Below are 144,179 nucleotides of genomic sequence, written 5' to 3'. Positions count from 1 at the left end.
AAAAGGTGCAAATGCACACGGGGAAAAGGAAAACAGGACCAGCCACCCAATACTTAGCCAATCCCTCGTCTTCCTCCTCTGGATTGTTCTAGTTTATCTAGAATTCTAAATCATTGATGCTTCGTCAAGTTGTAACTGTAGCCGCGCTGCCACTATTCCGCTATATTGTTTGGCAGGGCACTGGAACGAACAAATAGGAAATAACAGAGGTATCAATTCCTAACTTTCACCCCAAACCTTCCAACTGAACCGCATGAATACCTTCCGTAATTATGCGACGACTAATAATCAAGAGCCTGTGCCACCGTGCGTGACACCCCTCCTGATTATAATTTTATAACGTTTCCTTTTCAGGGCTATGATCACTCTGTGGGGTCTCCGCCGACATTTTCTAGCTCCTTTAAAAAGGCCTCTTTCTCGTCCTGATTACGCAATGCATGCCTGACCGATGACGACGCCGCTGTATAAATACACTAAAAAATTTCGTGGCGCTGCCGAATCGTAGCGTTGATTTCATGAAAACCGGGCTTTGTAATCACAATTTCACAAAGTGATGGGGCGCCAATCTCCAGGGGATCAAGAGGAAGCACTGATTTTAGGTATTAGAAGAATGAGACCAGTTCTGACAACGCCTGATTAGATTAGAAAAAAAGTTATTAACAATACGGCTCCGGAAGACATCGTTAAGAAAACCTGCTTTTCACGCTAGCGAGAGACGGCGTCATTCCGCCGAAACTCTGATTGGATCAAGATGTTTCATCGCTGCAATTCAATTCTACGCCGGTGTCCTTTTTGGAAGCGCTTTTTCTACTCGTGATCGTGTTCAGCATTCTTCGGAAATTACTTATTAAGCTAGAAACAATGTCTGGTCTGGGGACTAGGACAGAAAAGACAAGTGAAAGTGCCCAAAGCAGCACGGGGCCAGTTCAGTTCACGAGAATGAGGTTAGGAGGAGAGGAAAGGCGTATTAGAGAAGAGAAAGAAGTGCGGGCGCTTAATGTGTGTATTTGTATCAACAATGTACCCTGGCCAATCTTCCACCATGGTTACGTGCCATTCAACCAGAGGCCATAATCATCATCATCAACACGCATAAGAGAGAGAGAGGTGGGGGTTATTGACGGGAAAGGCAGAGAGGGTGGACTGAAAAATAAATATCTGGTCTTCTACACTGCCCTGGGGAATGCGAAGAGGAGAAAAAAACAGGGTTACGATGGGGGATGATGATGATGGGAGGTGACAGATGAAAAAATACATAAAAAACAAGGCACACTTTCTTACATCGCGAACGCGAGGCAAGGTCCGCGTCGCTTAAAAAGCGTGAGAGCGCTCGCGTTACCTGTACAGTTTCCAAACTCTCTGGCCAAGCGCCGATGATAAGCAGGATAGGATAACTTTAGCCAGCTCTAGCACAAGTGCTTTTATGCGGTTCAGATGAGGGGCCTTGTTTCCATAGACTTCAAAGCAGATGCGAGCATAAGTCTTTCACGTGCATATGCTGGACACTCCTCTAAAACATATTCTATATTCCCTAGCACGCCGCATAATTTGCAGTCCGGGGAGTTCGCTTGCCCTATCAAGTGCAAATATTTGAGCATGAAGGCGACGTTTACACGTGTTTTATGGATTGTGCATGCAATAGGGCGTGATATTCAGCGAGGAACAGAAAAGGTCATCGCCTGATTTGGCGTTTAAGAAGGATGTGTCGAGTGTCTGGCAGGGCCCAGTATTTGGCCGTCGCACTCCTCATTGATGCCGAAAGGAGGCAAGTGGTGTCCGCTCGAGAGAACTGCACAGCTTTACGCTGGCCCCTGCTGAAGGGGCTCCTTGCTTCAGCGTCGGCGTTCTCATTTCCATCCTGTGCGCAGTGTCTAGCCATCCACTAGAACACTATACGGTGGCCTTTTTCCTGAGCAATTGACACGAGACTAATGATATCAAGAGCATGAGATTGCTGGCGGTGTGGCGCAGGAAGCATCCCAAAATTTGTAGCGCAGGTTTACAGTCAGTGAAAATGCACCACTCCTGAGGAGGTTCTCCGCAGATGTGGCGAACTGCTTCCCGAAGGCCCGTAAGCTCTGCAGCGGTTGAAGTAGACTTGTGTCCTAAAATGAATCTGCGTAACTTGTCGAAGCTTACTATATGAGGCTTATAGCGAGCGTTAGGCAACGATTTACAGGCGCGTGCGGTTGGATCGTGAGCGCGCCTACACTCGTGGAGGCCGGTGGTGGTGAAAAACATTTTATTATTATTTTGCAAGAGAGAGTGAGAACTGGCCTTAAGGGCCAGCCACTTACTAATAATAGGAGGGGTCCCTAGTCCGGGACCCTTGTGGCTTCCGCGGCATCTCGGGCCATAGCGACGAGGGCTATTTCGCTCTATAACGTACAGCAGCCGAACAGGACAGCCTGCCAGCTCTCTCCGGTAGGTAAGAAGAAAGGGGGGTAAGCAGGGTTAGAGGGCATGCCCACTCCGTGCGGTACACGTCCGAGAAGGCGCACCCACAATGAGGGCACTCCACGTCAAAAGCCGGATTAAAATATATACAACGCTGCCGGACACAGTACCGTGTTGGTATAAAAGCAAAGGACCCAAAGCTGCTCGCTTTCGGTTAGCCTTTTCTCAGGGGGATGAAAGCGGCTATGCTGTATTTGATATATTTGAATAATTTCTCTGTAATTGATAGCCGGATTAGGTTCCGTACACACCTCACTCGTGGGCTTCCGCAGCACGACAAAAAGTTAAGCGCCGGTGGTACGCTCCCGTTGTTCCCAGGGCCTAGGCGCCGCATCTACAGCCTCCACAGCGCAGATGGTCCTGTCGGTTAGGGACCTTTTTCAGCGATATTACGACACAATTTGTTTAACAATAAGGTGAAGGAGGCCTAATGCGCAGTTGCCAACTGCATGAAACAAATTTGAGCGTCAAGTCCGTTCCGGCTTCGCACCCCAAATGAACACTGGTGCGCATGTTAGTGGGCTCTTTAAAAGAGCATTGCAAATTATACTACGCTTTAGCCACTATAAACGCAATAAATACCGTTTCCCGGGCAAACATGGAGAGATTGGGACTGTACCAACCTTGTGTTTTCTCTATGACAGTGCCTTTTTGCGCGCTCCACTACTCTTCGCTAGTTTTGTAGAGATCGGGGTGTCCAGCAAAGTATGTCAAGGGCACGGCTGTTCATCGCATGTTCGCAAAAATTTGACGTGTTTTATTCTAGTTGCCATGACAAATTCTAACCGCCTTATCCCTGTACATTTGACAACGTTTTTGGCAACAAAGCTTTCCCACAAGTCGAACCAATTCTGTGTTGGCTGGGTTAAAAAAAATCTGCAGCATTTTTAGTTTCACTTCGAATACTCAAGCGTCAAGCCCCGGATTCTTTCGTTATCAATCGGTTTGAGTTCACAACGCGCTTACAGATTTTTAGGAATAATTAAAACGAAAAAAAAACATGTCCTAGACACAAGCAGTTCTTTTCCTTGTAAATTTCGACTTCTCTCAGCCTGAGGGCACTCAGCTATTGAGCCGGATTATTCGAATTCGTACCCGGTCGCAGTGGCCGTCTTTCGATCGAGGCAAAACACAAAAGGCGCCCGAGTGCTGTCGGATGTCTGTGGACGTTAATGATGCCTAAGTGGTCGCAATTCTTCCGCAGCATTACATTTTTCCAGCTCTTTCTCCCATTGTTCGCACTCTCCTTTATCCCTTCCCTTACGCCGCGGTTATGGTGTCTATTGCCATGCGATAGTGTTACTGCGCCACCTCCTTATCTCAAAAACTGCTGAATTTTTCTCAGCGTTTTTTTTTTACCCGCCGCGGTGGCTCAGTGGTTATAGGGCGCTCGGCTACTGATCCGGAGTTCCTGGGTTCGAACCCGACCGCGGCGGCTGCGTTTTTTTTTATGGAGGCAAAACGCTAAGGTGCGCGTGTGCTGTGCGCCCCGCCGCGGTGGCTCAGTGGTTAGGGCGCTCGACTACTGATCCGGAGTTCCCGGGTTCGAACCCGACCGCGGCGTCTGCGTTTTTATGGAGGAAAAACGCTAAGGCGCCTGTGCGCTGTGCGATGTCAGTGCACGTTAAAGATCCCCAGGTGGTCGAAATTATTTCGGAGCCCTCCACTACGGCACCTCTTCTTCCTTTCTTTCACTCCCTCCTTTATCCCTTCCCTTACGGCGCGGTTCAGGTGTCCAACGATATATGAGACAGATACTGCGCCATTTCCTTTCCCCCAAAACCAATTATTATTATTATTATGTGCTGTGCGATGCCAGTGCACGTTAAAGATCCCCAGGTGGTCTAAATTATACCGGAGCTCTACACCACGGCATCTTTTCCTTCCTTTCTTCTTTCACTCCCTCCTTTATATCCCTTCCCTTACTTCGCGGTTCAGGTGTCCAACTTTATATGAGACAGATACTGCGCCGTTTCCTTTCCCTCAAAACCAATTATTATTATTATTCTCAGCGTTTTACCAGTCGCTCATGTGCGGTGCGATGTCAGTGCACGTTTAAGATCCCTATATGATCGAAATTAATCCGCAGACCTCCACTACGGCACCTCTGTCTTCCTTTCTTTTTTCGCTCTCTCCTTTATTCCTTCCCATACGCCACGGCTCAGGTGTCCGCCGATATGTGAGACAGATACTGCGCCACCTCCTTTCCCCTAAAACAAATTTTAATTTTCTCATCGTTACCCCCGCTCTTCGCATTCCACCAGCTTTATGTTGATTAGCGTCTACTTTCGGGAAGGAAGCCTCTGATTGTTCATAAATATGAATAAACATTGATTTCTATGCACACTGTCGCAATGCATCTTAGTGTACCTTCAGGCACCGATAGTAGGCAAAATTTGTATTTATTAGTGGTTTACAAAACCGTGTATGTTTTTTTATTACGTGGTTCTACTTGAAGTCTCTGCAACATTTTTAACTCTTCAAAGTAATGGTCCTCGTATGCAGCATGTGAAGTTGTCTTTAGCTTGTTCCCCCATATCCTTTAACATCTTTTCTATTGCCGACTGCGAACACCCTTTGCACATGTTATTATCAGAGATTTTTCAGCAGTTTCATCGTAATAGCTCTTCCCACGTATCTATTTTTACAGAGGTTTTTTTGGTTTCCGAAAGATATATAAAATCCGCGTTTCAATTTAGTAATATTATTAATAATAATAATTGGTTTTTTGGGGGAAAGGAAATGGCTCAGTATATGTGTCATATATCGTTGGACACCTGAACCGCGCAGCAAGGGAAGGGATGAAGGAGGAAGTGAAGGAATAAAGGAAGAAATAGGTGCCGTAGTGGAGGGCTCCGGAATAATTTCGACCACCTGGGAATTTTTAACGCGCACTGACATCGCACAGCACACGGGCGTCTTAAAGATTTTCCGCCATTAAAACGCAGCCGTCGCGGTCGGGCTCGAGCCCGACCATTTCAGTTTGTCAAAACGATGAAAGTGTAATACAAGAATATTGCGAGACATAATTAATCTTTGCCTGGAACAAAAAGTTTTTTAAATCAACGGCGGTTCAGGTGTCCAACGATATATGAGACAGATACTGCGCCATTTCCTTTCCGCAAAAACCAATTAATATTATTTTAATCAAACGGGACTGCGTTCGCTGTCATATGTTAGTGGTCCGAATCAATGGACGCAAAAGCTGTTTCTGGGTGCAAACATATTTCTTCGTTCGGTTTCATAAGGCTGACGCTGGCATGAACGAAATAATTTTTTAAATTAAATGGCCGGTCCAGGATTTGGACCTGAGAGACATAATAATAATAATAATAATAATAATTGGTTTTTGGTGGAAAGGAAATGGCGCAGTATCTGTCTCATATATCGTTGGACACCTGAACCGCGCCTTAAGGGAAGGGATAAAGGAGGGAGTGAAAGAAGAGAGGAACAAATAGGTCCGTAGTGGAGGGCTCCGGAATAATTTCGACCACCTGGGGATCTTTAACGTGCACTGACATCGCACAGCACACGGGCGCCTTAGCGTTTTTCCTCCATAAAAACGCAGCCGCCGCGGTCGGGTTCGAACCCGGGAACTCCGGATCAGTAGTCGAGCGCCCTAACCACTGAGCCACCGCGGCGGGGCAACCTGAGAGACACCAAATGCGAAAATCATACCCCCAGACCAACTGGCCCCAAGGTTGGTAAATGCGTTGATCCTACATTTATATAAAGGCGCACTTGCGCAAGATAACTCGGAATCCGGTATTACGGCTTTTTTTCTTTTATTATCAAGCCGCAATTCATTTTCAACCACCGAAGTTCGGCGATGCCGTTTTTTATTATTCCAGAGACTGAGCTTCAGTTACAGCGCACAACACCGTAATCGCTTTATACCGGGCCTGTGAGCGAAAACTACCACTAACTTTTAAAAGTAGTCTTTTTGAGGCATAAAAACGGTGCTTGTGTGATAAGAAAAAAGTTAATCATGTTAATTAGTAAAGTGCTTAACTTAGTTCAAATAGTTAGTTGTTTAGCTGCTACAATCACGGGCATGGTTGGCAACATAGATTTGCTCCAGCACAGGCGGGATGGAGGACGTCACCCCGCACGTGCGCCACGGAGCGACGTGCACAAGTGATCTTTGCTGCGCGCTACACAGACGCGCGCTTTTCGAAAGGTGCAAGAGATGGTCTGGATTTGTTTGAGCCGGAGAACCTGAGGCAATCGAGTCTTCGAAACTATAAAAACTGATATAGGTCTGCCTAATTCCACGCACAAATCTCTAATGGCAGCTAGGCAGATAGCTCTAAGAGTTAAGGGTGCCTCGAGTTTAGTGCTTCGTTATTACAGGTAAGCAAGGTTTTCCGTATTCATAAAGATGAAAACTTAAACGGTTTGCTATGGTTTAGCTTTCGGCCGTCATGTGCTTCGGCTTCTATTAAGAGAACTGATGTACAGCAGCCTTTAAGTGAGGGCATCGCTTCAGTCGAGAAGCAACGTTCTTGTATGCAACATGTGTTCGTGAGAAGATTTTTTAAAGCGCTGAAGCAATGTGCTGCGAAAGATTTTGTAATTAAATCAGATCTGTGAATGTGTTTATTCTTCCTGTTTTTAAAAAAATAACTATTTTCAGTGTATCGCAAATAGTTGCCATATATCATAGGAAGATTTCTGAAGTCTAATTAGTTAAATTATTTAACGGGGTGATAAATCTTCCTTCGTTTGCACTGCAGAGGACCGCTCCAGCGCCCTGATGCAAAACCTGCTCACATCTGTACGTTGAGTCGTGGTCTCGATACCATCGGGTGGGAGCGCGCCCTTGGAGGCGCGACGGAGGAGGCCGTAGCACATGTTCCTGTCCTTATTTTCACATGCCGGTAATGCTATTCCTAGACGTGAATCAAATGAAGTGCAATTTACTGATTTGGCCTAAAGTGCAAAGCTACCCGTTGCCGGCCAGTTAACTTGTCCTGCCTCGCAGCTTTATTTTTGTCTTGCCCGCTGGCTCATGCCTTCTCAAATGCGCTCATCTCTCGCCACTCGGTCTGTTGGGTGTAAGGTTTTATTTCGCGGAATGTGAAACACGAGCGTTTAGAATGAACAGGCACAAATGCGAACATATACAACGCAGAGAAGAAAAAATATAATACCGGAGCATTAATTTAAGCTTGAGAGCTTGGGTAAGAGGTGCTATTTTTCGTGGGTTATGGTTGCGTCGCGGCAACATTTAGAAAGACCTGCCACGATTATCACCACAGTCGTTCAGTTAAACCAAAGAAAGCTATACTTGCACCGAGTCCTTACCTGTAAGAAGAAAGTCGTCTCACTGACAATGCCGCCAACCAACCACCGTCGACGCTGTTACTGGCTTACCAATCCGTAGTTTCTGCACCCAAAATTGCCTCCTTTTGGGGCGTCGAGCAGTGGTTAAGGAATAGAACGATAGCCCCTAGCTTTGCCATCTCGTTGACATACGAAAAGGCACGCAGCAGTGCGGCCGAGCTTTCTTTTTGCCACGACGCTCCGTGTACGACATCCGAAAGTGCCTACCAGCAGAAGACATCGTGCATCTGTAGGACGAGTTCTCCAAATACGGAATCGACGCGTAGCTGCTATGTCATGAAAATCGATAATTTTTATAGGAAACATGACAGCGAAAGCGCGGACGAACCGCTGCCAAAGGAGCAAACGTATGTCTCCACGTACTGCCGATCCCTCTATACACTATCGTTCGCGGCGCTGCCGAATCGTAGCGTTGACTTCATGAAAACCGCACCTTGTAGTCAGAATTTCAAAAAGTGATGGAGCGCAAATCTCCAGAGAAAAAAGTGGAAGCACTGATTTTTTTGGTATCAGAAGATTGAGACTACTTTTGGCAACGCCTGATTAGATTTGAAAACAAGTTACTGACATTACGGCTCCAGAAGAATTACCCTTAAGAAATCCCGCTTTTTCACACAAGCGGGAAACGGCGTTATTCCGCCGAAACTGATGCGTTGCAGGTGCGGGAGGAGCTGAGAGATAAGAAAACCTGCTATTCACGCTAGCGAGAGGCGGCGTCATTCATTCCGACACTCATGAGTGGATCAAGAGTCTTCACCGCTGCACTGGAAATCTACGTCGGTTTTCTTCTTCCGGGAAGCGCTTTTTCGGCTCGTGGTCGTCTTCAGCATTCTTCGGAAGTTACTTAGCTAGAAACAATGTCTGGTCTGGAGACTAGGATAGAAAGGACAAGAGAAAGCGCCGAAAGCAGCGCGGCGCCAGTTCAGTTAAAGAGAATGAGGTTAGGAGGAAAGTAAGTTGTATTAGAGGAGAGAAAGAAGTGCGGGTGCGTAACACGCGTAAGAGAGGGAGAGAGGGTTTATTCACGGGAAGGGCAGAGAGGTTGGCCTGAAAAATAAATATCTGACCTGGTACTCTGTACTGGGAATGGGAAGAGGAGATATATATAATTGGTTTTTTGGGGAAAGGAATTTGCGCAGTATCTGTCTCATATATCATTGGACACCTGAGCCGCGCCGAAAGGGAAGGGATAAAAGAGGGAGTGAAAGAAGGAAAGAAGAAATAGGTGCCGTAGTGGAGGGCTCCGGAATAATTTCGACCACCTGGGGATCTTTAACGAGATTCTTCGGCGGGCGCCCGAAGAGAACGGACGTGTTTTTTAGCTCTCTGCTCCTTCGGACGCTGGGCCTAAGGCTTCGCGGCGCTGCGGGGTCTCCCCATGGAGACCACAGACACCGTGAACGAGCGAAGGCCTGTGTTCGGCGGTGACAATGAGCAACGCAGGGCAGGCCGCTCACGCTCACGATCGCGGAGACGAACGCCAACCAGAGCAAGGTCGTTCAGCACCATTCGGCGAATGCAGGCCGAGGTCGCTGATCTGCGGGACACAGTGAGGTGCCTGACGGCGGCGCTCATCACCACCTCGGAGAACCTCGAGTCTGTCATCGGGATCTTGGACGTGTCGCCGGCGGACCCACGCGTTCTAGCCTTGAGGGACGCCATGGCGCTCGATCACCAGACGCAGAACTCCATGGCGGCTCCCTCCCCGCCTCTGGCCACCCCTGCGCTTCCTGCCGCCATTGCTACACGTGGGGAACCGGCTGTGATGCCCTCTTCCCCTGATGCTGCGGGCTCACCGCGGACATCTGCAGCCGAGGAGAGCATGTGCACACCAATGGACGAGTCTGCTCTCCGGAAACGGCGACGCTCAACGGGGTCCGAGGAGGAGAGGGACTCAGAAACCAAAAGGGACATCGCGGTGGTCAAGCGGGAAGCTCGAAGCCCTCCCCCCCTATCATCACTGTTCCCTCTCCTTCCACACTCGAAGAAGCAGGCCCTTCCCAGCACGAGCCCCTTGTAGAACACCTCCAGCCTGCTGCTGATGCTGCTGATGTTGCTGCTGGGGCGACGGCGTCCGGAAGAAAACCGGGTGCGGCCTCACCAAATCCCGCCGCACGAGACCAGGCTGCGGCTGGGGCTTCGTCTGCTGGCAGCGAGCGCGCCCAACTCCGCGGCGCGCCGCAGCAATGCGCCGCAGACAGCGGCGACGCTGATGCTGGGGCAGCCTGGTCCCGTGGCGCATTATCACTACCAAGGCGCAGCGGCGTCGGAGAGCTGCCCTGGAGCGAGCCGCGGCTGCCGTGGAGTTCCCGTCCAGCCTGGTGGGTACGGTGCTGTTTCGGCCGGCGAACCGGGGCACCGCCTTCACCAGGGAACAGGGCTGGGAGTTGGCCGAGGAGATCGGACCCCGCACGGGCGTCCTCGCCGTTCGGGTAAACATGCGGCGGAATGTGGTGGCAGTGGACGCGGGGAGCAGCGATGCTCTCCATGCCCTGCTAGCCACAGCCGTCATCCGCGGCCTGCCAGTCTTCGCCAAGGAGCTTCCTCTTTGGAATCAAAGCTCCGGCCTGGTCTTCGGTGTGGACGGGCGCAGGACGGCGGTAAAGCTGCTAGCGGCGGCGGAGTCTACAGTACCGATGGTGTCGGCGTCTCTGTCGGGCAGCACACTCGGTCCGTTTTGCGGTGCCGGCACCTTCGGCGTTCATCACCATATTCAAGCGCAGGCTCGCGGTCCGCCCCTGCCGTCCCCGGCCGCTACAGTGTGCCAAGTGCGCCAGCCCGGGCATGCCACTGAGGTGTGTCGTGCTCCTGCCCGATGCACGTCCTGCGGCGGGTCGCACGAGCCTGGTAGCTACGCGAGCAAGCCCCGCTGCATTAACTGCGGGGGGCGGCACGCAGCCATTGACCCAGCGTGCCCGCACTGGCAGCGAGAGCATCACATGGCCACTTTAATGACCACATCTATGGCACCGATGTCCAGGCGGGTTGTCCGAGCCGACGTCCAGGCTGAAACAGCGGCCCCAGCCCAGCAACATCAGCAGACGCCGCGCGCGCTTTCTTATGCGCAGGCCGTCAGGGGAACACCCCAGCAGCAGCAGCCACCAAAGCAACGGCAGCGCCGGCAGCGGCAGCGGCGATCCGGTTGCCCGGCGTCCCGTACAGCGCGGCCCGAGCCTGCGGCCGCTTCCCATGGCCAGCTTCCTGACGCACGGGACGCGGAGATCACGCGCCTAAAGCTGGCGTTGCGCGCCCTCAGCGCACTTTTCCCGGAGGGCACCGATAGACACCGGGCTTGCTTAGAAGCAGCGGGTGCTCCCGCACAGATAAGCCAGCATGATGGCTAGCCGCCGGACTCCCTCCCGCATACCATCCATCCTGCAGTGAAACGTGCGCTCACTTGCGGCGCGCGGTACGCCGAAATGCGAGTTCGCATCGCACAGCATTCGCCGGAAGTTATCGCGCTGCAGGAGACGTACGTACGTTCACATGACGGGGAGCCCCAGATGCGGCTACCTGGCTACATTAGCTACCACTCAGCCATCACGTGCGAGGAACCCACCTGTGCCGCAGTGCCCTGTTGTGACACATCTCATCGCCCCGGGAATTCAAGGTGCGCGATATACGTGCGGCAGGACGTCCAGCACACCCTGGTCGGCTCGGCGACGGCGACATCTGACGCCCAGGAGTGCGTGGTGGTGACAGTGCGCGTCGGTGGTGTTGACACGTCGGTGGCCAGTGTTTGTGTGCGTCCAGCTGTCGCCTGGAACGCGTTGTATTTTCGTGCTGTGTATTCGTGCTGTGCCCCACGCCAGATCATCTGCGGTGATTTTAATGCCCGCCATAGTGCGTGGGGCAGTCCGCGCCACTCCGCGCGTGGAGACGACCTGCACGACGCAGCAACGGAGCTGGGACTCACCCCCTTGAACACCGGCGAGCCCACCTTTCGACGACGCGGAACAACCGGCTCATGCATCGATGTTGCCTTCGCATCCAGAGGCTTCGAGGCGACATGGCGCCGATGACAATCTCTCTGGGGCTCGGATCATTACCCCATCCTAATCGAACCCACTGCGTTGGAGGCGCGCCCAAAACGTGCCTCCTCCATTACCAACTGGAGTGCGTTCAGGCGGGCGGTCGACGAGGCGGCGGCCACTGGCGCAGATTTCTTTTCAAGTCTAGTCCGAAGTGCTCTCGCAGCCACCCAACGAGCAGAGGTAATGGCAGGGCAGCCCGCACCTGATATGAAGCTGCTCAATCTGCGCAAGAAGAGAGATCACACAGAGCTACGGGCGCGACGGACTGACAGAACGGCTGACTGGACTGTCTACAACCGCTTGGATGCAGCAGCGCGCCGCCACGCCAACAAGCTATACTGCCGGCAGTGGGCTTCACTATGCCAAAGGATGGTGGATTCGGATACGCGAATCCTCCAACGCAGCGGATTCCCCATGTCTAACTCTTCTTCTTCACACCCTCAGTCGAAATCAAAGAAGCAACAGATTGGCTCTAAGCCAAAAGAAACTATTTTAGGGCAGGCAGTTGTTGCTACCCGGATTTCTCAACCGTAGGAGTGTTAAGTGTTCTCCAGTGGAACTCTCGGTCACTTCTTTCAGCTTCAACAGATTAGATGTACCTTATATCTCAACATAATCCAGACATAATTATTTTACAAGAAACTTGGCTCACATCTGAAAAACATTTCCATTTGCGAAATTATTCTTCATTTCGACAAGATCGTCAGTCAAGAGGAGGAGGCTTACTCATACTAGTTTCCTCTAAATTTTGTCACAGGGCTAAGGTTACTTTTCATTCCTCTACTATAGACTGTGAGTTATTGGCGTTAGACTGAAATTCCAGGGTGTTATTCGTTTTCTTTAGTAAATGCTTCTTTTCTTGCGGTGTGCAGGATACCAGGCTGATAGATCTCCTGCTCCTTAATTGTCAGAAGTCAATTCTCTTGGCCGGTGACTTTAAATCTCATCATGCGCCGTGGGGCTTCAGGACAGATTTCTGCGGTAAGCGCCTTTGGGATTGGGTTACTGATAACAACCGTTCCTGTATGAATTCAGGTTCGGCCACATTTCTCCGCGCAAAAATTCGATCTGTGCTGAGATTTCACTTTCACCAGCCCTAGCGTTCCTGTACTCAATTGGTCGACTGTGGATTGTGGAACATCTAGCGATCACATACCTATCGTTTATGATGTTAATTGCCGCGTCAACTCCGCCGTGCTCTCAGCTGAGCTCACATATAAACCGTGACCAATTTCAGTCACCTTTGCGCTCCACTCTTGCTTCAGCGGTTAATTCTGCTGAAGAACATACAGCAAAAGGCATATGCTTGGCCATTGAGGAATGCCGAGAGAAGTCCGTTTTTTTGGTATGTACATCAAGAGGGAACACTTCAGCTAGATGGTGGAATGCAGATTGCTCGCGGGATTTCAGATGCAGAAAGGCTGCATGGAAGAAGCTCCTAGACAATCAGTGCCCAAAAACTTTTCATGATTATAAGTTCATTGCGGCTAGTTTTAAACGCACAGTCTCACAAGGGAAAGAAAATTATGAACCCGAGCATTTTGATTTCCTATCAAAATCAGGAAATCGTTGCGCACTTTTCGGTTCCTTAAGATCACGGAAAAAGATTCCGGGTTCAGAAAATTCACCCTCATGTGTTTTGACCCCGCAAGAAGCAATAGAAACAATTGAGACAATTGCCAAATGATTAGAGCAGCGTTTCGCCTCTGTACTTCCTTTACGCTCCGCGTTTGTGGCGTCAGTGGACCAGTTTCAGCATTTCCCCCTATTGCCCTTCCCGAGCTTTCCCCGGTATTGTTGAGGTTATCAACTGCTGCTCCTGGCCCTGATAGGGTAACATCAAAAGTGTTAAGGATCCTCTTTGAAGAGTCCCCTGCATCCTTACTGCAGCTGGTTAATCTTTCAATTAAACATGCATGGATTCCTCCTGAGTGGAAAATCGCAAAAGTGATCCCTTTACCTAAAAACAATGGTGGTGACTATTCTCTGAATAATATTAGACCCATTTCATTGACATCAAACGTGGTTAAGTTAATTGAAAGGGTCATACTCCTACGTGTTCCGGAGTTTGTGAACCATAATAATATCCTTAGTCCCTGTCAAATTGGTTTCCGTCAAAAATGTTCCATATGGAATGCTCACACCGATCTTGAGAGTCGCATTCGTCTTGAGCGGCACCAAAAATGCACGCTGCGTTGGTGACATTAGATATATCCAAAGCTTATGACAGCGTAGAACACTACATATTATTGCAAAACTTATATACTCTGCATTTGCGAATCACTTGCGTGGATATCAGCGTTCCTTGAAAACAGTTTTTTTTGTATACTAAATGGTGTGAATTCTGGGAGTTATAAACAATCCAGAGGTGTTCCACAAGGGGCAGTCTTGTCGCCTGTGTTCTTTAATATTCTAATGATTTCCATTCCCAGCCACCAAAACATTTGCACGTTCGTCTATGCGGACGACATTGCATTTTTCGCTGCTGCAGCTGACATTAAATCTCTCTATGTGTACCTATAATCGTACCTGAATTTGCTTGAAAGTTGGTTGGGTGACTTAAGTCTCACCTTAAATGTAAGCAAGTGCGCTGTACTTGTTTTTCAAATGAAAGATCATGTTCATCTGGCTCTCAGTTACCAGCGACAAAACATTCCCCAAATTAAGTCATTAAAATATCTTGGCGTCATTTATGACGACAGCCTCACATGGCGCGCCCACATTGACCACGCCGCAGGGAAAGGGGCTCGTGCTCTGGGCATGTTGCGTAGATTAAGTAATCCCCGGTCTGGAATGTGGAGAGATGCACTTTTGCTGGTATATGTTTTGTATGTTCGACCAATTTTAGAATTTGGATCTGTGCTGTTATCTGGTACGGCTGCTTACAAAATTCGCCCGCTCGTTCCTTTGGAGCGGGAAGCGCTTCGGTTGTGCCTTGGCCTCCCCAACTGTGTGGCCAATAACGTGCTTTATCTTGAAGCCCGTATTCCTGCTTTATCATCTAGGTTTCAATTCATAACTGTTCAGACCTACTTAAGGATATATGAATGAGATTTACACCGCTCCGTGTCTGTTTTTTGTTGCCAACCGACTTCCTTTTATGGAGTCCACTGGCCTAGATTTCATACTCCGCAGGTAGTTATGGTACAAAATTTGCTTGAACCTTTAAATCTTCTTTTGTCTAACATCCTTCCGATAAAAAACAGTGGATACTGTGTAGAAATTGTCTGTGATGACATTTTCCCGAAAAACGCTTAACATTTACCACCTCGCATTTTAAATGGATTATTAGAAGACCATTTACAAAGCCCACCTGTTAGCTTAACGATAGCTACTGACGCCTCCCAATGTGATGAAAAGTCAGGGTCGGGAATATATTGCCCGCTTCTTGATTGCTCTTTTTCTGCGCGGCTTCCCGACTACACCTTAATTTTCCAAGCAGATGGCTACCCCCGTCAGATGCTAAACAATCAAGAACGCCGCTGTAAGGAACCTGCTCATCCCAAGTTTGCTGGGCAACAGAAACGCGCGACTGTCCCGTATTCCCGGGGTACAAGTGAGGCTCTGGCGCGAATATTTGCCAAATACGGCGTTCGAATTGCGCACGTACCGTCCAGCAAGCTGCAACAGCAGCTGTGTCACGTTAAGGACCGCCTAGAGCGCACATGTTACCCCGGCATTGTATACAAGATCCCCTGCAATGATTGCGATGCATCATACATTGGCGAGTCAGGTGATTTTAAAAGAAGAATAAATGAACACAAGAATGACAGCAAGAAAGGTCACACTTCCTCCAACGCACTTGCAGAGCATGCCCAAATGATGCAGCACTCTATTGACTGGGAGAACGTCACAATCTTGGACACGATGAAACATTTATCTTCACGATTACTTCTCGAATCATTTTACATACAGACGACTTAGAATGCTATCAAAAGGACGAGAGGGAATCTCCCAGTTATCTACGCCCACTCACTGTGCAGTCAAGTCCGCTTATAAGTAGCGGCCCATTCCGCCAATCCTAATTGTGAACAAGGGAGCCGTACGGGTCTCGAAACATCATGTGTTAAATATTTTTTCTTTGGCGAGTGTATGTTTCTTGTGCTTCCGATATGCTTCCTCCTGGCCAGACAGGATTCTGTCGAACCCTTGATTATAACTACCAGTAGGCAGGTTATCAAAGAATACCTTAACAATTCATAACAGCAGAAAAAAAAACAAGTAGAGCAGTGGTCATCCTTGCTAGTAAGCATGTTACAAAAAGAAGGTAACAGGTCACAATGGTCAACACAACCATCTGTAAAATTAACATATCAAGGAATGGCAACAAGTATTGGCGGCGCAGTCATCTGGTAGAATGTAGGACATGTCCACTTCACTCATTTTTGATGGATTCTAATTTTGAGGTGAAGGGAGATAGTGATAGTGAGCACACTAGTAATCCATGAATTGAGCTAATTCCTTTCGCTTATGGGTAAAGGAAAGAAGGAATGCTTGAGATTGTTGGTTTGACAAGATTATTCAGTCAGCGAATGCGTGCTCATGCTTGTGCCGGGATTGCAGTAATTATCACAAGGGTGCATATTTAGACACATTTACACTATAGCTGTTGTGTAATAATTTGGTATAAAAACTTCAGGCGAGATTGTTTTGCCTTAGGTGATAGTGATGGAAGGCCAAACGAAGCGGTATATAAGTAGGGGAGTCAGAGGGGTTGTATTTGTTATGAATGAGCCTTACAAATTTCGTTGCGCTCTCTTAGGCCGAGTGACGTCAGTGATTGATTTCGGGAACCAAAGAGTGCTTCCATATTGTAAAATCAGTCTTACAAGGGTAGTGTAAGCAAAACAGCTTGGTATTTTGAGGGGCTAAACGTAAGCATCTTCTAAGCAAGGACAGCTTTCGCAAGGCGGCGGAATATAAACATGACCCAAAATATAAATAATCCAAATATCAATAACACAAAAATAGCCAAACGTGATAAACTGCTCATCACGAAAGCCTAACTTGCATCCAGCGATTATGCAACAAGATAGAAAAACGAATTTAGGAGCACCTTTCGAGGTAAAAGTAGCCCAAGAACAACAACGTACAAATGAAATGAGACAGTAGTAGCACTGAGCTCCCACTTAAAGGCGTATGGCGAGAAAAAAATGAGCACTCAAAGCGAGACATGACGTGACCTCAAAACCAATTTACCAACAAAAAAACTCGCCGCGGTGACTCAATGGTTAAGATGCTCGTCTACTGACCCGCAGTACCCAGGTTCGAACCCGACCTTGGCGGCTGCGTTTCGATGGAGGCGAGATGCAAAGGCTGTGCGATGTGCTGTGTGCTGTGCGATGTCAGTGCATATTAAAGATCCCTATGTGGTGGAAATTATTTCCGAGCCCTCCACTACGGCACCTCTTTCTGCCTTTCTTCTTTCAGTCCCTCGTTTATCCCTTCCCTTACGGCGCAGTTCAATACACGGGGGAAGTAAATGAATGCAGTGGCCTTGAGAACAAAACATAATACTGCCAAGGAAGACTAGGCAGTAATGCGTGGCGCAAGTACCCCTGCGACCTGATGTTTCAAAAATGATATGCATTTTGTAAGCCAAGTTGAATGCTTTTTACTGCTACGCCGTTTTTCCTTACGCCCACTGCTGCTAGGAGCATGAAAAAAGGGGTAATGTTAGGTGTGTCTTTTTCCGGTTTGCTTTCCTTGTTTTGGTCTTTTCTATTTCTAAGTATGTGGAATATAAGCAATATATTTTGGCGAACTGATAATGTAAACAGCTGAGAGTGCAGCATGCGCCAATATCTTATATGTTTCTTTCAAGCTTTATTTAACTATGATATCAGGATGCCGAAAGGCTGAGTCAAACAAATCACTACAAGCTCCTAATTAACCATAAATGTATCTTAGCAAGTATATTCACTGAACTTCCACAGTGTCATCACGAAGCAAGTGAAATGGCTAAACAAACACCAAAACTCACCAAGAACGTTTTGTGGTGAACATTCACATTTTTTCATTTAGCACTTTTTGCTTTTATGTGCACAGGCTATAATTGCACTGATTCTGAAGTACTTTGCCGTAGACGGTGCTTATTTTGCACTGAGATTTTGAGGCAGTAAAAATATTGCAACTACAGTGAGAGGCTGCAGAAGAGAGGAGGGAGTACGAGGAAGAATAAAAGTTCAATTAATGTTTCATTTTTAAGGCGAGTTCATTGCTGCACTATATAACACCGTTCATATTTTTTGACCAAGTGACATAAGCCACCTTTGCTGGAGCAGTCTCTGAGGACTGACGTGTGAAACCGGCATTGCAGCAGAAGGATGACATGGATATCCTTCGGCTATAGTTGTCTGAGGAGCGCCATGTGAGATGGGTATTAAAGAAAAAAGGATAAAAGCATTCTCCTCATGCTGTAATATTACCTTTAAATGCTGCCCTGTAGCCCATTTCTTCATACTGCTATTTTTTAAAGCCTGGCTGCATTGAAGGGGGTCTCTAGGCACTCAAGAACAGCTGGCGAGAGAAATAGAAAGGAAGAGAGAAAGTGGCTGTGCTGAGGATATGCCGGTGTGCTCGTTGCTGCTGTGTAGCCTTGGAACTGAGCGACCAGCTCTGGATTCACTTGGGGTGTGAGGGCGCGGGTTTTCCTTTTCCTTCCTACCTTTGAGTTGTGTTGTCAACTTTGCATTTTTACTGCATCTTGAAATTAAGAAAACGTGTTAATGGTTCTTGCTGAAAATCATCGCGAAATTTTAGAAATGACTGTAGAAATGTTCTGACCACCGCTAACAAAAAAAATGGCTGTTTTTCTCGGTTTCATACACTCTCTAAACTCTAGTATGAGAACCCGCCGCGGTGGCTCAGTAGTTACGGCGCTCGGCTGCTAACCCTAAAGGCGCTGGTTCGATCCTGTCCGTGGCGGCGGAATTTCGATGAAGACGAAATTCTAAAGGCCCGTGTGCTGTGCCATTTCAGTGCATATTAAAGAACCCCAGGCTGTCGAAATTTCCGTAGCCCTTCACTACGGTGTCTCTCATAGCCTGAGTCGCTTTGGGGCGTTAAAACCTAATAAACCAAATCATTCTACGAGTACGAGGGGCTCAAATTCCTCGTTAGTATTAGTAGGGGCTCCGAGGCCAGCCGAGACCTCTTTGAATTAAGCACTGCTTCATAATGAACATGAAAGTGCCACTATCTGATAATGACCTATTGAGAAGAGATGCGCATGTTATTTTGAATACGGGAATGCCCATACATGCCGTCAGCATTCTGGTTCGAAGGATACATTGCAACACACTGATCTCAACACAGAGGTGAAAAGACAGATTTTAGAAAACTCAGTACATACTTGTGCTCTGCAATGTACGCTGATCGGGCACAGCCAGGAACAGCCCCAAATCTGGACAGTGAGACATCCTTTTCGACGAAGCTCTTTTAGGACCTCTTCATACTGAATAGCAGGCACTTCACTTGCATACCATCGTAATTTCCAGCTGTGTATTCTTTCATCTGCAACGCCTGGCACTTCTTGGTAATAATTTGTATTGCTTGCATTTCACACAACCACAAGAAAATGTTTAAAGAGCCAAACTTTAAATACATAACGGCACTTGCTCATACTAGTTACTATGATCAGCTCTGCACTCTTTAGGTTATTCATAACCACTTAATATGAAAGTGCTTTAAAGAACTGCTTTTCTAGGGCTGCTTCTTCGTCAACATTTAGCAGTGATTTTTATTCACGGCCGCCTGCAACTAAAAGAACTTTACAGGTGCAGACACCGTTACCAATATTAGACTGGTAATCGAGCAGCCAGCTTCCTTGTTGGGGTACCGCTACGACGCATCGCTGAATTCACTCGCTTGCATGCCTTGACGCGTCACCAACCTTGCACACTGAGCTTGACATCTGGTGTAATCGGCTCTTAGAGGTTTGTTATAACCTTAAGACGCCACATCAAATCACAATAAAGACGCACATACGCGTAGCGAATAACACAACGATAAACAGACCGAGCGGAAGTCCGCAACGGGCCGATAGTGGCGTCAAAAAACACGCGTGCAAGCAGCGCACAATTTCGTCGAATAATGAACAGCAAGTCGGGCAACCACCTTAATGAAAGCCAAAACATAGTCACACGGTTTGCTGGGCCAGCACCTTGCAGGGGGCGATATCCAGTTGCCACATTTAGATTAATTACGGACTTATACGCGTGCACCTGGCATTTAGCAAGCGCATCTATGCACACATCACGGCGTTCGCTTCACAAAGCATACACTGCCAACACTGACAGATCAGCATGTTGATGATTCGATGTGGAAGGCGCTTTGCTGTCGCGGAAACAACCAGGGAACGACGCGCAATGCCGAAGGGAAACGAACAGGACAGAGCGGTAGAGTACCCATCTCACAAAACCCTACCGGACTCGCCTTTGTGCTCGCTGGTTTATTTTTGCGGTCGCAAATTGCGCGTATTCCTGCGCTACACTATGGGTCTCATCTGGAAACGAAGACTCGACGGCTTGCAGTAACCGCTTTCTTCTCTTGCTTCGCGGCAAGAAAAAAGCTGCAGCGGCTTCCACGGTTCAAGTCGAACGTATTGTCAAAATGAAACAGCTCCATGCTTTTCGGCGTGGTCACTTTTTGACAAAGAACGCGAACGGCAGCGTGCATTGCTGACACGCGGCGCAAGCTACGATAAGCAGGAAGTCCAAACGCAAGTTTGAAGCAACAAGTTTGAAATCAAAAGCACAAACAACGTCCGCACAACAGCAGCACGGACCACGGCAAGGCGCGGCGTAATACCTAGCCCGATATCACGCCGGGATGGCCGGATGTCACGGAGGGAGTTTCTGCATCCTGCCACGTGACCTGGCAGACAGCGCGCTGGATTTGTACGGCGTTATGAAGCACGCTAGGCTTTGGCGCGTGGCTATTAGCGTCGCGCGTCTCACGACAAATAATTACTGCGAACTGTTTCAAAATTGCAGTTAGACTAAGGCGCTTCGCGCCACAGTGTCGTCTAATGACCATAATCAGACCCTCAAAGGCACTCGAGGTAGCATTAACGTGGCGTTTTCAATCGTAAGATTTCCTACAGAGACTGTGTAAACCGCCGTTGTATTAGACATAATTATTTTGATATAATGCAATTATTATTTTGTGGTGTGAAGTAATTGTTTACATATCTATTTTATAATTATGCTGAGCTGCTCATGATCCAAACAGAGCGAATAAATTTGCTTCTGTGGCCAGTGTTACATGCTCAAGAACAACCATCTCTCTGATGTACACATTACCACACACCAGCGCTCTGATGTGCACTTTAGTCTGGTGTGCACACTAGAACACACCAACCCACCCTGGCGTGCACATCACAGCACACTAACATACTAAGACGTGTACACCAGCACACACCAAACCAGTGTGGTATTTAATTTCTTTATTATACGTCTATTTGTTTCGCAATATAGGCATGTGTAATTAGTTGGGCAAGCAAATTTTCATGAATTGGGCACTTATTTTTTTCTGTCTATTTGTGCTATAGTATGGCTGTCCCTGTTACCTTTGCTATCTATATTCACCTCTAGCAGTGAACAATTATCTGTTAATTTTTAAATCTTTCTGCGCCATTTTGATCATGTGGCAGCAACACTTACTTGCTTCCATGTGATGCATAGATCTTTGTATTTGAACAGCACTGACCAGAGGCTAGAAGTGACTCATATCGTCATCTTCTGCCACAGAATCTTCTTCCAATTCTTATATTTCCAATATTTCAAATAAAGATTGTTGGTGGACTTCCCCAAAATTTCAATCTGTCATTATGTCTTACTTGGCTAGAAGACAGTTCTGCATAATGCAGCGAGTAAGACAAAGCTGCGGGCACAAAAGATATATAGCTTTTAAAGATATCGCCTGTAATTTACGTCTGGCATTTTTAAATGTGCAAGGATCTTCTTTTGGTTTTTGTGATATGACTGAATTTTTTTACTTTGCACCTATGAACAAAAGAACATTGAATTATGCTTTAAAGCTAACAGAATTGCATGATCAAGGACAGATTTTTGGAAATCGCCTAAATAAATGTAACACTTCCATGGGGCTCTTTTATACATGACGCATGATCACACCTCATCCTTTTCAAGAATCAGCAAAATACTGATAGTCTTTCCCAAGAGAAAAGAACAGGCCTGTTTCAGCCTACTTGAGTGCTAATAAAAGGTTTTTATATATTAAGGCATTGGTCCTTGAATACCTAATTTAAATATATATTCGGCTTAGTTTGCCCATAGTATGCTTATGTAATTCAACGCGTGTTTAAAAACACAGCATTTGACTAGGTGAATATAAATCATCTGGACACTCACCAATTTTTGTTAGCAGAATTGACAGTGTTGATAAAGCTGAGTACAAACTTTGTTGACAGCTGCCGAATGCAGTCAACAGCATCGATAGTGTTGACAAGGTTAAGCATAAATTTTGTTGAGGCCCGTTGAATGCAGTCAACTGCATCAACTTTGTTGACAAGGTATGTATAAAATTTATTGACAACCGTTGATTGCAGTCAATGGCACTGACAGTGTTGGCTAAGTTTAATATAAATTTCATTGCCTGCTGTTTACTGTAGTCAACAAGCATTCCGTTTTTGTTGACTAGTTGTTGATTCCATTAGATGTTAACAGTTGGCCAACGGAATGGCAATGCTGATTTTTGTAAGCGCCTTGCTGTTAGGGGGCCCCGTAAATGAGACTCTTTTTCTTCCTATTTTATTGTTTGTTGTTGCTTCCCTCAACAAGTTAACGGCGCGTGCTCACTGCGGGAGATTGACCAAGACACAGGCAGCTACTGAAAGATGCTCAAAAACGTTTTAAGGTTTAAAACTGCAGATTCAGTGTTTAAATTAACAAAAAATAGGAAACTGGCAGAGTGGAGACTAAAGATAGGAACTAGGTTATACGGGCACTGTTTGAGATGTTTTAATTACAGGTGGATTTTGAACATCAATAGCAAGAAGGTGGAATTTAGGAAGATTTCTGGATAGCAGCCGTTTCGTGCCTTAAAGGAAACTTTGAACGGCGAAGAGCACATTCCTGTTACTATGTCCTAGGGTAGAAGTACCAAGAGACAGAACAACCGTAGAAGACAAACTTACACTAGCTGACGTAACGGGTGTTCTCACTCCGTCTTGCCGACTTCACACCCATTCATTTGTTAGAATTTTCTTCAGCTGCCCTGGCTTAAATTTTCGCAGGTTAAAAAGCTCTTTTTCTTCTGCCGCAATTATGACGGATTCATTATCCCTCTGTTTCTAAAAGCGTGTACAGAGTAAAAGGCTTGCTGGTGGTGTTGGTCCGGTGATTTCCAGAAACTGGATGCACCGCTTGAAGGCTTCTCGATGATAGGACTTGCAGGCGAAGGGATTTAGTGAGAAACGAACTTTTATACAGGCTATTTACAGATGTGTACACACAAAAGTCAGTATACGGCCACAACTATCCGCGGCCGGCCTAGCCGACCGCCTGCACAGAGGCGAGGGACACCGCGTCCCAACAGTCAAACTGGCGCGCCTTGCACCAGCTCTCAACGGTCACTCCCTCCGCACTCGGCCAGACCGAGCGCCTGCCAGCTAGGAGTAGCTAGCGAAAAAAGCACACGGGCGCGGCTCCCTTCGCGGGTACACCGCGAAGACGCCCACGCCCCTTTCCACACGTAAAAATAAACTGCTAACTGTGGCTCATCAGTTTTGACGAATAGGAAAGCTCAGAACTGATGTCAGCGTTTTCCCGTAACCCCGAGTTCCTCCCTAGGTGGTCTCGCAATCCTTCGCAAAGGGGACAGGGGTCCAAGGTCGAGGCCGGCAGATAGCCCCGCCGTCCGGAGCGGCGAAGGAAACCGCAAGGACGAATGGGGAGACTAACCAAAAAGGCATGAGTCCCCTTCTAACGGCGTGCACCAAAACAAAACAAAAGAAAACAAAACCGGACGCGCAACCTAGGTCACTGCCCTCTCGCAGAATATTCGCAACACATGTAGAAAAAGATGCGACAGCGCGCCGAACCCTACATGCAGAGTCACAGGCACTTCGCTTACCCCGCATTTTCGGTACAACCTCATGCCTGCCCATTACGGTTGGTTTGGGTGCCTGGGCTCACTGCAATTCATTTAAATGAGGTGGCAGATACCCTGGCGAAGGTATCTCTTCAAGGCCCAGTCATGATCCTTCTTCCGCCCTGCGCATATATTACAGCGGCCAGGTTTTGCAGGTATCTGCTATTGAAAGAATTAGCAGCCTCAGCGCTACTTGCTCTCCGAACTAGCAGCATATTATCTTCCCGTGGCACAATAAAGTGTGGCGATAGCGCAAGCTTGAGGTTTCTTTCACGCGTATAAATTGTCGCTGACCTCATTTAAATTTCTACCAACATAGGTCTGGTTTGGCGGCCTCCCTATTGTTCCCGCTATGCGGGGAACACGGAACGATAAATTATTTCTTGTTTTGCTGATCTTGTTGTTGTTAGTCTTTCCAAGGACATCACATACCCACACTGGGGGATCGGCCAAGAACCGGGACGCAGAGGTTGCTATTCATCTGCACTCAGTAAATTAAGACACAAAGCGCGCGGCAAAACAACGCCGGTGGATTTTGCCTCAAGATGGGCATGTACAGAAAAAAGTAGCTGTTTTGATTAAAAAAGAAGAAAGAGATTTAAAAAAAATTGCCCTGTAAAAATGTAATAATTCGTAGATAAGAAAGTATTCTAACATTTAGCAACGCAGTCGATGAGATCCTAGCAAGAATTTTTGAACAAATGTTGTTCAAAAAACAAGTTTTCTTGTCCTGCCGCCACCTCTTCTCCTTCACCTCTGTAAACATGGCACATACACACTCGGGGGGTATGGCCAAGGTACGGTGGTGAATGCCAAGGAAGTATTTGCGCGGGTCAAAAAAGACGTGATGCGGCGAAGTAAAATAGTGGAATGACTGAAACAAGAAAAAAATAATATTTTATATGTTGAAGAATTCAACCAAGTTAAACAAAGTATGAGGAATATATTAAAACAGACGTTTTAGACATGCGACCGATTTTTATGTACAGTTAACAAGGTAACCTACAAGTTTCCATAATGTAATCATGAAGGTAGCCGCAAACCCTACTTAACCACAATCCCTTGGCGCTCGAACCGAACAAGGGAAGGGGAAGAAACACAGTGAATCCTTTATGTTATTCGCTACCGCATGGTTTGGCAACTAGTCTACTAGTAATTTCGACCTATAAATGTGATGTTGCACATACCTCCTCAGCGGGGTGGATGTGGAGTTTGTCGATAATAACGCGTCCCGCAAGGGTGCGCGACAAGCGAGTCGCTTGTGCCGTCTTATGGGCTTCAATTAGCTCAGCGAGCGTGTTAAAAATTCCCAGCGTCAGCAGTCGATCTGGGTTGGTGTATGCCGACAGGCCAAAGGCCGCCTTGTATGCTGTTCTAATGATGCTATTAAGTGTCTCTTCGTCACTGCGACGCAGATGATAGGACATATGCAGGATCGGTGCACACCCGAAGCCCGCCGTAAGGATAGGGATAAAGAAGGGAGTGAAAGAAGTAAGAGGTGCCGTAGTGGAGGGCTTAGGTGTGATCAGTGCGACGCCTGCCGTGGAGAACGGCAGATATGTGCGCTCCATCACCGCGTTGCGGAGAGGAGGAAAGGATGCAGCGCAGGTGTGCTGCCTGATGATGATGATAGCAACTTTATTTTGCCACCAGATAAGGAGGCCCCCAACTCCCCGTTCCCGGTACGCAGGCCTGGGTGACGGGGGCCGGGACCTCCGCGATTAGAAGCAGGCAAAGAACTCTCAACTTCTCGCGGCTTCTTCCGCCAGGCGGATGGCTTGTTGCTCTGGAGCAGAAACCTTGCTTCGCGGCAGGGCTTCCCAGGTTTCTGTACAATTTATATTTGCTTTAGCCCCTGGGGAGCTAGCGCAATCCCAGATTATGTGGTCGAGGGTCCCTCTCGCCCGACAGTACTTGCACTTATCGTTTTGTCACACATCTTCTGAACATGATATGCCCAGACCACGTTTACGAAGTTCTCAGCTTGGAGGCGCCGCCATGCAATTACCTTCCTGTTGTTTACACTTTTATACAGGTGGTGGCACCAGTCTTCGCTGTAACATATAATTTTCGACAAAAATCCGTATAATTTCGCAGACGCTCGTCAATGTTCAGGCAGTCGGGCGGCTCCACAGTTCCCCGGAAGTAGAAAGCCCGGGCTAACTCGTGCACCGCATCGTTGCCAGGAACGGACGCGTGCACAGGAGTTCAAATTAGGCTAGTTTTGTGTTTAGCCGTCTATTTGCCGGAATTCTTGCCGGTTCCGACGAGGTCGTACCCTTTCCATAATAATAGATGGCCGTTTTTCTGTCGCTAATTATATAATAGGCTTCCGTTTCAACGCAAGCAAGCGCTATCGCAACTTCTTCAGCTGATTCCGTGTTTCGGCGGCATGTCGGGTGCGGCGGTGTCCTCAGTGGTCGACGGCCGCGGTGCCGCATATCGGCAGCCACCATTAGGTGTGCTGCCTATTCCCTCCATGACGTCACTCATCTTGACCGAGCGGAGCGGGAAGGAAGGAAGGAAAACGTTTATTGAGTTCTAGAGAGTAGGTGAGCAATTTGGCGGAGTCAGATGTGTCGTCCGTCTTAGAAATGGTCGTCTGCCCCTAGTCCAGGGCTCCGCTGGATGCCGCTGCCAGCTGTGCTCGCCGGATCAGCCCAAGTTGGACGTCCTGACGGTCGCTGGAGAGCAGTCCTTTCCATTGCTCCGCACTCGGGTATGGTATTTTTGGTGCCACCTCTATTTTCTGGCAGGCCCACGTTATGTGATAGGGCGTGGGTGTTTCATGGCACCATGGGCATTTGTCTGTGTATTGTGTGGGTTGTATTTTGTTGAGTGTATTTAGATTAGGGTATGAGCCCGTCTGTAGCAGCCTCCAGGCGACGGCGTCTTCCCTGGAGAGAGATTTTTGTGGTGGGGGTTACCGTTTCCTGCAGCCCTTGTAGTGGTTTAAGATTGCCGAGTAATCTCTAGGGATAGGTTCGGCTTCCTCGAGGTCGCTTGTGTGGAGAGCTCGGTAAAAAGTGTACCCTCGAGCTGCCCTGTCGACCGCTTGGTTGCCTTCGACTCCCGCGTGTCCGGGCGTCCATACTATGGTATGTTTTATTGGTTCTTCTTCTTCTCTGCCTTGTTTGGGTCGGTCCCCAGAGCGGAGTATGCGGAGCGCTCTGTGGCCTATTCTGCCTAACATGAATTTTCGGCACGCCGTTTAAGAGTCGGTTAGTATTGTTAAGGATCGCTTAGTCCGGTAGCCCTCCGCTGCCGCTAGAGCGACGGCCACTTCTTCACCCTCGTCTACCGTGCAGTCCCTTTAGCGACGCGCTGATGATTTCCCGCATGTCCGAGTTTATCACTGCCGCTACCGCGTTGGGGTTGTTTTGTCCCGTCCTTATGGAGCATGTGGCTGCGTCCACATACATCGTTGTTGCCTGGGGGCTAGCGATTTTTGGGCGTACTCGGCTCTCGCCTTTCTACGTTCTTCGTGTAGGTTGGGGTCCATGTTCTTGGGGATGGGGTCACTCTAATTGTGCCCCTAATTCCGTCCGGGATAGTCGCGGTTCGCTGGATTTCTTGTATTCGTTCGTTGCATCCCAACTTCTGCAGAAGCTCCCTGCCAGACGAAGTCTGCTGTAGTCTCTGCAACTGGGCGACGCGTTGTGCCTCTCTCAGGTCTTCAAAGTTGTTATGAAGTCCTAGTGTTAAAGCTTCTCTGTGGATGTGCGTTGCGGTAGATGGAGTGCTGTTTGTATGCTTTGCGTATAATCGCATCAATCTGTTGGATTTCGCTTTTGATTGGGTTGTAGTATGGAAGACTGTAGGTGACTCGGCTGATCACCAAGCTCCTGACCAGCTTCAGCATGTCTTCTTCTCGCATGCCCGAGCGTTTTTGGAGACGCGCGTGATCATGCGGGCAACTTGTAGTGTGGAAGCTTTGAGTAGAGCAAGTGCATGTGTACACCGTTGGTTTGATTGTATCCACTTGCCCAAGATTATTATGAGTGTTTTCTCTGGTATGGGTTTTCCTTCCAGGTAGATGTTGAGCCTAAGCTAGTCGCTGTTCGGGACTGTGCGGTTTTGTTTCGCTCTTCAGACTCTGAGCAGTTCTAATTTTTCGGTGGAGCATGCTAGCCCTCTCGCTTTTACGTAGTTCTCTACGCAGGTCGCGGCCTCCTGTAGTCTTTCTTCCTTTTCTTTTAGTGAGCCTGTATTTGTCCAGATGGTGATGTCGTCGGCATACATGGCATGGTGTATTCCTTTGACTTCCTTAAGTTGTTATGCAAGGCTGATCATTTCAACGTTAAAAAGCGTAGGTGAGATGACCAAGCCTTGGGGAGTTCCCTTGTTAGGGGTGTGGAACTTCTCCGAACGGAGTTCTCCCAGCCCTATCGTCACTGTTCTGAGAGGAAAGCTTTGACGTAACCGAAGACCCTCCTGCCGCAGTTCAGGTCGTCAAGGCCTGTCAGGATGGCTCCGTGGCTTACGTTGTCAAAAGCTCCTTTGATATCCAGTGCCATTATTACGTTCTCTCCGTCCCTAGGGACGTTACTCAGAACTGCTTCTTTGATTTGTAGAAGTACGTCTTTGACTTGTAGAAGTTACGGAGCGAGAGAGCCTCTGCGGGAATCGCATGCGCAGTGCATCAAAATGGGTCCTGCATAAAACGCCGGTGCACTGTGATGCGTTCAGCGTAAGGATAGGTGGGTTCGATGCGGTGCCTGCCGTAAAGACCGCCAGTCGCTCGACCACGAACGGAGCCAGGGAGATGCAGCTTATCGCTTTCGAACAGTGTTAACCTGAGCTAGCCCACCAGCGCAGTAGCAAGCTGTCTCACATATCCCTGTTGACGCACGAACCGCGCCGTACGGGAAGGGATAAAAGAGGGAGTTAAAAAGAAAGGAAGACAAAAACTCCGTAGCAGAGGGCTTCAGAATAAAAATTGAAAATTACTTCCTGAGGAAAGGAAATGGAGCACTACCTGTCTCACCTATCTCAATGGACGCCTCAACTACGCCGTAAAGGAAGGGATAAGGGAGAGACTAGGAGAAGGAAGAAAGAGGTGCCGTAGTGGAGGGCTCCATGATAATTTCGGCCAGCTGCGGATCTTTAACGTGCACTCACATCGCGCAGCACACCGGCCCCCGGCGTTTCGCTTCCATCGAAACGCGGCCGCCGCGCTCTGGTTCAACCCCAGGTGCTCCGGATCAGTAGCCGAGCACCTAACCACTGAGCCACAGCGGCGGGTTTTCAACTGCGTGCTCGATATGGTCGCTATTGTGCAGGGCCCCGGCAGGGGCAAGCCAGTCTGGAACGTGCGCGATCTGCGCTGCCTCGTACTCAGAGGCGCTTATAAGTTGTGTCGAACAGTGTGTGCTTGAATGGCGACACGAGGGAAGAGATTTCGCAGGCCTAATTGCGAACTTCGGTGGTTGGTGCCGTGCCCTGTGACCAGTATCACACTCCTCTATCCGCACCTTCAATTGATTATCCATAACCATTCCTCTAACCTCTTTCCCGTACCTCTCTCTGTTCGTCCTGCATGGTCCCGCCCAGCATGGTCCCGACCACATACTGCTGAGCTGCTCATTACGACATGAGTCCGGCCGCCAGCAACACTTGGTGTCCCTTGGGCCCACCATCTAATGCTCCTTGTGGACTCTCGCTTAAGGAGTCAGCCACCCCCGGAAGACTCCGAACTTCAACTTGAAGACACCCGGGTCCCGTTGAATCGACCAATTTTTGGCGCCAATAAAGTTTTTCTCTCTCTTTCTTAATGAGTCAAACTATTTTAGGGCCGAGCCCGTAGTATCTTAATCTGACTTGCGGCGTAGATCTAACAATACCGTCAGCTTCGGATCGTGAGGGAGAGTGAAGTTTTATTTACTTCAAGGGATTTCACAATTTCAAAGTAAACAACATATTTTCTATGAGCTACATAAGATTTTAAAAGCATTTGAAATTTGAAAAGGAAAAAATAAAAATTGGCTTTGAGCAAAGGAAATGCCGCAGTAACTGTCTCACATATGTCGCCGGACACCCGAATCGCGCTTTAAGAAAAGGGATAAAGGAGCGAGTGAAAGAAGAAAAGAAGAGGTGCCCTTGTGGAGGGCTTCTGAATAAAAATTGAAAATTATATTTTTGAGGAAAGGAAATGACGCAGTAACTGTCTCACATAAATCCGTGGATACCCGATCCATGCCATCGTAATGGAGTTAGTGAAAGAAGAAAGGAAGGGAAAGTGCCGTAGTAGAGGGCTTCGGACTTAGTAGTGGTGGTTGTGGTTTATTAAAATATATATAAAATGGAAGGATAAGATTTTTGCTAGCCCCGGCATCTGCCATCGATACTAAAGCACCTGAGCTGGGGCAGCGGAAATAAAGGATAGCAGACAGAATAAGAAATGAAATGAATGTGGCGATGGGGGACAGGAAGAGAGGATATATGGTTAGAGGTAATATACACAATCTATTTACATAATAAGAAATGTGTGCAGGTTTCGATTAGTAATCGGAATAAAAATTCAAAAGTGGTTTTCGAGGAAAGTAAATGGCGCATTAACTCTCACATTTCGGTGGACGCCCCAACTGCGGCATGAGAGAAGGGATAAAGGAGGGACAAGAAAAGGAAGAAAGAGGTGCCGTAGTGGACGGCTCCGTAAAATGTCGACCACCTGGGGATCTTCAACGTGAACAGACTGCTGTCGCGGGAGCTTCGCTCGTTGCAGTTGCGACAGGCTAATCAGATTTCCAGGCTGGCTTTTGCGTGAAAGGTGCTCGTAGTGACTGTGAAAAACCTCCTTGTGGTGAAATCTGTGCACTTGGTGACTTCAAGTGAGTGTTACACGTGCCATCCTGCTTTGCGTCCGGCTCCACAAGTAGCAATAGAAAAGAGGCCGCTGATAACTTTTTCGCATGACCTCACGATGACAGCCACTTAATAAATGGGCGCAGATACTACGGTCAAATTCCGCGAGGGAGAAGGAAGAGAAAGGTCCAAGCACTGGAGGCAGAACTCCTCAGAAGTTGCAGCCAAGGAAATCAAAGAGCACTGGACGATCTCCTTCCTTTGCAGCGCCTGGGGTTCCTGTCATCAGCACACGGCATGACAGTGCACAGCTCGATGTTTGTACACTAAAACAGTGCTGTCGTTACATCTAATGGCGTAAAGTGCTATAACCGACGAAAAAAACATAGTGAGAAACTAAAGTGCTTGGATTGCATGAAACACACGAAACGTAACAGTAGAAGCGCTCCTCGTTTATTATCATGTTATTTTCAACCTTATCGTGTGTACCGTAGTGCCGTGCAGCTATGGGTGTGGCGCTGCCTGCCGTTACGGAGGTGTAGCATACGACGCGCGAAATGTGTAGAAAAGGACGACTGCAGCGCCGTTAGTTCCAGCGATGCCCACAATGGGCACGCAAACAAGCGTCAGGTGTCGGAAGCTGCGGAACTGAAATTGTGCGCATTGAATCTTGACCGCATTCTTCATCCTTGTCGAATACTCTTCGGCTTCTAAATCATTTTTCAGCCTCACTTGAAAACAAGAATTTTGTGCTAGCACAAAAAAACCACGGCGTACATCGCAATGGTAAACCAGGAACTGCAAGCATCCCTTCTTTCCTCTGTTTTCGCCTCTTACTTACTAGAACTCTCACAGAAATCTTTGTATACTTTCGATCTGCTTCTCTTGCTCTTTCTTCTCCATCTTCATGTTTAAAGCGAAAACTTTACTGGCCGCAGGTTGAGCAGTTTCGCGCGATTCCTAGAGAGCCGTGCTGCGCATGCGCGAGGAGCAGTGAGGACACATGGCGCATTTCTCTCCCTCGCTCCCTAGTCACAACTGCGCATGCGCCACTAGTAGCACCGAGCCACAGAACGCACCTTGTCTCAAAATGCAAATTTCGATTTATACTTTTCTCTATCTTCTTTCCCTCCCTCTTTTATTCCTTCCTTCACGACGTGGTTCGGGTGTCCATGGAGATATGGAAGACGGTTACTGCGCATTGCGCGCTCGCCGCGCCACATGGCATGACGTCACATCGCGCGGCTCGCCGCCGCCGCTGTTTGGTATGACGTCACACCACGTTCCTCATCGCTGCGCTCGCCTCCGCTCGCTTCGCCAGCTGCGTTGCATGCCTGATAACCTGTCGGAGTGAAAAGGAGAGCTCGTGTGCGCCCCAACCACAGTTGTGTCGCCTTTAATGCGACAACAACATAGCTAGACAATCAGACTAACCTGGACTTGCAATCAAGATTAACCAAGGTTAATCATGCTGTGCCTTAGCATTCGCTATGTATATCCTGGCATAGCCGAGCTAAGCCACTAAGCCGCAGCGTTCACTGGGTGACCAACCTCCCGCGATCAACCATTAATTTAATCGTCACCTGCAAGGGTAGGCGCGTTGCCTATCTAGTGTGCGGAGCGCACTCAAGGTTACAGGTCAAGCCGCGCCTACTTACCCGATACAGAGCAGCTTTCGCTCTCTAACTAGATTCAGCAGTAGTTGAACCGCAGCTCATTTTTTTGTTAACCTGGAATGAAGGACGTTCTCACATAAAAAAAAAACCTCCTATCGTGGCCAGGCAGAAGCCCGCAGACATCGCCGACACAAAGTTCCGCGAAGTAGACGTGAAATGAATGCCAGTACTGGATTTAATCGCGAGCTAGCACCCGAAATATGTTGGACATGTTCTCTTGCGCGCGCGCAAAACAAACCGGAAGTAGAAGAAAAAAATGTCTCGAGGTCTCCCTACTCCTCGAGTCAATCCCTCATCGTGCTTATGTCCATTAACCCCGATGATATCATCATCATCATCATCATCATCATCTCGAGTCGGCTGCTCGAGCTCTCTATGCTCGAGCGGCACGAGACATCGAACGCAGGCCATCTTTTCTTTACAGCCGTTCCTTCATGAGGCACCACCAAGCTAAGTGCGTGCACACTGTCCATCCCGACTAGTCCGCTGCTTAACTCCATCAGAGTGGTTCTGGACTCGAACTCGCGATGCAGGACGATCTTAGCCAAGGAACTGACCGCTGCTGTGAGAGCGAGAGCTACCGGTACATCGCAAAATGTGCCGCGCTTCCATCTGGGCAGCCATCGGACGCCGATCTCGCAAAGTGCTTTGTCGCCTCGGGGCCACGCAGGACCAGTACCATCGGAGCAACCTGTGCCGCGCGGCCATCTGGGCAGCCACCGGACGCCGAGCTCGAAAAGCGCTTCGTTGCCTCGGGTCCACACAGGACCAGTACCATCGGAGCAACCTGTGCCGCGCGGCCATCTGGGCAGCCACCGGACGCCCAGCTCGAAAAGCGCTTCGTTGCCTCGGGGCCACGGAGCACCACTACCATCGGAGAAACCTGTGCTGCGCTTCCTTCTGGGCAGCCACCGGACGCCGAGCTCGCAAAGCGCTTCGTCGCCTCGGGGCCACACAAGAGCAGTACCTACGGAGCAACCTGTGCCGCACTTCCATCTGGGCAGCCACCGGACGCCGAGCTCGCCAAGCGCTTCGTCGCCTCGTGGCCATGCAGCACCAATGGAAGACAAGACGCTGGTGACTACCACGACCACCTCCGTGGCAAAGGCGAAGAGATTTAAGCTCCGAGAAGCGCCTGCGCAGAAATGCACGCAGCCGGTCACAGCCGTCAGCCTTCCCCCACTACCTGCAGGGTGAGTTTTCTTCTAAGCTTTCTCTCTCCCGAGTGGCCTTGATGAACTTGCGGGATATTCCTCTGAGCTGCTTCTCCAAACCCTGTATTCATTGCCTACGGTCAGGGCGCGTGTTAAGCTTCAGGCGGGCGACATGAAAGTCCCACCAGGTCGTTCAGGCGGACGGCATGCAGGTCCCACCAGCTCTAGTTCAGAAGTATTCATTTGCCCAAATCTCGATATTCATATTCGCTTGTAGGCGTCATCTTGCCTCTCTGATTGGTTCTCAGGTGTGTGAATCAGTGCCATTGTTTGCGTCACTCGCTGTCATTTAAGACGCTCGTTTTGCGTCGGCGTGAAATTGATGTGGCGTCGAAAATAGATTTTTAGCAGCACTATTTTTGGTGCCCCGCTCGTAATTATTTATGATTGTGATGAGCAAAAGAAGCTACAGCCGTAGGATGAGAACAACTGAGCTCGACTTGCCAATTTGAGGAAAGCAGCTGCATACTGGAAATGGCCGCTTCCTGTAGTTTGAACGGCTGCCATAAACACGAGATACGCTCGTATTATGGAGTGATGTCAATCTGACCTTCCACCATGTATGCAATGTGTCGCCAATAACAATAATTGCTTTTGGGGAAAGGAAATGGCGCAGTATATGTCTCGTATATCGTTGGACACCTGAACCAAGGCGTAAGGGAAGGAGTAAAGGAGGGAGTGAGAGAAGAAAGGAAGAAAGAGGTGCCGTAGGGGAGGGCTCCGGAATAATTTCGACCACTTGCGGATCGTTAACGTGAAATGACATCGAACAGCAGACGGGCGCCTTAGCGTTTCGCCTCCATCGAAACTCAGCTGCCGCGACCGGGGTCGAACCCCGGAACTCCGGATCAGTAGCCGAGCGCCCTGACCACTGAGCCACCACGGCGGGTGGCGGGGTGTGTCCAAAATTGGTTTTGGGGGAAACGAAATTTTTACCCGCCGAGGTGGCTCAGTGGTTATGGCGCTCGACTACTGATCCGGAGTTCCCGGGTTCGAACCCGACCGCGGCAGTTGCGTTTTTATGGAGGAAAAATGCTAAGGCGCCCGTGTGCTCTGCGATGTCAGTGCACGTTAAAGAATCCCAGGTGGTCGAAATTATTCCGGAGCCCTCCACTACGGGACCTCTTTCTTCCTTTCTTCTTTCACTCCCTCCTTTATCCGTTCCCATACGGCGCGGTTCAGAGGTCGGTCGATATGCGAGACAGATACTGCGCCATTTCCTTTCCCGAAAAACCAAATATTATTATTATAATTATTATTATTATTATTATTGCACTAAATTGCGCAGTATCTGTCACTTATAGGGGGACATCTGAACCGCGCCGTAAGGAAAGGGATAAAGGAGTAAGTGAAAAAAGAAAGGAAGAAAGAGGTGCCATAATGGGGGCTCCAAAATAATTTCGTCCACCTGGGGATCTTTAATGTGCACTGACATCGCACAGCACACGGGCGCCTTAGCGCTTCGTCTCCATCCCAGCGCAGTCGCCGCAGTCGAGTTCGAAATCTAGAGCTGCGAATTCGCCGCCATAATTTCGCCCTGCCACAAAGTACTCAAATCATGCAAAGGAGTGAAAGAAACGCTGATTTACACGGCGTTAGGCCGCCGCAGTTTAACAGGTATTTATGTGATTTCAAAACTAAGCTTATAAAAGTCTTGTTTTCATTGCACAATGCAATACAACGGTGTCATAAGGGCTCATCTGAAATGTGCAGCGTTTAGAGCATTAATAGCGAGAGCTTAAATGTGCAGCCGCATAAGGGGGCTAGCTGCGCTCTCGTTGCAAACCCATCGCTCGCATCGGTCTTTGCGGTTAATCTAATGTGGCAATGGCGGCGCCGGCAGTGCGTGTTGCTGATTTTTGCTGCTTGTTGCATTTATTCGTCGTTTATTAAACCCTTATTATCCCTATGATCGTTTGTGATCCCGATATAAGACGGGCATTCAGCGCGTCAGATACAGTGAAAGAGAGGGAAGAAAGGGCTGCAAAGGGAGACGGAGACCGCAGCTGTCATCCGTTGTTTTCAGACCAATTAGTGATCAGTAATGTGGCCCATCAGCTCGGTGCCTTGCAATGGCGCATGCGTGACGTCAGCTCATTCTACTTTTCGACGAGGACAATGACGCTGCATGAACAGAACCATAGCCCTTAGAACTAACGCGGGAAAAAAATTATTCGTGACTGCTGAGTTTGAAACATCAACAATGGTGCCATGCGCTCACAGTTCCCAAATCCAGAATATTCCTGGCCAACTAGTGGCCTGTGCGAGAATACCAAGTCAGCCATGCTAACGCGCGCTACTTTATCGTTACTCGTACAGTTTGAAACGCTGTCTCAATTCTCTACTATTCTTGATACCTACAAGTGAAGGACAAAAAAAACAGAGAAAAGCGGTCGTCGAAGGGGTTTTGCGGTGCCCCATTTAGTGTGCCTTCTCGATGGAAAGTCCTCACAGTACTGTCTTGTTGCATCTCAGGAAGCAAGACGATGCCTCCCGGAGAGCACTAACAACTAAAAACTTGATCACAGGAAGAAAAAAACGTATGCCCCGCCGCGGTGGCTCAGTGGTTAGGGCGCTCGACTACTGATCCGGAGTTGCCGGGTTCGAGCCCGACCGCGGCGGCTGCGTTTTTATGGAGGAAAAACGCTAAGGCGCCCGTGTGCTGTGCGATGTCAGTGCAAGTTAAAGATCCCCAGGTGGTCGAAATTATTCCGGAGCCCTCCACTACGGCACCTCTCTCTTCCTTACTTCTTTCACTCCCTCCTTTACCCTTCCCTTACGGCGCGGTTCAGGTGTCCAACGATATATGAGACAGATACTGCGCCATTTCCTTTCCCCCAAAACCAATTATTATAAAAAAACGTCACTGTGGCCATGGTTGCTGATTCGAATCGGTTGTTTGGGGACGACTGCTATTTTCCTGGTTGTTATCAACTTACCTTCGGACCACTAGTTTAATGTCGCATAATTGTGGTGTTATCATCATTTCGTATTTTAGACGTGGCGTTACTGACAACTGAACTTGTCGTAGAGCATTATGCGCTTTATCTCCAGCTGTTTTTGTGGCAGTGTAATTGACGCTTGCCCTCGGTGGGTAAGCCATTAGGCTAAGGTTTAAGTGCGCTCGAGCTGCGAAAGTGCCAAGCTCAGCAAAGGCGAACGAGAAAGCGACGATGTAATTGAGGAGAACCAGATATTCATCTTGATTCCTCCACTTGATCCCATAGCAACGCTCGTCGCTGTGGTTACGAACACGCCGATAACGCAAGTGCCAGCTGCGTTCGTAAAGCACGGCGCCACGCTGCGCCAACCGCGTGGTGATTTTCGCCGCTCTGGTGGCGTCATTGCGCTGAACCTTTTCACTCGCTACCGAATGTCCATCTGTCGTGTATACGCCAAATTATTTATTCCTTACTTTTAGAGTTGCTGCTGATAGTGACAGCAGTTTTTATTTGCTTGATAATTTGCACTTCTAACAAAATCATTTTAGCAGTTAAGGCTCAGCTCGATCCTTTATTATAAATATGCAGTTGCAATTGTGAGAGCATATGTGATAACGCAGTAATGCCTGTTAGAGATGCACTAAACTCTATATACAAGTATCGACCAGCAGTTCCTTTTTTCCTTGTTTCTAAACATGAACCCATCGATCAGCAGTCTTTACAGATGCCAAATTCCATGTGCACGCCAGCTTTTATCTGTCTGTCTCCTTTCCCACTTTTAATGTATGCGTGTTTTTTTCTTGGCGTTTGCGAACCGTAATTCATTATGGCTTTCCGTTCACCTGAATTTTGTTCCACACGTGTTTTCGGGTGCAGCCAAAGACGCAACCCTCGCACCGCGTCTGCTGAGGAGCAAGACATTACCTTCCGCTTCACGCATCGTCACGTAAGCCAAGCTGCTGTCGCTAGGAGGGCGTCCGACCGAGGTATACAGTACTCCTTCCTCTGCCAGATGGTTGAGTAAGTAGTCTCAATAGCGCCTGGACACTGCTACAGATTGCGGTTGTCCGCAGCGTCACAGAGAAAGCACGCCACGAGGAATTCGCGTTAGCGTTGATGACACGCAGCTGCTCTGTCCGTGCATACACGCATCGTTGAACAATGACGCAGCAAAATGAATGCGTCTTACATGCAAGGCGTTCGGGACCCACTGGCAAATAATCCAACCGTATATCACTGTGGCAGCTGAAACAATGCGGATAATTTAGGCACAGGTATACGGGCGCTGTAACTGTGGACCAGACAGTGACTGCAGATCCGGACTATTAGATGCAACTTGGAGGGAAAGATTATTAGATCTAAGCTTACCGGCTCAACGCATTAATTAGTGAAAGCTGATTGGCACTGGCAGCCGAGCGGTCTGCAGTGGCAGGCCTCTTTTGACGTTTCACACGAGACAGCCCGTTTGGGCGCCTTTGTGGCTCGTGATGGCGCCTATACGCTCCGTGCATACTCGGATTTCTGCAGCAGCAGCCGGTAGTTATGAATCAAGCCTATCCCCGTTCACCAAACAACACAAGTGCACTGCACAGAAGCCAACTACACAAGAAACATATAGGTTGCGTGGCGAAGCTTTGACTGCAGGCGTGCAAAACTCAAAACGTTTTAAACGCGGCGGAGCCTCCTACCACGGTGTCAGTGGCTCTGTTGAAATCATGGAGAAGTCCGAATCGCTGCTCCCACACTTCTGAACAAATTTCATCTCCTTCGACTTCTTTTCGCCTTTTTTCCCCTATCACATATTTCCCAATGTGCAGAATAACTTGCGCAGTGTGCTTTCGAATCACGGGAACGGTTTTCTTGCAGAATGTTTACAAATCACGGAAATCACCACAGATTTTCGTGAAGTACTGCGCGCTTTGACTCCATGAGCCTGCGTTTTATGGGTGCATGCAAATGTGATACGGCTCTGTTCGCCTTCAAAAAGGCGGGTTTCTTGCGTCGTTTTGTGTGCCTCCTTTCTATTCTGTTGTAAATCTGGTGTACCAACTAGCCCATGCAAGATTTTTAATCGCCACAGAATTTGGCCATTTGAAAGCTGCTGAAAATCCGTGCTCATTCCCGTTTCTTACGTATGTAGCACACAGAGCAAACACCGTTGAAAACTTTCAGGGGCTTTATACGTTTCTCATTGCAAGGCTATTTTGCCGAGAGAAGTCTCAGGACTCTATCGAAGGGCCACTCAAGCGCGCGAACCTTTGAGCAGACCAGTGTAGATACCGTGGTTTGAGCGCGGCGCGACTTCTCTCTGCGGCGTATTTGACAGCGAAATAAGAAACTAACCAGCAATGATTCTTAAGGACTGGTCCCTCAATATCTTTCATTACTGGTCTTTCATACCTGACGTCAAGTAACACGCGCGCACAATACAAAGAATTAGCCAGCTATCCTCGCCCTGCGGCTGTAGTTGTGAACACGGGCCAGCCATTTCTAGATATTTCTTGTGGGTTCTTCTTTCGCTTAGGTATCGAAAGGGTTATGCGCGCAGTTTTCTGGGATGTGATCACGGCTGTCGTGCTGGAGTCGCAATTCCACACATTGGCGGAGCAGATTCCTGGAAGTCACGCCATAATAATGAAAGAAAACGACGGTCTAATTATATTTAAAGAAACGGAAAACAAGCACATTGGTCAACAGCTTACGTATCGCACTTATTCCTTTCGCTGCCACGGACACGCACACACATATTGAAGCTTGGACGGTCGTTCCCTTAGCAAGTGATGGGTGCGAAAGGCGTCGGTCTCCTTCCTCACTATACCCATCTTCCAGCGCTTGCCCTCTGAATTCCTCTGGGCATTCCATGGTGTTTCTAAAGGTAGGCTTAGCGCGGAACCGCGGGCATACAGTGAAAAAGACGACGATCGTTAAGGAGCGATCGGGAATATAGGCGGGTGGAAGGGAGAGTCCTCTGCACTGCGAGTGGAAATACGCATTCGAAGGGTAAGCACGTTTCTGAGAATACCTACTGTGACCAAGCGGACGCGCGTGGCCTGTGTTATTCGAAGCGCTCAAGGAACCAGGACGCATGCACCCTATGGGTTAGTGTACGTATACCGCTGTCCGTTGCACGTTTCTTTATGTCCGGTAAGGCGTAAGCGCACTTGCGCTCTTCACAGTATCTGCGCAGATGTCTTATACTCGCATACTATATAGCCGTGACTATCGTTTCGCGTGGCCACAAAGTGCTGCATCCGACACTGCGATAGGCGAATGCAGTTCTGTTGTCGCAGTGATGTTGTCGCCTTAGTTCTGTTGTCACTGAAGGAGCAGCCGTAATTTCTTAGGGTGCACGCCTTAATCTGACCGGAGCTATACCTAAGTGTCTTCCCTTTTGCATGACACCACGCAGGCATCACAGGTCACTAGCGGCCAATTTGCTGCTTTTAACGCGATTTCTAAGCGACTGCTGTCTTTGTCTCCCTGATTGATTCACCGCCCTCATTCTCTTTTTATCTCGACTACGCAGACGGCTGAACCTGAAAGTTTATGGGCGTACTGCGCGAGCTCGGCGTGTCCTGCTACGCCATGGAAAGGCGCGACGACAGTTTTGGTTTTGTTTTTCGATAGTTTTCGATATTTGTGAATTTGATGATGTAGTTGTAGATTGTGTTGCAAATTATTAAATCTAAAGAACGCATCAGTCGTTTCATCATTCCTTCAATAACATATAAGCACTCTTTGAGCTCTTATCTACGGGAGGAATGTTCACTCGTCAAAAGGGGTTCAAAGTGCAGATATAACTGAATTTTAATAAGAATTAGAGGAAAATGCATTGGGTTAATTCCCCACATATGCAGAAGGTCATTCTCTACATTCATAGATCCCTGGCAGTCCTCATGCCCCTCCTTGGACTGTGGTGCAGCGGTTGAGCGATGCGTCACTGCCCTGCGATGGCAGGTGTTCCAAGCGGCGGGCCTTGTGTGCGCCCCAGGTTGATCTTTCCGAACGACCAATCATCAATTTAACTGGCAGCTGCCACGATGGCCAGTTTTCTCACTATCCCGTGCCCAACTTGTGACGGCAGTGCAAGGTCACGTGAGCTAGCTGGCCTACCTGAATCCCGGGTCGCTCTCTGGGCACCACCTACCAGAGTCGTGCTCGTGATTTTCGCCCACAACGCCGACTACGACGCCGACAGCACAGACAACAGATTTTCTGAACAATGGGCCTTCAACGCTATCGCGTCATTACTTCGAGAGGCTACAAAAATGACTGAGTGCATCAATACATGGCTGTATCATCCGCAGGTCAGTAGAAAGAATGCATACGCTTTACGCCAAGAAATCGATGAATCCGTTTCTCTTGCTGCGCCTATGTCCATAAGTGTTAATCTTAACTTGCAGCGAATGCGTTGACGTGACACTTTCTCTGCTCTGGTAACATTGAAACAAACCTCGGCCCACCCAGGACTCGCCCTGACAGTTACAAGTCCGAAAGGACTATCCTGTAGGGACCAAAGCTAAATTGACAATGTTTACACGAATCAAAGACTAGACCTTGGCATTGCTAAAGGCCAGACCCGGTTCTGCGCATACGGTAAGGTCAAAGACAATCACTCGAAATTTTAGGTGTACTCAAGCGCTTCGAAGTTCTTGAATCGAATAAATGTTCCTAATCTCATTGAGCCTGGCTATCTTCGATTCAGGACGAAGCTAAATATTTGACAGTGGTCTAGACAGCACTCCAGTCTTGTTTAAATGATATGGAAAGCCAGTTAGCAGATAAGATTTCATTCTGCGTTGTATTCCTGATGCAGACGAAGCATGAAACTAGGAGAGAAAGCACTTGCTTCGTTTTCAAACGCACTCTGCAGCGAATCCATGCGAGTACCTAGGTATACAGTATGGTTTGGTTTGGTTTATGGAGGTTTAACGTACCAAAGCGACTCAGGCTATGAAAGACGCCGTAATGAAGGGCTGCGGGAATTTCGACCTCCTGGGGTTCTTTAACGTGCACTGACATCGCACAGTACATGGGCCTCTATGATTTCGCCTCCATCGAAATTCCACCACCGCGGCCGGGATCGAACCCGCGTCTTTCGGGCGGCAGCCGAGCGCCATAACCACTCAGCCACCGCGGCGGCTGGTATACAGGATGTTTTTTTTAATTTTAACAGATTTTTATTTAAAACCTGAATCATGCGCCGGTGCGCTCTCTTTAGGTGGATTGTACTGCAAGGCAGAAAATGTGCACATCATGTGAATCAGTAATTAGACGTTTAACTAACTTCAATTGGGTAATAAACTTTTTATTTTTATTTTAAGGGGAACGGTTGTATTGCGAAATTGATGGCCGTTAAAATCGAAGGTGACTTATTTTTAAATTTTGGCAATGTTTTTTGAAATATCGAACGCCAAAAATGCTAGCTTGAAAGCTTGTGGAGTTGGCTTTCCCGCGCTACCTAAATGTGAAATGGCGTCGCTGAGCGTCGTATCGCTGTCGAAACCAGGACAGCTACTCCTGCATCATCAAATACACAAAACAAGTCTGTATTTGATGAGCAAGAAGTGCGAGAGGCGCCATTTTTGTGATATGCAATACGGGAAAGCCAGCTCAACGACCTTTCAAAAGCATATTTATGAGATTAGATATCTAACACCATTTTTCCTATTAAGAAAATAAACGCAGATCACCTTCGGTGTTGACGGCCATCAGTTGCAGAAAATAATCGTGCCCCCTAATTTATAAAATAAAAAGGTTATTAGTAATTTCAGTTACTTCATCGTTTACTTATTAATTCATATCAGGTACACATTGTGCGCTTTGCTGCGCTGTGCTGCCCAGCTCAATATAAAACATCGACATATCTCTCGCAGTCGTTAAAATATAAATCTGTAAAGGTAAAAATCACCCCGTTGAACGAGCCAATCGACCTTGCACTTTTTCACCAACAAATTGTTGCCCTATTATCAAAATTTCCTCTTTCGAATACAAGGCGAACGTATTTGACCTCCGTGCTTAGCTAATAAGCGAGAAAATTTTCATGTCGGCGCACTTTTTCCCCAGTCACGCATCTGGCACGCAAGAAACATCGTTATTGGGGAAAACCGACCTTAGTAATCAAGGTCCCGCATTCTACATAGCATGCTGGTCGTTAATAGCACCTGCTACGTCTTCAATCCTGAAACTCATACCTTTAAGAAACTGCGAGACCAACCCTCTGCGAAAGTGCACAGAACATTCCCCTTCCCCTAGCCTCAACGGATATCTCAGTGAGCGAAGAAGCAGGAAACCTACAGCATGACACGTGGGCAAGTGCGCTGCCTTTACCGCAGTCGCGCAAAGCCATTCTGTTAGGTGGCGCAACCAGTGTGCGGCTGACATCACAGTAACAGAAACCAGAAATCTGGCTTCATTACAACCTGCCTAGATAACAGTAAGGTATTTGATCAATTGTCCCAGCTTGCAGTTGAGCAGTGCGATCACAACGTGCGATCAGTCATTGGTGTCGTGTCAGCTTTATCTAAAAACCAATCAGTCATGTCACATTAGACCTCAAGGTGACCTTAAAACCATTTTATGCTATCGACCTCCAGATTACTCTTTGAACTTCGCATCAGAGCTGCATAATGTGTTTAACTATGTTATCTGACTTCCAGCAGCGCCCATATCGTTTCAAGGCAATGTTAACTTTCCTGACCTCCCTTGGTCTTCAGATGTAACTGCTAAAACATTATCTTCGTTGCAGGACAGTATGTTCTTGAACCTCTGTTCGCTCTTTTTGCCATTTCTCAGTTGCCAACGCAAATTTAGTATTAACTTCCCATCCGGATCTGTTTTCAAACTTGACCTACTTGGCCGGCCTAAGGGACCGCTTGCTAATTTCGTTTAGCGTCGGCATTCAAACTAACGTAGCTGACAAAGATGTCAAGCAAATACGTGATTGCAACAGCGATGACTCGCAGGCCACCACAGAAGAACATTCTTCATTTCTCTCTGTATTTCCAAGAGATTTTGATATCGCAGCCACAGAAACTATCTTCAGCATTTTCATTGTAAAAGTTTACGATCGGAAAAATAGATTCCTTTACGCGCCATTACACCTTATATAAAAGAATTTTGGCACAACGCACGCATAAAAAGGCTTCCTAATATAGAAACACGTTTTTCCGAAGCTGTCTTCCTGCAGCATTCCTTTTAACACATGTTCGCAAAAAATCCCCGCAAATTTTGGCGAATCTTGAATCATTCAGTTCAACCGTCAGATAAAAACGGTATCTAACAGTAGTATCTTTCAGATAAAAACGGTATCTGAAAGTGGCATGCCCCAGTAATGAGTGGCATGCCAGAAAATCACATTAATGGCCGATATTCCCGCTACACTTATCTTGACCGTATTCGTTTTCTTTGCCTTTCTTACCCTTTCTGCAATGTTGCCTGGACAACTGGCAATTTGTTCTAGCGCTAACAATCACGGAACTCGACGTAAAGGTAAGCGAAGAAATGAAAGCACCCAGTATTTCCTCCACAATCTCCTTCTTCCCGGAGCTCCCGCTGAAACAAAAGAAGTGTTGTTGTTGTTGTTGTTGCTCTTGCTGAGCAGCAGCAGCAGCAGCAGCAGCAGCAGCAGCAGCAGCAGCAGCGGCAGCGGCAGCGGCAGCGGCAGCGGCGGCAGCGGCGGCGGCGGTGGTGGCGGCGGCGGCGGCGGCGGCAGCAGCGGCAGCAGCAGCGGCAGCAGCGGCGGCAGCAGTGGCAGCAGCGGCGGCAGCAGCGGCAGCGGCGGCGGCAGCGGCGGCAGCGGCGGCGGCGGCGGCGGCAGCAGCGGCGGCGGCGGCAGCGGCGGCGGCAGCAGCGGCAGCAGCGGCGGCAGCGGCGGCAGCAGCGGCAGCGGGAGCGGCGGCGGCGGCGGCGGCGGCAGCGGCAGCGGTGGCGGCGGCGGCGGCGGCAGCGGCAGCAGCAGCGGCAGCGGCGGCGGCGGCAGCGGCGGCAGCAGCGGCGGCGGCGGCGGCGGCAGCAACAGCGGCGGCGGCGGCGGCGGCAGCAGCGGCAGCAGCAGCGGCAGCAGCGGCAGCGGCAGCGGCAGCAGCGGCAGCGGCAGCAGCAGCGGCAGCAGCGGCAGCGGCAGCAGCAGTGGCGGCGGCGGCGGCGGCGGCGGCAGCGGCAGCAGCGGCAGCAGCAGCGGCAGCAGCAGCGGCGGCGGCGGCAGCAGCGGCGGCAGCAGCGGCGGCGGCGGCGGCGGCAGCAGCAGCGGCAGCAGCGGCAGCAGCAGCAGCAGCAGCAGCAGCAGCAGCAGCAGCAGCAGCAGCCCACCGGTGTCACCCTAAACCGTGCATCTGCCAAAGTATTTATTCATTACTATTGTACTTGGTGTGTGTGTGTGTGTGTGTGTGCGTGTGTGTGTGTGTGTGTTATGGGGTCACCCTAAACCGTGCATCTGCTAAATACTATTACTAATGTACTTGTTGCGGAGATCCTGATGCTAGGTGTGTGTGTGTGTGAGTGTGTGTGTGTGTGTGTGTGTGTTATGGGGTCACCCTAAACCGTGTATCTGCCAAAGTATTTATTCATTACTATTGTACTTGGCGCGGAGATACCTGATGCTAGGTGTGTGTGTGTGTGTGTGTGTGTTATGGGGTCACCCTAAACCGTGTATCTGCCAAAGTATTTATTCATTACTATTGTACTTGGCGCGGAGATACCTGATGCTAGGTGTGTGTGTGTGTGTGTGTGTTATGGGGGCACCCTAAACCGTGCATCTGCTAAATACTATTACTATTGTACTTTTTGCGGAGATACCTGATGCTAGGGGTGTGTGTGTGTGTGTGTGTGTGTGTATGTGTGTGCGTGTGTGTGTGTGTGTGTTATGGGGTCACCCTAAACCGTGCATCTGCCAAAGTATTTATTCATTACTATTGTTCTTGGCGCGGAGATACCTGATGCTAGGTGTGTGTGTGTGTGTGTGTGTGTGTGTGTGTGTGTGTGTGTGTGTGTGTGTGTGTGTGTGTGTGTGTGTGTGTGTGTGTGTGTGTGTGTGTGTGTGTGTGTGTGTGTGTGTGTGTGTGTGTGTGTGTGTGTGTGTGTGTGTGTGTGTGTGTGTGTGTGTGTGTGTGTGTGTGTGTGTGTGTGTGTGTGTGTGTGTGTGTGTGTTATGGGGTCACTGCGTCCACCCGGCGCAGGGTCGGATGAAATAGGCAACGGCAGGGCACGCTAGGAAATAGTTTATTATCCTAACGCGAGGTAAAGCGCACTGCGGTAGAATGTTCTATCCGTAAAATAGATGTTCAGCAGCTCACCAGGTCGCTGACGTCGTCTGGCGTTTGTGTTCGGGGGGCCGGCGGGCAGCGAAAGGGGTCCGTGGGGCACTTAGGTCAGGTCGGGCAGTGAGAGTCGCTTCACGCCGCGCGTTCCCCCTTTTATCCCCTCGGTCATTGCCTCCCTAGCAGCAAATCGTGGCCGTCAAGCTTAGGCATGCCGACCTTTCCGCAGAAGGCAGCGCGCTGCCGTGACGTCACGTCAGTGCTGTGGCGGAAATGAGCAGAGTCGCAGGGGTGCCTTCTCTCAACAACCCTGGTGGTCAGCGCGCCGGTGTAAGTCACTGTCGCCGCTGGCGCGGGGGACGATGAGGGGATACCAGTGTATCCCACATCCTCCCCTCCTTAAGAAGCCTCCCGTATACAGAAACAGGGCAACATTACTTAGTCTTCTCCGCCATCCAGGGATCGAGGTTCGATGTTCTTCGGCTTCCGCAGGTGCATCAGTTGACTGTCGTGCCACGTCCCTGCCGATCAGCTGCTTCGCCCCAAAGGCTTGGCCTCCCGCTCGATGGCGCTCGGCATCTTGGTCCCCGTCTCGGCCTTCCGAGTGCGCGCGGCTGCGCCGTTCCGCTTGATTTTGGACGACCGCCTGCTTAGGGCTGGCTGCGATGGTCCATGGCTGCGTCGCCCTACTGGGTCAGGGGGCTTCAGAGGCCAGGGCTGCGGCGCTTCTATGCATGGTTGAAGCCGCGGTCGGGCTGCCCTGGCATACCTGCTCAGCAGGGAATGGCCCAGGGTTGCGGTGGTAATGGGGCCCGCGGCAGGCGGTGGCGTGCAGTCGGCAGGTGGGCAGATGCGATCCGATGTGGCATGTAGCCGGGGTGGCCAGGGTGGCGACTGCTGGTCGCGGGCGGGGTGTAGCGTCGGGCCTTGGGCGCGGCGCGTTGCCGAAGCTGTATGGTGGCTGGTAGTTGGTAGTGGAACGGTGTCGTTCTGATGTGTCCTGCTTCTTTTCCATCTGCGCTTAAAAAGGTCAACACAGATGTAGCCAACTCCCGCAGCGCGTGCTACGTGGCTGTTCGACCCTCAAGAGAGTCATGAGGGTTAACGCAAGCCAGTCTTGCGTGACATTGATCGGCGTGAGCGGCCCGTACGTTCATGCATCTAACGAGACTGCCTGCCGGCTCGCGCCCTCGCTCTAGGCTGCGCAGGCAGATTCTGTTTCTGGCTAGGGCGCAAGTTATAGCGGGACGCGAGGTTCGCCGGCTGATAGCAGCGCTCGTTATCCGAGTGCGGCGCGGGTCGGGCTGTGTCCTCAACCCACTCATCTCGCTGCACGTAGCGTTTCAGGTCGCATACGTGCACCGGTCCGCCTGTCGGTTTCGACCGCAAGTCCTCGAGCCTGTAAACGAGCGAGGAAAGTTTCTCTCGCACGCGGAACGGCCCGATCCATTTCGGCGCCAACGATGCCGCAAACTGTTTGCTAGCGTCGCTGAGAACGTGCTGGCGTCGAAGCACCAGATCGCCCACTTCGTAGTGAACATCCCGGTGCGAGCGGTCGTACTGTGCTTTTTGCTGCGCCCTGGCAGTGCCCAAGTTGCGGCGAGCCTTGCGTAAGGCCTCCGTTATCTTAGCACGCAGCTGTGTCGCGTACTTAGCTCGTGCTGACGAAGCGACTGGCGTCTTCCTGCCGTCCGATAGAATCCGGTCCTTCGGATTTAGCAGCTCTCTACCCAGATTGAGAGAAGACGGTGCATACCCCGTCGAGCGGTTAACGGTCGAACGCAAAGCAAACGCGATCTCCGGCAGATAGGAGTCCCAATTTCTGTGCCTCTCAGAGTACGCGACAAGCAAGTGCTTAATGTTGGGACTAACTCGTTCCGTGGGGTTCGACTGAGCTTGATAGGTGGTCGTTTTATTGTGCTTATTTGCTGAGTTCAGCGCACGAATCAACGAACACCTTCGCAGTGAAGTAAGACGCGTTGTCCGTTATCAGCTGCTCTGGGAAACCGAACCTGGTGAATACGTCCATCAGCTTCTCCATGATCACTTGTGCCGTCAGCTATCAAAGGGGGAAAAGTTCAACCCACTTACTGAAGTGATCCGTGACCACCAGCAAGACCTTGTTCCTACTCGGTGTCATAGGATACGGTCCCATGATGTCGCACGCCGCGATTTGCCAGGGAGTCTGGCTGTTAATCGGGTGCATGAGGCCGGGTGGTCGTCCGCCTCGGGGCTTCACACTTTGGCACACATGGCACGAGCGGGCGTAGCGTATTATGTCCCTTTTCATGCAAAGCCAGGTAGCAAAGCGACACAACTTAGTGTAAGTCTTGGGGCCGCTTGCATGCCCAGCGATGCATGAGTCGTGAAAGTAGCGTAACAGTGCCGCTCTCAATACTCGCGGTATCACCACCTTGAACGCCTCGTTTGTGTCGTTATCGGAGGACATATACCTCAGCAGGACGCCGTCGGAATCCAGCAGATACGAATCCATCGCGCTCACAGCACTACCAGCTGTTTCCGAGCGCTCCGCACCGACAGCAAAACCAGCTGTCTCCGTGTGCGGGCCGGCCCTGCTGCACGGCTCCCGAAGCCCGTCGAACAACTTTCGACAAAACGGATCCTTCTGCTGAGCTTCGAGCAGCTCCTTTCTGCTGAACACGATCCCCACGGAACTCGCGTAGTCAACGTGGTTCACGCTCTCGCCCTGGATCAACGGTTGGTCCGCGTTCCTTACATGGGCTACGGCTCGGGTCTGTCCCTCACTCTCTCCGGCTGTCGGGCGGTCAGTCGCGTGACCTTTCTCGCACTGGAAAGGCGCTCGCGAGAGTGCGTCAGCCACAGCGTTGTTTTTCCCTTTGCGGTAGTGCACGGTGAAGTCGTAACGCTGCAGCAACAGAGACCAACGCGCTAGGCGGCCGCTCGGCTCGCTGAGTCGTCTCAGTCAGGTGAGCGCCATGTGATCCGTCTCGATCACAAATGCCACCCATCGACGTAGTAATCGAACTTACGCAGAGCAAAAACTATCGCGAGGCTTTCCTTCTCTGTCACCGAGTAGTTTCTCTCTGCCGGCGTCAACGAACGGCTCGCGAAAGCTACCGGACGGAGAACGCCTTCATACTCCTGAAGCAACACTGCTCCTAAGCCCAGGTCGCTTGCGTCGGTTTGAATCACAGACTCCCTGTTCAGGTCGGGTAGCTGCAACTCAGCCGTGTCAGCGAGCAATTTGGTGAGGTTGCGCAGTGCATCCTCTTACTCGTCACCCCAACTCCAGCGCTCGCCTTTCTTCAAAAGCTTTGTCAAAGGTGCCTGCAGCACTGCGCAATCTGGGATGAACTGGCGATAAAAGTTCCCCATTCCCAGGAAGCGCCTGGGACCGGTTATATCTATGGGCGACGGAAACATAAGCAAAGCCTCAAGCTTATCATAGCACGGCAGAATGCAGCCTCTGTCGATCGTGAACCCCAACAGTGTTATTCGGGTCGTGGCGATCTGTGCCTTCTTCGGGTTCAAAGTGATTCCCACGGATCAGCCTCTCAAGGACGTCCCTCAAGTGGCGCAGGTGTTCCTCGAACGTTTTCGAGTACACCACGATGTCGTCTACGTACGTGAGCGCATGTTGCCAATTCGCATCTCCCAGAACACGGTCCATTAGGCGCTGATAAGTAGCGGGTGCTCCTACCAAGCCAAAGGACATTCTCTTGAACTGAAAAAGGCCTCTGTGACAAGTGAAAGCAGTTTTCACCTTGTCCCGTGCATTCATTTCAACCTGAAAGTATCCGCGGCGAACATCGAGCGTTGTGAAGTACTTCGCCCCTCCGAAGTTGGACACTAGGGAAGAAATGGTTGGTAGAGGGTACGCGTCTTTCCTCGTAACCTCATTCAGTTTGCGGTAGCCCACGCAAAGTCGATATGTATCGTCTTTCTTTGGAGCCAAGACTACGGGGAAGCCCCAAGGGCTGTTAGTCCTCTCAACAACGCCAGTGTCGATAAGTTCGTCCAAAGCGCTGTCCAGTACTTTTCTCTTAGCCAAGATAATTGGTCTAGGATTGCGCCTCCAAGGCAGTGAGTGCGTCACCGTGTCCATTCGGTGCCTGACTAGGGTAGTGAGGCCCGGGCGGTCAGTGAATGTCGCGTTGTACTCGCAGAGGAGCGATGACAACAGTGCCTCCTCCCTCTCAGTCACGCTGTTCACTTCCGACAACAAGGGGTGCGCTGACCCTCCCTGCGCGGCAGAGCAGTATTCTACCGCGGCAACCTTCTCTCTGCCCTCTCCCTCAGCGGCGATGGTCCGCTCGCCTCCTTGATCTCGGGCTGGCGGGGTGGATTTATAACGGTCTCCCCCCGCTCGAGCCACGTTCGGAGTCTGAATGGTCTGCGACGCCGCTGGCGCTTTCGCGAAAGGCTTCAAGGCGCCTGAAGTGCGCTCCCTGTCACCTCCGCTGCTGATGTCTATCACAATACCTGTCTTGGCTAGGAAGTCTCGTCCAAGAATTACAGGAACGGATAAGCAGGGAAGCTGAACGAGGCGCTGTCGCCGCACGCGTCTTTCCCAGTGAACCACTATCCTAGCTGCACCGCTTTAATGCGCTCTGCCGCTCGCGAGGCGAAAAGTGGTATCGCACTCTCTCAGCCAGATTTTGTTCTGGCGGAGATGGTTTAACACCTCTTCACCGAACAAAGAAGCGCTTGCTCCTCTATCTAGTAACGCGGTGAATTTCATTCGAGCTATCGTTAGCTCAATGAACGGCGCTGACAGGTCAACAGAACTTCCTACGCGACATGCCAAATGCGCTAGCAAACCGGGGTTTCTGCGTACGCCGCGCGGGATCGAAGGTCGATCTCCGGAGGCTTTGGCCGTTTCCCGACCGTGTTTGGTCACGGGCGGGAGGGCGGCCACACTCGCGGGCGAAGTGCCCGGCTGGTCGCACCGGTAGCAACGGTTGCCCGGGCCCCGACGGGCTAGGCGCTGGTCGCCACGTTCCGGTCGGTCATCTCGAACTCGCGGCGTGGACGGTGGGGGGCCGTTCGTGCGGCCGCGTGTCGGCCTCGCGATCTCGCCTCGGTTCGTTCCGCTCTGCGGCAGCGTGTGCTGTTCGCAACGCGTAGCTGAATGGGTCCAAAGTGCGGTCGGACAACTCCCAACCCGTTGGAACACGCTCGTCCGCAAACCGTGCTGACGCTTCAGCTCTGGACGGACTGCGCGCTGAGCTACCATTCCACACGCAGCGCGGTTCAAGTGACAGCGTTGCGGGTGGGGGCGGCCGATACGCTCGCGCAGGGAGGATGTCTGCCTTGTAATGTCGCTGCTGCCTTGTAATGGTCTCTTGGGCCTCGTCAAGCTTTTGTGTAGCTTTTAGCCCAAGAGACCATCCAGTTGTCTTCTGGAAAATAAAGATGTAAAGATGTATGAATGCGCTTCGCCTCAGCAGCCAGCTCATCCAAATCTCTGAACCTGACTCCTCCCAGGTAGGCCGTGAAAGTCGGGTGCGCTTGTCTCGTGACACGCTTAACTTTCTCCGAGTTCATGGCGCGAGGGTCAGCGAGGCGATAAAGTTCGTCCATCGCTCGGACGTACTCTAACAGAGACTCGTCGGGGTGCTGGGTTCGGAGCACCAGCTCTCTCCTCAAACGCCACTAATAGTTTGCGGGAAGGAATTCGTCGCGGAAGCTTGCGCAAAACTCCTCCATTGTCCTCGCTCGGTTGCCGGCTAGTCGGTACCAGCGAGCCGCCTGCTCCGTCAAAGAAACAGGAACAACACGCGAGAGCATTTCGGCGTCTATCGCCGATCCTTGTCACTTGCTGATAATGCAGCAGACGGTCGAGGTACTCATTTGCTCCCGTAGTGTCGTGGTACCCCGTGTAGGTAGGCAAGTCTATCCTAACACGTGGTGACAGGCCCGGGTCTTGCAAATTGGTTTGCAAAATACCCGCTAGACTGCATAACCTGCATTGCGTTCTGCAAGAGCAACTCGTATGATTGCGGACTAACACCCCTGAGTTCGGCGCAGCCGCTGATGCCGTCGAATGATGAGGCCTAGCTGCCTCATTGTTCGCGCCGCGGAGCGGCGAGGTGGCCGATGTGGAGCCCTCCATGCCAGGCCTAAGTCCTACCAACGTGTCAGGGAATTTTCCTCGGCTATTCCGCGTGGAACGCCCAAGATTCACATATTCAATCCCTTCTAACGGCGCGTCAAGTAGGGAGCCCTGATTATGTGCCGCTGGCTCCGACAGCATTTGTTTATGCTGTCGGAGCCAGCAAGACACTCCTGCAAGACACTCCTGTCGGCTGTCATCCTTGGTTAGGGGGACGGTAGTCGTTCGCTCGAACAAAGGTCACTGCTCGATTGTATAGTTCGCCCCACGTTCGGGCGACAAGACATGGGGTCACTCTGCGTCCAGCCAGCGGGGAAGGCGAGCTTCTGTGCCAGCTACACGCAGGAGTTATTCAAGTACGCAACACGTTTCCTCAACCCGTGGCGCAGAGTCGCAGCCACGGCAGGTTCGGACGAAATAGGCAAAGGTAGGGCACGTTAGGAAATAGTTTATTATCCTAACGCGAGGTAAAGCGCACCGCGGAAGAATGTTCCATCCGTAAAATAGATCTTCAGCAGCTCACCAGGTCGTTGACGTCGTCTGGCGTTGGTGTTCGGGGGGCCGGCGGGCAGCGAAAGGGGTCCGTGGGGCACTTATGTAAGGTCCGGCAGCGAGAGTGTCGCTTCCCGCCGCGCGTTCCCCCTTTTATCCCCTCGGTCATTGCCTCCCTCGCAGCAAATCGTTGCCGTCAAGCTTAGGCATGCCACCCTCTCCTCAGAAGGCAGCGCGCTGCCGTGACGTCACGTCAGTGCTGGGGCGGAAATGAGCAGATCAGAGGGGTGCCTTCTCTCCACATTCCTGGTGGCCAGCGCACCCGTGTATCGCCGCTGGCGCGGGGGACGAGCAGGGGATACCAGTGTATGCCACATCGTGTGTGTGTGTGTGTGTGTGTGTGTGTGTGTGTGTGTGTGTGTGTGTGTGTGTGTGTGTGTGTGTGTGTGTGTGTGTGTGTGTGTGTGTGTGTGTGTGTGTGTGTGTGTGTGTGTGTGTGTGTGTGTGTTCGCTTGTGCACAACTTCTTGGGTGCAGACAACGGCGCAGACCTCGAACACCAATGGGGCAAAACATCGGCTTGTGCTAAACCTTTCTTTAGCACAAGCCGATGTTTTGCCCAATTGGTGGCGGCGACTCCTTGGGCGGAAACCAAGACTGCCATCGCTTTCGTCATGACGGCCGAGCCGCTGCCCTAGGATTACGTCCGGCCGAGTGGCTGCTGCTGCTGCTGCTGCCAGCCGCTTTCGTAAGTGGCGTCTCACAGACACGGGCACACTGCTCTCCTCGTTGCGGCGTTCCGCGCACAATCTTGCACGAAACTCGCGGTCAGGAGCAAATGATATCCGAAGTGCTATGCAGCTGCACTCTCTGTGTAGACGCGCCTGGCTTCGAGACAACACAATAAGGACAATTGGGGGAGAGCCTCATACTTAGACTTCTGTGGAGGGTGCTTGCGAGCAGCTGGGAAATAATCAAGCCGCATGTAACAGGAAGAATGCATACACTTATAGGCGTTGGTATACGTGTGGTGTACCAGATAACCAGGGAAGGTAAACATTAACTGAATATCCGAACCACTTATGCAGACAGTAGAATGAAAAAGCTATTGAGTGGGCATGAAAGGTACACACAGACCATGAACAGCAGCTTACCAGTACACTTCAAAAGCAGAGTTCAAGAGGAAAATTCAATGGCTGTATATCGACATTACACACCTATGGACAGAGACATGGAGGCTAGCGACTGGAGTGCAGCCGGCTATGGAAAGGGAAAAGAGTGGGGAATGTTAATTGACGGAGAGAAATAGAAGAGTGGGCAAGGGGAGAAACGCGTGTTAACGATATCCTATATGGCATCAGAGGAAGGGGCATGTGTAGGGTATGTAGTACGGAGTGCTAAAACCGGACGGTTCCTTAGTGTGATGGAGTGCATTCCAAGGGAAAACGAATGTTGCTGGATGCGGCACAGCCATGGCGGCAGATCGGATTAGGAAGTTTACGGGGTGCAGCAGGACGGGGTTAATTCTTGAATTAGAGAGGCGATTGTCTTGAAGTGCACGTTGCTGGGACGATGATAGCGATGGTGATGGTTGAATGGCTGCCACTGAAACATTGCGAGGCTTTCACTGATATATATTATCACGGAACCAAGGATCGAGACATCGTTCATTCACTGGCAGCTTTCCTAGAAAAAAAGCTCTCAGGGCGCGTGTGTCAAAATTAACCTCCTTGTCTTTCGTGCTACTTGAAGCCATATGGTGGCATTATTCCCCCTCCCCAAAAAAGAAACACTGAAAACCATTAGGGCGCTACGAGCAAACTGGAGGTGGTAAAGGAACAACAAACGAAGGGGCAAAATGGCAGCTGGCAAACGCGCTCCGTACGAGGAGAAGAAATGGGGAAGCGCTGTCAGGTAGTGTGTGAAATGGGGCTTCATACGGAGTACGTGCACTACTTCAGGCTGGGTTCGACGGCGCGCACTCTTCACAGAACCGCCGGGCAGAACATAAGTCGCATCCGTGATGCTATGCAATACTCTATAGGCTTAAGTAGCAGCATATGAGTTTCTCCGACAAGCGTGGGCTACTGACAGGGGTCCACACGCACACTTTGTCGTCGGTACCCGACATGTCGCGGTGTCATTGCTTGTAGCGGCGTGCACGTGTTCCTTGCCCCCTGATGAGCATGCGGGCCAGACAGCGGGCTTCCTCTGCGTGTGGGACAAATTCCCCGGCGTTTGGCGTGAGCGCCCAGTCACCGGTATTGCACAGAAACATGGCATCCAGCATTGTGTGCACAATGCGCCAATAAACGAGATGAAATGGCGTCAAGTGTGTTGTTCCTTGTACGCCCGTATTGTACGCGAAAGCCACGTATGGGAGGATCTCATTCCAAGTCTTGTGCTGGACGTCTACGTACTTTGAGAGCATATCAGCTACGGTTTTGTTCAGTCGCTCGGTGAGCCTATTTTTACCCCAAAGAGACTATTTTTCTAAATTTCTTACTCTTCCATGAACAAAAGGTTATTTTTGCTGACCGACCTGGCCTATTGCGTTCCTTATACTTGGCGCCCAGGCAAGGGCTTTAGAAAAGGTGACATATAGTTGAACCAAACATTAGATGCAATGTGTTTGCAAAAAATGCCATGCAAGGAAATAGGCTGTCATAATTAAGGCACACGGACTGCTGGCCGTCCTATAGGCGCGTCTTCAGTTCGGCACAGGGGCAGCGCATGCTCCAGTTCTTCACTGCATCATCCGACTTGACCTATTTAACTGGAAACCAGTAGGAGAACGAAGTCAAAGGTTATACAAAATGCAAACAATTTCGCCCAGCTCTTTATTCGGCTTCTGGAGCAGATGTTCTATCAGTGACTTTTTTATCTGACTTCAGCTAAAGGGCGCACTCCACAGAAGACCGGCAGTGGCCGCCAATAAGCTGTGACTTGCTAACACGGCCTACCATTTCAGCGCAGCTCGTCTCGGATTACCCTTCGTTCAGCGCTCCATAGAGTAATACGCACACTTTTGTGTGGGCATGATCACTGCTGTCATGCTGGATTCGCACTGCCGTGCATTGGATGGCTTATTTTGTTCAGAATTTCTTGTTGTATACTAAGCGGACAGAAATTTGGATGATTATAATAAAGCAAAACGACAAGTTAATGGACATAAAACGAAAGGAAACAAAGTTGAGCCGGGTTATAATTTAGACGAAGGGCTCCTGAAAGTTCTTCATTGTAGCCAAGAACGTAATCAGGAGCCGAATCCGCGAGATGGTTCGCTTTGGAACCGGTTCGGTTCCCCTCTAGCTGCCGCGCGCGATTGGTCGCCTGTCGTCACAGCCAGCGTGGCGACATCTCCCGGAGGCGGAATCGTGGTTTTTGTACACGTCACACGAGCTGTCAATCAAGTGAGAGCGAACCGGTGAGTCACCCGACCGTGGAACCGAGACGCTGGCGTTCGCTTCAGTGTAAATGTGGTTCCTCCGTCTGACTTCTTGATGTACGCGCTGTTAATGGCCGATTCAAACGACGGTTCGTTCACCCGCGGCCCGCGCATTACGTGTTCATGCACTACTAAAAACTGGCCTGCGATTCGATGACGTCAAGCGGACGCGATTGACCAAAACAGCAGTCGGCGCGCTGGGTGTACCACTGTTGCCATAATATTTTGAAACGTTTAGCAACGCTGGTCAAACTGGTTTTTCCTCCTGACCCATGACTACGATTGAATGGTGCAGGTGCGGCTCTTTGTCCACTTATTCAATGGCCTGGGCCGTCTTGCTAGCCGAGTCGATCACTTCGTCATGGTAGCGGACGCCGTGCAGCTTGTCAAAACAGCGCGCCAGCTCAACGCCACTCAGCGAAAGGCAGCCGAAATATTGGCAAGAGCGGTGGTTGCCAGAGTTGGCGGGCGCATCTTCACGGGCCGCCGCTGATTCTCGCGAGGGGAGAGGCTCTTGAACTTCCATGGTTGTCCAGTCCGCGGGACGACAGCACGCCTCTCGATTTGGTGACGCACGAACGCTTGATGCGCGGGCCGCGGGCGAACAGTCCGTCGTGTTAATCGGCCATAAGTGATCGTTATCAGCGGCCGAACGCATACGTGAGGATCCCTTAAACATGCCATGATGACCTTTTTACGCGGCATTTCATGCTTTCAAAGGAATTAGTATGCCGGCGGTCTGCCGAACTAGAGGGTTAACTCGGGCCGCGATGACGCGAGAGAAATACCTGCACGGTTCGGTTTTCTGTGACCCCTGTCTACCGAGTGGACGTTAGCAGCAGGACGTTGGACACAGCTCGGCGTGAGCGTGCTGACGGTGGGTTTATACTTGATTCGTACAGAAAAACATAGAGAAAGTGCTGTCGAGAATCTGCCTGTGCCTCTTCGAGTTTCACCACGCGTGCTTGCTGCGTGAAGAAGAAATAAGCGAGCGCTGTCATTGACCTCTGTATCATCACAAACGCTTCGTTGTGGCGCACGTTAAAGCTTTTCTTCGGGAACTTTCGCTGTTTCGCAGCGGTGATAGCAAGAGTCCACATCGTTCTACTTATCGGTGGTCTCTTGCCTGAGCCGCGACTTCTTGGTCAGTTGGTTGAGTCAAAATGGAGCCCTTACCCTATAACACTGCTGCTTTTTCCTGAGCCATACTCCCTTTCTTTGCCAAGTTAAACAGTAGACTTGTTCGGTAACCTGCGTTTTCGTGGTTGTAAACGAGCTAGCGTTTTCTTGCAGTATACATTACTTGGATCAGTTGTGTTAACATTGGTCTCAGGAGTGCGGAAAAAATGGACACCGCACGCTTGTAGGTAAAACTAGCATTTTCTGTTACCATGAGGATAAGTTCCACTCGCGAGCTGATAGCGGTATATATCACCTTTCAGTTTAACGTCCCAAAGCGACTGAGGCTATGATCAACATTTTAGTGGAGGACTTCGGATAATTTTGACCACCTAGGGATGTTTAACGTGCAGTGATTTTCAAAATATGCGCGTTTCCATCATTTCGCCTCCATCAAAGAGCGAACTCCGCGGCCGGGATCGATCTCGCGTATTTCGGGTCAGCAGCCGAGCATCATAACCACTGTGCCACCGCGGCGACAGAGTAGTGAAGGTGGCAGCTAGTCATCCGTAGTATGAGAGCGAGGTGCGATTCGTGGTGGCTGCGTTAACTGTAATGCCGCGTTAATTTTGGTGCTGCCTCCTGCTCCTCTGTTTTCTGTTTTCGTTAGGTGCAGTAGAAATGTTCTGTGATATTCCTACTAATATTTAGTCCACGCGTGTCTTCGTTCCGATTCTGTTAACGAGCACCGTTTCTTCTGCCTTCATGTTCACCTACAGAAGAACTTCAACTACATTGCTCCATGAGCTCAATTTGCAGCTACCGCTGGCGCATAGAGTTGTGCCGACCAAGACTGCAGCCTCTGCATGCCGGCAGTGTCACCGGACTACACGAAAACGACAGCAACAAAACTTCTGCAATACCACGAGCTTCCTGCGCAAGTTCAAAAATGAATGCCACCCTGTTGCGAACGGAAAAAGACCCCGCGTGATCGCCGATTGGCTGCGGTTTCCCCCTGGTCCTCCAATAAGGTTCACCCCAACTCATGTCTACGTCAAAATGACGTAGCGGCAAAGCGAACTGGTTCCAAAGCGAATTGTTTCGTGGATTCGTCCCCAGGAGTTTTGTTCGGGAGGGTCCCCAGGTATTTTTTTTTTTGGGGGGGGGGGTTGAAATTCATTTCGGGAGGGGTGCGGACCCCCTCGCCCCCCCCCCCCCTTCTTGGATGAGTCCCTGGGTGTAGGCGTTGTTTCCTTATAGCCGTAGGGGGCCTTGGCCACAAGTGTCGCTTGCCAACGAGCTTACTTTTCATTTTTAAGAGCAAGGACAATATACAAGGGGTATATGCCATCGATGTGAGCTGACATGTGCCTTGCGCACTCGTCTGTTCCATCCAAAACGGGTACTGGCAATGGAGTGGCCGCTGCTCGCCCGCTATCATCGCTGCCCGTGTCAGCTTCAGCACCTGATCATACTGATAACGCTGATCAAAACAGCACCACTGCACTGGTTCAGCCCATGACAGAACTGTCTCGTTCTATTGAATTAGTACGCCTCACTGAATGCTACTCTTCACCACATAGGGAAACGAACTAGACTGCAGATGGCCCCTGACAATGCACGGTGTGCTGCAAGATGCCCGAGTGCAACGGGGTTGTCGAACGGCATAAATCCAGGGAGTTTAGAAGAGCTTTTGGCTCGGCGAGTTGGTGCATGCCTATTGTAAGGAAAGCACACATAAAAGAACTCAGGAAAGACGATGAAGATGGAGAGAGCGCAGACTATCGGCGCTCTTTCCGCCTTCATCGTATTTCCTGTGTTCGCCTTTTATGTGTGCACAACTCTCTCTTAACAATAGGCATAAATGCAATGACCTTCGTAAATGATTAGAGCGCAGCTCGCCGCGTGCGGCACTCGCCGTCCCTTCGTTCAGCTGGCCGCGTACCTGAATTCCCAGATGTTCGGTGAAGATAGACGTGCTTTCGCCAAACTGGGGTTTGCTTGAAGGCTCGTCATATTCCTTTGAGGTAAATATTACTCCGTAAAAACGATATTTCATTGCATGGGCTTCTATAGCTTCCATCCATTGTTTCGTTACAGCGTGGTTTGCAAAGACCGTATGGATCGCACTTTTCTACTCGCGCCGCAACTTTATTCCTTATTCAATAATTACCCCGCATTGCACGAAGGCTTCACAGCAGGGGGGTTACAATTTTGCAAAAAAGGCATCTTCATAAAGGCATACACTGAATTTTGGACGCTCGTTCCCTCTTGTACTAAGTGCCGGGCGCTCAAGATGCCTCTCTCCAGACCCCCACTTTCTCCTCCCGCAAGAACTTGGACCACGCTTAAGCTTCGCCTTTAAGAGTAGAACCCGGTAGCCTTGTAGGACCGCCGCGCTAATCAGCAGCCGCTATCTTCAGCCGCACGGAGGGGGTGGGGGGGTGCCTCAGCTTCACAACGGACGAACGGGATCGCAGCGCCCCTCGGATGACGGCCTCCGCGACGGATGGAAATTTTCCGCCGGAAAGCCGAGACCTAATGTCAAAAGTAGTATCGCTTCACCACGTGGCGGCATACTCGGCGGCAACGCGGTGATTTTGCACCTCATTCTCTTCCCCCGATTAGTGATGCCCGAATCACACCTTATTCAGAATACCTCACACTTACACACGCACCAAACTGTTTAAGTATGTTAACCATCTCAGAAACTGAATTAATCTGATTAAATCACCTTATAACAATTCTGAATACTCATAATTAACAATGCACGCATCAGTACATGCCCTTAAGACACCATAGCAAGTCAGAGACCACAACGCATTCAACAGATCCACCTCTATCCGAATCAAAGCGACGAGCGTTTGTGGCCAATGGGTAGCGTGCCGTCTCGCAATATAATGGTCGTGGGCTCGAATACCACCTAGTTTACCACAATTTACTTTCACCGCAACTACTTCAGATATATACACATCCTTAAGAGTTTGTGACCAGTTCGAGCACGCTAGCTCCAATCTGTCTTTCGCAATGCCGGTTCCGCGCGTTAACAGAGCAGCATGTACGGGACGCACGAGTGACCGCAGGAGTTTGTTTGAATTACCCACGCGAGGTTATGGGGTCATTGAAAGGAGGTTTTATTCACTAAAAACGGAGTTCTTCTTAGCTAGGGAAGTTATAGAAATGAAACGCAGGCGTCGCCATGCCAGGCCATTTTCGAAAACAATGTTCGATACCTGAGGGCACTCATTTTAAGGCAGATCCTTGAGGCTACCCAACACTTCTATTCGCTCCCTAATGGGGATCACGGAGTCTTTTTTATTTCTTTCTTTCCGGCAGCGGGAAAATGTTTAGATTCAATTTTCTCGTCAATGAACGTGTCTTGCAGCAGCACAAAGATAAATGTATCCATAAAGAGCCGCAAGATCGGTGTTCATTTGGAACAAAAGGTGGATGTAGTTGTTTTCAGTGCATGTTTAAATTGCCAAAACCATACGCAAGCACCTTTAAATACGCGTATTATCCACGTCGGCAGGGCCACTGAAAATATAAACTTGCTTCAGGTGCGAAACATTTATCTGCGTCACCTGCACTTTATTGTGTTCACTCGCTTTTATAAACATACGCCACGGCTGCAAGCATCGCCTGCTTCTCACAACCGTTACATAACCGGACGTCTAAAGTACCGGCGAAAATAAGGCCAACATACAAAGGAGCGAACGGGCTCGTATACCAGCGAATACATTCTTTCCTTGTGGGCACAGAGTACAATATTCAAGACTGTGACTGGCGAAAACTCTTTCTTTGTCGCACTACGTAGGAGTGTCACTGCAGGAGCAGGCGGCATTTCTAAGGGTGCCTCACTGTGACCACAACTGTACCTCGCTGTCTCGCTTTGTATGACGCCGCATGGGCCTCAGCGGTCACTGTAAAACAATTTTCTGCGTTGAACGCGATTTCTTAATGATCTCTGTCTGTCGCTCCCTGGCTGATCCACCAGCCTCAATCACTCTTCTCTCGACTACGCAGGTTGCTGAAGCTCATCTTTTTGGCCATGCTGAGCGGGTTGCGACGGTCCTGAGAGCCATGGAAAACGCGGCGGAAGTTTCGATTTTATTTTTGAAGTATTTTTTCGTCACTAATGAATTGGACACAAGGATCAATAGCGTCATAAATTATTAAATCAAAAGAATGTAATAGCTGTCTTCTCATTTCTTTAGCAGTCTAGAAGCGCTCTGCGAACGTTTCATGCCCAGTATTCTTGGAAAAAAACTTTGATTATTGCAAACCTGTAAGGTACTCGTATGGAATACTGCAGGGAATGTTTTATTCGGCCGATATGCAGCAAAACCTTTGTTATAGCGTTTGCATGGTTCGCATCTAGCAGTTAAGACTGCCATAGGAAACCAATAGCGAACGCTTTTGACGACAGCAAAAACATTAGTAGCAAAAAAATGGAAACCCGCCGAAAGGAGGTCTGCGGATATTCATTGCTAGAGTAAAATCTTATATTAGAAAAATAATTCATAAACTCTCGCCCATTGAAATATGCTTTTGTCCAGAATTGTTGGGTGTGATCCATCGCTGTTCACTGCGATGCTGAGTGCGTGCAACACATGCTGGATAAAGCATTCGGTCGAATGAGTTCATCATTACTGACAGATTACGCTCTCGGCACCACCTACTTGATAATAAAACGCCCCTCAAGGGGTGGTCCACCATGATAACACGCTATCACTCAGCAAGGGAGGGCGGCAGTTTTCGCTTAAGACGCGGTACACTTACGGGCATAAATAGTCCTCGTTTGCAGTCAGCTCTTTTTTAGCAGGAAAAAGAAACTTCATGTGCTAAGATAAATGGATGCGTGTGTTGACTCGACTATGCTGGTATACCGCACCGCAATGCATCACGAGTCCGAATACGGTTGCCTAAGGCCAGCTGCCGAAATTGCACGGCATTGCTGAGACACTCGTTTGCAAAGCTCTCGAATTTATGGGAGAAGTAATAGCTGTGGTTGATGAAAAGAAATGATCACCATTACATTTAGAACCTTTTTTTCAGTACTGCCATCCGGGGGGTAAGAAGTAGTCATGCTGAACCAAGTATTGCGTACGCGCTGCAGAGTTCTGCCGAGCCATTCCAGTTCCACTTGAAATCCTAAATCCACATTTAAAGGCAGTATGCAGTCTGCAATGTGAGGGAAGTTGTTGCCAGTGAAGCATGCGAATGCAATAAATACAAGAACGCTCAAAAAAAATCTACGACTTGTCATTAGGTGGTATGCGTGGGAAACTGCGGGAAAAACACAGCAGCACTACTCATGGCAAAGAGACAGCGCTGCTCTGTGTGTACAATTCTGGCTGGTTTCTTCCCACAACGGGTTTCTTCCCATTGCACTTTAACCGGACAAAAATGTGAACGCTTGTTAAACTGCTGACGCCGAATATATTCAGGGTAGTCTATAAACCTTGTAGTTAAAGAGCTGGAAGAGCTTAATTAGATCCATCTGTAAGGCAATCGAAGCACTGTGACTCCTACTCGTAGGATCCCGAAAAGCTCAATCACAAAGGCAGTTTCTGACGCGCATTTCTCAATAAGCTCCCTAATGCCCTTTCAGCAAAAAATTTGAAGTTGCAAGTCTAAGCTTGCTGTAGAAGAGTTGCTAGGTGGGAGAGTGCGCGATGAGAGTGCGCGATGAGAGTGCGCCCTTATTCTTACTTCACGATCTGCATGGTCCAATAAAGTTTATTGTTTCTCTGCGCTTTTGTGTTGTTTCTTCTTTGTTGTCCAGCCGCGTTGCACGCTGTTTTTTCATATGGATTAAATAAAATTGGGAATTCCTAATCTCAAAACTTGCGAACTAAAAATTCGGGCATTCTGTTTTATACAGAATTCGCGACTAAGTCCGATGACCTGATGCCAGTCATAGTTTAAAAAGAAAACAAGCGCAGATTGAAGAATGCCGCTAAGCAGCGCAGCTTCAAGACTTTCTGCTTGAGCGCGTTGAAAGCGCCGCAGAAAATTCCGTCCTCCAGGCTTTAATTTTCCAATCAGTGCATCCGCTTTAGTTGGAAAAGCTTGGATGCCACGCTGCGATGAGCGTCGAAAATTGCCTCCTCCTGGAAAGCTCCCTGCATAGTTCGAGTTAACTGCACTAACATTCTAATGTCCACGCCTCCGCCGAGCAAAATACTGCCATTATGAAAGACGAAGATAGACGGGGACCCCGAAGCGGTACGGTATGAACAAAAGTTATTTCAGAAAACAGCACTCTGTTAAAGTTTAAAAGGACAATGACAGGAGAAGAAAACCAAATAAAACTAACGAAGAAACAAGCGTTCGTAAAGGCATATTCCATTTAGATAAGTAATTTTATTTTGAAGAAAAGGACACAGAGGGCTGACTCGGCTGACATTCTTATTCTTTGAAATATGAAACTCACTAGAGAGCTAATGAAAGCGTTTCATATTAAAAGCAATTATATTATCTGCCCAATTCATCCCTCTGGGGCCTTTTGTTTAAAAAAAAAAAGTGACTGTGCGCACGTTTTATTTTCTCTTGTTTTTTTCTGTTATCATTTATCCTTTAAAAGTGTGTGGTTTTCTGAAATAAGCGAGCTGCGCGGAACACTTCTGTGCCATCATTTATCACCGTCTGTGTCTGTATTGCGCTTCTAGAATCTGAAAACAAACCCATATCAAGTTGCCCAGTTATTGCTACTTCTGACCTTTTCCAAGAAAACTACGCCAAGAACCGTTGGCTTTTTGAATTTAGGCAGAGTTCCTAAGTATAGGGCTCTTTTGTCGAACCAAGCGTAAGTTTAGCGCGACGCATTTTCTCTTGCGCTCGAGCTGAAGGCAATCTATGGGCATGCCGCTGTTGCGAAGTTGCTGCAGCAAGCTGATTACTGCGCGGCGTCAAATCGCTGCATGACGGAGTGGTAAAGCCCTGTTAGGTTTTAACCACACCACGAAGGTCTATTTCCTTCGCATTAGAACAGACACGCCATTTATTTGTACCTCGACTCTTGAGATGCGAGCTCTTCTTCATGGTGCTCTCACCCTCAAATTTCGTCGGAGCAACACAATAGTGGCGCTCTTTTCAGTAGCTGTGCACTTCATGCAGCTCAAACGGTTTGGTGCTATGCGCGGATGCAACGAGGGATGTCCTGCTGCAGGTGAGCGCCACGGTTCGTACACAGTTTGGCGCTCTGCTAGGACATTCTGATGCTTCAGCTTCCTTTGCAGTTTTTCTGCGGTGTAATCACCTGAACTAAGCTTCATTAATGAACAATGTATAAGTCAGGCGAACATCGTTTTCCGGAAAAGTTTTTCTTGTGTTACAGAGTTAAGCGAATTCACACACGAATTAGGTGAAGCTCGAGATCACCGACTCTCTGTAGACTGTTTTCTTTTGTTTCCAGAAGGCATTTGACACCGTTCCGCGTGTTATAACAATTGAAATTCTTGCAGCTTATAACATTAACCCGCAGGTTATTTTTATATAAGATCGTATCTCACGTTGCGAGAGCAGTTTGTGATTGTTTACAGGGCTCGATCTCGGATTACAAGTGGCATGTCCGCTGTACCTCAAGGATCTATTGTGTTCACTCTTGATGTCGAACACTCTTGAACAAAAATTTTGAAAACTAGAAAATTCTAACACTCTCATGAAAATACTGGACGTAATGGTCCATTCTTCTTATATGAAACAAAATCCTTCTTTTAAAGTGTAAAGCGTATAAAAAAGCTGTTAAGACTGCCATATAAAGCAATGTGGAACGCTTTTGGCGATAGTAAAAACGTTGAGAGAAAAAAACTATAACACTGACGTAAGGTCATCTGCGAATATATTGAATTTTGTATCGAAATCGTACATTATATGAAAAAAATGCGTTTATAAACGTTTTCCTGCCCAAAAATGCTTTTTTCCGGAATTGTTGGGTACGCACCCTCACGCACATCCCGAAGAAAGTGTTGTTTTTTTTATACCACGGGGACATCATCTCAGTTTTTGTGACCACTGTTGCTCATCAATGGCGACAACACCGGGTTTCATTCTGAAGAGACGTATAATGCTCTAGTATTAAAAAGCACGTGGGTATCACTGCCTGCTATGAATCCGTATTTGAGAATGCTTGAGCCAGCTGTGCCTTCCTATGAAACTGTACATAAGATCTAAAAAACTTTTTTAGGATTTGAGCTACTATGAACAGTACAAATATCGGTAAATAGTCTTCGGGCTTTCAAGTTTCACCGCTCTTTTGTAATTTGGTGACGCATGCTTGCTTCAGTTCTTCAGGTATCTGCCTATAATAGAAAATATTGTTGCAAACTAAAAAGAACAGTATCCATCCATAGTTGCAATAACAATTGTAATAACACAAATATTTTATATCCAAATAATTAAAAAAAGTTTTATGCCACATGCACAAGCACTTTAATGTTCTTTTGTTTGCCTGGAGAAGGTGTTCATTCCGGTCATCGAATTTCTAAATCATACCCAATCAGACGACACCTACAAGTGCGCTCACTTGACATAATATTAGCTCAAAGGTGTCTCAGAATGAAACCTTAAAGGTAGCACATACCGACTGTAGTTGTTAAATGATTTTCTTGTCGGTAATTGTTGGCTAAAATAAAAAAAGAGGAATAGTTGATTTCGAGCCAAATGTTTAAACAGTGAGTTTGTCCAAGGCTATCTCAGAGCGCAAGCTAAAATGTAACACAAACCCCGGGGCGATTGATAAATGGCTTGTTTGCAGTCAATTCTCGGGTGTTAAAACTTAGACGAGAAAACGTTCGCTTCTTGGTACTGGATTTGAACTGGTGTCCGATGGGTCAGAAAATGCAGCGCCAGTCCACTGAACCATGGAATCATAGGAAACAAGCACTTTTTATGCGCTGTTACCAGTTCTCGCAACAAGTATCCTATTTATCTTTAGGTGGCGCTGCAGGCATTATGTGCTCGGGGTATGGTTTGGGATGTCGCCACCGGGCACTGTCGCGTTACTCCTGCTCGAACTCTTGTTGGCTGATAATCTCGTTGCATGGGCTAACTTTCTCGCTCTCATATTTTCACGCCACGATGGGATGCGTAGGGAAGCAGAGGGAGCCAAAGTGAGCTATAGCGCTAGACGCCGTTCGATCGGAAGGGTGTATACACTGGCGAGAATACAGTCTAGGACGGCCAGTTCGATTATACGGCGGAGAGGCGTCAGTGGCCGCTCGCACCAGCACGAAGCAGCAACATGGTTGGGTCAAAGGAGTGGAGGAAAAAATCGACCTCTTAAAACGCTCAATACTTTGGTCGAAAACAACCACCGGAGAGCTACGGCCCACCCGTGTGGCCTCCTTTTGCAACAGGCGCTATTAGACGCGCGGTGTCGGCTCTGACGGGCTACTCACCTGCACAACAGTAGCACGCGCGCACAGAACGAAAAAAAAGAATCAAAGAATAGCGCTATGTTGCACGTGCGGTGCTTTTGTCGATTAGAGTGCCGACGAGTAATGCTGCATGAATATTATGGCTCCTTAGGCTGTCACGCGTCAGTGGCTAAATCTGGGCGAAGCGTAATATAAGTCAGTATACGAGAGCAGTGGAGGGCCAATCAGCGCGTACGATCTACAGAGAAGGAGGGACAGCAACGACGGTGACAGCTCAGTCTATGTACGGACACTGCCTTTATTCAATGCGACGCCGGCGGTTCTGTGCGGGTTGCCCTGCGGTCCTGCCGTCTCGAGTTGATGCTCGTGCCGCCCATCCTCTGCGGAGAGGCACTGGAGCCCTGTTCGATCCGCACCGCCTCCGGGGATATATGGTCGAGGCTGAAGCCCTCCAGGGCGCAGGCTGACTCGCATTTCTCGCGGCACCGAAAGGCGAATACTGACGGGAGCTGAGAAGCACTGCCTCGAGGGGTTTTACTATCGGAGCGCTTACGAACGTAAACACTCGGGCACTTTTTCGCGGGATGGGAGAAAGAAGGACGAGTTAAGACAGGGAGATCAATAGCGTGCGACTAGTTCAGGCTGGGGTAAGACGACGCTCCCCGCTCTGCGCTGCTTCAGACGGTGTACAATTAAGGGGCGCATTATTGCTCAGTTTTCCACGTGCAGATACAGGGTTGCGATAATTATTCCTTCCTTGTTTCGTCGCGGCTTGATACTATAGGCGCGCTGCGGCCTTTCGCAGTTTTTAAGGACTCGGTTTTCAAGCAACTCGAATACTCTTCTAAAGTTCGTTAAACTAACTTCTGCAATAGAGAGCAAACCCTGTATGCAAAACAAAAAAGGAAGGAGTAGCATTTGAGGCCTTGATTCTGCACACCAGACAGCTGTCGGTAATTCGAAACATGTTTTGAGAACATAAAATAAGTGAACAAGAGGCGGGAGGAGATGGTTTGGTTTATGAGGTTTAATGTTCCAAAGCGGCTCACGCCATGAGAGACGCCGTAGTGGAGTTCTCGAGACAATTTTGACCACCTGGCGTTAATTAATGAGCAGTGACATCGCACAGGACACGGGTCCCTAGGATTTCACCTCCATCTAAATGTGACCGCCGCGGCCGGGATCGAACCAGCGTCTTTCGGGTTAGCAGCCGAGCGCCATAACCACTCAGGCACCGCGGCGGCTAGGCGGGAGGGGAGCCTCCGTACGCTAGTCTTTTTAACTTTTCGACAAGAGGGGTTGTCCTCGTCTGGGCCAGCGCGGTCAGCATTGGCAGGAGTTAACTGGGGCCTTCGCTCGGAGGAGGAAGGACCAGCGAGGCGGCGAGGGGGTCGAGTAGGTGAGGACAGCAAGGTGGTGAACATGTACTTGAAAAAGCCCTTGTCCAAGCATAGAGGAGCGACAGCTGGCATGGAAAAGAGGAGGTCGGGTTTACCTGAAAAATATGAAAAAACAAAACAAAAGCTCGTCACAACGAAATACACGGTAGGCGATGAAAGAAAACAGAAAGACAGAAGAGGAAAGCGAAAGAAATGAATGGGAAGGAAAAGCGTGTTTTATGTGAAATGCTACGAGAAAGTACGCAGATAAAAATTTTCAGGAATTGCGGAGACAAAAAAAAAAGAAACGATTGCAGCTAGTGCAGAGTACAATGTAAAAAGCAGATAAAAATAAATTGAAGAAGAGATCATCAAAATAAAAAAATGGCAATATGAAGCAAGAGAAAGGCGGTGGACTGTTTTTCTCTTGCGGTGATGTTTTTATCCTCACCATGGCCAGGTGCATGAGCTTATGAAAGGAACAAGTCAGTAACGGAATATACCTAATAGATACTAATCTTGTTTAGGAGACTTTTATCCCTTCTATTCGTAATATTTTAAATTTGTGGATTAGGAACGCGTCTTTTTGATTTTCTATTTCATGAAGGCTGGAAGCCTAATAGGATACTGAATAGCTGAAGCTCATCAAAGGACGACGTTTTAAGAGAGTGCGTTGTTGGGCGAGTCGGTCAACCATATCCATAAAGGGTACTGCGCACATGCAAACAAGAACGAGGAGAGTACACAACAAGCGCTGATGTGTACTATTCTCGGCCTTGTTTGTGTGCGCGACGTACCCTTTGCTGATACGAGCACATTAACTAAAGTGCTCCGTGACTGTCTTCGGGAGGTTTTCAGGGCCAGCACAGTGGCCATGCAGTCTCCCTTTCATGGATTAATCCTTATCTGAGGTTTACTGTTCGTGACAAGAGGATCATTGTCGCACGTTGACGACTTTAAATAAGTAGAAGTATACGTATTTTCGAAATTTTCGTATAACGAATCAAATATATTCTCATTTTCGATCCGCTGAAGGAACCAAGTAGTGTCGTCCAAAATAATTCGAAATGAATAGTTTTTAAATGGTTTTCGAACAACAGGCACGAACTTCGAATAAGGCGCGCCGTAACGACTCTTCCAAAAACAAGGCCCAGTCTGACGCCGCACATTGCGCTGTTGTGATCGGTCCACGCACAATGGGGGCTTCAGCGCCGTCATGCGGTCCGTTCGTGTGGCGGCGTTCATGATGCTCATACGTATCTCCTCCAAGGCTGGGTGACGCGGCACGATTCATCCAGATTGAACAATTTCTGCCTTAATGCCTGATATCAAAGTTCATGGCTGACAACTTTCGTCCTTCCCATACACTGAGAGGTGGCGCTAGTTTCTTCGCCGTAGTCGTCAGTTGGCTAACATCATTTCCTTACACGTATGACATGACGGTCACACAGTAAAGACATACTGACTTCTTCCGTACTCGCTGGCCTAGATCAGTGTTGCATGTCCCCAAGGCTGCCGTTTTAATTTAATAGTTATATTAGCGCCACTAGCGCTTCGGTTCTTAACGTGAATATCCGTTTTGTACGAATATTCGCGCAAGTAGCGAATAATCAAAGAAATATTCGATTCGCATTCGATTTCCTCCTTATTCGTTCATAATAAACTCTGCTATTACCTGCACTAATCCTACGAGATTCATTATCAAAGCGTGACTATTCGTATTTGATTGAGTTTCGAAAAAGTGCTATTCACGCACACCCACAGATGATGCGTTGTTAAAGCTAGTTTTGCGTCTAAATGAAGCTGCTTGCGGTGCTTGTGACCGTAGTGTTGCTGCGAATATATTTTTTCAGGTCTTACATGCATCTTGGTAGAGAGCATGAGCTTATTGTTGGCGGAGGTTTGTTGTCAAGCATCCCATAACATGTGTTCCTATTTTTTTGGTTGGCAAACATTGTGTTGCAAGATTACAGCCAATAACTTATTTAATCAAACCAAGTTTACCGAATAACTCTGGCTTTACTCTCAAAATATTGGCGCCTTCACAGGTAAAAAGAATTCCTTAACAGAAAATGATTAAAATATGTTTAAAAATATCACTTCAAAAAATACGTTAACAGAAAAAAATTGCTTAAGGTTACTGAGGCTCTCCTGACACTAAAACATTTTGTGGAACTGTAGAACCGTCTCACTGCCATATTTCAATGCAGTGAACTTTGTTCTGAGTGTCTGAAACATTGTTTAACAGTTTAGCATGAGTCCTGCGATTTTCCTTTAACATTTTAACATCGCACTGCTGAGCACAATACGGCGACACCACTCCGCATGTGTCCAGCAGTCCGCGCTCACGGGGTATCAAGTGGGTGACCGGCGCGACCTTGACGACACGTGTGATTGGGCTTTTCTAAATTGACAGTACAAAGTGTCGTCGCAGCTTTTCAAACAGAGCACAGTACTAAAGTAATTAATGCTCTCCTTGGCAATGTTTCGTACCAGTTTAAAAGTATACATTTAAGGGGAGGAAGCGAGGGCGTGTATTCACATCAGTGCAACACTTCCGGCGGAGAGCCAAATCCGTCTGCTCACACTCCTGAATTCGGTCCGCGTCAGTGTGAGTTTTTCGATCCGTGGCGAGCCATTCTCACTGCTACACTGTAGGCTGCAGAGAAGATACACTTGCAAATCCGCGCTAACAGCCGCTCTTGCTCTCAGTGCAATGCGGAGGGTTGCGATAAGGCAAGCATTGCTTTCGTCCTTGCTCGGCGGGAAGTCAGCGGTAACTTCGTCACGGGGTGACGCGATGTTCTCTGTACGAAGCATAGCCCCATTCGCCAGGGTGTGGGAGTTGGCAGGGGGGAAGCTGTAGCATGAGAAAATGGTATTTTTTAATCACGTATCGCTGCCTTAATAGAGCGCGCATAGCGGAAATTCTTGTGAGGAAACCTTGAATAGCGGCCTATGTGTCTAAATAATTCAGTCTGAACTGAAATATTGACATCAGTGGCTTTTAAACAGCATACAAGGCGACTTTCATTATTATCGATAGACTCGGAGCGCGTGGAATGTCTAGACGTACCGTGTGCCTCTAATATATCTTGATTCGATCTGATCTCTGTTGATGGAATTATGAATATTGGCACCGCTTGCTCCTGGCTTTTCCACAACATTGAAGGTGGGCTATGTTCAATATACATTGGTGCAACAAACCTTTGTCAAAATGGTGCCAACCACACGATGCGAAAGATCAAATTAATCAACCAACCTCTCAGGCAAGGAACCTAAAGGTCTCCCGCTGGCGCTCCAACTTCAGACTGGATCACTACAAAGGGCGGGGGGGGGGGGGGGGGGGGGGGGGGGCGTTCTGGGAAACAGCCTATGGCACGAGTCCCTGCCGGAGGGTGCGCGCTTGTAGGGGTGGCAGCATGCGTTGCTCTGCTTCGCGGCTTCTACTTGGAGTTTTAAAGGGTCCTAACTTGCTTGCTTCGAAGAGAATCGCGTTACCACAAGTGTAGAAACAAATTTGCATTTTACTAATGGTGACCTGTCGATCGTTAAATAAATTAGGTCCTTAATCTTAATTGTCAACAAAGTTACTTTTTCAGATTTAGTTATTCAGCTTTCTAGTTAACGCGGGTCAGCGGTTTTCTTATAGCCGTCAGCGCTGACATTACAAGAAAGGATTTTTACACTAGAAGAAAACGACTTATATTCAATAATATATGAGCTCGTATTGCTGCCTGCCCATTTATGAGGAAGCCTCCACGGCGAATGTGAAAATTTTACCCGATATCATTTGCTTGGAGACAAATAATACCTTCATATACGGGACTTTTTCTGTTATTTGTATAACACCGCAGACTTCATGTGGTCCAAGCAGGAAAGGCAGATGGCAAAGAACCTTTTAATTAACCATCGAATTGGTACAGAAAAACATAAAGAAAGGTAAGTTATAACACATGACAGAAAATAGCGAAAAAAATACCTAGAAAATGCTGTTTGTTATAATGCTCTGCTCACAGACCATTCAAATTTATAATTGATTACCACCACTTCAGGCATTAAATTCAAATCTTTTTACTGTACACCAAAAATATGCGTATTAGAGCAAGTTAGTTTTCCAGTGCTGCTGACGGGTTTTTTATGCCGTTAATGATCTTTCTAAAGACCTTTGTCCCGCCGTGCATGGACGTAACCTGGTTTAAGAATATGGTGATGACAATGACATCTTATAAGGCTGCGTGGATCTCATGCAGATTAGAAAGCAGTTAGACACGGGCCGGTGCTTTGACACGGTCTGCTTTCCGACTCCAGCGAGTGTAGAATTTTTTTTTGATAAAGCAGAAAAACCGAAGATAGAAGCTCTTAGAGCCTAGTATACGAGAAATCGTGCATTTCCTAACGTTTTCTAACGCCATATTAAAATTAAACAAAACTTACCGTTTCAGTTGAGGTACATTATTGTTCGGCTAAGTGTACAATACACAGCTTACAATGACATTCACGGGGTAGTATGTACCTAGAGACGTTTGTGATGCCGCGGCTTTAGTCATTCTTAGTTGGGACATCTTTAGAACCGACGTAGCGACCTCCAAGCTCCACGAAAAATGTAATCTTTAAGGTTTAGTACGCGTTTCTATTAAGTAATTGCGCTGCTCTTAAGCGACACAAATATATTATTTTCTAATCGCGCTCTATTAAGCGATTAAATAGGAAAAGTGAATCCGTAACCCCAATACTGTGCTTCTATAGGCACGTGCGTCTTGTGCCTCACCAGAACGCCAAGCTCTACTAAACGGGCCTGGTTATTTCTAGAAACGTTAGACCCCTTCTCCGCCATACCGTGTGGTAATTCGCGTGGACTTAATTTCGCGAGGGACGGGAGTTGAGTGGCTTGCTCCAAATAGTTCTGCCTGCCTGACCCAACGAATGACGCAGCCATAATTAATTCCACTGCAGCAAACCTTTCATTTTGGTTGTGTTGCACCGGCAGTCCTTCAAAGCAGCGCGCGTATAAGGCTTGAGTCGCGCATTGCACCCTGGCAGAAGAGGCCGCGAACTATCGAGCTGTTGTTTCTGCATAGACCGATCGATGCTGATGACATTCGTGATGAGAACGCGAGTAAACGAGGAGGTGTAATTAACATTTGCTGGGCTCCTTAAACGTGCGCCATGGAGAGCACTTCAATGCCGAGAAAGCTAGAGAAACAAAAATCTTCATTTAAATAGAGCGAAGCTGAGAGAAGATGAAAGCAGGTTAAGAGGGATGCCGGTGCGTTTAAGGTATAGTTCCAAGAAGAATTAAGTTTTACGCGACATGGCTGAAAGAAAGCACCTACCACTTCCAAAGAGAACACACTGCACTTCACTTTTTTCAATTGCTCTAACGTGACAACTTCTTTTAATCGTTCATTGGCTGTGCTCAGCTTTTGATCGCTAGATGGCGTGCTTCAGGTCACTTTATTCTTCTTTTTTGTTTGCACAAAAGCCATAGCTTCTTCTCACCGCGATATAACTGAGAATGCAAGCTGCTCACGACAGCATAATTTCCTTTCCTCAAAAGCCAATTTTCTATTTTTTTGAATTTTTCTCACGAAAGAATATGCGTGATATTCCAGTTGCCATGCGTAGGCCTCCAGCCTCTGTCTCCATTTCTTTGGTTTTTGACTCACTCCAGTGACCTTCCACACTGCGTATATCTACGAAGCAACTGCTTGAAAGCGCCGTACGCACAAGCTCACGGGAACCCTTATCCTCTATCCAGAAGCCTTCCGAGAGGCACCCCAGTGCTGAGGCGCAAGGCCCATTCAGGTTGCGCACAGCCAGAGGAGATGCTGGCTAATAAGTGCCATTGGCCTGTCTCCCTCGAAACTGATACACAGTTCGCCGCAGACATCGTCCTGCACAGCAGGGTTCGAGCCTACCACCCAAGCAGCACAGGTAATTGGCCCAATTTTGAATATTAATGGATTCACATTGGTCCATTATAGGACCAGCCTTTGCCAACATATTTAAAATATTGGCCCGATCACCCCTGCTGCTTGGGAATCATAAGACAACTCATATGACGCTGCCGAGGTCTAAGAGCTAGGCATCAGTAGGAAGTAGTAGTAGTAGTAAGTGGTTGAAAGGGGAAGAGGAAAGGAAAGTGCACGGGCCTGTGACTATGGTCCGGCTAAAATACTGCACAATGGTCGGGCTAAAATAATGCAACACTTGATACGCCCGCCGCTGCAAACGTCGAGGACGCCTCGCGGCCTCTGTGGGCCTTAGCAGTTGCATCTGGTTGCAATGAGCGTGTTTGATATCACAGCTGTTGAGGAAGCTGGCACTTTTCACGCGCTCATCTACTCTTGTCCAGCACAACACTCTTCCTTTCAGGCGAAAGAGCTAATTGTGCAAAAGATAAAATTTATTATTCAATTCACTCTATGCTCACGATGCCACAATACGATTTTCTGACGATGGCGTTGACATTTTAGCTAGCCAGAATGGTGCGAATACTGCAAACTGGTGGCGGAGCATGAAAATAAATTTTATTGTCACGAAATCAAAATTCCATTTTTTTTTCATCGCCACAATAAATATTTGTCCCTGCCCTTCATTAACTCAGATATAGTGTTGGTCGCAGTACATAAATGGCCGGCATAAAATCGGATAGGCCATATCATGATTTCATGAGTGTAAAAGTCAAGTATGGAGAAATGGTACGAACAGGGTTATTATTTATTCTCATGTCAGTCCAGAATACTCATTGTTGTTTAAAACGCATTCATAAATGCCCCTGCGGCTCCTTGAGACTCCCAATGCTATGTTCACTTGGTTTGTGATGTCATGAAACTCATCTTCTTGTCCTCCCTCTACCGTGGGAACCTTATCCATTGCATTCGCTTCCAGGGTAGTGCATTCTTTATATATTTTTCAGTATCCCAGTACCTCCCAAACCAAGTCATCACAACCCTGGCATTCAGCAGTTTCACATCGAGCTCCTGTTCACTACTTCGGGGACATGTGTCTCTGCTGTACAAAACAAATGGATATTCACAATGCTCACCGAGATCTCCTTTAGCAATCAATTACCAGCAGTTAGCTACTTCACTGTGATTCCGCATGTTTCGATGCCCAAACTTATGGAGTAGACCTGAAACTAAGTCCAATATGACTTGCCTCTCAGTTTTCTCAAATTCATTTTTACAGCTTGTTACCAATCAGCGTGAATGCCATTTAGGCTAAACCTGTGTGATTCCTTTCATCGCTTGTGAAGGAGTTACTGTGCTTTTGGTTTCACCGCTATTATAGCAGTAATTCCAATTTCTCTAAAGGCTGTTTCACATGCAAGCGAAAACGCTCGCGATTTCTGCCACCGCCGCAATTTTAAAAGCTGTTTCGAGCGGCCGCGGCGGCTCGAGCAGCCACAGCCATAGAGACGAGGTTCCAACAAGTTGTCAATTTTTTGGCGCGCTGCGCCGCTGGTCGCAGAATTCGCTCAGCCGCTTGCATACACAACAGCCTTTACATTGATTAACCTTGAACAGGAGTTTCCCCCTGGACAGTCTGACCCGTGGGCTTCCTTCTGTATGTATAGCCTACATGCTGAGTACATAACTATTGAGTCATATACAAAGCTGATTTCATAGGCGGATAAAATGAGCTCGTTTTTGTAGACATCCAACGGCTACATAGTAGCATTCGGCAAATTTTCTTATCTGTCTCATAAATGCGGAGGGTGCGGAGTTCGATGCCCAATGCCGCCCGGTATGGCCGGTTTTTCAATGGCTACAAGCTTTCGCCAGGCCTCGCGCTCGGCTGCTCTGGGGTGAAATGCTTTGGAAAAAAACTGTTTTTCACATCGATTCGTGCAGACCCAGAACGTTAGTCGTGGAGCTCTATGGCCAATCTGCCCTTGCGCCATTAAAATCAAATCGACATCGTTATCCCAAAGTTTTCATGAAGGAAAAGTGATGCGCAACTCGTCCGCGTTAACTAGCGCTGTCCAATGATGAGAGCCGATTACATCCCGACGCGTACTTTCGTTAGAGAAGTCCTGTGAATATCTCCCCTGATTAGTGCACCTGTTCAAGGTGCAATCTATAATTAATGAAAGGGGCCCAACGATCACTCACCTCTGTACCAATTTTGCCCCATCCCAAGCAGCGCCATCGCTTTTCCTTTTACTTTTAAATTTAATATTTCACAACAAAAGAGAACCTTTTGTTTTCTTTTTTTTGAGAATGCAGCAAAAATATTGCGCTCTTCTTTCTCTTTGACCTTTCTCAGGATAGCGAGTGGTTGCATGTTCCCATCAGCTCCTTAACGAGCATTTTGTTTCCTTGCTTCTTGAGAGCTAATCATGGGTAAGTATTACAATACATTACTTAGAATCAGTATAACTGACTCTGGAGTTTTCACCCTTCGGCCCGGCTCTGCTGTCTGTGCTGCTTAAACTTAGGAGCCAGTTTGGAGTAGAGCTCCGCGAACCACCCCCCTCCTGCAGTCCCCTCTAAACTCGCTCTATATATGTACAAAAAAAAAACGATGCCGAGAAATGGCTCGGTGTATTTCGACTTCGTTCCATGCCCAAGAATAGAAGGCAGGCTGGAAACGCAGGGGGAAAATTCTGCAATATATTTCTCAATTCTTCATATGGTGGACTGTTATACCAACAACGTTCAGGCCTGTGTTCCTGTCGCATGCGCGCCATGCCGCCCTCAACGGGCTCATCAGCTACTAGTACCGCACCCGACTTCTCTTTTAATTTTTTTTCTCTTCTCAATTGCTAGCAAACATCCACGAGTTTCATCGCTGTTTATTGAAAATCAGTGCCTTCGTTATCAATAAATGAATTCATTCCTTTCTCTTTCTAGCTAACCAGGGCAGCGTCGATATAGGTTTCTCGCACGTATGCCAAGCGTCACTGATTAAAGACAGGGCTATTCTTTTGCTCAAGAATGCAAAACCATATCTCGGGCCTCCCTTTCAACCTGCGTGGAATTTTCGCTCATTTATAAGCATACGCGGTTATCTAATTGAGCATGCCCAGCCTTTCCGTCACTGCGTGCCTGGAATGTGTGACGTGAAACAACATGATAAGTTTCTCCGGGTCGTTTAACGCGCAGAAAAAAAAAACAGTAGAAGGTGCGGGAATATTCCCAATTCGCCTCCCTGGAATCGCAACCACGGTTGCCAGGAGTGTTAACACTGTAAAACGGTGAAAAAAAAAAACCGATAGTTGCGTCCAGTCTCTCGTCTTTTGGGTTATTTTTATGTCAACATTAAGTACCAACTCGCCCACTTCGCTGTGTTAGAAAGCATTTAACCGGCCTCAACGTACTGCCAACAGTTTCGGGGCTACCTCATAGCCTTCGTATACATTCTGGAACTACTTGCACGTTAAAAGCAAACTTACCCAGAGCGTGCTTCGTATTCCGGCTTGAAACCATCTTGGCTTGTGGGGGAATTTGTTTACTCCATCTCCCCTGCTTTCAACTTTGACAGAGCGCGTCAGAGCTGTCGTAGAATTTGCAGGCTGTACGCCGCGTTGAATTACAAAAATTTTCTCTCTTTCTAGCGGAGCGAGTTTTTGGCCCATCATCGGGCGCACCTGCAAGGCAGTTTAATGAACTTTATCTATTACATGGCTTACGTCCACTCGTAAGCCGCATAGAGTGGGTTGTGACACAGCAGCTACAGTGACCCAACATAATGTTGCCGCATCTGACGATGACTCGCAACTCTGCCTATATCTCAGCGGTTCAATTCAGTATACAATCAAAAGCTAACGCGCCGTCGCAGGTATAGCGTCTCGCATTAGCACACGCGACGATGTTGGGCCGCGCTTGCATTGGGAAGACTGTGGAGGCGGGTGAGAGGTGGAGTGAACAGCGTATGCGTCATCGCTCTATGTACCAATGAGCGTGCCTTTGCAGTGGCAGTGAAAGTTAACACTCATAGGTACAAAATAGAGCAGAACTTTTTACGCCGTCAGCTGTTATAGGCAAGTTATCTGCGGGACGCGTCGTCCGAATGAAAGGTTCGAAATGGCTGTGGCAGTGAAGTGGTTTGCTGTGCGTGTTTAAATCTACTGCGCTCCTGCTGTCCTGTAGTGTGACATTGCGTTATCTGGCAAAAAGTAAACACTGGCTGCTTTGGATAAGCACCTTTAGACCGAAAGGTCTTTATGGAAGGCATTTCGCGGGCCTCAGTGTGTCTCCGTCACACTTGCCACTTACAAACAGAATCTGCTCAACTTATCGACCGTTCTACTAAGTTTTCGTGGAGGTTGCACAAATACATCGCGCGAATTGCGTATTGTGCAAGATTGCACTGATACACGAATCTGGCTTTAGGAAACAACCAAAGTCTTTGTACAGCGCTGATTGCTCTGCTATTCCTTGTGCGTCTCTTATCGGGCTATGTTCGTCGTTGTTCAAGAAGGCACTAAGTTCCATTCGTACTGAGGGTAAAGGGTTTGTTATACTTTAGACAGATTTTGGGGGGTTGTGCCAGTGTAGATAGCCCGAAGGCGGATGCAGTGAAGGGAAATGGTGAGGAGGAAGAGGAGCACACATGCGAGAGGGGTAATCCGCTTGTTTTGGGCCGCGCTTGCATTGGGATGACTGTTGTGGCGGGCGAGAGGTGGTGTGAACAGCGTATGCGTCCTCGCTCTGTGTACCAATGAGCGTGCACGAAGGTCTGCACGTCATAATAGTTAGCCACTCGTTGCTGCTAGAAAAACTATGATTCTACAGACTCTCAGAGCACCCTTTAGAATGGTTCCAAAATTATCTTAGAGACCAATTTAATGTCATCACTTATGGTGGATGCGCATCTTCATGCTACCCTGTGAACTGCGGTGTTCCGCAAGGGTCAAATTTGTCACCGTTATTATTCATTGTGTTTATGAGCTATGTTGAAGGTTGTATCAAGTACTCTAAGATATTAGAATGCGCTGATGATATTAAGCTTTTTGCAACTGTCGATTCAATGCATAACTCTGAACATCTACAAAATGATATCATCTGCGCAAAACACTGGCGCGCGCCAAATGCTGTCACACTGAATTCTATCAAAACGGTGTCAATGTCTTTCACACGTAAAAGAAGAACCTATTCTGCCTGATTACTCCGTTCACAGTGATATAATACAGCGTGTTGATATCGTTCGCGACCTAGCTAGATAACATATTGACAGTGAAGCCAACTTTGAGGCCCATGTTAATTATTTAACACGCTCTAGTTTTCAGACTTTGGGCACAGTCGCGCACTTAACTAAGCAATTTAAATCTCTACAAGTCACTCTTTCTGCCAAAACTGGAATTCACAAGCGTTCTATGGAACCCTTTGACATCTGCGCAGTGCGCAATAATCGGAAGCGTCCAAAGGCGGATGGTCCGTATCCTATACGACCGATATATGAGTAGGCGATACTACTTCGATTATGATCGATTACTTTCTAAACTCAATTCTTTTCCACTGTCGACAAGGCGTGAACTCCGTGATGATTCATTGTTACAGAAATGCTTGTAAGGATCAATAAATTGCCCTGAACTAACCTCTGCACTTAAACTGACAGTGCCCAGGCAGAATGCAAGAAGCCGCCGGGTGTTTCATGCTGACAACCGCAGACGTCTCTCTCCTTCATTGCGCATTGAATACATGTTTAATATATCCACATTGTTCAAAATGCAGTTCTGGACATTTTTACCTTAAACAGTTTTAGTATGCATGCTTGCGGGTATACTTATTTCGCCTACACATCGTGCATGCCTGAAATGTTGTAACATGATTGAATGTACAGAATGCCGTTTGTGGGCACATAACTAAATAAATACTGAAACTCGCACCTTTAATTGGAAGGCGCTGACACCTTTCCTTAGCCACGTGTGAAGGCGCTGGTGTATGCTGCATTAACGCATCGGTGGGGATATGGCAGGGTAGTGACGTCACAACACTGATTTAAGGAGCAGTGTGAGGTGCCAGTAAGGGTTCAACGCAATCGCTCGGTGTGCAAAGCTTTTGCTCAGTTTAACGATTTGCGCAGCGATAGCATAAATATTGCGCAATTGTTTTCTGCCGTACAACTCGTTTACCGGTCTGGTAGAAATTTCTTTTTGAAATTCTTGCGCTGAACACGCGCTTATTAGGCGAATATGTGAGCAAAATGCGGTAGCAGGAGGCCTAGCCGCGTGAATTTTCCGAATGTGCGACCAGGAGGCCCCTGCGAGTGAACCCGCCAAGCTGTAATCCGGTAATAAGAAGTTTAAGAATATAGGGTCCTATCGGATAGGAGGATAAGGAAACAGTGTCCCGCGGGCGCGCATGCGCAAAACAATAACGCCCCTCGGGTTATTGTTCTGCGCTTGAGCACTCTTCTCCGATTCCCCTAACCGATAAGGTCCACCTATTCTTAAACTCTCTAATGAAATGGGACAGCGTTGGGCCGTTAAAATCATCTGCGCCTGTCGTGAGCTACAGTTTGTCAGCGTAATTGATCTGACGGTACGCTTACGTTTGCATCCGACTTAACAAAATAAAACACTCAGGAACGTGCTTTCACTTAAATATACACCAGCGTCAGTGATGTTACGTGCATACCCATGCCGAATTATCACATGCAATAGTATCGTCTGAGCTTAAAAATCCTCTCACGTTGAGTGAATGTCAACGTAAATTTCTCGCTCATATTGCGTCTATATGAATTTGATGCTGAGAGGCACATTTTAATGTTATTTCAGAGAAAACTGAAAAAAAAAATAATGAAAGAAAATTTCTGTCCTTATTGTGTTCTTGCGGGTCGACGTAGTGTCAGTGATGAGAGGTATGCAGCCTAAGTTAATTAGTTGACAGAATTAGTTACTTCTGCAAAGGCAATGAATGAAGTTTTATGACAGTACTGTAATTACTCGCACGTATGGTTCATTTCTCGTCACCACGCTACAGCGAAGACTGCAGCCACGCCCTTGAAGCAGCGTAGCGACGGTCACAGCGCGAGATTAATTTTGTGCATCGGGCAGCAACGCTTTAATTTAGTGGTCCCTTCAAGACAGTGCGAGCGCTGACAGTCGCCGCGGCCGTAAGCTCAGAGCTTCGCACGAATATGAGCCGGAATATTGACGGGCGTGCCGGATTCTCAACCCGAGTCTTTGTAACCGCCGAGAGCTTCCCACCCAAAAAACTTGAAACGCTGACAAAAAAAAAAGCTTCGTTATAGTTGGCTGAAGTTTACGGGTCAGTGAAGTAGGAAGTGAACGGACCGACGAAGTCATCGCAGAAGTTGGCTGACGTTAATGCAAGTGGTCGGTCGTGAGGTCGCAGAGCTCCATGTGCTCATCTGGCTCAGCGTGTCGGTGCTTACTTGCTGTCAATGCAACAATTTTGCGCTCCCGTCAACTGAGGGGAGTTTCGTTAAATAGTATAGATAATAATTTTTGCGGACGGGTGAGGGCAGCAACTTTCTATGCTTAGCCGCACATCTGCAGTAAACCGATTCAACGATTAAATTAAGCGCCATCAATCGCGATTAAAGGGCGCCTTTTATGTTTGGCAAATAACTTCTTTCTACCTTGCGGAACGAGGGCGTTCACTTTTTTGTATTCAGTTCTTATTTAATATTTTCGGCGAGTGCACGCGCGCTACGTAGAGCTGACTTATGCAGACAGATGGTAACTAATCTCTGAATCCAAAGGCGGCGTGCTTGCGACAGGAATGGCTGAGAGCACAGCTGCTTGTGGTCGCAGGTAGAGAACATCCGCCAGTCAACATAGATTCATTGCGACATGCTGCCATCGTTTGTTTTATGTGTGGAAACGCGCTTACGCATCAGTTGGTATCAAACGCCGTTGTCTCACGTAAGGCTGACAGGGGCAGTAATAAACTCAGATTATTTTAATCACCAAATCCTTTTAGCTCCATTCTCGGCAATCGCAGTCGAACGTTCTTCCATAACCGCGCCGAAATTAACGCCGAAACTGAAGGAGAATAAAACGCTAATTTCTGTCCGAACGGCATACTCATCACGAGAACGATTGAAGCTTCATTTTTACCTACGCCGATGCGAATCCGGCAGACTACTTGGTTGACGCCTTCGACCTCTCAGCTATTAACATTTTTTTAAACACAGTGTGGGTTTCCTGTCTGGTTCCCCAAGATTTTTCTGTACGTCACCGAAGTTGTGTACAAATGGAGAAGATATAAACAAACGCGGCAGCAAAGAAACCGACGCAAAAGAGGCATGCTACCGACTAAACCTCGAGCGCCTTTTCTTTTAACGTGGTATTTATTAGAGTGCAATAACGTTCTATGCTACCACATCAAATTAAATCTGGCTGATCATGCACTCCCCTTAGAGGAACGATCGATTTTCTAGAGCGGGACCTTGTGGAAACAACCAATTCTCAGCGCCGAGCCATCGTGCGAGCTGTCCACAGGCTGCGCACTCCAATAAGCATGGACATGCCCGGAGGTTCATCGACGAATTGCACAGCAGTAAGTTTTCAAACACCATCATAAATTCGAATTAATTCGCTTCTTGAATGTCCTCTATAAAATATTCCTCGAAAAGATTCCGTCTTTACGACATATGAAGCAACGGTTAATTGTTTCTAGTGCGTTACAAAGACGGAAACTTACCGACGGCAAAAAAAATCTCCGTTTTCTGAAACCACGTCTTGAAGGAGAAGGTCTCAAACACTCAGAAGAGTCTTGGTGCACTGAGAAAGTGACATTTTACGCACCCGTGCAAGCGCTTCTGTCCAAGCAGCCCTTTTACCATTCAATAGGAAAAGAACTGAGGAAATATCACTGAAATGAAATCTCAATGCAGCCATTTTTACGGCACTGGAAAAATATTTCAGGCGAAAAACGGACCGCTAGAAAGCGTACGGCAAAATGCAGGTTATGAATAATCCCTTTTAAATAAGAATGGTCAAAAATGAGCACAAACAACTAAACAGGGGCGAGCATTAACTAAATTGGTCTGAAAGAACGCACGAACTGTCGGATGTGGAGCGTCTCGGAAAAGTATAAAGCACGAAAAAGTCCGTAGCATATAACAACATAGAAACTGAAGCCCGCCAGCGTTGGCTGGTCAGAAAATATTTTGTTTACTCGTAAGATACTTCATACGAGTGTTCAAGCAGGAGTGGTATAGAGCAAAGATAAAATAACATAAACGAAAACAGTGAACACGCCTGCATAGAACAAATTGATGTATTTGCTAACACCGCAAGGAAAGAATAGGTATGGCCTTTGTCAAAAGTATACAGCCCAAGGGGTCTGCTTCTCATCCCTTCAGCGCGGCTCCTATTGCATACTCAGGAACCCTAATCTCACGAAGAAGAGAGGGACTTAAGTCATCAGCCCTCTCAAGCTTAGGACTGTCAAAGGTGCTTAAGAGCACCCATTGGGCTGTATATTTTTCGCAAAGACTGTACATAAGATTTGAATGCTGTGAGTTAAGTTGAAGCCATCATATCAAATACAGAAGAAAAGTCGATACAGCAGAATATTCTACTGACGATAAATACATCATTCCAGCCTGTCTGCGGGTTGAACAGAGCGAGCAGGTTAGTTATTCCAATTGGAGATTGTGCTATGGACAAAGGAAAAACTTGTACGTCAGTGTTTGCAAAGCAAAGGGTTAAAAATTGTGGATGATACCGGGGGCAAGGTGGTGTTTGTACGTGCTACAGGCCCAAGCACGAGTTTGTAATTGAGTAGCAAATATTTGTAATTTTCGGCGTAAGGGCTTCTGTCTTGATGGGGAGCGCCAGTTCTGTTTGGCTGCCTTTAGTTTGAATGCAGAATCAGTGCTAACGTACCCCCGTTGCCAAAGGTAACCGAGCAAGGGGTTTGCTTCCCAGCTTTACAGTGGAGTTCTTACGGCACTCATACGGTTCAAAAGGCCCCGAAAGGCGAAGACAAGGGTCTTCCTTAGCTTACAGAGATTTACATCTTAAGGGCTCCCGTAAGTACCCGTCTACATGGCTAAGAGGAAAACACGTTGATCGATCACTTTTTACAATGACCATACCCGTATTAAATAAAATGCACTGCGTGTCTCTGAATTTCGTGGAGATATTGATGTTACATTTCGTGTGCCGGTCCTACGCAATGTAGGCGTACTTTAATTATGCTAGTTGGTACAGCATTCTTCATATTGTCTCTCAACAAGCATAACTTGCGGAGAGCACAACCACGTGTGATTGGTTCAAAAGACAAATCCAACACAAAGTCACGAGTACTCTGTGAAGGCGTTGAATAAAAAGTTTATCGTAACGGATAATCTTCAAAGCATAATAAAATTCGTCGCCAGGATCTTGTTGCACGTGGCAGCCGTGCCTAATTCCCCTTCGATGGCTGTTTATTTGCCTTGCTGTTCAAGCAGCTGAACCCCTAGCAACCATATACTGTGCATAAAGAAACATAAATATGGCTTCAGAAACAAAAAGCTTTCTTTGCAACTGCACACTGAGGAGTTTTTCCAGGGTTGTTTCTTATTGTTCTGAATCGTACGTCCCCAAGGTATTGCTGGGCTATGAAGATGCAGGATTCAGCTTTTTTTGTTTGCTCTGGAGAGATTTGAAATAAAATATGTCTGGCTCTAAAATGCCCTCCTCTCATGCTGGCAATCACGTGCCGCTCACCTTTATTGTCAGCATGTGACGGCTGGCCTACCGGCCTCATTCAAGGAGTCTTTTTAACACACAAATAGAAGTGAGCGCAGCAGCTTTTTTTTATACTGCCATGTTCAAAGGACCTTGTCTTACAACAGGTCAGGTGAAAACATAAAGATCAAAACCGACTTAGAGTGGCACAAAAAAAAATATTTTAGCTGTTTCTTCTGTTCAACGCTGGGCATTAAAAGGACATTTATTGCCCATGCGGCACGAAAGTCCTGCCATTCCATGTTCAAGCCACGAGCAGTGAACATTCAGCGAGCCGACACATTGTTGCACACCGCTTCAAAAAAAGAAACATGTCATCTATCGGGAGCCGGAGGATTATATCAGCAGTATTGTTGTCACTCCGTCACGGCTGCTGCACTCATCTGCAAAAATCAAACAAACAATATCATGGCATCTATCAAGCGGCTATAGCAGACCACTGTAGCCTCCACAGAGCGCAGAGCGCAGAGTTCTTTTTTGCTCACCATTTCACACGCTTGACCAGACAATTTAGCATAACCTGGTGTCCCAGGCAAGAGAGACAGCCAAGATCATTCGTATCCTGAAATGAGGACACCACACGCTGCAGAAGGCTTCATATTTATTTTAAATTGTCAGTACATATTTTCTACTACTACTACCGGGGCTAAACTTTGTCGGAGAGTTGGTGATTTGTTTTTAAGGCAGCTGCATCGCACAACGTCGCCTCCTTGCAGTCCGAGGACAATACTCGTCTCATTAGACGCATATGACTTCTTGTGGCCCACGCTAAAAATTCCGCTGCTTTGAAGTGACACTGAGAAGAGATAGCAGTTGGCCTGCATTGATGGCTACCGCCCTCTAATCCTAAAGGTATCATTCCCATCGAAAACAGAGCAGCTTATATCAGCTAGAAAAGACCAGTAAAACGAAATACAGGCGTCACCATCACCGGTCCATTTCGCATGTGAAATGCTTGCCCCGCCACCTGATCCCAGAGACTACGCTGCACCACCGTTCACTTTGAAACAATGGCAACCTGTATTTTACGGTATGGTTGCCCGGAGTTTGAATCGACCGACCGAGTTTGAATTTTCTCGCTGATAAATGCGTATTTTGCTACCGGACAGAAGTCGGCATAGTCAAATGGAGCAAGGGAGTCAATTTTACTGAAAACAACGTTTGGACGGAGTTAACCTCAGTTTCCCTTTAACGTAGTATGGTAGGGTAAACGGTACACATTAGTTTTAACGTAATATTGCAGAATGCAAGACGCCAAAGATGACGAATGGGTCTACGAGCGCAAGGCTGGAAGAGGAAGAAGCTGAAACGCGTGGGGACACTTTTCGGTTGACCAGTAAACTGTTTTTTTATCTTCAGCTCTCCTCGGGGGTTTTACCGAGCCGTGACACTGGTGGAGGTGCTCGGTATGTACAGGACTTCTTCCGGAAGTCTGCAGCGGGTCCCGGACATCGACACGCCTGTCCATCGCGCTAGCCGCCGCCGTCTATGCCTTGCCCCGGAGTGCAACCATATACCGGGCGACTCTTCAAATGTCAAAGTTCGCCAGGTCTCCCAAGCCATGGCACCTTCCACCCCTACGCCGGTGACTCTTCACAACCACAAGGTGCCAGAGTGCTTCCGCGGGAACGCGTTTGAACATGTGGAAGACTAGCTCGACCAGTTTGAACGAATGGCCAAGTTCAACCAGTGGAGCGCAGACCAGAACCTTTGCAACGTTTATTTTGCCCTTCAGGATAGTGGTAGAACTTGGTTTGGAAGCCACGAGGCCAGCTTGTCCACATGGAATGACTTCCGCCGCCAGCTGGTGGACACGTTTGTCAGTACTGGTCGAAGAGAGCATGCTCTGCGCCTGCTTGAAGTGCTCGTCCAGAAGCCGAATGAAAGTGTATCTATGTTTGCGGAAGACATGGCTCGCCTTCCCCGACATGAGTGAGCAAAGGAAGATACGGCATCTCATGCGTGTTGTCAAGGAGCAGGTGTTTGCCGGCTTGGTGCGCAAACCACCTCAAAGCGTCAGTGAGTTTATCAAGGACGCTAAATCTATAGAGCGAGCCTTCCAAGAACGGTGCCGCCAGTACGACCGACCCTTCAACGATATTCCGATGACTGCGGCGGTGCACACTGCAACCGATAGGACCACTCTTCGAGAACTCATTCGAGAAATTGTCCTTGAGGAGCTGCAGCGAAGTACGTCTACGAGCGTTCAGTCACCCAAGGCCGTCGTTGCGGTTGTTAGAAAAGAGCTCCGGTACGCCCTGTCACCGTCTGCACCATACCACGAGTCTCACCCAGTTGACAACGCGGCAGCCATTTGCGAATCATACTACGTGCCACAACCTGACAGCAGCATGGCCGTCATCACTGCACCTTACTGCAAGCTGCAACCTGTGAGCTATGCGGAAGTCCTTCGTCGCCCGCCGCCAGTCCACGCCCCACCGAGCTCACCGAGCCGTCAGTAGACGCGATTCTTTCAGGGTCCTCAGTGGGCACCTCCAGGCTGCTCTCAACCGCGCCGAACTGACCTGTGGCGCTCTTATGACAGGCGACCACTCTGCTTCTTCTGCGGACAACCTGGCCATCGGTAAAGCCGCTACCGCCAAGAGCGACAGGTCTTTCCGCCTGGTTCTGCTCGCCGCCATTTCGACGCTGGCCGTGCCCAAATCGAGGACCCGCCGCTCAGCAGAGAAGCCGACTCACCGGGCTTGCGCCGCCGCTCCCCATCTCCACAGCGTTATTTTTCGCCGATGCGTCGTAGCAATGCTGACGTTAGCGGACGGCAGACCCCGAGCCCTCGCCGGGGAAATTAACAGCCGCAATCTCGCGAGGGGAGGTTGCAACCAGTCGAAAAGTTTCAAAGCCCTCACTACCGCCGCAACCACCGACCGCAACCCGTGATTCTGCCGCCGCTGTTCACATTGACACTGCCGTACTACCACCGAAAATACCGCCTACATTACCGCCGAAGATACCGCACCAGATGAGCAGCCCCAACGACGAAACTGACAGCGCCGACCTTACCGCACTTCCGCCGCAAATGCCGAAAAAGACGAGCAACCCAGACGACGTTGCTAGCACCGATCTCGTAGTTTGCATTGATGGGCTGGAGGTACACGCTCTGGTGGATACCGGGGCGGATTTTTCAATTATTAGCCAAAAACTGGCTGACAGGCTGAACAAAGTAAAAACTGAATGGACTGGGCCATTAATAAGAAGTGCTGGGGGTCAGCTACTGGCACCGACTGGGAAGTGCACTGCCCGGATAGGAATAGGAAACGCAGTGTTCGTTGGCAGCCTCCTTATTCTCTTTGACTGTTGCACAGACCTCATCTTGGGCATGCACTTTTTACGCTTTCATGGGGCTGTAATCAGCTTTCGGGACAATGTCGTTGCCTTCACTAAAAATCATGAAGACCTGGGTTATGCGGAAGTACCACTGTCCTCCTTACGCGTCGGCAATGAGACGGTGACATTACCTCTGCGCTCATGCTCTTTTGTTGAAGTGAAGTGCTACGTGGCGTATACCGGCGAGGGCGTCGCCGAACGGGCAGTCACCATGATACTCATCCGAGGTGTTTCTATAGCTCGAGGGCTAGTCAATTTGACCAGTGGGCACACCGAAGTGCTCCTGCCAAACTTCAGCGACGAGCGTCAGGAAATTTCGAAAGGCACAACTGTGGCCTTTTTCGACAGACTCCCAAGTGCGCAAGACTGTGTTGTGCTGCAAAAGGAAGGATCAGTGAGCAAGGCGCCTGCAACCGTCGCCGATGTGAGCCCAAATTTGTCATCTTCAGAACGGGAACGCCTTTTGGATCTCATAGATCACTTTCGAGACTGTTTTGCTTCAGAATCGCGGATCGGAGAAACGCCTTTGGCCAAACAAAAAATTATCACGGATGACGCCATTCACCGGTTTCAACAAAATCCTTACCGTGTGGCTCCGACAGAACGCGAAGACATTTAGCGCCAGGTGGCCGAAATGCTTACAGACGACGCTATCCAGCCGTCACAGAGTCCCCGGGCTTCCCCCGTGGTGCTTGTTAAAAAAAAGGAGGGCGGCTTACGATTTTGCATTGACTACCGCAAGATCAATCAAGTGGCCAAAAAACACGTGTACCCTCTACCTCGCATCGATGATTTCCTTGATCGGCTACGAAATGCACGCTACCTCTCTTCAATGGATTTCAAAAGTAGATACTGGCAAATCGAAGTAGATGAGAGGGATCGGGAGAAGACAGCATCCGTCACTCCCGACGGATTGTATAAGTTTAAGTTCTTCCATTCGGTTTATGCTCGGCACCAGCAACATTTCAGAGGTTGATGGACACTGTGCTTTCGGGACTAAAGTGGGAAACACGCCTGGTGTATCTTGACGACGCGTTCGTGTTTTCGGTCACCTTCGAGGAGCATCTACGCCGTTTCCTAGCCGTCTTTCAGCCCATACGATCTGTGGGCCCCACATTAAACCCGACAAGTTCCACTTGGGTTACGAGGAGCTGCAATTCTTATGTCACGTCGTTAGCCAAGAAGGTGTCCGACCTGATCCCGAAAAGCTCGCCGCAGTCGCGAACTTCCCAACACCATCGTGCCGGTTTATCACTGCCCTTCTTGCTAGTGAAGCCATTATTTTCTAATGTTCTCTTTATGCTCCATTTTCCATCTGCCATTTTTGATCGTGCCATCTTCTGAGCAAGTACTACGCTTGAAACTCGAAACTGAAGTCATCACGATCGTAAATTTGGAAACAATAACAAAGACGAAACACGCTACAAGAGCACCACTAGCGGCATATCTTCTATAAAAGTAAATATTTCCAACAAGATATCTTTTAGTACGCACCAATTACTTGCCATAAACACACCCAAGCCAAAAAAAAACACTCTATAATGAAGAAGACCGCGAAGAACAGCGATAAAAAAACCGGCCTGCGAACTCCACCCGTCATTTTTAAACGCCAGGGCGCACGACCCACTTCGGCGCGACGTTTAAAACGCTTTGAGCTGCCGCTCGAGACCGCAATTCCGCACTTTTGTTTCCCGTAGTGCAGTCAATTTTTCTGTGACAAAATGACAAATTCGATTTTTTGGGGTGTTTACCCTACCATACTCCATAAACGGCTGCGCAGAGAGAGAGGTGCAATTCGAGAAGCTCAAGTAGTTAACTGAGTGCCAAGAGTCGCCTCCGTCCAGAGCGAGAATTTCGGCACCATCGCACTGGGCACACCCTGCCGACAGTCCCCGCAAGAACGTAAAGGGCGTGCTGTGTCTGACTACAACAATTTCACATAACCTGAATGCCTAGGAGACCTCCCCCATCTAGTCCGCATTGTTGCTCCCTGCTGTTCCATGAAATAAGATTCGCCAAGCGACACTGTCGGCAGCTTCGGTATCGTTGTTTTTGTTGTTGTTGCCTCAAATACGATGACACATACCCGTAGGAAAGGTGGCACACACGTCGACTTCGTCCACATCATTGTCCACCCTCACATTATGGGTTCTTACTCATTGCCTGTAATGTTTTGTTTTAAGCTTGCTTAAGCACTTCTTCGCATTCGAACACGAACCGTATATACAAGAGATTAAGTGGCCTCACTGATAACAGGTAACGCTACAGATACCCAGCAATTCCCTGCAGTGTATTGGTCGACGCAATGATGACAGGATTGCGGGAAAGCACAGGTGGCGGAGCGCACCACATTGGAACAAAGCAGAAGGGCATCCGTCATCATCATCTTAATTGATCACCTTTATGGCTGGTACGGTCATACTGCGTGTCAACATGCTCGACGGCACTGCCAATTAGGTCACCTGGAACGGGTCGCAAAGCTGTGGTGCCAATACAATCAAAAACAATTTGCCAGTGACGTCACGCTAGAGCGAATGGGCCCGTCCGGTACGTAATGGAGAAAGACTCAGTTCATAAAATTATAATACGAGAATAATTTTATTTTAACGTACTTCAACAGAACAACAAAGATCAGAATGTTGTTAAATATATACAAGACAGAGCCGTTTGCCCGTTTTTTGTAGTGTTTCGCAAGGATTAGAAAATAAAAATGACCACGTGGCACTGCCTGCACTCTGTAAAAAAGAGTCATAATTCAAATCTTATTCCTAGTCTCAGTTTTGGTTTCAATAGCAAAACGGTGGCTGTGACGTTTAGGTCTTCTTCAGGTCACGTGAGCTGTAACAAAAACTACGATATTACAGCGGCGCCTTTATTCATTCTCAGTATAGCTCTTCGAACAGCATGGGGTTAAAGCAGGACTGAAATAAAACAAAAAACAAAAGTTTTCTGAAAAAGTGGAATGCCCCTCATGCAAACAATTCATCCTGGCACACATTTTTAGCAGCAAAACAAGAACTTTTGGCAGGAAATATTCGAAGCAAAACGGCACTGGGCTTTTCTGACTGCACAGCCTGTGCATCGCTTGTGTGGAAGAAAAATACGCACCGAATGCCGAAAACAAAGGACAATGTAGCCCGGCTCCTTTGCAAAATCAGCACTATGCCACTAATCTGTGTCAATATCTTTGCGCAACTACTTAGCGAAGATTAACAAAACAAAGACAGATCTGGCCCCACTGGTCCGATGGCCTCTCAAAGGTAGTGACGCCGGCGACACTGGCATCTTTGACAAGTAAGATGACGCAGATCGAGGGCACGCGCATCGCAGAGCAACCAAGTTAGCAGTACCCCAGTCCTTGCGTCTTCCATACATGCTATTACCACTCCTTTTCCCGTCAAAACTTTCCTGTATCCAGCAATTCACCGCCTGTGTCTTGGCCACTTCCCCGCAGTGGTTAAGTGCCAGCATTGTTTGAGGCCAACCTACCTACCTACCCACCCACCCACCCACCCGTCCACCTGCCTGCCTCGCCTGCCTGCCAGAGCGCTGACGCTGCACGCGAAACCTGGGCGGCGGAACTGGGGGCGACACCACCTCCGCCGCTGGCTTTCGGTGCGGAGCCGCGACGCCCCGCTGGACCTTGGCAGGCCGCCCTCACCACGGAGGTCAGCGTTGAGATCGAGACGTGGGCGGAGGCCGAAGCCGAGCCGGCAGCGGAACATCGCGGAGCTTGACTGCCCACTGCCCATCCGGTCATGCGAGTGCCCGTCCACGCCCACTTGTGCACAAACAGCTGCAGCCTGATGCGGTATGGCGAGAAAAACATGGCCACGTATCGTACCGGGTGCGAAAGGCGCGGTGAGTGGACAACACGACGGCGGCGCCTTCTCCCTGAGCGCAGACCGACGCACGGTCGCCCGCCATGGAATCCGTGCTGTCTCCGACCCAGGTAGCGGAGTGGACTACCTGGTGAGCCGGGATTGTATTCCGGAGCCGGTACAGAGGAGCTGTTCCCATCGACATTGACTATACCGACGCGTTTTCTGCTTTTGGCGGGCAAGAAATTTCAGACGCGGAGCGGACAGCGACAGAGCAGAGCGCCAGAGTCATCGAAGCGTCGGAATGGACCAGCGCTCCGGCCGCTCCTGCGGCGAGTTGCACTGCGGTGATCCAGCACAGAGGTGAGATGGGAAACAGCTCTCAGCACGGCTCTGGCGAAGCTGCCTGCTCGAGGGCGGAACGTCGCAACCGTTGTGGAAAACAGCGCCCAGAGTAATCAGACCGCGTTACCGTCGAACCTCATCGTTTAGAGCGTCCGTTAGTGTTGAACTGCGCCTTGTGCGTTTCCCAGAGTTTTCTGTGACGTCTTTTCCTCCCTCCTCGCGCATTGCTCGCAAGCATGCCGATGCGGAATTTTGCGGAACAATGATCAGGCATAGCCATGCGCTCTGTTGTGATAGGGGCGGTTTTCGTCCTCAGGGCAGCCGGTTGTTGGTATCTGCAGCGACAATGCCGTGAAAGCGTGAGCGAGACGAAGGGTTCAAGGCGTCTGGCCGCACTTACTTTCGCCCTTTGCTAGTTTGACTTTGCCTTCTGGGTGAATTAGTGATTTCGTTCGCGTTTTCGGCGACTGCTACACCGCTTCCACGTTGCGTCACGTGACCCTTTTATCGCGCTTTTCCTAGTGATCTTTTTATACTTTCACTTGCATCATTGCTCTAAGACTTTATGGACATTTTTTTTATCCTCCACTTCTCTAATCGCGCCTGGGGCATCAGGCGTAGCTATACAAGATATTCCAAATTTGTTTCCTTCCTGCTTTTTGGGGCTGGAGGGCATTGCAACGAGCGGCAGATTTTTTGGTTTCGCAATTGTGAAGTGTTTTCATTATGTATTTACTCGTTTTATGTCAAGAAAAGAGCAGAAAAGGCTATCATGCCTTCTGGCGACTTCTGGACTATATTTATTTATTTAGAAATACTGCCAGTCACTATCAGGATCATCGCAGGAAGTGCAAAATACAAAGAACAACAAACAAAGTACATAATATACAGCACTGAAAAAGTACGGGGAACACAGGCTGTTCATTTAATAGCAATAATAATAACCGGTGGTGACTAACGTGGGAGTACCCAGTAAAAGATGTTAAAAAACCAACACGATCCATTGTACACAAGGAAGAGCAATTTTCAAATTTAGTTAAGGTAGAGCATTGGAGCAGACGAAATGATGTTTATCATTCTCAATGTAGAACTAGTTGGCAAGCTTCATATATATCAATTTTTTCCTAAGACGAGCTAGTTGCACATGCTGGTAGGTTATGTCGTTCTCAAATGCCTAACTGAGAAAATGAACGCCTAAAACAGTCTGCGTTTAATCGATATTCTTCCAGTGATTGTGAGTGTTTATGTCTCGTTATACTTGTTTCTGATTTTTAGATATACTGTGTACTATCTATGTGGCATCATGTTATACATTAGCTGATGAAGTGTTTATGTTGCGCAAGCCTGGCGCGCTTTTGTAACGTGCGTATTCCAGCGTTGTTTATCATTAATTTGGGTGACTCAGTTTGTCTTTATTTGTTATTGATAAACGTTACAGCCTTCCACTGAACTCTCTCTAGGTTCTTTATTAGTTTATCTATAAACGCAAACCAGGCTACATTTGCATATTTAGGTACGCGTCTGCAAAGGTATTGCACTAAATTTATTGAATGTCTGACGGCGTGTCTGGGAGGCGCCTCTTGAGAAAGAAAAGTCGTTTTAGTGCTGATGACGCAACGAAGTACACGTGAGAGTACAATTTAGGATCCGATGGTAAAATTAAATGAAGGTGTTTATTCTGTGTAACTGCGAGAAGCGTAATTTTGTTTAGTGTGTATGGAAAGTCGGACACATTGTTTCCTGGTAAATGGTAAGTGGGCTGATTTTCCGATATTGACTCATTTGCCATTTAGCGCGGCATTCTTATAAGCGAATGTAGTCCATTTTTTTATTTTTACATGGTCTTCAGGCGAATTAATTTCATAGTACAATATGCAGTCATCTGCAAAAAGCCTCATATTAATAAGAATGCTAGCAGGTGAATCATTGATGAAGACATGAATAAAATACCGAGATCCCTGGCCTGAGGTACACCAGCCGTAACTTCAGTTATGCTCGACTTTTCGCGGTTAAATTCTACAAACTGTGATCGATTAGTCCAGTGTCTTTGATCCAGTTAATGATTAGTCCTTCGACTATTGTTGATTTTCACTTTATAATTAGTTTTTTATGTGATACACGATCGAATGTTTTAGAAAAGTGTAGCACAATGAAGTCAGTTTGCTTCTGTTAGTGGTTCTTAGTGAAACCTCATGTATTAGTTCGACTATATAAAGTCTGCCCAGCAATAAGAACCGCTTCAAATCGCTCCCGCGTGTAACGCTGCTTAGAATCCAACGTTGTATGCGTTGCATTAATCGCAGTCTCTCACCGTTGTTCAAGTATCGAAGTTACGGGGTAACGTTTTATTCTGTTATTTCTGAGGAACTCTGGAAAAAAAGTTCACACTTTTCCCCTCTTGTTTACATTGGTTTCTTGGCGCGACAAATTTATGTTTTGATTTTTATTTTGCCATCTATCGGGTGCCGGAGGATTATATGAGCAATATTGTTGCCATTGCTTCACGGCTGATGCACACATCTGCAAAAAAAACAAACAAACAATATCATGCAGTCTGTCAAGCAGCAATAGCGGAGCACTATAGCCTGCACCGCGCGCCGAGCGCAGGCTTCTTTTGCACTCGCGATTTCACACGCTTTGCCAGACGAGCCAGCCTAACCTGCTGTTCTAGGCAAGAAAGACCGCAAAGATCATTGGAGTCCTGAAATGAGGACACCACACGCAGCAGACGTCTTCGTCATTATTTTGAATTGTCAATAAATATTTTCTACTACAACTACCGGGGCTTCACTTTGTCAGAGATGTGTTGATTTGTTTTTAAGGCAGCTGCATCGCACAAAGTTGTGTCGTTGCAGTCCGAGGACAATACTCGTCCTATGCGCCACCTAGCACTGCTTGTGGTTTACGCTAAAAATTCCGCTGCTTTAGAGGAACACTCAGGAGGGATAGAAGTCAGCCTGCATTGATTGGGTACCGCGTTCTAATCCCAGAGGTACCATTCTTATCACTGTCTGTTGAAACTCGGGGAGTTGCACAAGCAGCAAGCAGCAGCAGCAGCGGACACGGTGGACCGGTACGCCAGAGAGAGAGGCGCCCAGTGTGCTCCGGAAAAGTCCGAGTTGCTCATCCTGAAGAACTCGACGACACCCCTAGCGCAGAACATCGCGGTGTATATAGACAAGCACCCAGTACAGAAACCCACGGAGATCAAGATCCCAGGGCAGTATATCCCGCAGGGGCGACAGAACACCATCACTATGAAGAAGCTTACAACATCCACCGAGCAAATCCTCCGGATGATTCATCGTGTCAGAAATAAGCACCATGGCATGAAGGAAAGGGACGCCATCCGCTAAGTGCGAGCTTTCGTGATCTCTCAGATAATGTACGGGACGGCATTCCTTAACCTCTCCAGGTCCGAAATTGAAAATTTGGAGACACTTATCAGGAAAGCCACAAGACGGCATTGGGGCTCCCAAACTCCACGCCAATGGCAAAGCTCATGGCTCTAGGAGTATATAATACCCTTAAAGAGATGTGGGAAGCACAGTGGTTCTCACAACTCAATGGGCTCGCACTCACAAAACCATACAGAGATCTGCTCGAGAAGATCCACACTAATCTGCCCTATACGATAGACCAAAGGAAAGAGGTACCACGCGATGTGAGGAGACGCATCAACGTGTCCCCCGTTCTGTGGAATATGCATCCCGCATATAACATCGAAAGGAGAAAAGCTAGAAGGGAAGCCCTGCAGAAGAAATGAGGCGAGCAACCCAACACCCTTTGCGTGGACGCCGCAGGACCAAAGAATGGAGTGATGACTATTGTGGTCGCAACGCCTTCAGAATCGGTGGTGAACTGCGCCTCGATGAAAATATCAAACCCGACTCACGCAGAAGAAGCAGGGATTGAATTAGCTATAGCATCGAATCCCAACGCCGCTGTGCTCAGTGATTCCCAGAACGCCTGTCGCAACTTCAATATTGGATTAATTCACAGGTCAGTGCTGTCATTGCTGATTAAGCATCCACTCAGCCAAGCCTCAGTCATCCGGTTTCCCGGTCACCTGGAACCACCAGGAGGAAACGAAGCCGCTCACAGGCATGCCCGAGCTCTTCTTTACCAGGCGTCTCCCCCTGATGATCATCAAGGTTGCTACGACCTAATAGCTTTCGCAGTGCATGCTGACAATCTCGCGCGTTACAGAACAGCCAGGAAGTAGTACCCAACACCAAATAAATCCCTCAATAAGTTAGAAGACAACACCCTTAGGAGACTACAAAACTAGCAGATGCCCAACACCAGCTAACTTACACCAGTGGTGTCCTACACTATACTCTCCGCAGTGCCCACACTGTGGGGAAGTAGCTAACCTTTACGACATAGTGTGGGAATGCCAAGTTAATCCCATATTTGACCCCATTCCAAACACCTCAGAGGAGCAGTCGGAGGCTCTTCTGTTCGGCGATGATTCTGACCGTCAGCACTGACTGGTGGGGAGGGCCAGCGCAGCCGCTATAGCCAGCGGACTACCGGACTAGACGGCCCACCCACATCTTCTACGAATATTATGTAAATAATGATGTTTTCAATCAATCAATCCTAGAAAACAGAGCAGCTTTTATCAGCTATAAAATACCAGTAAAACGAAATACAGGCGTCACAATCACCGGTCGATTTCGCATGTAAAATATATGCGCCGGCATCGGATCCTAGATAAAACGATGCACCACCGTCCACTTAGAAACGATGGCAACCCGTCTTTTTCGGTAAGTTGCGCCAGGTTTGAATCTACTGACCGAGTTTAATATCTTCGCCGACAAATGCGTATTTTGTTACTAGACGCAAGTCAACATAGGCAAAAAGAAAAAGGGAGTCAATTTCTGCTGAGAGCAATATTTAGACGGAGTCCCTTTAACGTGTCCCTTTAACGGCTGCGCAGAGAGCGAGGCGCATTTCGAGAAGCTCAAGTAGTTAACTGAGTGCCAAGAGTCGCCTCCGTCCAGAGCGAGACGGTCGGCACCTTCGCAGTGTGCGCACCCTGCCGACATGCCGACAGTCACCGCACGAAGGCAAAGGGCCTGCTATGTCTGCCTATAAACATTTCACAAAACCTGAGTGCCTAGGAGACCTCCCCCATCTAGACCGCATTCTTGGTCCCTGCTTGACATCCTCAGACTGCTGTCCATGCACATAAGATCGGCAAGCAACATCATCGTCGGCAGTTTCGGTATTGTAGGAAAAGTGGCACACACGTCTACTTCGTCCACGCCATGGCTCACCCTCACATTACGTTTTCTTACTGATTGCCGGTAATCTTTTGTTTCAAGCTTTCTTAAACTGTTTTTGGTATTTATCCATAAATTGTATATCCTAGAGATTAGGTGCCCTCACTGATAACAGATAACGCAACAGAGACCTCGCCATTCGCTACGGTGTATTGGTCGACGCACTGATGGGCGGAGTGCGGGAAAGAACAGGTGGCAGAGCGTACCACACTGGAACAAAGCAGAAGGGTGTAGATCATCATAAGCATCATAATTGGTCATCCTTAAAGTCACGTACGGTCACACTGCGTGTCAACATGCTCGACGACAATACTAATTAGGTCAACTGGAGCGGGTTGCAAAGCTCAGGCGCCAATACAATCAAAAACAATTTGCCACTGACGTCACGCTAGAGGGAATGAGCCAGTCCGGTGCGTAATGGAGAAAGACTCAGTTCATAAAATTATTAAACTAGAAATCTTTTACTTGAACGTATTTCAACAGAAAAGAAAATAGATGAAGATCCGAATTGGGTTAAGTAATTGGAAGAGAGAGTCGTTAATCCGTTCTTTGCAGTATTTTGCAAGGATCAGTAAGTAAAAATGTCCATGTGACACTGCCTGCACTCTTTAAAAAAATGTCATAATTCAAATCTTATTCCCAGTTTCGGTTTTGGCTTCTGTAGCCAAACGGTGACTGTGATATTAAGGTCTACTTAAGGTCATGTGAGCTATAACAAAAGTTGCAATATTACAGCTGCGCCTTTATTCGCTCTCATTCTAGCACTTCGGACGGGCTGGCGTTAAAGCTGGAGTAAAATGAAATAAAGAAGGAAAGGTTTTCGAAGAAGCTCAAGACCCCTCATGAAAAACATTCATGCTCATAAGACATGCAAGAACTTTTCGGTTGAAATAATAAAAGAAAGAAAGACACTGCGCTTTTTTCGCTCCACAGCCCATGCATCGCTTGTGTGTAAGAACAATAAAGAACCGAATGCCGAAAAACAAAGACTATGACGCTGTTTTGCAAAATCAGCAGTTTGCAAAATCAGCACTGTGCCCATAAGCTAGCTCTGGCAATAATATGCGCAACTACTGAGAGAAGATAGAGGTATGCGACACCGGCGACTCTGGCGTCGTTGACAAAGAAGTTGACGTCGATCGAGGGCACGCGAATCGCAGAACACCCAGAGCGCTGACGCTGCGCCCGAAGCCTTGGCGGCGGAGGTGGGGGCGACACCACCTCCGCCGCTGGCTTTCGGTGCGGCGCCGCGACGCCCCGCTGGACCTTGGCTGGCCGCCCTCACCACGGAGGTCAGCGTGGAGAGCGAGACGTGGGCGCAGGTCGAACCCGAGCCGACAGCGGAACATCGCGGAGCTCGACTGCTCTCCCGGTCATGCGAGTTCCCGTCAACGACCACTCGTACACAAACAGCTGCAGTCTGATGCGGAATGACGAGAAAAAGATGGCCGCGTCTTGTACCGCGTACGAAAGGCGCGTTGAGTGGCCAACACGACGGCGGCGCCTTCCCCCTCAGCGCAGACCGACGCACGGTCGCCCGCCATGGAAGCCGTGCTGTCTCCGACCCCGGTAGCGGAGTGGACTAGCTGGTGAGCCGGGATTGGATGCCTGGGCCAGTACAGAGGAGCTGTTCCCATCGACATCGACTATACCGACGCGTTTTCTGCTTTGGGCGGGCAAGAAATTTCAGACGCGGAGTGGACAGTGACAGATCGAAGCGTCAGAGTCATGGAAGCGTCTGCAATGGACCAGCGCTGCGGCGACACCCGCTGCCAATTATACAGAGATGCTCCAGCAGAGAGGTGAGGTTGGGAACGGCTCACAGCACGGCTCCGGCGAGGCTGCCTGCACGAGGGCGGGATGTCATAACCGCGGTGGAAAACAGCGCCTAGTGTACTAGTCCGCGCTCCAGTTGAACCTCACCGTTTAGAGCGTCTCTTGGTATGGAACTGCGCCTTGTGCGCTTCCCAAAGTGTTTTGTGTGGCGTGTTTTCCTCCCTGCCCGGACATTACTCGCAAGCATGCCGATGCAGGATTTTGTAGAACAATGATCAGGCATAGCCATATGCACTGTTGTGATAAGCGCGACTCTCGTGCTCAAGGCAGCCGGTCGTTGGTATCTGCAGAGACAATGCCGTGAAAGCGTGAGTGAGGTGAAGGGTACAGGGTGTCTCGCCGCACTTTCGTTCGCCCTTTGCCAGTTTGACACTTCCTTCTGGGTGTACTTGTGCTTTCGTTCGCGTTTTCGGCGACTGCTGCGCCACTTCCACGCTGCGTCACGTGGCCTTTTCATCGCGCTTTTCCTAGTGATCGTCTTGTACTTTCACTTGCATCATTGCTCTAAGCCTTTATGGACATTTTTTTTATACTGCACTTCTCTAGTCACGCCTATGGCATCAGGCGTAGCTATGCAAGCTCTTCCCATTTTATTTTCTACCTGCTTTTTGGGCCTGCAGGGCATTGCAGCCAGTGGTTTAACGATTTTGCAGTGTTTTCTACTATGTCTTTTCTCGTTTTGTGTCAATAAAATAGCAGAAAAGATATGTCTTCGTGTGACTTGTGGAATAAGTTTATAAATACGGTCTGTCCGAATCGGGATCATAGCAGGAAGGGCAAAATAGAGAAAACAAAAAGTACATATTATACAGCGGTACAACAGCATGTGAATCGAGGCCGTTCAGGTAAAAGCAATAATATTAACCGCAGCTATACAAGCTCTTCGCACCTTTTTTTTTTTTTTGCTCCCTGTTTATCAGGACAGCAGGGCGCATCAATAGACCATGACTAGCGGTGCCCTTTCTCTTGGATTCTCTTGGATTTTTCTTGGATTTGGTCGTGTTTTGTCAATAAAAGAAAATAAAAACTTTGCATCTTTTTCAAGCGATTTCTTTACCGCAAGAAAGCTCTCCTGCAAACAAGGGTCGTATGGTGTACAATTCTTGATGAGTAAAGATGCTGTTGGGATTGCACGCAAGACCTGGAACATTTAGAGCAGACTCTTGCAGTGGAGGTAATATATATATATATATATATATATATATATATATTGTAGGGGTGTGTTTATTCGGTGAACCCAGATGATTCCAGCCGCTCAGGGGAGACTCGCAGCGAAGCGTCAGGCGTGGCGAAAGAGCAAGGCAGCGAACAACTTCTTCGTCCTTGAGAGCGGCAGCACGCGACGCATGTCAGTGGTTATATCGATGAAGATTACCACACTACAGTTTCCCCCCCGGGCAGAGAAGGAGCCATCCTGGCGACTCATGGTGCCGAAAGGACAGACGGATCGTAGTAGGGCTTGATTCGGTCCACATGAACTATTTCGCGTCCACGGCGACGCAAGTCCGCAGATGGCGTAACGGGCTCAACTACGTAGTTCACAGGAGATGTTTTTTGAAGCACTCGGTATGGACCGTGATACCGAGCAAGAAGCTTCTTTGACAGGCCGGCGGTTGTGGCAGGAACCCAGAGCCACACCAGGGAGTTGGGCGCATATGAAGGCGCCTCACCAGTGTCACGATGGTGTTTTTGTTGCCATTGATTTTCCTTTGTGAGCGAACGAGCGAGCTGACGGCATTCTTCTGCATACTGGGCGGCGTCCGAGAGTGGCGTCGATTCAGAAACTGTAGTGTGGTAATCTTCATCGATATAACCACTGACATGCGTCGCGTGCTGCCGCTCTCAAGGACGAAGAAGTTGTTCGCTGCCTTGCTCTTTCGCCACGCCTGACGCTTCGCTGCGAGTCTCCCCTGAGCGGCTGGAATCATCTGGGTTCACCGAATAAACACACCCCTACAATTGGTGCAGGTGCTGCTGGGTACGTTCCCGTCCACCCTGGAACTAAGAAGCCGCACGTTACCCTCTGCTTCCAGCATGCCGGATGACACTGCCACGACATCGTCGCCCCTCCCAACCACCGTGCTGTGTTCTGGAGCTCTACGGCAGCGTGATCCGTGCTTCTTCAGTGGCACAGCCGACCAGGACGTCGACGATTGGTTGGCGGCATATGAGCGCGTCAGTAGCTACAACAGATGGGACGACGCTATCAAGCTAAGCAATGTAATCTTTTATCTGACTGACGTGGCGAACCTCTGGTTTCGCAACCATGAGGCAGACCTGCCATCTTGGTCTGCATTTAAAAAGAATTTTGCAGAAGTGTTCGGCCGCCCTGCAGTTCGCAAGCTCCGGGCAGAACAACGCTTGCGTGAGCGCACTCAGCAAGTCGATGAGTCGTTCACTAGTTATATAGAGGACATCGTGGACCTATGCAAGCGTGTCGATCCGCTAATGACTGAAGCGGATAAGATCGAGAACATCATGAAAGGCATCTCTGACGACGCGTGCCAAATGCTCTGGGTAAAAAATCCTGCCACGGTGAGTGACGTGATCAAGCTTTGCCAGAGCTACGACGTGCTTCGTAAGAAGCGCGCTTCTACCCGGCGGTCCGGTGTTAGAGACGACGCCATCTCTACACTTGCGCTGGGCGGTTCTACCCCATCAGAGGACAGCCCTTTACTTCAGCAAATCAAAGCCTTCGTTCGAGAAGAGGTCGCCCGCCAGCTATCGCTGGTCCCTCAGTTACAGGATAGTGGCCGCCTTGTTCCTGACATGGCTCCGTCTTTGGCCCCTACCATACGGCGTGCCGTTCAAGATCACATCGCTGACGTTCTTCCTCCCAGCTCCATGCTCCCGCCCAGCCCTGTGCTGCCGCCCAGCCCCGTGCCAGCGCAAGTAACGGCACCACTGACTTACGCCCAAGTTGCGGCCAGGCCGCTCATGCCATCAGCATCTCTTTCCTACCAGGCCGCTCCTTCCAACCTTCCTTCGCCTTTGCCTGGGTCTGCATTCCATGTCCCTATTCCAAGGGTACGCCAACGCCCTACGAACCCTTGGCGTACCGCGGACAACCGACCAATCTGCTACTCTTGCGGGCTGCCGGGCCATGTCGCACGCCTTTGCCGCCAACGCCTTCCACCTTCTCGACCTGAACTATGGAACTACTCCTACGATACAGACCAGCCCTCGCCGAGAAATCCGCCCAGTTCCGAATTTGTATCTCGTGACAATCAAACGTACACAGCTCGCCGATCACCTTCCCCTCGTCGCCGTTCCCCGTCCCCACTCCGACGTTCTACCGGCACCGTTGAGGGAAACTAACAGTCGCAGTTCCCGGGGCAAGAACTGCGCTTGGTTCGAACTCTTCAAGTCCTCGGTGTTCTCCCACTAACGTAATTCAAGTGTTTGTCGACGGCGTCGCAGTACTCGCTCTAGTCGACACGGGCGCTGCCGTATCAGTCATCAGTGAAGCTCTTTGCCGTCGTCTTCGTAAGGTGACCACCGCACTTTCCGACTTTTCGCTTCGCACCGCCTCATCGCAATATATATATATATATATATATATATATATATATATATATATATATATATATATATATAAGGGAGCTAACAGTCACCGAAACCAAGGTGCATAGGGGAATTTTTTTAATGTGTTGTGCTTATCAGTGGGATATTATAGTACTTAGATTAATAAATCCCTTTAAAAAATAATTAAAAGCAGCAGAAAAAACAACCATGCCGCCGGTGGGTTTCGAACCCAACTGAGCTACGCGACGGCTGTCCAATCTGTTGCTCTCGTATGTATTTGTGTTCATTGGGTGTAAGCGAACTTTGAGAGTGTTCACCAGCGCCACCCTCGACCATTGCGGCGGACGTAGTACGTCCTGTAATACCGCGAATGTGACGTGGAACGTCATCTAACAGCGAGGGCGGAAACTGTGCGAGAGCCCTCTTAAGCTACCTATGGCATCAAGACTGCCAGAACCGAGACCCTCGTTAAGCTATTAGCAGATAAGTTAAATGAAATGAGGGGCCCGTTTGACAAACCTATAAAGGGAGCTAACAGTCACCGAAACCAAGGTGCATAGGTGATGTTTTTTTATTTTATTTTATGTGTTGTGCTTATCAGTGGGATATTATAGTACTTAGATTAATAAATCGCTTAAAGAAAATTAATTATAGAGCAGCAGAAAAAAACAACCATGCCGCCGGTGGGATCCGAACCCACGACCTCCGAATATCGCGTCCGGCGCTCTTACCAACTGAGCTACGGCGACGGCTGTCCAATCTGCTGCTCTTGTGAGTATTTATGTTCATTTGGTGTAAGCGAACCTCGAGAGTGTTCACCAGCGCCACCCTCGTCCATTGCGGCGGACGTAGCACGTCCTGTAATACAGCGAGTGTGACGTGGAACGTCATCTAACGGCGAGGGCGGAATATATATATAGTTGCTCTGTTCCGAGGTCTCCAGTGTATGACAGGCAGACTTAATTATACACGACAACGAAAGGAAATTGAAACGCTTGATAACCGGAATAATATGATTGTCCTCGCATATTAAACCCTCGTTGATCCCCTTCTTGTTCCATGAAGCCTTTTTGAGACACTGGGACTGCTATCTCCGTCATCATTTTTTACATATCTGCTAGATTTGCCGAATGCATAAAATGTACCTAGAAAATTTTATAATTGGACCAAACATTCTCAAGATTAATTATCTGAGAATGCGGCTTCTCACTGCGTCGTATTTATCTGCAGGTAAATACTCGAGCACAACCTGTGCTTTTCGCTTAGCATGGTTTCTAGTACAACCGGGGCCAGTTTGTATTTCTTTAATTCTTCATTTTAATCATCTCTCACTACGAATTTCAGTCTAATGATTTAATGTTGCTAGCCCGCTCCTGGCCAAACTGTGGTCATCATAAAGACCAAAAAACGGGTTACATACGCTGCAACAAAAATGCCCCCCACCCACAATGATCTCCATGCTTCATTTTGGTTTATTTTATTATGCAGAATCCCATAAATAGAATAAAAGCCTCACTTCCTGCGCTGCTTAATTACAAATTGCTTAAACCAATTAAGTATAAAAGAAAGGGACAGCTCCAAAAAAAGAATTTTGCGTAACAAAGATATTAAAATTGAAATAAAGTATTAGTGGTCTAGCCAAAGCCAGTTACAGAGGATGACTCAACGGGAATAGTAAAACGGCAAGTCATAGCGAATGGTAACGTTTCTTTTTTTACTGTGCTGACTGCTAAAATTACACTAGTCACAGATAGAAGACGCTGTGGAACCCTGGCTTGAGGAAGTGCTCGTGATAGTTTGTCACCGAGAAGTTTGCGGGCAGAGGGTGCGTCGTATACTTCACAGTTCTTTGTCCTACCCACTCTTGAGGTGAACTGGGATCACAGCTCTGCAAAACAACCTAAAAGTTGATTACTCCCAAACCCCCTTATGTTCGTTTTGTTGATCGTCACTTCTATTCTGGAGAGTAAGAGTAATGGATATGATAGTTCTGATGTTTTCCGGTGTGAACCAATTATATGGCTTGTTTGAGCGTGAGGTATTGGATTTATTATATAGGCGTTTCGTATTTTTGCTGTCTGGGGTTTTGACTAGTGCAAGTGCTGTTGTCGAAGTGAATAGTGGCGCCATTTTCATCAGTGTGTGTATTTTTTTGGTCATAAAAAGAGGATGATGGCTTGGGGTGGGGGGAAATGCCTGTTCGAGCGGAAGTGGTGGTTATTGGGCCGTGAAGAATTACTGCTCTGCTGGAGAGCCTTCCTGTGAGCAGGATGATCTCCTTATGAACTAGGCTTGACGACGCTTTGCAGTCTTCACTTGTGGCACGTGTTTTGCTGTACTAGTTTATTACTGTTAGGCTGCGATTTGCTCCAATTTGCTGGGGTTTGATAAATTTGTGTCGTTATGAGTTTGATTGTCGCAGTTTAGTGAAGGCGCCATTATTCATAAACTAGTGTTCTTCAGTGGAAGGGCCCTTTTATGGGTTTCAGATTTTGTTATTTAAGTATTGAAATTCCTTTTATATGTGAGCGCCTCTAGTGTCTACCTTGCTTACTATATGAGGTTTGAACTTGGAATGTTCCTTTGATGATTTTAATACCATGGTTTGTTTTATTCCAGCTTACTGCCTGTCATTGCTGTTCCCTTTCTTCTTCTCTTCCATAAACTTTTTCCTTTTTGGCTTTTTCTTTTTCCCCTTTTTATTTCCTCTTAGCGCAAGAGCGTCAAGGGCTCCGCTACCCACAAAACCCGGCGTCGGCGTTGTGAGCCGTAGACGCAACCGAGATGGGCCACCTAGGCCACTTGACCTTGTGGCGTAATCACAACCTGCCACCGGATTGTGAGAAAACTGATCACCGTGGCAGGGGGGTGAAAACTCACTGATTTATTACGAGAGCTTGCTCGGAAATAACTACTTGGGTCGCATAAGAAGCACCGGTGTCAGCGCCTGCAATCACAGGGCCGTGTTGAATCCCTTAACGGCTGCACCATTGCGGAAGAAGTCTTGTGAGAACCGACTCCCAGGGATCTATAAGCGTAAAGCTGAGAATGACCAATTATACATGGGCATTAACTCATCAACGCTATCGCCTCATATCTTTACGGCGAAACTAATGTCTCGCCTAAAATTTGTGTTTCTCCTCCTCACCAACTACATCCCTCCCCTTCCCCATTTCCTTTTTTTTGCCTGAAGTGAGTACTGAAAATAGAAGACAGTAAGAACAGTGTGTTGGTTTCAGGTGGAGGTGGGTTTCAATGGCCCCATTTTCTTTGTTATTCTTGTAGAGTTGAGTTGGCCCGCGCAACACAATGGCCCGAGCGAATTGTAAGTGGTGAAGACTGAGGAAATAAGAGAGGGCCATTCTCACCGCTGTCAACGTCCAAGATCTGGAGCTCGAGTCACCTCCACTGTAAAACAGTATTTTCTTACTCTGATCTGCTCAACTAACTCTGTGCCCTCCTTTCCTGTTAAGTTTTCTTTCTCTCTTAATTCGCTTGCGTACCGTAACGGACCATCGGATGCCTGTTATTCAATTTAAATAGGCAGCCCATATCCAACACATGCTTCTCATTTCAGCAAAGGCACCAATCACTCAACTTCTTCAATCAGCGCTGCATTCTTTCTGCCGCCTAAACTCAACCTCATAATTTTCCTTTCTATATCTCGCTGCCCTGTCCGCAACCTGCGCTGCCTCTACCCAGTGGTGCCCGAATCTACAATGAAGGTAAAATGCACGTCATGGTTCGTCGTTCCAAATGTGATGTGTACTCTGGCAGCAAAGGATAATGGGAGCTACTTGTCGGACTTCATCTCCTGGTCAAAGGCAATTTTTCTTTATGGTGTTTCTAATGCAACCACAAAGCAGAGCGCACACAAATCATGCTATCGAAGTGTTTGCGCCTGAATGCGACTCAGGACATTTCAAATATGCAACAGGTCCGTCCGTCGGATATGCATAATCCTTTGGCATTTGTCAGCATCTTTAAAATTTACAGCTTGCATTGCGTCGCTACGAAAGGCGAGATGCATGTTGAGGAAAAAGTTTCGCTCCTAGAACTTATCGCGGAGGCGGTGAACATGACAAGCGATATTAGAAACCTTCAAATTCTAGCAGTGCTGATGAGTAGGCAGTGGAGAACACCTTCATCGTGGGAGCTTAAACTGCAAGGACTCCGGAGATGAACCGCTTGCTTCGGAGGGGATCCATTGGTTCCAGAGCAAACAAAGAGAGCTGGCTGTCCAGGAAGAAGTGGGGCAGTGTGGGAATTGGCAGAGTTGGCAGTATGAGTACAATATGGGTATGACAGATTTTAGAACTTTTATGTAAACAACAAAGCTATGATAAACACGCCCCCAGAGCGCAAGCGAATAAAAACAGACGTGTTATCGTACATTCTATGAGGCCGCGCCTTTTCATGACACTTGAACTACAATAGCACTGATGGCGCATTTTCGTTAGGGCTCTCTCCGCACCACGTGTCTCCTTTCATTTTTCATTATTGTCTCGAACGTGCTTGGAGCAAAAAGTAAAATTCAGGACTGTAATTGCGATATTTTTATTCGTAAAATTAGCGTTCATTTAGTGGCAGAAAAATACGTACTGAATATTGATATACCGGGATAATGCAGCAAGGCTTCCTTTCAAGAGTGAACACCATTTAGGCAATGGAGTCCGCAATATTTAGTTAGAATTAATAAATCCAAGCGATATTTTCGCTCAAGCCCAAGAACCCTTCGGAGGTGTACGCAGCGATATTCCATGCCGTAATCCTAAACTGGCTAAATTATTTCCAAACATCGCTTTTTTGGTGCCTTTTTCCCCTGCACCATAATCGAAACTCCGACAATTTAGAAAGGAATAAAATTTTGGCCCCTAAAATTCTATGAAACTTCGAAAAACCACCTTTTTACCCAAATTTACTGCTAAAAGTCCCTGAAAAAGAAAAACTCTCCGAGCGGAACGTCACTGCGTGTGCCTCGCCAGAGACACTGGCTGCGCCGAAAAAGAAGTTGCCCTAGATCGAGGGCACACGCATCGCCAAGCGCCCAGGGCGCTGACGCTGCACTAGAAGCCGAGGCGGCGGAGGTGGGGGGGACGACACCACCTTTGCCGCTCCAGCTTCCAGTGCGGCGCCGCGGCGACGCGGTGCCCTTCCGTTGACCGCCATCGCTAGTGTGGGCGCCGTGGAGATGTGGCGTGGACGCAGGCGAACTTCGACATCTAACTGAGCCGGCAGTGGATCATCACGGAGCTCGGCGGTCCACCCAGGCATGAGCGTGCCCGTCCACGGCCACTCGTGCACAAGCAACATCATCCTGACACGGAATGCCGAGAAAAAGTTGGCCACGTCGCCTCCCTGGGAAAAAAAGGAGTGGTGAACAACCAAGGCCGCGGCGGCGCCTTCCTACATCGCCGGGCCACGCGGACGTGTACAGCAAGGAGGCCCTGCTGTCACCGACACGGTAGCGCAGTGGACTTACTGGTGAGCCGGGAACGGATGCCGGAGCACGTAACAGACGCGCTGTTTTGCCAACTTCGCCTCTGCCGACTTTTTCTCTGCGTTGGTCAGTCAAGAATTGTCAGACACGGAGCGTATTCTGACAGATTATAGCACTGATCGGGGAAGCGATGGGCCAGCCACTTCTGCCGCAGCTGCTGCCAGTTGGACTGCGATGCTGTGGCACAGAGGCAAGATTGGAAACGGCTCTCAGCACGGCTCCTCCGACGCTGCCTACACGAGGCCGGGACGTCGCAACTGCGGTGGAAAGCAGGACCCAGAGTTCACTGACCTGTATCTAGTTGAACCTCACCGTTTAGCGCTTCTCTTGGTGTGGAAGTGCGCCTTGTGCGCGTCCCAAAATGTTTTGTGTGACGTGTTTCCTACCACCTTGGACATTGCTGGTAAGCATGCCGATGTGGGATTTTGTTCAACAACAATCAGGCATAGCAATGTGTGCACTGTTGTGATAAGCGCGACTCTCGTGATCAAGACAGCCGGTTGTTGGTATCTGCAGAGACAATGCCGTGAAAGTGTAATGTGTGCGCGAGGCGAAGGGCACAGGGTGTCACAACGCACTTTCGTTCACCGTTTGCTAATTTCGCATTTCCCTCTGGGTGCACTTACGCTTTAATTCACGTTTTCGGCGACTGCTCAACCTCTTCCACGCTGCGTCACGTGACCTTTTCATCGCGCTTTTCCTATTGACGTTTTTGTGCTTTAACTTGCACCCTTGCTCGAGTACTTTATGGACATATCTTTTTTTTTTGATACTGCACTTCTCTAATCACGCCTGGGACATCAGGCGTGGCTATACAAGCTCTTCCCATTGTTTTCAACCGGCTTTGTGGGGCTGGAGGGGATATCACCGAGTGGTGTATTTTGCTGTTTTGAAATTTTTCAGTGCTTTTTTTGTGTATTTTCTCGTGTGTGACAATAAAAGAGCAGGAAAAAGCTATCGTCTTGGCGAGACTTCTGTGCTATATTTATTTAGAAATAGTGCCAGTCAGTCTGAATCGGATCATCGTAGGAAGGGCAATATAGAGAGAACAAAGAAAGTACATAATATCCAGCAGTGGAACAGTATGTGAACAGAGGCTGTTCAGCTAATAGCACTAATACCAATCTTTGACGAATAACGTGAGAGTAACAAGTAAACAATGTAAAAAAACAGCATGATGGCATTATACAGTAAAAACAAATAAAGCACTGAATCAAACGAAATAATGTTTATCATTCACATTGTAGAACTAGCAGATGAGCTTCATATGTGTCAAAATTTTTTTCTTAAGATGAGCAAGATACACATGCTGGTAGTTCATGCATTCTCTAGTGGCTAGCGAAATAATGAACGTCTAAAACAGCCTGCGTTGAATCGATATTCTACTAGTGATTATCAGTGCATATGACGCGTTATTCTGGTTTATGACTTTGAGATATACCTTGTACTGATCTATGCGCACCATGTTTTACATTAGTTGATAAAGGTGTTTCCGTCGTGCAAGTCTGGCGCGGTTCTCTAGCGTGAGTAATATAGTGTTGATCAGTAATTTGGATGAGTCGGTTTACATCTGTTACATGTTCATCTTACAGCTTTACTTTGAACTCTCTCTAGTTCCTTAGTTTATCTATAAACGGAAACATGGCTACTTTCGCATATTTAAGTAGGGGTCTGATAAAAGTGTAGGAGAATAATTTAATCTCTAACAACGCGTCTCAAGGCGCCTCTTGAGAAAAAAAAACGCCGTTTTAGAGCTGATGACGTAATGTAGTTCACGTGAGAGTGCAATTTATTATTCAATGATAAATTTAACGAAGGTGTTTATGCTGTGTAATTGCTGGAAGCGGGAGATTGTTTGGAGTGCATGATAGGTCGGACATTATGTTTCCTGTAAATTGGTAAGTGGGCTGATTTTATATTAAGACTCATTTGCCATTTAACGTGCCATGCAGATACCGATTGGAATGCATTGCTAGTTGTTACATGTTCATCTGGCGAATTATTTCATGGTATAGTATGCAGTCATCAGCAAGAAGCCTCATATTAATAAGAATGCTAGCAGGTAAATAAGTCATGAAGATACGAACAAAAATGCGAGATCCTTGGCCTAATTTTTATGCGAAGCATAATAGGGACACTACTTAGCTCAACCATAGCCCAGCCTGGCACGGCCGCGACCACCATTGACCTTTAATGACACGCTTGGTGTGACGTCATAGCCTAACTCCTGCTCCTCCCGCTAGGGATGCTGCAGCCGAGCACGTGGTCTGACGTCACGACAGCTGAGGAGAGACAGGGCTCAACTCGCGCGGTCGCCGCGCGGCCGCGACCACCAAGGCTAACTCCCGCTCCTCCCGCTAGAGGCGCTTCAGCCGAGCACGTGGTCTGACGTCACGCCAGCTGAGGAGAGACGGGGCTCAACTCGCACGGTCGCCGCGCGGCCGCGACCACCAAGGCTAACTCCCGCTCCTCCCGCTAGGGGGCGATTGTCGTCGCGGCATTCTATAAAAGAGCCCCGCTCCTCCCGCCGAGGCAGTCATACAGCGAGATGCCGCGTACAGACAGGGAAGCTCGGCGGAATGAAAAGCGTAAGCAAAAATGGTAATGCTTCGCATCCTAGGCTTAACCTTAGCTAAGCCGGGCCATTTTTTTATGTGATACACAATCGAATCCTTTAGAAAGGTCTAGTAAAATGAGGTCACTTTAGCTTTTGTTGGTCGGTGCATAGTGAAATGTGATGTTTTAGTTCGAGTATATAAATTCTGCCTCGCACTACGAACCGCTTCGAATCGATCCCGCGTGTAACGCTGGCGAGAAATCAACGTCATATGCGTGTCCACTCAACAGCTGCCGCAGTGAGAGCTGTCTCTCATCGTTGTTCAAGTATCGAATGCACGGGCAACGTTTTATTCTGTTGCGCCTGAAAAACTCTGAAAAAAAAAATAGCTCACGCTTTTTCCTCCTCTTCCCTTTCCATCTTGGCACGACAAGTTTACATTTTGATATTTTGTTTTGCGATCTATCGAGCGCCCGATGATTATAACAGGAATATTGTGGTCATGCCTTCACGACTGCAGCACACATCTGCAAAAAACAAAGAAACAATATCATCCCGTCTGTCAAGCAGCTATAGCAGAGCACCATAGCCTCCACCGCGGGCCTGGCGCAGGCTTCTTTTTTGCTCGCAATTTCACACGCTTTACCAGACGATCCAGCCTAACCTGCTGTTCCAGAAGAGAGACAGCAAAGGTGATTGGAGTCCTGAAATGAGGATACCACACGCAGCAGAAGCCCTCGTCTTAATTTTAAATTGTCAATAAATATTTTCTACTACTACTACTGGGCCTTAGCTTTGTCGGATAGTTGTCGATTTGTTTTAAACGCAGCTGCATCGCACATCGTTGTGTCGTTGCAGTCCGAGGACAATACTCATCTCATGCGACACATATGACTGCTCGTGGGCCAGGCTGCTTTCCGCTGCTTCGAAGTGACACTGAATTCCGCAGGCTGAATTTCGCTGCTTTGAAGTGACACCTAGGAGAGATAGAAATTCGCCTGCATTGATGGTTACCGCGTTCTAATTCCAAAAGCACCATTCCCATCGAAAACAGAACAGCTTTCATCAGCTAGAAAAGAATACTAACCGAAATACAGGCGTCACCATCACCTGTCGAGTTCGCATGTGAAATGCGTGCTCTGACACCGGATCTCAGAGCAGAGAATACGCTGCGCCACCGTTGACTTTGAAAGATGGCAACCCGTCTTTTTTGGTAAGCTTGCCCCGAGTTGGAATCCACTGACCGAGTTTGAATTTCCTCGCCGACAACTGCGTGTTTTGCTGCCGGACGCAAGTCAACGCAGGCAAAAAGAACAAGCGATTCATTTTTTGCTGAGAACAAACTTCAGACGGAGGTACCCTCAGTGCCCCTTTAAAGGCTGTGCGGAGAGAGGCGCAATGCGAGAAGCTCAAGTAGTTAACTGAGTTCAAAGAGTCAGCTCCATCCAGTGCGAGACTGTCGGCACCATCGCAGTGAGCGCACGCTGCCGACAGTCACCGTAATAACGCAAAGGGCGTGTTATGTCTGACTATAACAAATTCGCATATCTATAGCACCTATTTGACCTGCACCTCCCAGACTGCACTGTTCTTTCCTGCTTGACATTCTTAGACTGCTGTCCATGCACATTAGAGTGGCCAAGCAACATCGTCGGCAGTTTCGCTATCGTAGGAAAGGTGGCACGCACGTCGACGTCAATACCATCGTCCATCATCGCATTACATGTCCTTACTGACTGCCTGTAATGTATTCTCTCGAACTTCCTTAAGCATTTCTTGGTATTTAAACATGAATTCTACGTCCTAGAGATTAGGTGGCCTAACTCACAACAGATAACGCTACAGACACTTCGCCACTCGCTACATTGTATTGGTCGACGCTCTGCTGGCGGTAGTGCGGGACAGGTCAGGTGGCGGAACGTACCACTTTGGAATAAAGCGGAAGGTAATAGCTCAGCATCATTCTAATTGGTCATCCTTAATGTCTGGTATAGTCATGCTGCGTGTCAACAAGCTCGACGGCAGTGCTAATTAGGTCATTTGATATGGGTCGCAAAGCTGAGGCGCCAATAAAATCCAAAACAATTTGCCACTGATGTCACGCTAGAGCGAATGAGCCAGACGGGTACGTACTGGAGAAGAACTCAGTTTATAAAATTATTATGCCATAAATCTTATAGTTTCACACAACAACCGATAAACTTCCCAATTTGATTAAATATATACGAGACCGACTCTTTTGTCCGTTTTTTGTAGTGTTTCGCAAGGATTAGTAAATATAAATTCCCATGAGGCACTGCCTATGATCTGTAAAAAAAAAAGCCATCAATCAATTCTTATTCACAGTTTCGGTTTTGGTTTGTATAGTCAAACGGCTGCTGTGACATTTATGTCTACTTCAGGTCACGTGAGCTAAAACAAAAACTGCAATATTACAGCTGCGCTTTTAATCATTCTCATTTTAGCGCTTAGGACGGGATGGCGTTAAACCTGGATCCAAATACAAGGAAAAAGCAGACGTTTTCAGGAAAAGCGCAAAGCCACTCCTGCAACGCCACTAGTTTTCAGCGGTAAGATACACAAGAGTTTTTGTCTGCAAATAGTGGAAGCAAAAATGGCACTTTTCTCACTCCACATCCCATGAATCGCTTATGTAGACGAACAATACGGAACCGAATGCCAAAAAAGAAAGGCCATGTAGCCCGGCCCCTTTGGAAAATCAGCACCATAACACTAAGCTAGCTGTGGCAATAATATGCGCAACAACTCGGCGAATATTAACACAATAGAGACAGATCTGTACCCACTGATATCACAGCCTCTCGAAGGTATGCGACACCGGCGACTCTGGCGTCGTTGACAAAGAAGTTGACGTCGATCGAGGGCACGCGAATCGCAGAACACCCAGAGCGCTGACGCTGCGCCGAAGCCTCGGCAGCGGAGGTGGGGGCGACACCACCTCCGCCGCTGGCTTTCGGTGCTGCGCCGCGACGCCCCGCTGGACCTTGGCTGGCCGCCCTCACCACGGAGGTCAGCGTAGAGAGCGAGACGTGGGCGCAGGGCGAACCCGAGCCGGCAGCGGAACATCGCGGAGCCCGACTGCTCTCCCGGTCATGCAAGTTCCAGTCAACGACCACTCGTGCACAAACAGCTGCAGTCTGATGCGGAATGGCGAGAAAAAGATGGCCGCGTCTTGTACCGGGTGCGAAAGGCGCGGTGAGTGGCCAACACGACGGCGGCGCCTTCCCCCTCAGCCCAGACCGACGCACGGTCGCCCGCCATGGAAGCCGTGCTGTCACCGACCCCGGTAGCGAAGTGGACTACCTGGTGAGCCGGGATTGGATGCCTGGGCCAGTACAGAGGAGCTGTTTCCGTCGACGTCGCATCTACCGACGCTTTCTCTGCTTTGGCCGGGCAAGGAATTTCAGACGCGGAGCGTACAGCGCCAGATCAGATCGCCTGAGTCATGGAAGCGTCAGCAATGGACCAGGGCTACGGCCGCACCCGCTTCCAGTTATACAGATGTGCTCCAGCACATGGGTGAGGTTGGGAACGGCTCACAGCACGGCCCCGGCGAAGCTGCCTGCACGAGGCCGGGACGTCGCAACTGGGGTAGAAAGCAGGACCCAGAGTTCACTGACCTGAATCCAGTTGAACCTCACCGTTTAGCGCTTCTCTTAGTGCGGAACTGCGCCTTGTGCGCTTCCCCAAAATGTTTTGTGTGGCGTGTTTTCCTCCCTGCCCGGACATTGCTAGCAAGCATGCCGAAGCAGGATTTTGTAGAACAACGATCAAGCATAGCCATATGCACTGTTGTGATAAGAGGAGCTGTTCCCATCGACATCGACTATACCGACGCGTTTTCTGCTTTGGGCGGGCAAGAAATTTCAGACGCGGAGTGGACAGTGACAGATCGAAGCGTCAGAGTCATGGAAGCGTCTGCAATGGACCAGCGCTGCGGCGACACCCGCTGCCAATTATACAGAGATGCTCCAGCAGAGAGGTGAGGTTGGGAACGGCTCACAGCACGGCTCCGGCGAGGCTGCCTGCACGAGGGCGGGATGTCATAACCGCGGTGGAAAACAGCGCCTAGAGTACTAGTCCGCGCTCCAGTTGAACCTCACCGTTTAGAGCGTCTCTTGGTATGGAACTGCGCCTTGTGCGCTTCCCAAAGTGTTTTGTGTGGCGTGTTTTCCTCCCTGCCCGGACATTACTCGCAAGCATGCCGATGCAGGATTTTGTAGAACAATGATCAGGCATAGCCATATGCACTGTTGTGATAAGCGCGACTCTCGTGCTCAAGGCAGCCGGTCGTTGGTATCTGCAGAGACAATGCCGTGAAAGCGTGAGTGAGGTGAAGGGTACAGGGTGTCTCGCCGCACTTTCGTTCGCCCTTTGCCAGTTTGACATTTCCTTCTGGGTGCACTTGTGCTTTCGTTCACGTTTTCGGCGACTGCTGCGCCACTTCCACGCTGCGTCACGTGGCCTTTTCATCGCGCTTTTCCTAGTGATCGTCTTGTACTTTCACTTGCATCATTGCTCTAAGCCTTTATGGACATATTTTTTATACTGCACTTCTCTAGTCACGCCTAACGCATCAGGCGTAGCTATACAAGCTCTTCCCATTTCATTTTCTACCTGCTTTTTGGGCCTGCAGGGCATTGCAGCCAGTGGTTTAACGATTTTGCAGTGTTTTCTACTATGTATTTTCTCGATTTGTGTCAATAAAATAGCAGAAAAGATATCATGTCTTCGTGTGACTTGTGGAATAAGTTTATAAATACTGTCTGTCCGAATCGGGATCATAGCAGGAAGGACAAAATAGGGAAAAAAAAAGTACATATTATACAGCGGTACAACAGCATGTGAATCGAGGCCGTTCAGGTAATAGCAATAATATTAACCTGTGACGAATAACCCGGAAGTAACAAGTAAAAAATGTTATTAAAAAACAGCATGATGGAGGGGCATTATACACTAGAAAGCACAATTTTCATTAAGATAGAGCACTGGAGTCGACTAAATAGTGTTTATCATTAACATCGTAGAACTAGAAGGAAGCATCAGGCGCAGCCGTAAAAGCTCTTCCCACCTTTTTTTTTTTTTTGCTCCTTGTTTATCCGGACAGCAGGGCGCATCAATAGGCCACGACTAGCGGTGCACTTTCTCTTGGATTCTCTTGGATTTCTCTTGGATTTGCTCGTGTTGTGTCAATAAAAAGAAAACAAAATTTTGTCATCTTTTTTTAGCGATTTCTTTACCGCAAGAAAGCTCTTCTGCAAACAAGGGTCGTATGCTGTACTCTTCTTCGGGAGAAAAGCTGGTGGTGGGATTTCACGCAAGAACTGGAGCATTTAGAGCAGACTCTTGCAGTGGAGGTAAAAATTTATATATATAGTTGCTCTGCTCCGGGATCTCCAGTGTATGACAAGCAGCCTTATTTATACACGACAACGAAAGGGATAGAAACGCTCTATAACAGCATTAATAAGGTTGTCCTCGTTTATTAAACCCTTGTTGAGCACGTTCTTGTTCCATGAAGGCTTTTTGACACACTGGGACCGCTATCTCCGTCATCATTTCTACATATATGCTAGATTTGCCGAATGCATAGAATATACCGGAAAATTTGACAATTGGACCAAACATTCTCAAGAATAAATATCCGAAAATGCGGCTTCTCACTGCGTCGTATTTTTCTGCAGGTACAACCTGTGCTTATCGCTTAGCATAGTTTCTAGTACAACCGGGGTCAGCTTGTATTTTCTTCAATTCTTCATTTTTGCCATCTCTCAATACGAATTTCAGTGTAATAATTTTATGGTGCTAGCCCGCTCCTGGCCAAACTGTGGTCATCATAAAGACCAAAAAACGGGTTACATACGCAGCAACAGAAATGCCCCCGCACAATGATCTCCATGCTTCATTTTGGTTTATTTTAGTCTGCAGAATCTCATAAAAATAATAAAAGCCTCACTTCCTGCGCTGCTTAATTACAAATTGCTAAAACCCATTAAGTATAAAAGAAAGGGACAGCTCCAAAAAAAAAAAAGAATTTTGCGTAACAAAGCAATGAAAATTAAAATAAAGTATTAGTGCGGGGCAAAAGCCAGTTACAGGCGATGATGACTCAACGGGTGTAGTAAAACGACAAATTATTGCGAATGAAAACATCTGGCTCTTTTTCGCTGTGTTAGCTGTTAAAACTAGCTTAGTGACTGATAGGAGACGCTGTGAACCCCGGCTTGACGAAGTGCTCTTGATGGTTGGTCTCCAAGAGGTTTGCGGACAGAGGGTGCGTTGTATTAATGCGAAAGCCTTTAATGGTTCATGCTCGCGACCGTGTCTGTCCGTGCGTCCTTCCGTTACGCTCTTCAGCCACTCAGTATGGAAAAAAAACTTCGTGCACGATGGGACACGAGCCACCATCCTTCCGTTCCGCAGTCGAGCGTTCTAACGCCTACGCTACTTCCTTTGTTTTGCTTATTGCATGGATATAGTGCCGAAAATATTTGGTTTAGTTTATGGGGGCTAAGGTCCCGAAACGGCTAAGGCCTTGAGGGACGGCGTAGTGAAGGGCTCCGGAAATTTAGACCAAACACCTGGGGTTCTTTAACGTGCACTGACATCGCACAATACACGGGCCTCTAGTATTTCGTCTCCATCGAGTGCCGAAAAGAAAATTCTAAGCACCGTGACGCCACAAAACGCCAGCCCGCCTTACCTTGGCGTGAACGCTCCTTCCAAAACATCAAAAGTCTAGGAGGCTCACTCATGCATCCAGATAGGGGAGCCAGGTAGGCGGCTCTTGCTGGGCAGCTTATACTCCCCGCACGAAAGCGCATTGTTCACGAAACAAAGACACCCGTTGCGGTTGCTCAGTGGTTAGGGCGCTCGACTACTGATCCGGAGTTCCCGGGTTCGAACCCGACCGCGGCGGCTGCGTTTTTATGGAGTAAAAACGCTAAGGCGCCCGTGTGCTGTGCGATGTCAGTGCACGTTAAAGATCCCCAGGTGGTCGAAATTATTCCGGAGCCCTCCACTACGGCACCTCCTTCTTCCTTTCTTCTTTAACTACCTCCTTTATCCCTTCCCTTACGGCGCGGTTCAGGTGTCCAACGATATATGAGACAGATACTGCGCCATTTTCCTTTCCCGAAAAACCAATTATTATTATAATTATTATTAAACAAAGATTTCGACGACCGCGGTGAATCGGCGTGGCGCTTCATCATGCGGCTTTTCCAGAGACAGTCCCAGAAACATAAATAGATCATATGGCACAGCTCTGCTTTTCTCTGCGGGCAAAAAACGAACACTGTAGGGTGTGATGTCAATGTCCTTCTCAATTGTTCGTTGCAAAATGTCCCACAAGAAGATAGCATCAATGCACAGAACAAAACAATGGTCAATTGTCTCTGGTGTATTGCACAAGTGACAATTCACCATCCATCGCGCAAGCATCTCCTTTGCATGAAGTCATGCTTTTACAGGCAGCGTTGATGTGTGCAGCTTAAAAAATAATGTTTTCGCGGCAGTAAAAATCGCTATGAGGAAGAAGGGGGCAGTATATGTCTCACTCTCGATGGACACTTCAGCCTTGCCATGCGGGAAGGGGTGAAAGAGGGAGTGAAAGAAGAGAAGGCAAAGAGAAGCGCCGAAGTGGAGCGCTTCTGATTAATTCCGATAAATTCGACTAGATCGAGTCACAGCTCAGGTCCCATATCCATGTAGTCAAGACAAGCCATCGGAGAGAGTGCAGCTCTCGACCCAATCGCAGTGGGTGGCTGCGCTGCTCAGCTCGCCTCGGGCCCGTAGGTTCGACTCTGCAGTCACGGGACGGGCCGAACAGGTCGCCGAACGACATCGCCAGTCGGCCATCTGCTTCGGCCTAGAAGAGGAGCCCGCCGCGGGGAGTAAAGTCACTGGAAGCTTACGGGGAGAGGCCTCACCACCCCAAGCCGCGCCTAACGCTTCTTCTTCAATAAAGTTTACCTCCTCCTCCTCTTCACAGAAGGACCCCGGTTCCTCCTCCTCGGAGTAAAGAGCCTATATAATCCCACAAGCGAAGACAACTAAAAGTCCTGGGTCGCGTTGGTGCGCCTTGTATAATGGCAGGGTGTCCGGCAATTTCCATAGCACGAAAACGAAATCAGGAAGCCGGCAGTAGAACTCACGCACGTCGGTTGTCAAGCGACCTAAAATACGCTGTACAGCCACATCGCCGATACGCGACAAAAAGGATCGACGCAATGCAGTCGCCCGTACGTCTCTCGGACGCTCGGTCGTTCATTCCTCAGCAGTAGCAAATCATGCCTCGTGTTAAACTAAAACCCGCTCTCTCGCTGCGCAGTGCGCATCGTCGTATTTATCAACGTCCATCTGCGGCGCGAACAGATCAGATCACCTTAACCTCGAACAGAGCTCAACCCGAGTCTAATATCGTCGCCAGACGGGCCGACGACCGAGAAAAGCAAAACCATGAGCCAAACGGGCTAAACACATGCTTTCTCACCTCTACTCTGTTTCACTACGTTAAAGCCCTCCTTTTTTTGCCGCTTCTTATGTCTATTGACGAAATGCATATTTGTGTCAATAATTTTTCCTGCGGCTTCATTTAAACTCGTGACGGCGATGACCGGGGGAATAATTTAGCTCTATTGTATACGCAGTAACCAATGTATAAATGTGCCGGCTTAGGTTTGTGGTCAGCGTTCTTTCAACATATGAAGCTAAAGGGGGAAATTTTTCCAGGCTGTCTCCACACTGGCCATCGACAAACCCACAGTGAGATTTGACGCTCTTTATTAACGCCAAAATGCGCAGGAAAAGTTTGCTTGAAGTAAATGAACGCCACGGCTTGTTTGATATGGTTCACAGCGTCAAAACGTAGCAGTGGAAGGAAGGGAAGAGTGGAAGCAAGGACCAATCCGGTTATTAGCTGGAATGCAGTTTTGCACCACTGCAGGTTGCACTGAACGGTGCACCTACGCATCAGTCAGGGTCTTCCAAGTGGCCTTCACGAATGCCCCTCTTGAGGCGATTGATGGCTTTCTCGTGGTGTTCATTGCTGTCGGGTTCTAGGCTCTCTACGTCATCAGCTTTCAGGTCATGTTGCCAGTCCTCAGTCTCTGTCGTGTGTGTCATGAAGTGTGCACGGAGCTTGTCGACACTAAGCGCCTTTTCGCTCAGCCAAGCGTGCTCCTCCTCCGCTGGCCTCCGGTTGTGCTTGCGCCCTTTCACTTCCTTCCATGCATCCCTAAGCATTTTTCTCAGCATAGCATCCTGCGCCTGCATTTGCGAGCTGTTCGGAAGGCATGTGTTCTGCTGCTGTTCTTGCAACACCGAAGTATCTTCAAATGGCTCGGATGCCTGCTGAATGACCAGGCCGGCAGCAGCCCCACTCAGCTCGAGGCCATTTTCCCTCATGAATTCGTCTCGCCTGTGAACTTCCTTCTTGAGACGGCAGTTTTCCTCCTGCATTTTGCGCATTTCGCTTTTAATCTGGTCGACCTCCAGAAACTTGCTCAGCATCACTTTGGGCATCACCACGAACTTCTCAGTCAAATTCTTAGCCACGAACTTCAGCATTTGCTCAATGTTCGCCAGCGTGGCCTGTTGTTTTTCCATCTCCTCCCTGCTGATGTTCACGTGTGGAAATTCGTCCACAGTCTCGTCCCCCAAAGCGGGGCCCCCAGCGCTGCCCTCGCTGCTCGTGCCATAACCTGGGGCTGAGATCCAGCCGAAAAGGGAGCCCTTCTCCAAGAACAGCGCTGGTAGGTCCGAGTCACGGTGATTCTTTACTGCTCGGGTCTATGCACGCTGGCAACACCTTAAGTATTGCTAGAGTGTTAGGCTTTGGTTTCAAAAGAGCGCACGATTGATACGGTAGCAAGGACAAAGAAAGAGAAATCAAAAAAGAACCGTAGCAGCGTTTGTTAGGCTAGAGGCAGGATGCATTCGCACTAGCTAGCCATTGCGCCGAATATCACACGCGCTTATGGCAGGGCTCGACCCTGCGTTTAAGCAGTGCCCACCACGTTGATACTGGCTGCGCTCAGGACGAGCAGTCTCCGGCATGAGTTAAGCAGTCAGAACTCGGCTGACGCTTGCGGTGATAACTGTGTATCCAATCACAGAACTGCAGGAAATTACTCCACCACTGATTCAGACCGAGTAACAGAGCAGGCCTCGAACTTACGACGAGGCGCGAGCGTGGTACACGCGCGACGGCGTCGTCGGAACTGGGCCGACGCAAAAACTATCACAAAAATTTAAAGGGTTTGGAGCTGGCTGCACAGAATAGCCCTCTGAATGCTCCGGGAAGGCCGCTATTAGACGGAGTGACACACGACCGGCCGATGAAAGCAGCTGCCACACTTGGCTCCCCCTACTGCGCACGACCACTCTGCTCGCGTGAAAGCCCTACGCGCCTCTCGCTGATGCCTAGCCGTGTTCCGAGTCGTGTTCTCTGGTTCCCATATGCGGCTTCCAATCACCAACATCATGGAAGGCTCCTCACAAGGCCCAGGAACCGTTCGTGAGTCATGGTGACTGCGACGGGCCAACGGCAGCCTCCGCGTCTCACGGGCCGGAAGGTGCCGTTCCCATCCTCTTCTTCTTCCTCCTCCTTCTTTTCCGTTCCTTCCCTAAACCCCAGCAGCCCATCGGCGCTTTCACACAAGTAGGGAAAAATATGTACTTGTCAAATAAAACGTCCCTTTCTCGAAATACATTCAACGCGTTCCTTAATAGTACTTTCTGGTGAAAATTCGCTATACTCCGGCTCTTGCCCGGTGTTGTCCCTGGAAAACGCAGGAGCATCGAGTTTTTGAAACGACTCATTAACAGGATAGTTAGAACAAATAGCCATGTTTTGTCTGCCGTGCTAGTCTCTAACCCGTCCGGCCGGTGAGAATCCTTTGCACGCAGTACTCAGCTTTCTCCTTCGATCGCAGAGAGGTGCGCGCAGTACGTCAGATGCCTATACATCAGTAGCTTACCTGGCCATGTATTTTCTCTTGCTTTTTCCTATAAAGTCGGATACAGTAAACCAAGAACGAAGTGGTGACTGTACCTCGAAGGAGGACCTGGATTGAGCCAGCAAATGGTGTCGAGCGGTTGTCGTAAGCAGGTGCAAGGGTATCGAACACGTATATACGTTATGACAATCGGTTGGAGCCATTGGCTGGAGGGCCCCCTTCGAGGATCACTCGCCGCATCGTTCTTCAGTTGTATCCTACGACAGCTAGCGTATTTACGGCAGCGCTTCCGTGCGGTCGGCAGTGTGATCGCATTACGTGCGTGCCATCGGTTCACGCTTCAATTTTTTGTCGTCAAGTTTGAACCTGCAAGCCCGGCGAAATATGCTCCTCACTTATACTCTTTAGCGCCTATAGACGCATCGCATACCGTACATGCAAAAAAGAAAACATTTGGGACAATTAGAAACGATAAAATAGACGGTATTGTGCAGGTTCAGCGTTCTTGTCTTATTTATTTATTCAATACGACCGATGTCTAACACAGCACCCGCTGCGGTGGACCAGCATGTGTGACCTTTTTCTGTTCCGAGCATGAGGCCGTCTCTTATATTCCTGGCGTTTCTTTCTGTGGTTGTCCCTGCACAACGCTGATTAGACCCATCGATCTGCTCTGCCTGTCTAACTCATTGATCATTGATTTGCAGAAAACCAAGGTAATGTTGAACAGCCTAGCAAGGAAACAACAGTTCACAATTGGCAGCGAGAGCCTAGAAGTTGTGACGGAATTCGTCTACTTAGGGCAGGTAGTGACAGCTGATCCGGATCATGAGAGGGAGATAACTAGAAGGATAAAAATGGGGTGGAGCGCATATGGCAAACTCTCGCATATCATGAGTGGCAGTATACCAATTTCCCTCAAGAGGAAAGTGTACAACAGCTTAATCTTACCGGTACTCACCTACGGGGCAGAAACGTGGAGGCTAACGAAAAGAGTTCAGCTTAAGTTAAGGACAACGCAGCGAGCCATGGAAAGAAAAATGATAGGTGTAACGTTAAGAGGCCGGAAGCGGGCAGAGTGGGTGAGAGAACAAACACGGGTTAATGACATCCTAGTCGAAATCAAGAAAAAGAAATGGGCTTGGGCAGGACATGTAATGCGAGGGCAAGATATCCGCTGGTCCTTAAGGGTAACGGAGTGGATTCCAAGAGAAAGTAAGCGCAGCAGAGGGCGGCAGAAGGTTAGGTGGGCGGATGAGATTAGGAAGTTTGCAGGCAAAGGGTGGATGCAGCTGGCAAAGGATAGGGTTAATTGGAGAGACATGGGAGAGGCCTTTGCCCTGCAGTGGGTGTAGTCAGGCTGATGAGGATGATGATTATTATTATTATGATGATGATGATGATGAACGCTGATTTGTCCCAGCAAGAGTTGGAGGGAGATGAAAGGATAAATTCCCCTCAAAGAGACGTAATCCAGGCCCTAGCGGCGAGATTGTTGTCCTCCGAGAAATTAATGTGAAGACGTCGTGCGCCTCGTGAGCACACCACTCCGGTCTGCTGCCTCTCCTATACGCTGAGGCGTCGGTGCGACTCCTTGTGGTGCTCAGTTATATTTTAAGAGCAGCTACGCACGTGCTTCATGCACACAAGAGAAGCAGGTGCTCCTAATTCTTTTCGCCCATGCAGACCAGAACACAACTCCAAAAGTTCGCGCTAGAGAGCGTTCAAGCGCACGCGCTCAAGGCATGCCTTTAGATAGCCGCGGTGCTCGTCTAATAAAGGCACGCTTGAGGAAGCACATGCTTTCACATATCAATATACTTATCAAATTAACCACTTCGTGTGTATTTACGCTTACTTACTCTACACCGTTGTTACCCACTGACGAATATTCTGCATGAGCTGCCGGATAGCAGTTTTTCAAATGCACTCCGTTGTCATCAGCCTCAAATACCATCCGGCTATGCACTTGTATATGTTAAAGGAACGTCTTGCGGGGAAGTTGGTAACTGTACATCTTTGGTTACAGGCGCGAAAAACAGACACTATATCATCTCGCCAAGTCACCGTGGGTGATTTCTTAGCCTTCGGTATGCCTGCATGTTACCAAATACTAAAGAAATACATGATACCACTCTGTGCACTGAAGCAACTTGCTCCGGCGAACATCAGGTCAGAATATCAAAATTACGTTCATGTATACACTGATGGATCTGTGCCACCAATGACATCGACAACACTGTATTGATACCCGATCGGCAGATAACTCTCAGATTCATTCCAGGTCATATTTCAACCTCAACCACTGCAGAACTTGTGGCTCTTAGGGAAGCGATTCGGTGCATCTGCGGAGAACAACCTCAAAGGTGGTGCACATTCATGGGCTCTAAGCCGGGACTACAAGTCTTAGGTCGGTTTCCACACCACACCGCCTACCAGCCTCTGGCAATAGAGATCGCTGAGCTCCTTTCATCTGCTCAAGAAGGTCAAATAATAGTTTTTCAATGGATCCCTGGACACTGCGGGCTCGATGGAAATGAGAAGGCCGATGTTGAAGCAAAGAGTGCTCTCAGCGACGACCTCCGTAAAGTTGCTCCTTTCTCTAGACCGGACACCGCTTGCCGTCTCTCGAACTATATGAATAGTGCGACGGCGAGTTATTGGGCCCAGCCAGACACTCGAAACATCCGCCTCAAAAGGCTAGATCCGGGTGTGAAATTTTGGGTGCCGCGTGGCATTCCGCGGCCTAATGATTTTTTGATACAGAAACGTCGTTTAGATGTTGCTTTCACGTGAAAGTACGTAATAACATTTAATTTAACGAACGGACTTGTGGCATAGCCGTGACTGTGGGACATGTGCTAGTGGTTTGTCCGGTATATGCGCGCCAAAGACTAAAGTTGGTTGCTTCCTTGAAGCGTTTGGACAGCAGGCAACTAACTGAGGACTTACTGCTAGGCGCTTGGCCGCAGCGTTGCAAGCAGCCCAGGCAATGTGGGCGTTTTCGCGTTTTTTCAGTGACACGGGCCTCGACTCGTGGTTGTGATGCCATAAAATGTGCGTGCACATACTCGCATGTCCCTTGTCTCCACACCGTCATCCATCACGACCCTCTTTCCTCCTACTCCCCTTCCCCAGTGCAGAGTAGCAGGCCAGACCTCAATCTTTCTGGCGACCTCTCTGCCTTCGTTTCATTAAATTTATCTGTCTGTGCAGAAGGCCATTCTCTACGTTACATTCATAGATTCCTGGGAGTCATAACACCCCTCCTGTCACATTGGTGCAGCGGTAAAGCGACGCACCACTGCACTGCGCTCTGGAATGGCAGGTGCTCCCAGCGGTGAGCTTTGCGCGGTCCAGGTGGCTCTTCCCGAGCGACCAATCATTAATTGAACTACCCCCTGCCATGGTGGGCAGTTTTCTCGCTATCCGGAGGCCAGGTAGCGATGACGCTGCAAGGTTACGTGACCTAGGTAACCCACCTGCCCCTTAGGTTGCTCTCTGGGGACCACATGCCAGAGCCAAGCCCTTGATTTGCAGCTCAGAACAAAGACGCCGGCACCAGATTTTCTCTTGAACGGGGCCGTCAACGCTATCGGGTTAAAAACATCCCGCCGCATCTCCTCTGCACGTGACCATAGCGATCATTACGGTGCTTCTACATTTAGGATAGGTCTAAGCACCAATCTTGCTTGAGTGGCCACATTTATGATTCGCTCACCTAACATTATCATCGCGCCACCTCTGGCGTGCTGTATATGGTACTGTGCACCCGCTAGCTCCACCGTCTATCCTAATTAACCGAGCAGCGGAAAGACTCGTCCGAATTAACGAAGCTTGCCCACCATAGAATAGTACTCATAAGGTCACGTGACCTTATGACGTCATAAAAAGCTGCTCAACGCGGTAGGTTGCGACCTGGCCACCGGACTGTCGGTAACCTGCCAAACGTGGCAGGTGTCAGGTGGAGCCAAAAAATTTGGAAGCTGGGCCAGCCCCCAAAATTGAAAATGATCCTCGAAAGTTTTGGAAGCAGGCTCACCACAGCCGCGGTGGCTCAGTGGTTATGGTGCTCCGCTGCTGGCCCGCAGGACGCGGGTTCGATCCCGGCTGAGGCGGTCGAATTTCGACGGAGGCGAAATTCTAGAGGTCCGTGTACTGTGCGATGTCAGTGCACGTTAGAGAACCCCAGGTGGTCGAAATTTAAGGAAAACTTCACTACGGCGTCTCTCGTAGCCTGAGTTGCTTTGGGACCAATAAACCAATAGAAAAAGGATGAACTCAGATTAGTGATGATAAGTGGTTGCATTAGGGTGTATTTTTGGGTAGCATTAGAATAGTTCCATATAATAATCCGATGGAAAGGTGCTCGAACTTTCTAGAAGGTAATTACTCACGCATGCAATACATACAGGGGCAAAGAAACCAGCTCCAACCAGAATCCTGGCGGAAAAATCGCAACAAGAATATCAGGCACTCAATCTACGCACAACAGCAGGCAACGTCAAGGCTATCGCATTTTTTTCCTTAAGAAGATGGTGACGAAGTCTCCCAAGCTTTATTTAATACTACAGTTCGGCGCTTGGTTGCGATGTTGCAATTAAAGAATCGTAGGAGGCCAAGAAAAACAGACATATCAGTTATCAGAATTTCGAAAAGCGGTTGCTCTCTGCGCAGCTTGGCTTAAAAAGTTTCGGTCATTTTTCGCACAGTCAGGAAATCGCAGCGACGCTAACCAGTGAACGTCTCATGAGGGCGCATTGCCATGTGACCTTCTCTGCCACCGTCTCGGCTTGAGTAGGAAATCGCCTGCAACATGGAGGCTGCAGCGAGCAGTGCTGTCAGCTCCGCGGCTTATGCAAAACGAGTCACGCACGGCGGCTACGGATAAACAGAACCGGTGTTTAAATAGTACAGCTCCAGCTTACCAAACTAGAACAGGCTACGTGGAGGCCGCTCCAGGTCCGCATGTTCAGCTCCCCAGCCTTCTTTGCCCTCATCCACCCGGGCCACCCTATCCATCCATCCGGGAAAGCACCCTATGCGGCACCCCAATAGCCGATTTCTTCACATTTGTGCTACACATTTGTGCTGAATTCAAACCACCACCCCTTTGGCAACTCATGGACGTAAAATTTTGGGAGGTCGCGATTTCGAGCTCCGACCCGGCCTCACAGACGCGGCTAGTGAACTGGGCCATGGGTGTCGTCAAATGCCACAGGATACCGGCCGCTACTCGCAACTACGAGCCAACTCAGCACTATAGGATGTGCACTTAGGGCTCTTTTACCGATAAATAATTATACCACCACCAGTGCTCAATACCACCGGCTAAACCGACAGACCTACCTCCAGCCAAACACGTGATGCAGAATTCTGGAATCGGTAGCGTAGAAACCTCCAAACCAGCGCCTACCACGATCTCAGATTCCCCAGCTGATAGCAAAGACCATAGCAGCCTTATAACGAGTGCCTCTCCTCACTCGCTCGGGTATGCCTCAAATTTTTCAGCCCCAATGTTTTCAATCAAATCACCATCATACACTTCCTCCTCAAACCATTCCCTCGAGGCGTGATTGAAGTGTCCACCGAGAGGCGTCAGTTACTGCGCCTTTCCTTTAGAAGCAGCTAATTTTCTTTTTTCTGTGCCATACATCGGATCCGCAAAAGCGAAGGCTATCGACAGCACACCGCTATATGTTTGTTTTCGCCGTTACTTTAATAATAATTAATAATTAGTATTTGTAGAGAGGAAATGGGGCAGTATCTCTCTCATATATCGTTGGACACCTGAACCGCGCCATAAGGGAGAGGATAAAGGAGGGAGTGAAAGAACAAAGGAAGAAAGAGGTGCCCGTAGAGGAGCGCTCCGGAATAATTTTGACCACCTGGAGATTTTTAACGTGCACTGACATCGCACAGCATATGGGCCCCTTAGCGTTTGCTGTTACTTTCGAAGTGCATTAATCAAGAAGGCCAATTTAAAGATATACACAGCTTATTTCCTCAATTCCATGTGCGACTTCTTGATTCATTACACACGGACCGAGACAAATTTAATGAGAACTTAGGCACTATCCGTCGCCTTTCAAAGTATGTTAATAAGCAAACCACGCTATCTGCTCAGATCAAACGGGCAGATTTTAACAACGCTCAAATAATATAACTCGCCGTTAAAAGAATGGACCGCATGCTATAATTTTCGTAAGAGTTAAGAATTCTTTTTACTGGTTGCGCGCCACGTAATCTCATTGTGGGCGCTTATAACTGTTTTTGATACGCCAACTGATGTGCAAGGCCCTGGCAGGCGTCGGCCGAGCTGCAACGCTCGTGAGTTCTAACGCCTTGGCCAATAATTTTCGCTGCTCTACGCCCTTGCATGGCTCTCATTTTTATTAATGCGAATGCATTAGATGGCTACGTTGACGCCGGAACTGACCGCAGAATGTGTCACCGGAAGCCGGTTCCCTATGACGTCACATGGTATGTGACGTTATCGGTCATATGACGTCATGAGTCCGGGCCTCCGGCATGCGAGATGACGTGACAAGGTGACACAAAATTTCGAGACTCATGACGTCACACCCGAGCTGACTCACAATCGCTGCAACGTGCGGACAGAAGAACTGATGGAAAGAGACGCGCGGTGGTGCAAAACCGCGCCCGCCGAAGTGACGATGCTGCTTTGAGCAATAGATATCGCTGGTGCCGACCACATCCCAGCGATGTGATCACTGGTTACCTCAATGTAGTGGCAGTGGTCCCGAAAACATTAGCCAATATTTGCACCATTCACCAAGCATTTATCAAAAGTCGCACAGCATTCAAGTTGGCACCCGCCGCGGTGGCTCAGTGGTTAGGGCGCTCGACTACTGATCCGGAGTTCCCGGGTTCGAACCCGACCGCGGTGGCTGCGTTTTTATGGAGGAAAAACGCTAAGGCGACAATGTGCTGTGCGAGGTCAGTGCACGCTAAAGCTCCCCAGGTGGTCGAAATTATTCCGGAGCCCTCCACTACGGCACCCCCTCTTCCTTTCTTCTTTCAATCCCTCCTTTATCCCTTCCCTTACGGCGCGGTTCGGGTGTCCAACGATATATGAGACAGATGCTGCGCCATTTCCTTTCCCCAAAAAACAATTATTATTATTATTCAAGTTGGCGTAACAGAATTTCTCATTTTATACAGCTTACATGTTTTAGTGAAGTTGGAGGCAGCTTCCGTCAGGGGTTCGGACCAATGACATCTGCACCTACAATTGTATGCTTTCTAAGACTACACTTTCCCTTAAGGTGCGGTTGTGATGTCTACGGAGATGTGAAGTTTGAGGTTAGCTCTCGGCAGGGAATCGGACCGCGATAACATATGCACCTTCAGTTGCACGCTTTAAGGCGCGGTTGAGGTGTCTACCGAGATGCCGAGATTTGGAGCTATATACTGCGCCCTTTCCTTTCCTCAAAAACATTTCCTTTCCTCAGAACACATGCTTTCGCATTCCTCCACGTAAGCAGACTTAAGTGCCCACAGCACTTTAGGACATCGACTCGCCGCGGTGGCTCAGTGGTTAGCGCACTCGGCTACTGAGCAGGAGTACCCGTGTTCGAACCCGACCGCGACGCAGCGTTTCGAGGCGTAACGCAATGGCGCCCGTGTGCTGTGCGATGTCAGTGCACCATAAAGATCCCCAGGTGGTCGGAATTATTCCGGATCCCTTCACAACGGCACCCCTTTATTCCTTTCTTCATTCACTCCCTCCTTTATCCCTTCAATTACGCCGCGGTTCTGGTGTTCAACGATATATGAGACAGATACTGCGCCATTTCTTTTCCCCAAAAACAATTATTATTATTATTATTATTATTATTATTATTATTATTATTATTATTGCTTTAACGTGCACTGACATCGCACAGCACACGGCCGCCTTAGCGTTTCGCCTCCATCGAGAGAGAGAGAGAGATTAAACTTTATTTTCCAACGTATAAGGCAATCTACCCCCCCCCCCCCCCCCACCCCGACTATCCCGACACGCAGGTCAGGGGCGGGTGCCGCCGCCTCAGATGCAGGCTGGGAGGCCTTGGGTCCCAGCAGCCTCTTCAGCCAGTTGGACGAGCAGGAGCTGGAGCTCAGGGCCCGAGCGGCGCAGCACGTTCTCCCAGGTGCCTCTACTGTTTATATTGCGCGTCTCCCCGGGAGAGTACGGGCATTCCTATATTATGTGTTCAAGAGTCTTTCTCGCGCCACAAAGGTTACATTTATCGCTCCTGGCCACGGGGGAAAAGTGGTTCGCCATAACCGTGTGCGGGTGCGTGTAAGTTTGCAGTCTCCTCCACGCGACTGCTTGTCTGTTGTCTAATCTCAGATCTGGCGGGGGTACCAGTCTACGCTCCAATTTATAACGCTGCGTTTTCTCCCCATATTTTAGCATGCGCTCTCCGCTCCCTCGGTCATCGAGGGGCCCTGTAGCGGGTCGGCAGTAGAGATCTTGAGCCAGCTCGTGGTCCGCCTCGTTGCCGGGGACGGCTTCGTGCGCCGGAATCCAGATTATTTTAATTTTCCTATCAAACTTTCTCTGGCCGAGGCTTCTGGATGCTAAGGGTGAGATCCTTCTCTTGCTAAAGCTTTTTATGGCAGTTTTACTGTCACTGATGACAAACTTCACTTCCGTTCCAACGCAAGATAGCGCGATCGCAGTTTCCTCGACAACTTCCATGTTCCGCCCGCGCAAAGTGGCAGCTGTCACGGGGTTGCCCCGGCCGCTGACGACCGTTGACACCGTAAAACCGCCACGACCTCCCGTCGCGTCTACATAGGTCACCTCATGTTCCGCAATTTTGCCGAATCTAATTTCTAATGCCTCGGCTTGTTTTTGCCTCCTGTCTTTGTTATATTCCGGGTGGGTGTTTCTTGGCCGGGGGGAATCATCAGATTTTGTCTGACTTTCCTATCTACCTCCGCTTTTTGCGTTGGACCCGTATCCGGTTTTAATTCCAACTTTAGCCTGAATGGCTCTTCCTGTCCTCGTGGTGCTGTCTCTCAATTTGAGAGGTTCGCACCGCCTCCGCCAATTCTGCCCATGTGTTGTGTACCCCTAAAGCCATTAGTCTCTTTGTGGATGTTCACATGGGCAGACCCAGCGCTCTTTTTACGCATTTTCGCATTAGAGACTTAATCTTCTCTTTTTCCGCCGCTTTCAATTCTAGATACGGCGTTGCGTAGCTCACCCGGCTGAATATGTACGCCTGTACCAGTTTAATCAAATGTTTTTCCTTTAACCCTCAGCCCCTGCTGGCCACACGCCTAATTAGGCTCAGGGTCTGCATCGCGTGATTCTCCAGCCTTATGATAGCCTCGCCATTATGTACGTGTGACTGTAGAATCAGACCCAAGATTCTGATTTGCTCGAATTTTGATACCTCCTTACCCGCCACTTTAATTTGGATCTCCGACGGTGGCTTGCATCTTAAGTGCTTCGGATTCTATATAAATAATTCTGATTTTTGCGGCGAGCAGGCTAAGCCTCTCTCGGCCGCGTACCCGACTATGATGTCGGTGGCGGCCTGGAGCAGGTTTTCGACGGCCGAATCGCTTCCTCGGTCGACCCAAAGGGTGATATCATCCTCACATATATTAAATTTTAATCCCTCGAGTTTTGCCAATTGCCCGGGGAGCTCACTCATAGCCACGTTGAGGAGTAGGGGAGACAGCACCGATCCCTGGGGCGTCCTCTTACTCCCTAGCTCAATTGCGGGGGATTCCAGCGTTTGCAACTTCATGCAGCCAGTTCTGCCCGTCAGGAAGTTCCTGATGTACTGATATGTCCTGGTACCTACATTGACCTTGTTCAGCCCTTCCAGGACCGCATCATGCTTCACTTTGTCGAAAGCCTTCGCGAGGTACAGTCCCAAAATGGCTTTCGCATCTTTAGACCTTGAGTCTATTATAACATGTTTGATTGGGATCATGACGTCCTGCGTACCGAAGTGAAGTGGGAACCCGACCATCTCATGTGACCACAGATCGCCCTGCTCCATGAAGGTCATCAGCCTGGTCTGCACGACGTGTTTCATTAATTTCCCAACGCATGAAGTTAAGGAAATTGGTCGCAAATTTGCAAATTGAGGAGGCTTCCCTGGTTTCTGTATTAAAATAATGCTTGCCGTCTTCCACTGTTGTGCGAGCTCGCCTTTTCCCCAATATTGCTGTCCTGCATGTACTGCGTTAGATACCTAATTGAGTCATCGTCTAGGTTTCTGGGCATTTTGTTTGTTACCCCGTCAGAGCCAGGAGCCGACCTCGTTTTAAGTCTCACAATCTCTGCCGTTACTTCCGCTTCTGTGATGGGGGTATCCAGCGCCTCGTTAAGCGCTCAACCATAGTTAGGAAGTGCAGTTCGCGAAGTTTCCCCACGTACGTCTCAATTAACTTGTTCATGAGATCGCCATCGTTCCCTTCGAACGCGTGCCTCGCTTTGGCCAGTCTGATGCCCGATTGCGTCTTAGAGGTATCAGGGTTCAGCCTTTGCCGGAGGAAGTTCCACGTCTAGGAGAGGTTCATGCTCCCCTCCATTTCGTCACACTTGCTGTCCTAATTTTGTGCGCATAATTTGAATGTATAATCTTCGATTACCTTATTGTCTTGCAATCCTCCTTCTCAGGTTGCGGTTCCATTTCTGCTTTTTGAGACGACGCTCCGTGCTTTGCTCAGCTTCCCACATATGCAAAAGACGGCTGTCCGCAATCTCCGGGGCGTTATCTCCTTCTAGCGTTTTTGTCGCCTAACTAACGTCCGATTTGAGGGCCGTCGCCCATTCCTCGATTTTTTGTGATGGGCTCCAGTTCCTGAGCCCTCCTGATATCTCTAAATTGATCCCACTCAAAGACGGCCGGCGCGCGAGCCCTGCGCGTTTTAAGGCCTTCTTTCAGTATGGAAACAATTATGTAGTGGTCGCTGCCAAAATTTTGATCAGAATTATGCCATTCTATACCTTTTACGTGTTTCGAGAATGTCAGATCTGGAGATGTATCCTTACTAACGCTATTGCCCACCCTCGTAGGACTCACGGGGTCTCTGTGCACGGTGAACCCTAGGTAATGCGCATCCTCCCACAGCTGTCTTCCTTCATCCCCAGGATTCTGGCCCATGCGCCTCGAAAAGCCGGTCGCGCCATCTCGTGACAGCCGGCGGCGCGGTGGCGCTTAACTCAATGGTGATGAAAACCAAAAAGGTAATACCTCGTCGTGCATAAAAGTTAGAGAATAGCTCTTTCGCCAAGTTTAACCTATATACCGGTTTTTACGGCATATTTGCTATCAAGTAAGCCTACCCTGTAAGTCTATTGTGACTTAGTATTCCTTTAAAGGGACTATGCAATGAATTAAAAGTCGCTTGAAAATGTCTTCAATGCTTAGAAATGGTGCTAAGGAGCATTCACACTAGGTATGAATCTTCGGAACTGAGCTGGCAATATATGATGAATTTTTAAAAACCGTGTTTTTAAAAAGTCGCGCGCCGATTGGCGTTCTCGTAGTGACGAATTTTGCAACTAAAATCGTGAAAATAGACGTCACTAGTTCCGTGACGTCGGCAGGCCACCACACGCTGTCATTTGCTGGAGCCACGGCTGCCACGACGTCACGGGAACACATCCGGTAGCCGTGAAAGACGTCTGCTCGGGCTGCCACGCGAGCCCCTAGGGAGAGCGCGAGCCAGGTCACTACCTTCGCGCATATGGTTTCAATTTACCTCCGCCACATCTTTCTGTCGGGAGTTACGGGGCCATCCGCAGTGTCTTTTTCGTCCGCAACAACAGACGACAAGCAAAAGAGTCCGACGCGTGCCGAAATCCAGAAAGGTGAAGAGAGGGCACGGAGACGCTGCCGATGCTGCTGATGAGGCGCTGGGTGCGACAACCAGAAGTTGCAAACCGAACGTCAGCGGATGACGTGTTCATAAGCGGGGCCCGGTCCCAGACCTGTTTTCTTTATTTTTTCTGGTACTTCGCGAGTACGAGTTTAGGGGGGAGAAGAGGAGCGCAATTTTTAATCGTCTATATCTTCGTTGTTATTGACGCTAGCTCAAAAATTCGTGCGTTGGCGTGACGAGTGATGAAATGCCTATCTCTCGTCTGCTTTATGCAACCTCAATTAATTTATTGCATAGTCCCTTTAAGTGTCCATTCCTTTGTACTCCTTAGTATTCATTTAGTGTTCCTTTAAGAAGGTCTGCACACAAGCACAATCATGCGTTACTTCTGCACAGAGCAGGCATAAGATAACGATAATAACTTACATTTATCAGTTTTTGCATTGTCGTACAAAGGCTTGCCTAGCACAATTTGCCTAGCGTTACAGCATAAACATGGTGTTCCCTGCACCCAACAAGCTCTCAAAGCTTTGCAGAATACCCAACCCTGAGGTGACTCAGCAACGAAATTGTGGCAGAAAGCACCGGTGGGCTTTCATTGTTTGTGAAAGGCGTCGTTTATCAGATTCCTGTAGCCTGTGGAAAGATGCATCTCATAAAAACTTGGAGATACATGAAGGAAAGGTTAAGCCTAAATGCTAACAATGTAAAAAGGCATGTGAAGGAGAAATCTACATTGATTTTCCTGCTAGTCACTGCTTGCCAGTGTTTGATCTGGCGTTATGCACGGAACTGCACCCCGGGCCTTGAGGGCAATGTTATTGTCAGGAAAAGCAAAGAATGCGTCATGCACAAAATTGTAAAATGTGAGCGGATCACTAGACGGGAGGATTGCATGCCTTCTCTGACAAAAAGCTAGTTTTTTTTTGCTCACATTGGGATGATTTCTTTGTCTTTGACACTATATATTCCTGGGAGTCGCTCATAACAGTGATGTTGGAAGTTCATTTTCTTTACTTCATTCTTCGTCCTATTTTTTTTTTTGCTACGGTCATTTTTTTTTCTATATCCTAAGGTTCTTTCTGCAGATTATTCAAACTCGTTATAGTTGGTAGTGCGAGCACAGACAAGTCATCTATCTCTATTTCACATGTAGATTTTTTGCTGTAAGTAAGCGCTCACATCTCAGTTTTCTTTTTCAGGTGACACATACCTGAGACAAAGAAGATTGTTATTGACTTTGAGCACCTAGCTGCCTTCAAGATCTGACTGTGGTACTTTGTTATCATCTTTTGCAGGTGACACATACCTGAGACAAAGAAGATTGTTATTGACTTTGAGCAGCTAGCTGCCTTCAAGATCTGACTGTGGTACTTTGTTATCATCTGCAAGATTTTTAGATGTTATTCATAGTAAAAGCATCTGCCAAAAACCTCTTTGTGTTGCATTGAAGACATTCTTTCTTTATTAAACGACCACTGACCAGGGGTCTGGGCATTTTAGACAAATAATCGCAGTGCATAGATGAGGCATTGGAGATAACCTCTGCAAAATATTAGAGCCATGCACGCACCGAAAAGCAGTAAAAACTCAAATCGAAGCCCGTTCGCTCTTTCATTTCAGAAGCCAACTTCCTCATCCTCTATGCTGGTTCAAGTTGACGTCATCTTGAAATTTTCGCGAGAGCCATTCCACTTTTGCGTCGTTCTGACTGACGGGCGAAAAGTGGGCATAGCCGGTTCGTGGCGTCGTCTGCTCGTTAAGAGCACGCTTTCCGTAGCCCCCCCAAAAAACGAGGTATTTTAGTTACTCGTGGCAGTTCATGTATGCTTCAGCTTGTCCTGTGCGTGTGCCATGTCGTGTGTCATCGAGCCTTTCCCTTGCTCGAACAGCCGACCGCTACACACACACACACTGCTTCTCACTCGTCCATCTTGTTTACACTGCCACTGTCCTGGCTTTTCTCAGTTCCATTGAAAGACAACAGGAACTTAGGAGCAGAGAAAGGACACAAATGCATAGAACGCATAAACCCGCACGAAGAAGTGCAAACGCAAACACGCACTTCCAAGAAATGCTGGACGGTTCCCGGGCCCGCACTTTACCGTGCGTCTCGAACAAAACCGACTCCCGCCTCTGTGGTCGTAAAACGTTGGGAGGCCTCACAATATATATATATATATATATATATATATATATATATATATATATATATATATATATATATATATATATATATATATATATATATATATATGCATGAAAAGGAAGCTCCCTAACTGGGGATTTCACTGAAAGAAAAACAGACAGGTATTTGGAAAGATGCGCTCGCAAACATGTTGAGGTGGTCGAGCCGATCGCTTCTCTCGATCGTTCAGTGGCCGGGGAAAATTGAACTACGCTGTTTCATTGTTGGGTGTGCACGCAGCGACTGGAGTTGAACCACGATCCAGCACAGATTGCCTGAAAATTGTGCCTTTAGTCGTGTCTGGCTCCAACGGTCAAGAATGTGGTGGCTTGTGGAACACTTCGCTCCGGATGACTAAGTCCACGGTCCAAGGCTACTTCAGGCAATGAATGGCCGTGGCTGAAAAAGTCTGGGGCAAGGAAGAAGAGCAGACCCAAGGAGCAAAACAGAGACTCTGCCGTACCCCCCCCCCCCCTCATGCAACATACCTGGTAGCAAAAAGCAAGAAAAGAATTCTTTTCAAGGCGAGGCCATGATGTAGACTTGTGACATACCCCACCAGGCACCACGCCTCCCGCCAACATTCAAGGAGGAAGGGCGAATTTCACTTGACCAGGCACAGCCTACTCTACCAGGCGGGAAAGAGACAAATCTTGGGGAGGGAACGGAAGGAGAGGAGCATGGTGGAGTAGCTTGATTGCGATGGGTGTCAGTACGCTATTAATAACTCTTTTCAAAAAAATTTTGTGGAGAGAGGTAGAAAATATTTTAGACCAGAGAGTCAGTGGCCCTTTAAGAAAATAGTGTATGCAGAAGTCCACTTGGTGGAAGGAGTTTGGTGAAAAGAAATGCTGTCCTTCCTTCTAATTTTAGCCGTGTGGCTAGGAAAGAAGGGGCAGTTGACTAAGCTATCTGTCTACTTAAATGTTCATTGCATATGATAACTTGGAGGCAAAAGCACGGGACACTTTAAATATTCATACAAATAAAGTTATTACCACCACCACCCTCCACTTCACCACTTCTGTCCCTCTTCCTTCTTTCATTCCCTTTTTTATCCTTTCTGTGATGGTGCAGTTGAGGTGCGGAAGTGAGGCCATTGCTGGGTCTTTTCTTTGTTCAAAACAAAAAAAATTAATGTGGTAGCGTCACAGTTGTTATACCAAAACCCCACCGCAGTCAGGTGACGCGAAATTCGCAGATTTGTCGAGCGAGGTCGCGTGACCTTGTGATGTCATCACAACCTTCCCTGATTTGAGGCGACGTGACCTTGGGATGTCATCGCAAGCATCACTGGATTGTGGACCCAGCGATATCTCCAAGCTGGCGGCGGCATCCAGCGGAGCCCTGGAATAGGGGCAGACGACTCTGTGCAAGAGAAGATGAACCAAGCCATCTGACACCGCAGACGAACAAAACTAGAGCAAAATAAAGTTTATTCTCTCTCTCTCTCCAGCGATATCTCAGGCAAAATTCGCTGATTGGTCGAGAGTGGTCTCATGATCTGGTTATGTCATCACAACCTGCCCCTTGGGTTGTGAGTAACTTAGTTTCTAGGCTGCAACCTAGATACAGAATTAAAATAAGAAATCAGAAAAGGAAATGTGATATTTGCAATTGTCGTCACCATCACAGCATAGCAATACCTGCTCCTGCAGCTAGCAGTCCGAATGTGGCGGTTGATGGGCGGACAATTGCAAAGGAACTCGGAGGCTCAGCCGCTCGTTTTCAGGAAAGAGGCAACACTGCTGCCGACCACAGCAACGCCAGCTTCAAGGAAGCGCCACATGGCAACGTTTTCTTTATTTTTTAATGTAAGGAACGCTAGATTATGGTGGGACTCCGTTGCCGGAGAGTTGTGCTGCCGCAGCACACTTTAAGACGGCTCCTGTTCGAATGTCGTGCAGTTCGCAAAGTGGTGATACTTGATGCCGTAGCAGTGGGCTAGGAAAAATTGGTTTTGAAGAAAGGAAACGGCGAAGTAATCGGTGGAACAACCCGCTTTCAATCAGCGTCCATTCGAAAATAGAAGAGTTGGTACCACCGTAGCGTTCTGCTGCAATAAGGCGGTGGTTACAACTTTATTGCCACAAAATGGAAGGGAGTAGTTGGGGCTGGGGCGAGCCCAGGGTGGCCGCAAGCCGGGGGCGACCTCTTGAGCTCGCGTGATGAGGGCCAGCTGCGTTGTTTTTCTTCAAGTGGCCAAGAGCTTCTCCGATTCATCCGCCGAGGGAGCTGGCAAGAGTGTCGTCGGAGCGGGTTTGTTAGCGCATTCCCATAATATATGCTCTTCTGTGGCATGCGTCCCGTCACCACAGTGCGGGCAAGCAGGGTCATATTTACCGTTGGTGATTGAACGTAATTGGTAGGGGCTAAGAATGGCCTTTTGATAGTAGGCGTCTGAGTGTCGTGGCTTGCGCCCTGTCCAGGTCGGGGTGAGGGGTGGGATACGTGCAACTTAGCCCGCTATAAAAGTTTGTAATCTCCGCGCACGGGCGAGGCGCCTCGGCGGGGGCGTCCGCTCCCGAGAGTTCTCCCGTCCCCCGGATGGTTAACAGCAAGCCAATTCCAACTGTGCGTTTCTTCTAATGTCACGCAATTACTGCGACACTGTGCAGATTCACTTCTACCCACCATCCCTAGCTTCAAATGCCACGCTGTTCCCTTTTGGTTTTTCTCTGGATCGCGGGGTGTGGTGGGTTTTTTTCAGCTGATTTTTTTCTTTGGGCTGGGGGGGGGGGGGGGGGTTATCCCTTGCGCAAACTGTGTTGCTGTCGGCGCAATATTTTATAACAAGAAAGTTGCAGACAAGGGAACATTCACGTGTCCTTGAGCGATAATGTGACGCGTGGCCCTGGCAAACGGTGCCTCCGGGATTGTTCTTTCTGTGGCCGCGTAAACACTAAACTATTCCGAACAGACACGGTGTCCGAGCAGTTAACGTAGGCTGGCAAAAAGAAGTCTTAGATAACACCCTCCTCCGTACCTTGTCCGCGCTGTAAGGGAATAGACGCAAGAGGAAGTGAAAAAGAAGGAAGTGCAAAAGAGGCAGCGGAATAGAGGGCTAGGCAGTAATTTCGACCTCTTGGCGTTCTTCAACATGCACGCATGTTGAGCAGCACACGGGCAATAAAATGAATTAAACGGATGCATTAACAAATGCATAAAGACAAGAATAAAAGCCAGGAATATTGACAAATCGCTAGAGTTCTTTATTTGATGCTTTCCGGTGGCTCAGTCATGTGGATCTCTGAGCTGAAACCGCAGACTTGGACAAAATGGGAAATGAATGCTAGAAGCGCTCGTCCCAATTTTTCACCTTTTACGTCCGTGACCTTGGTATGCGCCTCTGTACTTTCCGAACTAGACCCTCTCATCAAAGTAGCCTCTAGGACTAGTTGGGTTTCGAAGCGGAGTTACCCTCCACTTGTAGTCTTCGAGTTTCACAGCGCGCGTGTTCGAGACGCGTCGGTACTTTGCGTTCCCATAAGGAGCAGTGGTAACGCGGTATCGTACGACAATTCCCTTTGGTTATTTATCGTTTTTTTTATGCGTTCTTGGAAGCACTTTGAAGCGCCGGCACGCGCATGACGTCTCCAAGCGTAGCCAATGACGACGGAATACCTGCAGCTCGTGGCGTCGCATATGAGCCAATCGCGGAGCGGAAAAGGTCACTATAAAGGAGTAACAGCGCAGCCTTTTTACCATTCTCCAGGGGCTCGGCAGGCAGTCGAGAAGCACTTCTATCCGGTGATTTCCATTTGTGGTTGCGGCCTGCTATCTAAATGGGGGAAGAAAAGCGCAAAGACAAGAACAAAGGCGACTCAGCTGGTTGGCCTCCCGGTGCGTAGCGAATTTTCTTTCGGTTCTGTGGCCTCCGCCGCAGTCCGGTTTGGGCGCTTCCTTTCTTCATCTTTCGTCACTTGGTGGTCGCTTTAGGCCTAACCTAGTGGGCTATGATGATTGTGTTCTAAAGCATCAAATTGTTGCGAGAAGGCTGAACGAAATACGAGCTTGGCTATCCGTTTGTTTTCTCTATAATGCACCGTCATTTTTATGTGAGCGTGAGTGACCGTGACTTGAGAGAAAAAAAAACCTGGTTTGGTTGAACCGAATGGTTGAGCCGAAGTGACCTCGACAGCCTTTAAATCGCGTTAACGTTGGTTCACGTGCAAGCAAATGAGCGATTGAGCGTCGCGTTGCAGCGAAAAATGGGCAAAATTTTGGAACCTCTTCACTCTGGCCGCTCGACCCACCGCGACGACTCGAAACGGTTTTGTACGCCGCGGCGGCAGAAATCGCTAGCGTTTCGCTTGTATGTGAAGTAGCCTTTGGATTGCGTACGTCGTTCGAGCTTCGGGCTCGCACGACTCTGCGCGTCTCCGGTCCTCGTGCTTCGTACAGTGCCGCCATATGCAACGCTGGTAATGGGCGCGATGTCCTCGGGCTGTGAAGAACCTTGCTTTGTTCGAACAAAGCGCGCACGCTTAGTGAAATGGCAAGGCCTTCAGCTTGCTCAAGCTCGAACCTGCACTGTGGACAATGCACTGTTTCGATATCATTAATATTAGTCTCTCTTGTTCGGACCACCAACGCATTGATGCTGACCAACGCATTGATCACCAATTGTATTGATGTTGCAGTCTCGGGAATATATGATCTAGCGTTATAGCGTTGCTATACGACAGAATGTATGCGGAATGAACAAAATTACCATATTCCAGGTATGCTACGAACGTCAGTGCTAACAGGTTATGTGAAATACCTGAGCGAAACGCATAACCGAAAATAAAGGATCGCGTCGCTTCGCTTCACGTCGTTTTTTTTTTATTTTCTTGCCGTGAATGCCTTGCCTAACGTTCGCCTTGCGCACGCGCAATGTGCGTATCGCCGCTCCTCGAGCACGCGCTTCTGCACGCGTCGCCCGTGCGCCTGCGTGGTACGGCCATGCCGCTGACCTGACACGGGGCGGGTGTTGTGGAACGCTCATTCCCTTGGCCAGTGCCTTGATCCACGGCTCATTTTCGAGCGCTGCTGTCTCGTTTCAGCCCGTTCTTCTTGGTGCACAGCAACCCCTCCGCAGCTCCGCACTCCAATCCCCTCAGCGCATTTACGATTCCTTTATGGTTTATTTGGGTTTAACGTCCCAAAGAGACTCAGGCTATGAGAGACGCCGTAGTGAACGGCTTCGGAAATTTCGACCACCTGGGGGCTCTTTCACGTGCGCTGACATTGCACAGAACACGGGCCTCTTGAATTTCGCCTCCATCGAAATTCGACCGCCGCGGCCTGGATCGAACCCGCGTCTTTCGGGTATCGTGTTTCTGCTTCATTACTCTGTTTCCGCCGCATTTTTGGCTTGGACTATCCGCATTACCCACCGCGGTGGCTCAGTGATTAGGGCGCTCGGCTACTGATCCGGAGTACCCTGGTTCGAACCCGACTGCGGCGGCCGCGTTTCGATGGAGGCGAAACGCAAAGGCGCCCGAGTGCTGTGCGATGTCAGTGCAGGTTAAACATCCCCAGGTGGTCAAAATTCTTTCGGAGACCTCCACTACGGCACCTCTTTCTTCCTTTCTTTTTTCACTCCCTCCTTCTATCCCTTCCCTTCTGGCTTGGTTCAGGTGTCCACCGAGATATGCGAGACGGTAACTGCGTTATTTTCTTTCCTCAAAAACCAATTTTCAATTTTCTCCTTCCCCGGATTGCGGTCGCTATTTATAGCGACTGCGTGTCTTTTGTTTCAAGGTAAGAGGGTGCACTCTATGGGGCTGCCAGGTGAAGTCAAGACGGCTTAACAGCTTGACGAGTTTGACCTTGAACCGAGGAGAAACCATGTCACAGCTATGACATCACTCAGCCGCCACCGTCGCGTTCATTGTGATCATTGGCATTGGCGTTGATGATGTTCTGGACTCCGTCGATATTGAGGAAAGGAACGGAATTGGGGAAACGTTTCCCACGACCAGCATGTGCTGAAATTCTCCATGACAGCAAGCGTTGCCCGCGGTAAGAAAGGTGCATTCGTTACGCCCGATGTATAAATAAAAATGAAATTGAAGGCTGATTACTACAGACGGTAATTCGGAATTTTCGCGCAGCTCTTCGCAAGCCACTTGCTACCGCTTGGCAGGTTCCTGTTACGTTGCTAGCGACCCTCCGGCATCGTCCCGTAGCAGCCGCCTTCCGGCTGTCCATTCCTCTCGCGATGGCGGGTGGCGCTTCGCTCTGCTACTACCTGCCAACACATCACCTGTCACACTCTGTAACACGTCACCTGTCAGGTATCATGTTAAAGCGACTACGACGTGGAACGAAGGAACGAGCGAGCTGCTCAAGAAGTCACTGCAGTTGAACACGAAGCGAAAAGCTTCACCACGTTGGCAAAGGAGTCGACGCATAGGCCGGAGAATAACCTAGAACGACGTTAAGCCCAACCACTTTAGCCGTGTATGACCGTACGTGGTACAGTTACGGCGTCGAACTCTTGACACCTGACCTTGACCCATGACCTTTAGTTGACCTCTGATCTTTGAAATTTGACATTGGGTGACATTTGGGTTCACCTTTGACCTTAAACACATTCGATAGGGTGTAAGACTATGTGATACTACATCTAATCCATGTCGTGTGTGTATATACTATAGAACGGCTGTCTATGCAGGCGCTGCCATGGATGAGCCTGAGGCTTTGCAAGCGTCCTTGCTTTTCCCTGAATTCCAGGGTTAGCCAAGTTAAATAGAAAATTGTTTTTTTTTGTTCTCAAGCATACAACTAGACGGAAAGCGTGTATGTGTGTCGCAAATATATTGAATGCGCGGCGGGGCTTGTCGTTTGTCACTTCTTCGTTGCTGTGGGGGAGGGCTGATCACATTTGTGTGAAAATTAAGACCCTGCGCGACAGCTATATCTTCGCACTCAGTTCTTCAGTGCAAAGGCTATACGACGCTGTTTGGGGGAGCTTCATGTTTAGTCGCGTTTTGTCACGGAGCATGCCATTATCGGCTTGCACAGCTGTCTTAGTTGGGACGGCTACTGCGACCTATGCTCTCGACCACAGTATACTGAATTTTCAGTCACTGACCATGTCAAATATGTTAACTGCAATCAGCTCACCACTTTCACACGGTTAGTAAACCGAAGATTCATTCTGCTGACCTGACCAGACGGCATTCCATCAAACCCTCGACTAAGTACTCTATACCAGCTGTATTTTCCCGTTGAGCAGAGAAGGGAAGGGACAAGAGGTGGTCGTTAAGAAATACATGACGGAAGCCGACAGTGACCGAACCAAGAAGCATAGGGGATGTTTTTTTTTAAAAACAATTTCTGGTGTTCATCAGTGGGGACCTAATAGGGCAATAACTTTTTCAAGAGTCTCTTTGCGACGTTAAACGCCATAAAAAACGAAACTTTTTAAAGATAATTGATTAGAAAGCAGAAGAAAAACAGCCACATGCCGCCGGTGGGATCCAAAACCCACGACCTCTGAATTTCGCGTCCGGTGCTCTACCAACGGAGCGCCGGCGACGGCTGTCCGGTCTTCTCCTTTCGGCGATGTATATATGCGTGTCGTAGCGATCGCTATGATCACAAACGCAACAGATATATCCACCGACGTTAAATGGGCATTTTCGGCTCGCAGCGGTGCCTTCGGCCAGCGGTGGCAACCAAGCCACTGCTTCTGCTCCGTCGCCCGCCGGTCCGTAGCGGGTTTCGTTCGCGCAAGCACTGCAGCAGGGCGCCGCGGCCAGCCCGCAGCCGCGCGCCGTCAGCGGCAGCCAGACCCCTGCCGCGGAGCGCAGCGCTCAGCCCACTGCGGCGCCCAGCGCTCAGCCCTGCGGCTCCCGCCCCAGCTATGGGGCCGCCGCCGCCACAGGTGCCGCCAAATTAGCGGCCAGCAGCCCCCGGCCTGCAGCCGCCGTGAGTAGCAGTCAGCCGGCGGCAGCTGCCCTACCACCGTCGCCGCCATGCACGCCGCCCGTTGCGGTGGCAGAGCAAATCCCGAAGCTGGCGACCAGGCCACTCCAGGCGACCATGTCCAGATCAAGGTGCTTACTATTTGCTGAGAAGGACTTCACCTTGAGCCATGCCATGTAGCTCGTTTAACCTCGTTATAACGAAGTAAAAAGTTCGTTCCCGGCTGTTACTACGCTATATGCAGTGTTGATCGAGCATCCGAGGGTAATCGTAATTCCTTCGACATATCTATTATATCTTATAAACCATGCTGTGCAGCTCGTTGTGCCAGCGGTCCAAATACAGTTCAACCTCTTTACAACGAAGTTGAAGGTTTCCGGCGATTATTTCGTTATAGCTGTAGATTCGTTATAGCCCCTGTGGGACAAGCTTTCACGTGCAATCATAGCTCCTTCGTTATATCAGTTGTTTCGTTATAAACCGCTCCGTTACAAAGCGGTTGAACTGTTAGCTTCAAGGCAAGAGGAAACCTCTCCTCTCCAAAACATCCGACTTAAACGGACGGTACGAGAACAGAACTCCG

At 48.6% G+C, this 144,179-nt stretch overlaps 1 protein-coding gene and 1 non-coding gene across 2 annotated transcripts; one reads left to right on the top strand and one right to left on the bottom strand.

The window, feature by feature from the left end:
* The first annotated feature begins 26,346 nt into the window (after positions 1–26,346).
* Positions 26,347–118,688, top strand: LOC144120044 (uncharacterized). The gene is made up of 4 exons (XM_077652519.1): positions 26,347–26,413; positions 33,105–33,627; positions 37,467–37,610; positions 118,379–118,688. Exons 1-4 carry the CDS (start codon positions 26,347–26,349, stop codon positions 118,686–118,688), a joined length of 1,044 nt encoding a protein of 347 aa, XP_077508645.1.
* TRNAS-CGA (transfer RNA serine (anticodon CGA)) lies at positions 103,263–103,336 on the bottom strand. The gene has a single exon. It is a non-coding gene; the product is annotated as a tRNA-Ser (tRNA).
* Positions 118,689–144,179: the final 25,491 nt, after the last annotated feature.

This window comes from Amblyomma americanum, chromosome 1 (assembly GCF_052857255.1).
Source record: "Amblyomma americanum isolate KBUSLIRL-KWMA chromosome 1, ASM5285725v1, whole genome shotgun sequence".
NCBI classification, from domain to species: domain Eukaryota; kingdom Metazoa; phylum Arthropoda; class Arachnida; order Ixodida; family Ixodidae; genus Amblyomma; species Amblyomma americanum.
This window is presented reverse-complemented; position numbering and strand designations above follow the sequence as displayed.

Excerpts from the sequence above, each read along its gene's own strand:
- LOC144120044 (XM_077652519.1), top strand. The coding sequence starts at position 26,347 with ATGTCGGGTGCGGCGGTGTCCTCAGTGGTCGACGGCCGCGGTGCCGCA. Across the intron at positions 33,628-37,466 it reads CTTCCCCCACTACCTGCAGG|CCAAAGACGCAACCCTCGCA; the intron begins GTGAGTTTTCTT and ends TTTCGGGTGCAG. Across the intron at positions 37,611-118,378 it reads TTCCTCTGCCAGATGGTTGA|TCAAGACAAGCCATCGGAGA; the intron begins GTAAGTAGTCTC and ends ATATCCATGTAG.